The following is a 144,179-nucleotide window of genomic DNA, read 5'->3' on the forward strand; positions in this document are numbered from 1 at the left end:
AATCCAAATTTCCTCCATTCTTTACTTGCCCCCCAAAGCGATTATGGATCAGTGTGCATATATCAGAGACAATATTTGGCCTTTGGTTTGGGAGATTGGCTTATTTTGCTTAGTATGATATTCTCAAACTACATTAATTTACCTGCAAATGTCATAATTTCATTCTTTAAGGTTGAGTATTATTTCATTGTGTATGTACATCACAATGTCTTTATCCATTCATCTGTTGAAGGGTACCTAGGTTGGCTCCATAGTTTAGCTATTGTGAATTGAGTTGCTATAAAGATTGATGTGGATGTGTCACTAGAGTATGTTGATTTTTAAGTCCTTTGGGTATAAACCAAGGAGTGGAATAGCTGGGTCAAATGCTGGTTCCATTCCAAGTTTTCTAAGGAATCTCTGTACTACTTTCCAGATAGATTGCACCAATTTGCAGTCCCACCAGCAATGTAGGAGTGTGCCTTTTCCCCCACATCCTTGCCAACACTTATTGTTGTTTATGTTCTTGATAACTTCCATTCTGACTGGCTTGAGATGAAATCTTAGTTTTGACTTGCATTTCTCTTAATTGCTAGAGATGTTAAATATTTTTTTTTCATATATTTGTTGGTTGATTGTATATCTTCTTCTGAGACATGTCTGTTCAGTTCCTTAGCCCATTTATTGATTGGGTATTTGTTTTATTTGGTGTGAAGGTTTTTAAGTTCTTTATATATCCTGGAGATTGATGCTGTATCTGATGTGCCTGTGGTAAAGATTTTCTCCCATTCTGTAAGCTCTTTCTTCACATTGTTGATGGTTTCCTTTGCTGAAAAGAAGCTTTTTAGTTTGAATCCATCCCATTTATTGATTCTTGATTTTATTTCTTGTGTTTTAGGGGTCTTGTTAAGGAAGTCAGGTCCTAAGCTGACATGATGAAAATTGGGGCCTACTTTTCCTTTTTTCCTACTTTTCCAGGGTCTCTGGTCTAATTCCTAGGTCCTTGATCCACTTTGAGTTGAGTTTTATGCCGGGTGAAAAGTAGGGGTTTAATTTCATTTTGCTGTACCTGGATTTCCAGTTCCAGAAACTATCTGTTGAAGAGGCTATCATTTCTCCAATGTATGTTTTTGGCCCCTTTGTCTAATAAAAGATAAGTGTATTTATGTGGGTTTGCCTCTGAGTCTTCTATTCTGTACCATTGGTCTATATGTCTCTTTTGGTGCCAATACCATGCTGTTTTGTTACTATAGTTTTGAGGTATAGTTTAAGGTCTGGTATTGTGATGCCTCTTGCTTCACTCTTCTTGCCAAGGATTTCTTTGGCTGTTTTCAGTCTCCTATTTTTCCAAATGAATTTCATTGCTTTGTTTTATTTCTGTAAGGAATGATGTTGGAATTTTAATTGGAATCTCATTGTATCTGTACAGTGCTTTGTGTAGTGTGGGCATTTTGACAATAATAATTCTGCCTATCCAAGAACATGTGATATCTTTTCATCTTCTAAGGGCCTCTTTAATTTCTTTCTTTAGTGTTCTGTGGTTTTCATTAAGAGATCTTTCACCTCTTTTGTTAAATTGATTCTCATGATTTCTTCTCTTTTACCCAGCTAGAAAGCATATCTGCAGTCTCTGATTGTTTACCTTCCAAGAACTCCAGGAAGCCCTTGTGGTAATCAATTATATCCTCCACAGAAAAGAGTGATGCCAGTTGTGTGGAGAAGTTCTCTAGATTTAAAACTGGATATCCCACTGATTGTGAAAAATCCCTTCCAAGAAGCCTAAAGCAAAAAACATGAAACTATGATTAACTTACAGTTCTAAGAAAATAGTATGCACGATGTTTCAAAATATATATATTTTTTTAAAAATCCCATTTTTAAAAAAGCAAAATGAAACTTGAGTTACCATGAAATATTGTGTTCTCTCTCTCTCTCTCTCTCTCTCTCTCTCTCTCTCTCTCTCTCTGTACACACACACACACACACACACACACACACATGCTTCATTTTTATCCCTTTGCTTTAACAAGCCAAAGACAGAACAAGAGATTAATACAAAAAGTAAAGTAGGGTAGGCTTTAATTGGGAAGCAAAATCATAAGATAAATGAACTCCTCCTGTGTAAGTGGTACACAGAACTTAGAATCAGTATGACTGTGTTTATCCTCTTTGCCTTATTGGGAGCAGACTTGGCAGTTTATTTAATAATTATTGACGTGTTGCTTCTTTCCACAAATATCACAACTTCACAAGCTAACGATGCTTTGCAATTGAATAGCAGTGCCATTCCTCATCTTTTATTTTCACATATTTCTAACCTTGGGTTCCAATCACCAAGGGAAGTATGCAAGAACTACAGTCACCATCAGCCTCAGAAGCCTGTTGTAAGATGCTGTAAGACAAAAATAGATTTGGAAAGAATGTCATCGGTTGGTAAAAAGGTTAAAATAGACTCTGTTTTAACATTAATTTATGAGCATTTGTTTTTTTCCATTTCTTTCTGCATTATTTTTGCATGGTGAGTATGGGTGTATGCATGTATCTGTCTGTGTCTGTGTACCAGTCCTTACCAAAGATTTTTCTTTGGCGAAAGTGAAGTATGTCAAATTGTTTAAATATTTTCATACATATTTATTCTGAAGAATTCCCTTCACACCAACCTGATTAAATTGTTGAATTACTAACATTAATGATCAATCTAATGTCTTTAGCTTCCATCAAAATTTGATTGTGCTAAAATATTAAAGACAGAGTGCCAATGTTTTGGTTAAAATTTTACCTAGAAGTAGGTGAAATTCCTAGAAACCAATAAGAAGAAAGGATTATCTCCTTCTTCAATTCTGTAAGAGAGAACATGTGGATAAATGATTATGATATAAAGCTCTTTTAGTCTTAAAGTCACTTCCAAAACCATTTTCTACTCAAAACAAACAGCAGTCAGTGTAAATGTGTTCAACAATCTCATAGCTGTCATTTGCCTCTTTTAAATCTAGAGTCTTTAATACTCATACCCTTTGGCCAGAGAATTCCAGTAAGTGGACAACTGTAGAAATAACTTAATGTAGGGAAAAAATATCTTTCAGAGATGTTTATTAGAGTACTATTTATACTGGAAAGAAATTTGGGATAATCAAAAAGCCTTACAAAGTAGCAACTATGTATACTTTGCCACAAACTAGGATAATGTAAGCAAAATTATTTTTGACAACATTTTAAAATATGATACAAATATTAGCTCATAGAGTTAAATAAAAAGTTAAATCTAAATAGGTAATGCACTCACACACATGTGTACCAGAATACTGATATTATAATGTTCAAAATAGCCTCAAACTGGAAAGAACCCAACTGTTCATGCACAGTAGAATAGATAAATTGCAGAATAATCAGACAAAGAAATCTTATACAAAATATAAAAAGCCATATCTAAAATTTAAAAAAAGATTAAACTTACTAATGTTACATTGAGCAAAAGAAGTTCCAAAATTCATGTAGTAAGAATCAAGGATATAAATTTAAATGACAGTGTACCATAGAAAGGCATGAATAGGTGGTAAAATCCAAATCAATGAATGAAAGGAAGGATGTAATTATTGCAAGATCATGACATGGATTATCTCCAAAGAAAAACAATGGGACATGATCAAGAAGGTTCAGATCACACAACTTTCTTCTAAAAAGTGGATAATATCTTTTTTTTTTTTTGACCTGGCTGGCAGTTACAAGAATAATTTTTTTAAGTTAATTGGAAACTGAATTTAGAGTTAAAAATATAGAATCCACATAAATAAAGATGGGATGAAAGGAATTTCCAAATATACGAAACAGCATGACCAATGGGGGAACAATGTAGAGAAACAAAATATAGACAGTTTTGGCTGCATTGATGAGTAAGTGTTTTAAGGAGAATAAAGGGAAATTAAATTATAACATGACAGCTTAGCAAGACCCTGCACACTAAACCAATTGGTTATAACAGAAGGAGTTAGGTAATGACATTATAAGTAATTGATTCACGTGGCTGGATCCCTTTTTTCCACTTTTCCTCTATTACCCTGCAAATTCAGTATCTTTCCAATACCCTTACCACTGGGGTATAGAATAGGCAGGGTTGAAACTGTCAGCAATTTCCTCTTTCCTGAGGGGAATTTAAGTTCACTTCCAACACAATGAGTTTTAAATATGCGACTCCTGTGTGTGTGTGTGTGTGTGTGTAATTTTTTTTTTTTTTTTTGGTTAATTCCTACTTCAGGGAAAGTTCCAACATGGTTGAGCGTTTCAGATTACAACTACTACATAATTTATATTTGCTGACTGTTTTCCATCTGCCTAATGGGGATAACATGACCACACTTGAAATTTAAATATGGCTAGTCCTTTCATGGTCTATTGGCTTATCTCCCTGATAGGACACTCTTATCTACTAGGCCTGTTCTCTAGTTAATGTGTGCCTGGTGCTCTTCCCCAATATACCTGGCTCTAAGAAGTGTGGATAAATTCTCTGATCTACTTAGATCTCCATTCTAACTTTCAGAATAGAAATACTTATTCAATGAATAACAATGTGGGTGAAAATTAACTGCTCGATATTAAAGAAATTGACATTACCATATTACTTTGCCATTTTTATGTTAAAACATTAACATTATTATTCCATGAAATGAGAAAAGAACTAAGTAAGTATATATTGTGATTATTAAGTATAGAACAATTTTTTAAATTAAAAAATATAATATCTCAGGAGAAATGAAATCATACTTTTTTAGATACTTAACATGAATGGTCTTCAAAATATACTTTTGCAGTGAAACTACTTGATAAGAAATGAGGCAAATCCAAGGACTATTTCTAATGACCCTGTACTATACTTCCATTCATGAGTGGAGATGATTTGGAGACAGCATTTTCTTTTCCCTTAAGGATGAAGATCCCTTTGTTTCCAAGTCCTTTTTATTTTGGATAATATTTTCTCAGTAAAACAATCATGAAAGAGGGTGGTGCAAAGCAATTAAAATAGCTTTGGTTACAAATTCTCCCTTTAGAGACTATGATTTATAGTGATACATCTGTTTTCACAAATAGTGATTATAATAACATTGCATTACTAAATGATTTTCTATGTAAATATTTGTCTCAACCCAATTTATTCTGAGTTACTCTAGTGAAGCTGCTTTCAGAGTGTGCTATTGAGAAACCAGTTTCTTATGTCCCTGTTCTCCAGTTCCTTTACTATTAAGCCAGTCTGCAAGCCGAGAGATTGCTCAGATTGCATTTATGATGGCCCATGTGCTGCATATTATTAAGTAAAGTGCTTTCTCTCTGTCCATTTCCTGTGAAAAATTATGAATTAATTCCAAATTTTCAATGAGAACACAAAAAATATCTATCTGTTCTTACTTACATTTTACAATTAATCAATATCATTTGACTGCAAATGACTGACAGTTACTCTAACTGGCTCAAGTTAAAGGGGGAAATATAAGGGATTCTCTGAGAAAGAAGAGCCATCAGGAACTTTTGTGGAATTCTTTCAACTTCCTTACTTTCTGTACATCTCCAGGTGAAGACTGGCTTTGATGCTTAGTTCACCTGAGAGAATATAACCACCACATGCTTCTGAGTTCTTAAGTTGAAGTTCTAAATAGAATTCCATTTACTTCTTCTTAGTCTCTACTCTCAATTTTCATTAGATGGGAAAGAGATAGCTCCAATTCAACCTTAGTGTTCACATCTAGTCTTTACCTGAGGTCAGAACAACATGGTGGCTAAAAAGCAACCCCTTTAGAAAGGGGTAGAAAAGGGCTCTGTAGGAGGGTCAAATAACTTAACTGTGTCCATTACAAGGTATCTTCCCCATGACTGGTCTTCTTGTTTCTTGAAATTCATCTCTTCACTCTTATCACTACCTCCCTCTCCAATTTGATTTGAGGTCTAGTTTCTAAGAAGAGGTGTTCGAGTCTACATAGACATTTTATAATAATTAAACTCCTTTAAAGAAAACATAAAAATTTTTCAGATCTATTTTGTGATTCAATTTCCTCAAGTAACTTTGGCAGGTACAATAGGTAGCTATTCAAGGAGGCTGCTTCAATTCTCACCCACAGTCTCACTAAGCAGGTAAACAATTTGAAGCAAAAGCCAGGAATGCATGTTACAAGGAAGAAACTGTGTGAATATTAGGCAAAAAACAATGTGCAATTCATTCTTCTTATTAATGAGCCATTTCCCCTTCAGGCAAAATTATTTCACCAACATATGATAATGAAGGGTTTCAGTCAGAACTTCTTGACAAATTGGACATGTTGTTGGACAGATGCCACTATTTTAGAAACAAACACAGGACTTTTTCAGCAGAGGTTTCTCACAAAGCAACCTGGAGAGGGAACACACAATTCCATCAGTTCCAAATTATCTGATGTGAAATTTTAGAGGCTTTCCCTATGGTACCAAAAAGACAAGAAAGCAGTTAGGAAATAAAGGAAAACTAAGACTTACAAAGAAGAACACAGTCAAAAAAAAAATAATAATAGCAAGAGATGTTGGCAAGACATACTCTAAAGAAAATGGGAGTTAGAAATATTATCCTTTTAATCTCTTTTTTTTCAGATTTTATAAAATCCATAGCTAAGATGCAGAAGGTTCAGAAAGATGAAGTCATACAAAGTCATACTACTTTGGTATAGCAAAGTAGTCCTGCTGAAAAACTATCAACTTTGCGTGCAGTGTTTAAAAAGAACTGACACACATTTAACAAAGCAAAACGATTCTTATAGTATGAAAATTCTATCAAAAAATTCTATAAGTTTCTATAAATATAAGGGAATTGTCTTGTTATAATTGCAAAGTTATAATAAAACATTTTTCAGAAAGTTATTTTCTTATGACATCATTTGGGAAAATGGACAACTAATGACAGTAGCATACAACAGAAAGTCAAAAATATCTGCTTGAAACTATACCAATAAGAGAATAAAGGGTGCAGAACTTTAACCCTTTTAAAGAGAGTCAAAAAGAGAAAAGAGGAAAAAGAAGCAAACAGACAGCTGTGAGAATCTTACAGTATTGCTTTGAGAAGTCCCACAACCAATATCAATTTGGCTGATTCTCCCTTTACTCTGCCCCATTTTATAAGATTTTTATGGTTTGAATCACTTTAGGGAAGGAAGTGCAATAAAAGAGCCACATGATTTTCTAAATGCACAAGCTCTAGTAATTCCTAGGAGATCTTAGCCAGGATTTTGGAATAGAGAACACAACTACATACTTTGTGAAAAACATCTACTCGTGAGAGCCTCTGTGCTATTTAGGTTATTAAAACCAGCAGGCACATTGTGCCAAACAGCATCTAGGTGCTAAACCATAAATAAACAGTGGTTAGGATGTGTCCTGGCAGTCATGTAAACTCAAATAGAGTACCTAATTCATTAAATTTTACCTGTGTCTTTTATCCTAAAATTCTATCATTCTAACCACTGTTTCAGCTCTTAGGACTTAAAACTTCACTCCAAGGACGATGTTAAAATTTTTTAATAGGATAAGGAAGCTATTTTCCTCTTTCCTAACAGCCTCATTCTAGAACAACTTACAGAACTGACTTAGATCCACCCTGGCGCAGAGAACTAATTCTCGGTAAAATGAGAGGTTTGAACAAAAACAGTTTATCTTCCTTTTATGTGGTGTTATTACTGCTGGGAAGCTACATTGAATCCAATCTTCCCTAACTCTGAAAAACATTCTGCCACAAGAACTGCATTATCTTCCTACCTGACCTGAATTTTTAAAAACTACAATCCTTACTCAGGTAATATCACTATTCTGGTTGCAAATTAACTGTCCAATTTTTCTCATAGGTAAATTATTTTGCAGATGGCTAATGGCTTTTAGAAGACTTTTTATTTGTGTGGCAAATGGTTTCTGCACTGGATTACGATTTCTTTGTGAGTGGGGATTATGTCTCATATTTGTGTGCCTCCAGCTTCTAGCACAACACTTAGCACAGTAAGAGCTCAACAAATATTGAAGGAACAAATGGACTTCATATGAAGCATTATATGGAAAAAAGAGAACCTCTTGCTTTGCCCTTCAATAGTGATACCATTTTGAAAAGGTAAAATTCAATTTAGATTGAGTTTTTATTTTTTTCTATTTCAGCCCCAGACCAAGATCACAAGAGTATATTTAACAAAGGAACTTTATGCCAAAATTATGGGAGTAAAATCTGGGCTAAACAGGAATTATTGACAAAGCATTCAAAAACCAAACATGATTATTTTGAAAATATAGTAATAATGAAGGGAAAATAATCTTTCTAACAATTCAGAAATCTTTCAAGAAATTAGAGCATATCAATTAAATGAAATATTTTTGATCCACAAAATGTTAATTTTAATGTCTTTAAAGACAATGTATCAAATACTTCATGGAGCATTTCAGATCCTGTTGATCTATTGATCTTGCCATTTTCTTGTTCTAAATCTGCTAGAAAGACCAGTGTTGCTTGAGTTCTGACTGATTCACTTAAGCTCCAACTAACAGAGCTTGGTTGCAAATCCTCTATGGAACCTCCTCCTTCTGCCTGAGACTTCCTGGGTGACACTAATATTCAGCTTACCACAAAAACTTTTCACATTCACACAAGCAGAGAATTTAATACCCTATGGAGCAAAATATGGACCTATTGGACAGAATACCTGGTGGATACAGTCTTTCCTTTTTCTTTCCCGTGATTGACAGTCCTATGATACAGATCACAAACATTCCATATCTAATTGATAATAAAATTTTATATTGACTCTCTCTTTTTTCCTATTTCATTTCCCTTTTTCCCTCTCCCTGTAGTTGAACTCCTAATGCAATAATATCACATAAGAATTTACTTCAAGCTTGGCTGTCTGAGTAAATTAGGAAGACATTTGAAATGGTCCTAGAAAGACAATAATATTCAGGCCAGGGTTTAGGAGCTATATGTCCAATTGTCCAAGGGCAGCAAGCATTTTGACTTCATATGGTGGTGACAGCACTAAACTCTCAAGCTCTTTCTTCAGAAATAAATTACTTACCTATTGCCAATTCCTTCATAGACTTGAAGAGTCTTTGATCATCTTCACATTTGATTGAAAAATCAAACTGGTACCTTAACTTCATGGTATCCTACTTTTTTGACTTTTTGGTCAGGAGGTGGCAAAAATACTAGATGCTCTAACAAGGTCCCTGCATGTCCAAGGACTATATATAAGCTCCAAGGGTCCCAGAGCTTTTCTGGATCCAGTGGACATGGCCTTGGAGGCAGAGAATGTGATTATAGCTTGAACCTCACACAAGAAATAAAAAGAAAAACATTTGCATGTTTTGGATTTTGGAGACAGCATAGAATATATTTGTTCTGAAATCTATTTTTCTGGAGACTAAAAAGCCAGCTAATTCTGGTGGTGGGAGGGTACTAGAAATTGAACCCAGGAGTGCTCTACTACATCCCCAGCCCTTTTTATTTTTAGACAGGGCTTCCCTTAGATTCTGTAGCTGGCCTCAAACTTGTGATCCTCCTGCCTCAGCCTTTTGAGTTGCTGGAATTACAGGTGTGTACCCCTGCCCTAAGTTAAGCCTACTAATTTTAAATTGTTCTTAGAATAAAAGAGGAATTTATAGCTGGTTCAGATTGCCATGGTATATGTTGTACTGCCACTTAGACAATAGACTAATTAATCCAATAATGCTAGAGGAGTCCATGGAAATAAGGATGATGTTTGGAGTCTCTGGCAAGCTCCAATAGTGTAGACGCCCTAGATTTTGCAGACAGATTATTCCTTCTTGGACAAAGACTACTCTGTGTTTGATAACTGGTTCTCAGGGTACCTGGGACCTTACAGAGTCTAAGTGAGTAAGAATTGTTTATGAAGTGACTATGCAGCTGGATCTTCCCATCATGAATAAAATTACAGATCTGAGTCATAATGCAGGGCAGTAGAATAAGATTCTGTTTCATGATACAAATTATATTTGACAATTTGGGCCAGGCAGTTTCAGAAACTATGCGTAACAGGTGATTGAACTCCCATGTAAATTACTATTGCACTGATATCCCAATCCCAGTGCCCATATATATTACACGTATGCCCATATAAGGATTTATTGCACTTAACAGAGACAAATGAACCTGACCTTGCTTCACAGATGGGTTAACATAATGTGTTCATGTTGAAAAACAGATTGCTGCCATGTTGAAGCCCACTGATGGTGGCGGGGGTTGGTGGGAAGGTGAGAGAGCCTATGAAACCATGGTGAGCTGTGAGCCACATTGGACTGTCCATTGTGTATGAAGCAAGGAGTGGTCTGAGACCCAATCATACAGGGTTTTCTGGGCAGTGAGAGATGTTTCAGGTGGTTGATAAAAAGTCAGAAAGGAAAAAATGATTAGAAAATTAGGTACCAGAAAATACAGAGGAACTCTAGTAGGAGATCTGGCTAGTGTAAGGGGTTTACTATATCAGACATAGAGCATTTCAAATTCTCAATCACAACTGACTCTTGTCTTGCTTGACACTGTGGTACTAGGTGTGTGGGATCTGACCCACTATACATTGGGAAAACCCAACAGATTCATGCCTACATTGGGCCCCTCTCACTTTCTGCATAGAATTTCCCTGTAGATGCCAAATTTTGAGACACAATCAGACTCCACTAAGCCCCATTTTGTACCTATGCATGCACAGTGTGGAAGTACAGGAAAATTCATTCCTGTAGTGAATTGATTGTCCAGTAGGTAATGAAGTCAACATATAAATGTTCTTCCTTTAGTCCCACATATCAAATGTCCTAAAGCAAAGTTTATAAAGTTTCTCACAAGATGTACCCCAAGTAGTCTGTGCTCTTACTACCAGCCAGCTTGATATCAGGTATCTGCATAAGCCTTTCCCTTCCTTGTCTTTCTTTCTTTGCTCTCCTGGTCTGCTCCCTGTGTAACAATCCAAAGTAAATACTGGGATCTGCTTTCTGGGAGACCCGTGATAAGGCACATGGGAAAATTATCATGGAATCAAGTTCTATCAGGGTGTATAATTATCTGTCAGAATATTTCTAGTTTGGGCTGGGCACAGTGGCACATGTTTGTAATTCCAGAGGCTCAGGAGGCTGAGGCAGGAGGACCATGAGTTCAAAGCTAGCCCTAGCATAAGCAAGGTGCTAAGCAGTTCAGTAAGACCTTATCTATAAATAAAATACTAAATAGGGGTGGGGATGTGGCTCAATGGTTGAGTGAGTTCAATTCCCTGTACCCCAAAAAACGAATGTTTCTAGTTTGGGAAACTTGATGTCAAGAAAAAAATACTAAGAATAATGTAATATATTTAAACATTAAAGCACTAATGAGAACTATTTCTGAGGAACAGGATTAAAAATGGTTCTTTTTTTCACTTAAATATGTACTTTGAAAACTTGAAAAGAAAAATTCTATGGAAAAAAATGATGGGCAGCATTCTATAATAGAAAGGGGTCCTGGGGCATAGTCATGGTTCTGTATAAAGCAAACAACTGTTGTGGAAGTCAAGTGAACCAATAAAAACAAAGACAATCCAAGGTCAAAATATCAGAACAAACAAGGGGATAAGGCCAAGGGACAAAGGAAGTAATTAGTTTGGTTTTGAATAGTTTGTAGTGGGAGTCTTATTTGAGCAACAGGAGTCTTTTTTGATATATTATCCATTGTACAAAAATAACTAGCTGGGTGAACATCTAACAGAGTTATGTTGTGATAAACATAAATTCTAATTAAAAACTAGATAACACCTCTGAATGTAAGTGAGGGATGCATTTGTAGACAAAGCACTTGGAAAAGTCCAGAATTCCTGGTCTCTGGAGTTGATTTCAGTGAAGAAATTATGACATAGGTATAAATAGATACAAAATATTAGAGTAATATTTGTCACCAGATTATGTCTTGGGAAAGGAACTGTACTTCAAAAAATAAATTGATGGGCTGGGGATATAGCTCAGTTGGTAGGGTGCTTGCCTCACATGAACAAGGCCCTGGTTTCAATCCCCAGCACCAAATAATAATAATAATAATAATTATTATTATTATTATTATTATTATTATTATTATTATTTGATGAAGATTTGGGGATAAAAGACCTCTGAGGAAGAGGATGCAGATGAAGCTGTTCTTATTGGGCATATAAACTAGGGATTTGGAGGCTGCTGAGAGACAGGAGAGGAATATGAAAGATTCGGTAGCAGACAAAAGACGAGAAGGAGCAAGGAGACAGATGGACGAAGAAACAGAGTGCGAGGTCATTTCTTCCATTAAAATGACATGTCTTTTGTCAAGTTTATGGAATCTTGGAATGTTCCATAGGACTCACAGGACAATGAAGGGAGCCAAGTTCTGGAATCAGCTCAGCTTTTTTGCAAAACATTGATGGTACTCAGGAAGCAGAAGCATAGAAGCAGAGAGAATTGAGATCAGCAGAGATAAAAAGGGAACTATGGACTGCTGCAGAAAGTAGTGCTGGGACTGGGGACAAGAACACCCAGACTCCTGAGCTCACTGACATAGGGGGTCCCGGGGGACGGGGTTGCAAGATGCATGGTAAAAGATGTCATATAAGTCAATGTCAGTTTGGGGCACATGGAGGTCAGGGTGAAGACTCTTGGTAGGGAGCAACATGAGGAAGCTATGTCAGAGAGAAGATGCACTCCCTGGGTGACATCCTTCTTATGCTGCCTATCAGCCCTGCCAGATTGTATAACCAAAAAAATACAGTAACCATCCTGGAAGAATTTCCTGCAGCAACATATTAAAAAATAAAACAAAACTAGACACCTATAAATAAGATTAAGCACATCATTATAACTTGGAAGTTTGTTCAAAGAAAGTAGTGTCAAGTTCAAATAATAAGCACTTGGTGAAATGGGTGCTAAGGTTACCCACAAAGTCAGAAAACCGCAAAATCTTTGTATTTGTACTTTTCACCTTTAGTGAATAATCTTAATCTAGGAGATGTAAATAATCATGAAGGAAGAAAAGAGACAAGGTGGTGTTTGTCAGGCAAAGAGGAAATGGGGGTATAAAGAAGAAAAAGAAGGACAGGATAAAATGAAAGAGGGAAAGAGTCAGTCCTCCAGATGCATGTCTTGTGTGTTGGGGCCCCATGTATAGAAATATTCCAACGTTGGTTTATGCCCTGCTGTCATAGCAGGATCTTGAAGTTGTTTTTTTGTTTGTTTGTTTTTTAATATATTAATAAAGGGCCCATAATTTCAGTGGGCACTGTGAAAATCTAAGGAAGAAAAGATAAAATGGAAAGAAAAAAAGCATTAAAGTGGTTTTACTCAAGTTAAAATTCAAGAAACTGGTAAGTGAAAAGAGTAGATGTTCAGTGAATATGGTAAAATATGGATTCAGGTGGTATGGAGAGAAATTGGGCAATACTGGTATATGGTGCTATTTCATGTCATTAACTAGTGCTCCATGAAGCTAACCAGCAGCATCCTTTTAGGCACCGTGGGGCAGAGAAAAGCTGAACAAGTATGCAAGTCTGATGAGAGGGTGTTGTGGTTTAGATATGAGGCATCTCCAAAACGCTCATGTGTGAGACAATGCAAGAAGGTTCAGAGGTGACATGATTAGATTATGAGAGTTGGAATCTAAATGGTGGATTAATTCACTGATAGGGATTAACTGGGTGGTAACTGTAGGCAGGTAGTGTGTGGCTAGATAAAGTAGGTTACTGAGAGCGTGACTTTGGGGTTTATATTTTGTCTCGGCTCTCTGGTTGCCACATTTTCCTCCGCTATGCCCTTCTGCCATGATGTTCTGCCGCACTTTGGGCTCAGAGTTATGGAGTCCACCATTTATGGACTAAGACTTTTGTAACCATGAGCCAACATAAACTTTTACTCCTCTAAGTTTGTTGGGGGGTTTTGGCAACAGCAACAAAAGAGTCAACTAAAACTGGGGATGAACATCAACATTCAAGTTGGAAAAGTACACAACAATGTTGAGGCACTGGGAAGTTTCTCATGCCTGACCCAAAAGCTGGGAGCTGGTGCACCTATAGGACACTGGAATCAGCTCCTGGAGGAGTGCAGGGGTGAGCAGAGCTAGACAGTAAAGGGAAATACCTTTGTACTACATAATACTGATAAATTAAAATGCCAAAACCCCAACTTGAAATGAGTCTACCTCACACAAATTTTCCTTGCAAATGGAATTATCCAATAGCGTTTTCTTTGTCCAAGCATTGAACTAGACTCTGAGGATTTAGTGGTGACCCAGACAGACCATGGTGCTAGTCATAAGAGAATTTACTACCTAGCAAGCTTGCATACCAAGTAACCATTTATTAAAATTGTGCTTTAAAGAAAATGTAATGTGTTATGAAAATTTATGCATTGGAAGCCTAATCTGGTATGAGGGAGGGAGTTGATAGCATTCTTGGAAGTAGCATTTAAAATTTACATGAATAGGGATCAGCCATGCATGGGGTAAAGGAACTTAAGGAAACATTTCAGGCAGATAGCCTCTATAGAGTTATGGAAAATTTAAAGAGGCATAAGATCCCCAGAGAAGAGAATTTTACTTTTCTTCTGTTCTTTAATGTACTCTACAATGTAGGACAGCGCCTGACATATAGAAGATGCTCAATAAATATTTATTTGATCAATGGACATATTTGCATTCTACGATATGACAAAATCAGGGAAAGCCCTAAGCCAAAGGGAACATGATGGTAAGCACCCTTCATAGAATAAGCAAAATGTAGCAAATGACACTTAGTTGTAAAAATAAAATTAGGAAAATTGTAGAAAACACCACTAATCAAGGTCTGAAAAGACTGAATCGCTTCTTTTCAAAATCTCTAGCTTTGGAGTCCAGTAGTTTTTCACAGACTATATACATAAGGAAGTCCACAGTTTAAAAAGTTGTGCCACCTTTACGTAAGTTAGGCAACTATTGAGTAATGGATCATTCTTCATAGTAAACCAACTCAACCTTGATAATTCCATATACCTTTGAGTAAACTTTAACCAGTGTTGCTTATGAGTTTTTAGGCTTGGGTACAAATACTTCTCTTGTTTTCTTTCAGTCTAAGGATAGTCTGACCACTGACCAAGGCAGAGTTTTTATTGCATAATTCTTAAATTACATTGTTGGGTTGTTTGACTTGGCCAGAAATTTAAATCCTAACACAAACTCACTGTGGTGAGTGATTCAGTACTCACCCCCCTCCTTTTCTCTTCTATGATTCCATTGTCCCTACTAAAGACTTGCCACACCCACAGAGTCAATTTTCTGAGTGACTTCAGTCTTTGCAATAGAAAGAAAAAGAAAATTGGAACCTTACTGAAATGGTTGTTTGTTCTTTCAGACTTTGTAATCATCTAAATGAGAATTTCCTGTTTTAACCATCTAATCTTGCTGTTTTTAAGTGAACACCGTATAATTTAAAATACTTATTTTGTTAATTAGTATTCTTTTCCTTTCACGTTAAATAAATTGTATTTACCAGTATATAATACTAGTATTGTGATGTATATGCAAAAAATTACAATGTCTTTTAACAGTTTCCTCACATGTATGGTTTCTAGTATATTTAATAGCAAGTAGACCAATAACTCCTGAGCTCCATTTTTAAATTATTTTATTTTTAATGTGCCTGGCAGATATACATTTCCTACAAACTATTTTCTTAATAAGCAATATATATATATATTTTAATAAGCAATATATGTGTATATATATTTTTTATAAATATATATGTTGCTAGGTACAGAGTAAATGTTTAATTAATACTGGTTATTAATTAGTTCCTTAATCTTGCTACATTTAATAATAGTTTATGAGGGAAGTGTCATTATCTCACCCTATAAATGACAATAGCACTCAGCGGAGGTGTGTGAAGACAATTGCCCACAGTACCTAGCTAGTATGTGGCTGATTCAGTTGTGTCCTTTCAAGCAACCACTTTTCACTGCACACAGGATTTCATAATATTCTTGGAGCGGATTTACTGACTTGTCAAAATTATATTCAATGAAAATACAGCAACTTAAATCCAGTTCAATTGTGTGGCATAATGTAGAGTCCATGTAGAGACAAGAATGTTGATGCTCCATTGGGAAGTGAAGAAGTCCAGCATCAGGAGGGACACAATGCAGAGACTGCTGTAAAGCATAGAAGGTTCAGTCTTTCATGAAGGTAAAATATCCCACATGCTAGCTCTGCCCCAGGTTCTGTACTGACACTGGGGAATCAGCTGAAGGTAAATCAAAAGTGCTAACTATGCTCATGAAGCCAAGAGACTAATTGTAAATATATCTAAGACAAACAGGTAAAATATATGCAAACTGTGACAAATACTATTGACAAAGAAAGCAAACAGGCTTCTGAGATAGAAACTTAGTTACAATTTTAGTTGTTCCAGAAGCATTTCCTGTGGTTTTCCTATTCACCTTTAAAATACAACTAATATATAGATGTCTCTTGAGTTCAAGGATATTTTAAAATTATTTTTAAAAATTCATTAAGGGGTTAAGGGTGTAACTCAGTGGTAGAATGCACAAGGCCCTGGGTACAATCCCCGGGGGATATAGACATTAATATAATATATCATATTGACTGGTTAAAAAACAAAACTGCTTGGACCATCCCTTTCCTCTAGAGTTTCCTGTTCAGTAGTCTGGGGTGAGATATCAGGAAGTTGAATATCCAGCAGCTTCCCAGATGATGCTGATGCTGCTGGTTCAGGACTATTCTTGAGAACTACTGCCTCATACTCTTACTTATAAAATAATGGAATTACTTACTTTGTAAAGTTAGTATCAATATAAAAATTCCCAGCTGGGAGCAGTGGCACACACCTGTAATCCCAGGGGCTTGGGAGTCTGAGGCAGGAGGATTGCAAATTCAAGGCCAGCCTCAGCAATTTAGCAAGGCCCTAAGCAACCCATTGAGACCCTGAATATAAAGAACTGGAGATGTGGCTTAGTAGTTAAGCACCCCTGGGTTCAATCCCTGGTACCAATAAGTTCATAAATACTCCCCTCTTTTATCACTCCTAGACTCTATATAAATTATGGTAAATACATAAGAATGTTCAATATCATATAATCACAATAGCAAATAAAATAAAATTATGTGATATTTTATCAGTGAGGGATAGACAAATTGTTAAAAAATATATATATCATAAACCAGTAGCATGGCATGGTTTTGAGAAGAAAATGTCAATATGTGGATATGTTAAAAACTTATGAAAAAAATACAACACAATTTGACACATTTAATATATTAAAAACCTTAAAATTAGAGCTAAAGGATTACTACTGACTTCTGAATATAATTGGAAGATAGTAGTGGAAGCTCAGAGTACCCATCTGAAATCCCAATACAGTTCCTAATAAGTTTCAACTGGTTGGCCAGCTCACCAGACATGCATGTTATCAGAGTCCAGTGGCATAAATAAATTAATTAGGATTGGTGAAAGTGGGCATCCTTGTCTTACTCCTGTTTTTAGAGGAAATACTTCTGGTTTTCTCCTTTCAGAGTAATGTTGGCCTTGGGTTTGTCATATAGAACCTTTATAATGTTGAATTAAATTCTTTCTATCCCTAGTTATTCTAGTCTTTTAAACATGAATGGGTGCTGCTTTACTTTGTCAAATTCTTTTTCTGCATTTATTGAGATAACCCTGTGATTTTTGTCCTTAAGTCTATTTTTGTGGTGAATTACATTTGTTCATTTTCATATGTTGAACCAACCTTACACCTATATGATGCAACCCATTTGATCATGATGTAATATCTCTTTAATGTGTTTTTTATGCAGTTTGACAATACTTTATCAAGAACTTTTGCATATGTAGACCATGGATATTGATCTGAACTTTTCTTTCATTGATTTATCTTTGGTTTTGGTCTCAGTATGACTCACTCCTATTCAACATTGTCCTTGAAACTCTAGCCAGAAAAAATAGGCAAGAGAAGAAAAATAAAGGGATACTAATAGGAAAATTAGAGCCAAAATTATGTTTGCTGACAACATAATCCTATATTTAGAAGACCCAAAAAATTCCACCAAAAGACTTTTAGAGCTCATAAATAAATTCAGTAAAGTAGCAAGACACAAGATCAATATTTATCAATCTGTTGCTACAGTACAATGACAAATCTGCTGAAAAAAATAGGAAAACTATCCCATTCACAATAGCCTCAAAAGTATAAAATACTTGGGAATCAATCTAACAAAAGATATGAAGGACCTCTACACTGAAAATTATAGAGCACTAAAGAAATTGAAGAAGACCTTCAAAGACCTCCCATATTCTTGAAAAGACAAAAATAATATTGTCAAAATGGCCATACTACCAAAAGCACTATACAGGTTCAATACAATGCCCATCAAAATTCCAATGATGCTCTTCACAGAAATACAAAAAGCATTTAAAATGTTCATGTGGAAAAATAAAAAATCCAGAATAGTCAAAGTAATACTTAGTGAGAAAAGTGAAGCAGGAGGCATTACAATACTGAACCTCAAATTACACTACAGAGCTATAGTAACAAAAACAGCATGGTACTGGCACCAAAACAGGCAAGAAAACCAATGGACTAGAATAGAAAACACAAAGATAAATCCACATAAATGCAGTTATCTCTTACTAGACAAAGATGCCAAAAAATCCATTGGAGAGAAGATAGCCTTTTTAACAAATGGTGCTGGGAAAACTGGAAATCCATATGTAGTAGAATAAAATTTAAACCCTATCTTTCTCCTGCATGAAATTCAAAAGTGGATTAAAGACCTAGGAATTAGACCAGAAACCCTGCAACTTCTAGAAGAAAATGTAGGCACAACACTCTAACATGTTGGCTCAGGAACTGACTTCCTTAACAAGACTCTTAAAGCATAAGAAATAAAATAAAAAATCAATAAGTGGGATGGAATCAAAATTTAAAAGCTTCTTCACAGCAAAGGAGATAATTAAGAGCACAAAGAGAGAGCCAAGCGAATAGGAGAAAATCTTTGCCACCTGCTTTTCAGACAAAGCATTAATAATATTCAGATATACAAAGAACTCAAAAAGCTTAACACCAAAAAAAGTAATCATCATCATCATCATCATCATCATCATCATCATCATCTAATCAATAAATGGGCAAAGAAACTAAACAGACACTTCTCAAAAGAAGAAATACAAATGGTATGAAAAAAAATATTCCATGTTTCTAGCAATTAGAGAAACACAAACTAAAACTACGCTGAGATTTCATCTCCCTCCAGTCAGAATGGCAATTATCAAGAATACAAGTAACAACAAATGTTGGCAAGGATGTGGGGAAAATGGAACTCTCATGCATTGCTGGTGGGACTGCAAATTGGTGCAGTATGGAGATTCCTCAAAAAACTAGGAATAGAACCATCATATGACCCAGCCATTCCACTCTCAATATATATCTAAAGATCATACTACAGTGACACAGCCACATCAATGTTTTTAGCAGCACAATTCACAATAACCAAGCTATAAAGCCAACCTAGGTGCCCTTCCACAGATGAATGGATGAAGAAAATGTGGTATGTATATACACAATGGAGTATTACTCAGTCAAAAAGAAGAATGACTTTATGGCCTTTGCTGGTAAATGGATGGATCTGGAAATTTTCATGCTAAAGTGAAATAAGCCAATCCCCAAACACCAAAGGTTGACTGTTCTCTCTGAAATGCAGAAGCTAATCCAAAATAGCAGGGAGACATTAAAGAAGAATAAAAGATAAGTGGAGAAGACAAAAGGGAATGAATGGAAGAAAAGGGGAATGAGATAAGGAAAGACAGTGGAATAAATCTGACCTAACATTCCTCTGAACATATATACCACAGTGAATCTCGCCATCATGTACAATACAAGACACTAATTTAAAAAAACCTGTAAGTATGAATAAAAAGATCAGCAGAGTAGAGGGAAGGGGAAAGGGGGAGGAAAAAGAGGAGAGAAAGTGGAAGTACTAGGGACTAAATTAGAACAAATTGTATTTCAGTGTTTTTATAAGATGTCAAGATGAATCCTGTTGTCATGTAAAACTCTTATTTTATTTGTAAAATTAAAATTTTACAAATTAATAAAGAAAACCCATGTAACCCAGAGGGCATAAAAAATAAACTTATTTATTTATTTATTTTTCTTCTTTTTTTGTTGATGGTAATTCAATATACTTTTAAAAGATTTCAGCTCTTTTCTCTTAAAAGTTTTTTTTGGGGGAAAATTTGATGAAGTATAATCCTTCCATAACCACTGATGTTGGCAATTTGCCTTGATAAAAATTGTTACCATATTATGATAAACTTCTGGTAGTCATGTTAATCAAATGACAAGAAAATGTCATTCCCTTAAAGGAAATATTTGGTTTCAGCAGCCTGTAAATCTGTATTAGCTACTCTAAGTCACTGGTTCAAACTGAAACCCAGTACCTGGTTCATAATAATCAGCTGCAGATAAATCAGCTCTAGTCGCAGTCACTTGGCTGTCCTCTGTAAGAGACACAGTTAATATTAAAATACTCAATAGCACCTGCTTAGCATGTTTGCCTTCATGCACAATTTTCAGGTTCTTTGTAAGTTTGCCAAGTATCTTCAAATGAGTCCCCTGGGAAAATGACCTATCAGTAATTTTTTCTGCATTTTCTCAGGCTGATAGCAGAGCAGTTCTTTGATCATGCTGAGGGTTGCACTTCTTAGTTTTCTGAGTACAGAGAAACCTTATGTTTGTGCAGCTATGCAGAGATTTGTGCCAGCACTGGATATTTTTATGTCCCACATAAAGCAAAAATCTGAAGCTATGGTCTTCAGGTTGGAGGAATAGAAAGTGTCTCAATGCTTTAAAATTAAGCAGGGCTATTTTCAGTTTTATCTTTTAAAATGCCTGTAGTTTGCTCTTTTCTATTATTTTTCTCAACCAAGTCCTCTTACTTTCCTATCCAGTCCCTCCTCCTATGCTTTACCCCAAACTTATGCAAAATTATAGTGTTTTTCACAAAGGAAGATTTTGCTTCTATGATCTAAAGTTAAATTGAATATTATATAAATAAACATTTTCAATATACTGAGATAAAAGTCATTTTTCTTTTTCTTTGTGTTGTGAAGAGGTGAGAGAAAAAAAATGTTATTTAGAAATGTCATGCCTTAAGATGGTGGAAAACAATGAGAGGAATGGGTTTCACATCAGGAAATCTGGGGAGGAAAAATCCCTTCCTCTGGGGTAGTGTTAGGTTTCTTTTTCCAGAGAGGGCAAAAGTTCCACTAATTAAGATGAAAGCAAAACCCGGATGCCTGTGACAAGTATTTTTCCTCTAGGTTGAAGAACAAATCTGTCAAATTAACTAACATTTATTTGGTTACATTTAAGTTTCAGATTGATTTCTATTTTCATTATCTTTGCTTTTAAAAGTAATGTCAATTTAAAAATAAATGTTTCCTGATTTGAGGATTATTCATCACAACACCATTTAAAACTGTTTTCCCTACCTGTGAAATGTGGCTCTTTTTATTTTACAGAATAATTATAAAGATCAACATTTGAGAAAAAGAGCCTGCAGTGGTGGCGGTGGTAAGGAAAATCCAAACATTTGCAGGAGATGAGGAAGTGAATTGTGATTGTCCAGATGAGAGGAAGGTGAGGTCTGGGGGATTTGAGATGAGCAATCCACTCACAAAAACATTTCATTTCTGGAAAAAAAAATGTTAACTGTGTGCCAAGCAAACACATGACTTTGATAGTTTCCAAATAATGGTTTGCAGCCTCCATAGTAATGCAAGAATGGGCTCTGGTTGGAGACAGTCTAATAGCTAGAATTTATTTCAAAGTACAGGCTTTACCTGGTTCTTAAGTAATTTGGGAAGTTACTTAATTTTAAGTCTTGATTTCCCCATCTGATGACATTGTAACACAATGTTTCCACATTGAAACATAATGCTAATGATAGTTTATCCCTCCCACGGCACTTGGAAGACCCCAACCATATCATGAATACGAGCGTGCTTTCCGCAGACTGACATGTCCCCCCTCCTCCACAGACATTATCTGTTGTCACCACCTCTGAGAGCTCTTTGTGTACATTCATGTTCTGTGCAGATGTCAGGAGTTTCTATCTCTAGCTCTTTAATAGTTAAATATTAAATTGTTTTACTGCGTCTAACTATATAATATTTAAATATTAAATTACAAACATCACGTCAAATAAAAAGTCAGGCAAAATAATCACTTCCATAGTAAAGCAAGGAGAAATTATTTTAACTGACCATTGTTTTCCATTCACATAAATGCTTTCACGTCTGGGTTCTTGTGCACATATTGTTTTAAACTCTCAACAATAACGAAAAATGTATCCTATTCTGACACACAAAAAAATTCTCAAAATGATAATGGAAATATTCACATGGATTACTTTGCATCAAAATATAACTTGTAACTCATTTATTGGTTATTTTCACATGTTTATATTATATGTTTTTAAAATTTTAATGAAAATTGAACTAGATATAAATTATTGAATCTTTTTTTTATTTCAGAGAGGAAAGAAGAAATTATTGAACACAATCTATAGAAATTAGAATCACGTGCCCTTTTTTCTTATGAAATATGTCCTAAACACAGAAGTATATAAGATTACATAATTTGGAAAATAAAAATAAAGCAAACACCCCTACAGCTATCATCCATTTTAAAAAATATAGAGAGAATTAGCATCTTAGAAACCTCCTGAGTGCCTCTAGCAACGGAATTGACTTCCTGACCCAAAAATAACCATAATCCTACCTGCATGGCAATCTTGCTTTCCTTAAGAATTTCACCTCCTATGCTTGTATTTTTAAACCATACCCTGTCTTAGTATTAGCTGTTTGAAACTTCCATTATATTATCTATATTTTGTATCTTTCTTTCACCCAACCATATGCTGATAGAATTTTTTCATGTTGCCAGATAACTACAATTTGTTTGTGTGGCAGCACAGTATTATAATGTATGTTCATACATGATTTGTTTATCAAATCTATATTAGTCAAATGTGTAGACTTTTTTTCATTTAAGGCTTTTATAGCAAAGTGGCTCTGAAAAATTCTTGCTGAGGTTTTGTGGTAATTATGAATAAGAATTTCTATAAAGTAAGGTCACCAGGGGAGTTCTAATTTTATAAGGTATTCACATCTTCAATTAAGCTGGGAAGGACAAGCTATTGATAAATTGGTTCTATCTATTGTCTTTTCACCCTGTTGATGATAATTCCTCTTGATTCACATCCTCAACATTATTTAATATGGTGAAGGTGTTTGTCAAGATCTTCATTACTGTAACAAATACCTGTGATCATAAACTTATCAAGAGTAAAAAAGGTTTTTTGGTTTACTGTTCTGAAGTTTTCAGTCCCTGATAGATTAGCCTATTACATTTGGTGTGTTCTCTCACCTCATGGCCAGAGAACAAAAGAGAAAGAGAGGAAAAGAGTGGAGTCCCACAATTCCCTTTAGATGTTTGCCCCCAATTATCTGAACACCTCTCACTAAGCAATTTTATATGTGGTCACAATAATTTTCTTCCATTTTATAAACTGTATTCAGTTTTGCTTATGGTATCTTTTAGTGAAGAGAAATTCTTAATTTTAATATATTTAAAATTTATTAGTCTTCCCTTTATAACTATGTTTCCTGTATTTTTGTTCAAGAAATATTGAAGTTATAAAAATATCCTATATCATCTTCTAAAATATTTTAAATTTTATTTTCACATTCAGAAGTGAAAATCACCTAAAATCAATTTTTGTAAGGGCAGTAATCCAATCATATTTTTTCTCATGTTTAATTTACCTAGTTCCACTTAGTGAAAAGTCTAGGTTTTTTTCATTGATTTACAATACCGCCTTGGTAATATCCTAAATGACTTTTCTTGGCATATAATTTTGACTGGATTCAATTTTCTGTTCATTTGACTCTTAACGTTTCCCTGCACTAATATCACATTGTCCTTATTACCAGAATTTGTAAAATCCACTTATTTTAAGGACAGGTTTACCCAACTTGTGCTTCAAGAATATTTTGATGTTTTGGATCCTTTGCAGTTCCATTAATTTTCACTTGTTTTGTAAAATTTTATTAAAAGAGAAAGTAAGTGAAATTTTAAATGTATCAACTTTTGGGGGGAAATTAACAGTCACATGTTGAGTCTTCCAACCCATGATTATGAAATATATCTGTTTATTTATGTTTTTTAAAACATATTTCCTTAGAGTCTTGTAAGTCTTTCCTCACAGAGTTTGGAAAGCTTTTGTTGGATTTATTCCTAGTTACTCTATGTTCATCTGCTATTATAAATAGTCTTTATAAAAGAAAGTTCTCATTTTTAACTCTTCATTACAGTATATTGGAAATGCAATAAATTATTACATATTAATTTTTTATCTATGCCTTTATTGAATTATTTTTGGATATATTCTTTTGAATATATATTTTTGGATATACAGGTACAGTCTGAAATTTATTAATTTTATTTCTTCTTTTCCAATTTTAATTTTTTAATTTGTTTTCCTTTCCTTAAAGAATTGGCTTAAATCTCTAGTACAAACATAGGTGGAAATAGTGAAAAAAAAGCCTCTTCATTTTTTTTTAGATCTTAAAGAGAAAGGCTATGGTTACTTACTATTAAATATCCTGCTTATATATGAATGGAAGCTGAATTGTATATAAAAGATTTTTGAATAGACATATATCTATATGATATCTTATTTTCACATTCATCATGTTCATATTCATTTCCTAATTGTAAACAAATCCATATTCTTCGGAAAATATAGTTTGTTCATATTTTATTTAGCCTTCTAGCACTTATATCCATTGACAAGATTGACTTGAACTTTTCATTACTCATACTCCCCTGGATGTAATTTGGTATTAGTGTTTGGTGTGCTGGTTTCATCCAGTGAAATCCCTGACATTATATGGAGGAATATATTTTTCTTTTTCTATATTCTAAAACATTTAAATTATTTATTAACATGTAGTAGAGCACTGGAGCAGAAGCAATGCCTTGAGATCCACGAACCTCATTTCTTCTTTCTTGTAGTACACAGCTAGGCTACATTACCCTGCTTACTCACAGTTTTCTGGGTACATGTGACTAAGTAGTGGTGAATTCAATGTAGTCCACATATCTCAGAAAACTATTTTGAGGGTAATTGGGATATGATATGTGATCACACTTTGCATAATAACTATTCATAGCCAAGACTATTTTTGTGTGGGGAAGGAAGATGATTAATGTGAACAGTAGAGCAATTAGCTAGAAGAAATGACTGTGTGTAGTGGGGTGGGGATAAGGAGAGATATCTAGCCTGGGATTGAACCCAGGGCCTTACACATGCTAGGAAAGTGCTCTACCACTGAGCTACATTACCTAGCTCTAAGGAAGAATGCCTTTAAAAAAGGGGGGGGGGGGGTTGAACGCAGGTGCACTCAATCATTGAGCTATAGTCCCAGCCATTTTGATTTTTAATTTTGAGACAGGATCTTGCTAAGTTGATGAGGTTGGCTTTGAACTTGAGATCCTCCTGCCTTAGAATCTGGAACTGCTGGGATTACAGGTGTCTACCACCAAACCTGGCAAGAATGACTTTTAATGTTCTTTAGCACAGTAGGTAATTATGATTGACAACAATTTGTTGTATATTTCAAATTAGCTAGTAGAGAGAATTTTGAATGTTCCTAACACAAAGAAATAATAAATGTTTGAGGTGATGGTTATGCCAATTGTGCTGATCTGATGATTGCACATTATATAGAAAGATTGAAATATCACACTGTACCCTAGAAATATATGTAATTATGATGTATCTATCTGTCTATCTGTCTATCTATATCTATGTGTGTATGTGTATATATACATATATACATATATATATATATATATATTAAATTTATATAAACAATAACAACAAAAACTTGTAATTTTTATTGGTGGATAATAATAGGAACACTTTATGTGCATTAAAGTCTATATATAAATGACCTGGAAAAATCAAGCCATATTTGATAATTGTTCAATAAATATAAAGTATTACTGTCACTTAATATAATAAAGTTGTGATAATACTATTGCACTTTTCAAAAAAGTTAAACTCCGAATATGTATTTCATGCAAAAAATTAACACAAGGACCTAAGTCCAGTATCCGAGGGTAAAATTAAAGAAATGTGATTATGTCCTTGGGATTAAAAGCTAGTCTAGCCAGTTATCATACATATATTACAAATATTTTACCTGAAATTGAGTGATATGGACAAAAATATGGTTATGGAAGAGTCTTTAGAACTTCAGAGCACTTTGTTGCATTCTTCTTCAGGCACAAAAATGGCCAAAACCAATAAAAAATCTCAGTGTCAGCCTTTATACTATTTTGGACAGGGCTCATGTCTTCCCTGCTGGATGACAGAAATCTGGGAGACTTCTGGATCTAACAAAGACTGAAAAGTTTCCACCTTTAGGAAGTGCCACCTGCTCTGTTTCATTCAAGACTGTGTCTGAATAGGAACAATGATGCTCTCTCTATGAGGTATGTCTTCCTGATCAGTGAAATCAGCTTAATTTGAACCCCAAAGCCAGTCTTTGAAGAGAAAAATGGGTTACAAGAGAAGTAAATATGGCAATATCCTTACATGAATCCCAGATATTATTAGCACAATCTCTTCTAACCCCATAAGCCACAACCCAGCTGGCAGGATCTTTGGATAAATGGTAAATTGAATCTCTACTAGAATATACTATAGAAGAATGAGGTGAATAAGAAGAAAGGAGCTAGGTCTGATTAATCAGATTGGGTAGGGAAGGGTGATATGTAGTTATATGGACATGGCAGACTGGGAGACAGTATAGACATTAGTAAGGAACATTATGTTTGAAATAATGTGTAAATATTCTATTCCACTGCATTTTATGTGAGTTGATATGAAATAATATTTCTTCATTTCTAAAATAGGATTATTAGTAGGCTTGAGAATCTTAATGGATCACAGAAACATACAATGAGATAAAGGACCAATTTATAAAAGAGAAAGGGGCTGACAAATTAGGAAACAAAGAAGGATTGTCTGAGAGCTAAAACCACCAAGATAAAGAAACTTACACATGCTTACAAGTGGCAAGAAACTGCTTTGTGGGACAACTAGTTAAAGAAAAATTTATAATTATAAAAATGTAAATAAATACTATAATAGACACTTTTAGGGAGAAGAAGTAATAAAAATTGGTTATTTTGTGGCAGCTGTACAGTACCAATGTACTCTAATTTCTGGGGCCAAAATCAATATTCTTTTCAATGTGACCTATCCCAAATGGACTCTAATCTGATCACTCAGGGAAATGCTGATATTGATGTGCCTTGGTAATTTACTTAATGCTAAAAATAAAAATCCCAATTGTCCTCATCATTGATGAACATATTGCCTGTAGTATAAAACAAAGAGCTGAAGATCTTTACTGTTGTATTTACCTCTTGATTATAAAAAGGCCTCTTTCAGTATTTGGGGGATAAAGTTTGCAAAATTTCATTCATTTTAGAAACATATGTAGGTAATTGTGAAGAATATGTTTATGAGTAAGATAAAACCAGAAAAGAAGTAACTAACAAAAAAAAAAGATAGTATGGAAATATATAAAGTTCACTGTCAAAGGTAAATATACAGACAAATACAGAATTCTATACTACTGTAGTTTTGGTGCAAAAATCACTTTTAATTCTTGTATGCATGTTAACAAAAATTGCTTTGAATGCAAGCGGATTAAGCTCCACAATCAAAGGACACAGAAACTGGATAATTAAAAAATAGCATAAGATACCACTATATGCTGTCTACAAAGATTCAGTCAGACTCAAGGTCATTCATATGCTGAAAGTGAAAGAATGGTGGTGGGGGGGAGATATTCCATTCAAATTACAATCAAAAAGGAGCAGGAGTGGCCATACTTATATCAGACAAAATAGACTTTGAGTCAAAAACAGGCAGAAGAGACAATGAAGAATATTATGTAATGATAAAAAGAATCAATTCACCAGGAGGTGTCACAATTATAAATATATATGTACCCAACATCAAAGCACCTAAATATATGGAGTAATCATTGACAAAACTGAATAGAAAAGTAGAAAGTAACATGATATTATTAAATTTCAGTCCTCTACTTTTAATGAAGGACAGAACATCCAGACAGAAAGTTAAAAAGGAAACAAAGCACTTGAACAATACCATAGATCAATAGACTTAAAAAATACAGAACATTCCACTCAACAGCTGAAGAATATTAATTCTTTGTATGCATACAAGGAATGCAGATCACATGTTAAGTCACCAAAAAAGTCTTAACAAATTTAAGAATTAAATCACATCAGGTATATTTTTCAAACAAAATGGAATGAAACTACAAATTACTAGTGAAACGAAAACTGAAAACTTACAAACATGTGGACAATAAAAACCACACTCTTGGGCAACCAATGGGTCAAAGAAGAAACCAAATATAAGTAAAAATATATTTTCAGATAAATGAAAATGAAACAAAATAACCAAAACTTATAAGATGCAGCAAAAGCAGTACTAATAGGGAAATTCATAGCAGTAAACACATTAAAAAAGAAGGGCTGGGGATGCAGGTCAGTTGTAGAGTATTAATCTAGCATGCATGAGACCTTGGGTTCAATCCCCAACACTGAAAAAAAGAAGGAGAAGGACAAAAGAAAGAAGGAGAGGTGTGGGAGAAGAAGAATTCAAATAAACAATGCAATTCTATCCTCTAGGAACTAGAAAAAGTAAAATAAAATAAGTCCAAAGATGAGAGAAGAAAGAAAGAAAAATTAGAGCAGAAATAAATGAAATATACCATAGAAAAACAATAGAAAAAAATCAATAAAATTAATAGTTATTTTTAAAAAATTAACAAACTTGATGAAACTTTAGAAACACTAAGGAAAAAGATAGAATTCTGAAATGAAAGAGAGAAGACACCACAATTGACACTACAGAAATAAAAAATATAGTATGAAACTGCAATGAAAATTATCCACCAAATTAAAAAGTTGGAAGAAATTGATACATTCCCAGAAAAATACGAAATACAACAATGAATCATAGAGAAATAGAAAGTCTGAACAGACCAATAATCTAAACTAAGAAGACTGAATCAGTACTTAAAAATTTTCCAATAAAGAAAAACTTAGCCAGATGGTTTTACTGTTGAATTTTTAACAAGCATTTTAAAGAGGAATTGATGACAATCTTTCTCAAACCTTTCCAAGAAACTGAATATGTGGAACCACTTCCAAATTCATTTTAGGAGGACATTACCCTAATAGAAAAGTGAAAAAAGAAGAAAAAGAAAAAAAAAAGATTAGACACTCTTAGGAGGAAAAAGACAACTATAGGCCAACATCACCGATAAGGATTAATTCAAAATCCTCAATAAAATAAAGACAAATCAAATTCAATAACATATTAAAATGATTACACCCAATGACCAAGTAGGATTTATTCCTGGGATGCAAGTATCATCAAACATATGCAAATCAATCAATCAACCACGTTAACATAACAAAGAATAAAAAATGCATGATCATCTCAATGGATACAGAAAAGCATTTGACAAAATTCAACATTTTTTCATGATTAAAACTAAGAATAGAGGGGCACCTTAACAAAAAAGAACCCATATATGAAAAGCCAACAACTAACATCGTTCTCAACAATGCAAAATTATTACCTCTTGTCTAATATCAGGAACAAGGTAAGGATGTGCACTCTCACCATTTTTGTTCAACATAGCAATTAAAGTCCTAGCCAGAGCAATTATGCAAGGGAAAAAAAAGCATTTAAATCAGACAGGAAAAGACAAAACTATTTCTGTTTGCATATGACATGATGTAAAACAAAACTTAAAAGTTCCACACACAGAAAAATGAATTCAGAGAAGTTGTAGGATGCAGAATCAGCAATCAAATTCTATTGCATTTCTATTCCACTGACAAAAAAATAAAGCAATTCAAGAGGAAATTAAGAAAACAATCCCTTTTATAATTGCAACAACAACAAAAAATATAAAATAGGAACTTAACCAAGAAGATGGAACTCTGTATTCTGGACACTATAAATCATTGATAAAAGAAAGAGGACCCAAATAAATTGGAAGACACTCATGTTCATGAACTGGAAGACTTAATATTGTCTAAAAAATATACTACCCAAAGCAATCTACAGATTCAGGGCAATATCCCAATGTCAGTTTTCACAGAAATTTAAAAAAAATCTGAATTGCCAAAATAATCCCAAGAAAGAACACAGGTGGAAGTCTATTGATTTTCTTATTGCAAAATATTTTATAAAACTATAATAATCAAAATATTATGAAACTGGTGTAAAGATCGATATATATACTGATGGAAGAAAATATGATATGGAGCCCAGAAATAAACTTACACTCAAAGATCAACTGATCTTCCACAAGGACAAGGATGCACAATGGGTAGGAAGATAGTCTCTTCAACACACAGTGTTCAGGAAACTGCATATCCAAATGCAAAAGTCAGAATAATCCCAATATGCTCCATATATATATAAACAGGCAAGTACGAAGTGTGTATTAGGATCCACCTGTAAAAGAATGTAATTGGATCTTTATCTTACAGCCACAAAAATCTACTCAAAATGGATTTGGTCTTAAACATAAGACCAAAAACTTAAAAAAAAAAAAAAAAAAGAAATTCTAGAAGAAAATTGAGAAACATTTATCTAAACTACATTAAATTGAAATGTTTCACACAAGAAAGGAAAAAAACTAAAAAGTTAACCTACAGGAAGGGAGAATATTTGTAAACTAATAAGGGGTAAATATCCAAAATATATAAGGAACTCCTACAATTCAATGATTAAAAAAGCAAAAAAAAAAGTTTTATTTTTCTTTTAATGGGCAAAGGAACATATTTATTCAAAGGAGACATACAAATGGCCAAAAAATATAGGAAAAGATGTTTAACATCCTCGAGGATATGGAAAACAAAAGCACAAAGAGACCACACCACATCTGTTAAGATGGCTATTATGAGAGAGAAAGATAGAAAGAGAAGGGAAGAAAGGAAAGCAGGTCGACAGGCAGAGAAACGGGAACCCCTGTGTAATGTTGGTGGGAAAGTGTAACAGTGCAACTTTTCTGAAAAACAGAATGTAGTTTCTTTAAAAAATGTAACTACCATATGATCTAGAAATCTCAATTTGGGTGTTTATTGAAAAGAATTAGAAATGGGGTCTTGGAGAGTTATTTGATATTCATGTTCATTGCATTATTATTCACAATAGCCAAAAAGTTGAAAGAACTCAAGTGCTCACCTTGGGATAAATGGATAAATAAAATGGACCTTTCTCCTGTGGAATTTTGTTGAGCCTTTAAAAAGAAGGAAATTCTTCTGTATGATACAACATGGAAGAGCATTGATGGCATGATGTTAAGTTAAATGGAAAAGCCATAAAAGGAAAACTACTTACATGGGGGATCTAAAGTTGTCAAAAGCATTGAAGCAGAGAGTAGACTAGTGATTGCCAGGAACTGAGCTTAGTGAGAAATAGGAAGAACATTGGTTAAAAAAAAAAATCATCCATGTAAGATGAAGAAATTCTGGAGATCTACTCTTCACAATACTCCTGTAGTTCACTGTGCAGAACATTCAACACTTTTTAGAAGTAGATTTGATATTACTAGTTCTTTACCACAATAAGAAATGTATTTATATACTGAGGGTGTTCCTCCCATTCTTATTTCCTAAGGTAATATCTCCTTCCTTTGCATGTCCCATTACTATTTTTCCGTCATTTTATAAATACTGACTGCTCTGAGTTTATTGTATCTATATCTCAAATTACCTTCCACAGTGCTTTGAGCATAGAAAACACTCAATAAGTACTTGTTAAATAAATAATTTTTGCATAAGTAAAGGACAATTATTCTACTAACACTTCCCGAGTGATACAAGCTAGTTAATTTATAATATTCACTTCAAAGTTTTCTTTTTTATAACTTTGAAGCTGTTTCCCAGTAATTCAAAGAAGGTAGCAGTTTTACTGATAGAAATAGAAAATACTTAAAGGACAAGGTTAGTTTTCATTCATGCATGCACCAGATATACTGAGGAGATGCAGGGTGTCATAAGGATGAAGACAGGCTCAGAGTCTAATGAGTATCCCTATCATATATAATGAAACAACAGCAAAAAAGGAGCCAGATGTGGTGGTACACACCTAAATCTCATCAGCTCAGGAGGCTGAGGCAGGAGAATCAGGAGTTCAAAGCCAGCCTCAGCAATTTAGTAAATTGCTAAACAACTCAGTGAGACTCTGGGTCTAAACAAAATACCAAAAATATAGGGCTGGGGATGTGGCTCAGTAGTTGAATGCACATAAGTTCAATCTCCAATACCAAAACAAAGAAAAAGAGCAAAAAAGGAATCAGTACAAGTGTTCATAGTGATAACAAGATTAGGGCAACTAGGGACTATAAATAGCCTAGGAGGTAGCCCAAGACTTTATATCTAAATTCAATTTTAAAGAACAATATGAGGTAAGAGAAGGGCATTCTAGGCAGAGCAAATACTGTGTAAAAAGGCCAAAAAAAATAATAAAGCCTGATTAATTAGGGAATTTACTAAAAGTTCAGAAAATATGATGTATAGGACATAAGTAGAGAAAAACAGAGAATATGGGGTGGTCAAATGACAAAGGACCTTAAGATCCAGCTACAGGAATTTAGTGGGAAAAAGATTCACTAGGATTTCTGTCAGAACTATTCCCATGTTATCTCCAATCCCTCCTAACATAAGGCCAAGGACAACAACAAAAGATCCTTAGTAGGTATGCTGTCTGGATCAATATGTGTGACAATAATACCCTGTGTTAAGTTCCAAGAAATGTACTTGATCTTCCCAAGCAGAAGTAATCTCTCCCCTTTTTGTGTGTGTATTTCCTAATACTTTTTACTGTCTTACAATGTTTGTCCCTTTTTACTGTGTACTCTGGACATAGATGAATTGTACTGTTTAACCTACTACTTGCTTTATCTACAATAAAGTTTGGATTCATTGAATGGTGTGGAATGGACCTGAACTAAAGCATTATTTCTCATAAATTCTACAATCTTTTGTACTTATTGTATAAATGTAGTGATAGACAAGAAACTTTTCACAAAATGGTTAACTTACATTTAAAAGAAAAGAATAAGAAATAACTAATAAGAATTAGGTTACTGATACCTAATTCTTTGTTTTCTTAACTTGTGTCAGCAGAAATATGAAGCCTGGTAAGCTGCCTATTTTCAGTCTTTGTGACCCTTGTTTATTCACCAAACTATAGTGAACGTTGGCCCATTTGTATTCTTTTGCAATCCATGTGTTTTTGTACCATTTACTTACAAAAGATATTCCCTACTATTTAAAAAAAAAACAAAAAAAACCTGTTTACAGATATTTTAAAGACATGAAAAAAAGAAGATACGTCTCTTCTAATAATTTTTATGGTTGAACAAGCTCTTGGATACAGATAATAGAGACAAGAAATGGAAATGAAATTGTGATTTGACACTCTTAGTGAGTGTGAAGAATCAATGACTCTCAGTTTTTAAGGTTGAAAGCTAATGGAAACCCATGCCACCAGATCAAGACGCAGGTTATAGCAATGTACTAAGTTTGTAGGTGAAGGTAATGAGCACAACATTGGTGGTAACATGCATGAAAGAAGAAAATCAGCAAGAAAGGAAGGGAGGGAGGAAAAGAGGAAGGAAGGAATGAAGACATGTCTATGTTAACTCACTGAACTCTACCACAAACTCATCTTCTCCAAACCCTAGATGGAATACCCATTTCAAAGGCAAGCTTTGCAATGCTAATCTGAAAACTGAAACTCAATTTAGGGGGAAGCACATCATACTATATAATTTATACCATCCTCTGGGTTGAAATGTAAAGTATAATATAACCTACCCCATAGCCAGAGGATAAACTGGCTTGGGTTACCAGTGCATTATTTGACTGCCCTCATCAGAAATATAAACCATCTCCACAAGTTTAAGATAAAACAGGAGAGGCCTGATCATTTGACTCAAACAAAAGCAACTTAAGTGCAAGGGCTATCTTTTCTCCTGATGTGATCATAACTCCTGTCAAGTCCAGCTGGAGGCTGCACCTAGAAGGATTATTCTTGAGCTTGCTGAAGCTGCCCTTTTCTCTTACTTATGCTCACTTATCTGATCATCTTGTTTTTATTGAAGCAATGTGATAAAAGTTTCAGAGAACCCTCAAATGGTAAGTAGGCATGGAAAAATTCTGCCAAGAGCAGTACCACCCTCTGACAAGTCCTGAAAGGTAATAGTTTTGTGGGATTTGGCTGATTCTTGATAATATTAAAATTTCCACAAGCAAAAAGAAACAGATAAATCCAAGGGATTTTTGTAGCTTTTCCTTTTCTATATATAAAAACACAAATAAAAAAGTATGCATTAAAATCCTCCAGCAAAACTGTGGGGATCATTTTTTTTCTGAGATAGCCACACATCTGAAAAAGTCAAAAAAATGAATTTTGAAGCTTTTATTCTTTATCATAATATTGTCACCACTTGTTTTCTTCCCTATTAATATTTTATACTCCACCCATTCTGTGATCCAATCAAGATGAAATCTAGTCCAGCAAACCATATGTGCTTATCTAACAATGCAAGCAAGCATAAAGGTTAAGTCAAGACTCTAACAATGCAAGCAATTATTAAAGATTAAGACAAGACTTCCACTAAAAAATGAGAATGTTAAAAAAAAATAATGAAGCTAGTGAAAGGTGTTTTTTTTTTTTTTTCACAAAATTTAAGTTTGCTTTAAATATTTTTCTCCTGGGTTCACTATAAGCACTTGAGATTTCAAGATAAGAAATATTTCCCTTTGGTAGGCATTTAATAAGACAAACATATTTACTATTTCAGAAACATATGTAGATAAGATATGCACTAACAAAGTAAAGTGTAAGATTTAATGAAAGTAGATGATTTAGAGTTTGTTACAGCAATAATTATTTCTCACATTTCTTTTTTAATTAATTAATTTTAAAACTTTGTTATATTCCAGGGTTGTGTTGGAAAGACTTATTTTAAACACAAATATATACTCATATACCCATGATATAATATATAGAGGTATCTACAAATGTAAACATAAATCATTATCAACGCAAAAAAATCTTAAATGGAAGAAAAGGGTTAAAAATAACCCTAAAAATAACATCCTGCTTCATCTACAACTTTTGATATTTAAGATTCTCAGGCCAAGTACAAACTTTAGAGGAAGGTTTGAGCAAAGCTGAGAAAGGCAGTTGAAGAATTCTTCTGAAAATGACTCAGATTGTACATCCTCTGTGGACTTCCCTAAGTTTTGCTTTAAAAATAAGAAAAGAAAAAAATAAGGCAAATACTAGTTATTTGGCCTTTTTCTATGTATACTGGGTTCCCACCGCTTTGACACAAAAATAACAACTCAATTTCTATCAGCTCTATTAACTGGACTCCTCACTGGAGGGGCACATTGCTTGTGAGGAGTTGAGTCATTCCATTTTTCCCAGTCTCCACTCTGGTCCTATAATTTGGAGTTGTGCAAAGTCTCTTGTGGTATTGCCAGCTGCAGTCAGAGGGGCTTGTGGAATCCAATATGGAAATGAGAGCAGGGTTGGAATGGGAACTTGTGCAGTTTATACAATGTTGGCCCGCCCTTTCCCTGTGGAATAGAAATTGTTGGCAAAGCAGACATCCTCTCATAGTCAGAATAATCTCAGCTTTCTCCCTGGAAAATATACAAAAGAGAAAAGGGACATTCTAACAGGCAACCATAAGGAATGTGTATTAGAATCCCATTCAGAGGGACAGAGTCTGTATCTTAAATCAGGGCTACTAACTGCCTCCTACATCTGTTAGAACTAGTATTTAGAAAATATTTCTCTTCATTTTTGTTTAATATTTGAAAGCCTATGACATTCACTACACTATATTAAGTAGCCAGTGAAAGCAAAGTTGAGTGGAATGTTTCAAAGTTATCCAGCATATTCATCCTCAGAAAATAAACAAGTTGAACAATTCAAGTAAAAATATTCCATTACTACTCTTTTTTCCCTTCATTAACAAATTTATTTTGGCAGTATTATTTGAACAGTTATTGTTTCAGGTTCAGAATATATCAAAATATCACTGTACCTAGTGTTACTTTTACTATGAAGAAATCTGTGTTCTTGTGTTGGCAAACCCAATTTGGAGTTATTTTAATGAATGACATACTTTTACATCCTTTCTATTTGCAGACCAAACAAGTTCCATCACCTCAAAAATCGTGCCAAATAAGGTGAGAAATAGTACTGAGGATTCACAAACCCATAAAAGATTCACTGATGGCTCTTTCATGAGTACTTGCCTATTACAGTTACATTTGTCCTTTTCAAATGCTCCTATTCAAGCAAGTCTGAAAGGAATTTTGAGAAAATTTTCCTTGGATGATCATTTGATATTTGTATTCTATCAACTGAAGGGTATGACAAGATTTTGGCATTAAGATCTAAGTATAACTGCTGAGTTCTGTGCTCTGTGATGATAATAAATTCCATTGCATAAAAACGAAGCTAAATTGTGCATTTTGTGCTAGTTACAAAGAAAGCTCATGCCATTCAATAATATAGGACTGGTTGAATGTAGCTTTCCTCAGGAATGGGGACACTGCAATGAACAAAGGATCTGACACCCTAAGCCCATCACTGAAACCATCTGGTTCACTCTATAGTGCACCACTCAAGCGTCAGGAGTGAAGAGAGTTTCACTGCCCTGTGTCTACCTTGAGCTCTCTTCTCTGACAGTTTCTTTTTCGCCTTCTTATTTAATGTAACAAACCCTGGCAGATGACTCCAGGACATAGTCTGTACAAGGAAATGTTATGAAATATTTAAAATTAAGAAATATTACACAGTATATTTTATGTTACTAATTTTCTCATCTTTTACTTTCTTATACACATCCTTCACCCAAAGTATAGTCCTTCTAAATTCAATACAATACCCCACTACTAAAAACTTCCATGGAAAACACATTGCCTCTGAGACAAGTACAAACCCATTGCAGGGCACACAAGCCCAGTTATTACCTGGCAACTACTCATCTTCTCATCTTCTACTTTCCAATCCTTCAGCGCAGACCAGGATGAATCATACACACTGCTGTCCATAGAGCTTCCTCTGCTTGCACTCTTACAAATCTTGACCTTGTTGACTCATACTTAAAGACTTAACTTATGGACTTATCTCCTCCAGAAAGCTTCCCATGAACCTTGACCTCTTCACACTGAACCATTGGTCCTTTGTGCTGATCCCATAGCACCCCCTGCTGTCTTGCATTGTAGAATGTGTTATAGCAAGGTGAGTTGTCTTCCCTCTTAGGGGACTGAGGCTGTGAACTCCTTAAGATCAAAGACAAATGTGTTGACCAATATTTTATTCCCCTCTCTACTGCACTTGAACTTCCTATTCAGCCTCCACCTTCCAGGTAGGAAAGGGGTTAAAAAGAAATAGGCTGAGAAAAACAAAGATAATAGAAATTCCTACGGCAAGAAGTCACCCTCCAGTAACTCTAGAGCAGAACAACTTGCTCAAAATAAAACAAGCCCCATTACATGACATTATCTGAGTGTGTCTCTGTTGCTTGCAACCTGAAAGAACAGAGTGAGCACAACACTCAAAACTGTTGGTGGATTGCTTCCTGGTGAGTGGTAAATACCCTATCTGCTTTATAACATGCCATGTTTCCTCCATCAATCATTTTTCTCTGCTGGAGTGCCTGTTTCAGTTCTCTATATGCATTCACACAACTCCTTAAGCTGATTAGGATCCCATTGCCTCTATGAAACCTTCTTCAATGACTACAGGAAACAGTATTTTTTCATGTCTGAAACCCTAGAATACTGACTCAATCTCACCATTCATAAATGTTTTAGGACTTTCTTTCCTTCATGTATATTTAATCTCAAACACTACTGTCTGATTAAACATATTGATAATTGAGTTTGTGCTTAACCCTCCAATATTTGTATTTGGTATTGACAATGAATGTAATTTAAATAATTGAAATTCTTCTTATGTTTTCTAATTTCCCTTTCAGTCAAAATATTCATAGATCTATGGAGAATAATTAGAAAATTTCAAATGTTTAAGTTTGATTAGACTTGAATGTATTTAAGATTTCTTTTATTTTGGTCATTTCAACATCTTGGTCTTAAAAATTATGAATAGAATTGTATTTTATTCAATTCTATTTTCTTTCCTTTCTTAGAATACCAATTATGTTTCCTAAAAAGAAATTTTAAGTGATTGCCCTGGAGTTGACAATGTACATTTACAACTAATGCAAGTCTGCTTTTGAATAGCATTCTAAAGCTTCAGGAAACACAAGTACTTTATAAAAACAAAATATTCCTAATAGTAGATGCTTGGTGCATACTTGCTGAATAAGCATATGCTTGAATGATTTGCTTGTTCTAGAGGTTTGGATCTGACTTCAATTCAGAACAGAAGATAATGTGTCATATTTTACTGAAAGTCTATTTAAATTCATTGTAAATTCTTGGCATGATGTATATATACTACCTCAAAAGACAAGCACAATTTGAGGCAGTGCTGCAAAACTGGTACTAAGACCAGGAATTCAAAATTCATATTTTAAATATGAGATTTAATAGAGGAGATTAATTCCAGAAAAGATTTATTCTTGGACTCATCTTTTCACATTTAAAATGTTCGAGAATATGTGCACACGTAAGTGGTTTTCATCCCAGATCACACTACTAATAAAGAAATTTAAATTTTATATATAAGATTTGTTTTATTGTTCATCAGAAATTCCTTCAGGAAAAATAGGTTGTTATTTCTCGAATGTGTAGCAACTTCAACAGGTTGCTTGTCATGAATCTGAATTCCTTTAGAAGTAGGAAGAATGGATATTCTTTGCTTGAAAGTTTCCAGTAGAACTTTTTCTCTGATTCTAGCTCATTTATAACTTTTTAGTGTGGTATTGGGTGACATTGCCAGGATTTAAGCTTCCTCACATAAAATTGAAATATACTTCATTCCAGCTGAAATCTGGGAGAAGGGACTTTCTCTAAGTCACTGCTCTTCACTTCTGTAATGCATGTTTGCCACTTTCCAAGGGATGGTAGTTCAGTGGGTGGTGTTTCTCCTTAGCTAGTTGCCTGCCTAGGTATGTTAGAGAGGTCTCATGAAAATACAATTCAGTTAGTTTGTTATAAAAAGAACACCTTCCTAAAAAGGTACTCGTTTACTATTTTCTCTCTGATCTTGAGTTTGTCAAATTTGTCCCTATTACTTTGAGCAAGTTCAAAAATGTGTCCTTAACAGACACTGTACTTCTATTATTTTAATTGAACCATAATACTGCGTGACTTTGTTATGATGCAGCTCAAAGATCCAGTAATGGAAATATGTGGTTCCTTTAGGTTCAAGATATAAGGCTCAGAGAAAAAGATATTTGCAATTATTTCCATCTTACATGAAATATAACTTTAGATTTTGTGTCAACCTCCAGAATTATTCTCTCTTTCAATAGCACTGTGCTCACTAGGTAGCTTCAGAGAGCACAGTGGAAGATTTCACTGATCAACTCAAGTGAAAATGGGTGAGGAGAAAGTGCCTGGGGTTCCATCCTCTCTTGGGGTCCCATGCACTGACTTGATTAAGATGGACTCTTTATATACTTAAAACCAGTAAACTTCTTTTTATTGAGAAATAACATTTGTACATCTTTATGTGACACATTATGGTAATTCAAACACATGTATAAAATGTATAAAGATTAAATCATGGTAATCTACATTTCCATGTCTTCAACCATTTATCATTTTTCTGTGTTAGGGATTTCTTCTTCTTCTTTAGTTGTTTTTGAAACATAGTTATTTTAACGTGTAGTGATGCACTAAAGAAAAACAAGAAGTACTTCTTCTATCTCTATTAGTATCCCTTTTTTAACTTCTTCCCATCCATCCCTGCCAACCCCTCCCAGACTCTAGTGACCACTATTCTATTCCATTCTTCTACAAGGATGACTTAACTAATTTCCACAATTTACTCTATGTGGTGTTTGTCTTTCTGTGTCTGGTTTATTTCACCTAGCATAATGATATCCAGTTCCATCCATGCTGCTGTAAATGACAGGATTCATTTTTTTAGTGGCTGAATAGTATTCTTTATGGTTAAGATCTAGAATGTTCCCAACATCTGGTGTGTTAGAAGCATAGTTCCTAATGCAGCAAGGTTCAGAGGTAGGGTTTTCAGGCAATAACTGGATGATGAGGACACTGACCTCATCAGGGAATTAAGTCATTTGATCAGTGGACCAATTCATTTGATAGATTAATCTATTGGTAGCTGAATGGACTACTGGGAGGTGGGAACAAGTTGGAAGAATTAGGTCATGAGTGGCATGCCCTGGAAGTGTTATCTTATCCATTCATGCACTGAAGAAAAGCTAAGTTGATTCTATATTTTGGCTATTGTATTTCTGCAGTAAACATGGGATTACAACTTTTTTTTTTCTTTTTTTGCTATACTGGTTTATTTCCTTTGTATATATACTCAGTAATGGAATTGCTGGATTTTATGGGGGTTCTATTTTTAGCTTTGTAAGGAACCTCCATACTGTCCTCCATAATGTCTGCACTAATTTACCTTAATACAAACATTATACAAGGGTTCCCTTCTCTTCGTATCTTTGCCAGCATTGTTATTTTTTTGTCTTGTTGGTGATATCCATTTTAACATGGAAGAAATGATATCGCATTGTGATTTTGATTTTCATTTCTCTGATGGTTAATGAAATTGAGCATTTTTCCTGTACTTGTTGGCCATTTGTATCTCCTCCTTTGAGAAGAAGCTGTTGATTTCTTGATCCAATTTTTAGTTGGATTGTTCATATTTGAGTTTTCAGCTTTTGGGGTTTCTTATATCGTCTGAATATCAATCACTTTTGGATGAATAGTTTGCAGTATTTCCCCCCATTCTGTAACTTGCCTTTTAATTCTGTTGATTGTGTCCTGTGCTACTCATGAACTTCTTAGTTTTACATAATTCCATTTGTCTATTTTTACTTTTGTTGCCTGTTTGAGGTTCTATCTAACAAATCACTAAAAACACATTTTTTCTCTAGTTTTCTTGTAATAATTTTATATTTTCAGGTATAACGTTTAGGTCTTTGACCCATTTTGAGTTAATTTTTTTATATACAATGAAAGAAAGGGATCTGGTTTCATATTTCTGCATCTCTAACTTCACCAGTGCCATTTACTGAAGACAATAGATTTGTAAGCACCAAGAAGTATTTGGCCTTTTAGTCAAGAGATGCCTGAGAGTGAAGTAGGAAAGGAGATAGAGTCTGGAAGAGAGATAGTATCTTTACTCCCATTTTTATAGTAGGACATCTTGTGGCTTGTGGTTTGAAAGAAACCCCTGGTCTGGCAGAGATTTGTCATTTCTGATTTTGCATCAGCAGTTCTGCCAGCACAGAAATCGTTCAGATGGATTCCACTTTCTTACTCCTGAACATCATTCTTTAATTTCTTATAGAAATCCACCATGGTCTGTCTGTTATTGTGTTTAGGATGCACTCTCAAGTTGGTCAAGCTTGTCTTTTCTGTCCTCAATTTTCCAAGTGTTCTTTTATATTTTGGATATGCCCAGTTCCTCTCTAAGCTCTCAGACACTTCATTCATTTATTTGTCCAGGAAAAACTTCAGGTTATCTCTGGGTGTAGATGAATGAGGTATGAAGAAACCAGAAAAGTTTTTCATCTAAGGTGATAGAATTAATGCTGGTCAGATTCCAAACGTCTGCCAGTAAATGAGTGAGACTTTTCCCACAGTAATGACTCATCTTTCACATGTGCAAATATTTAAAGTACAGGTGGTACTTTCAGGATTCACGGCCAAAGACAGATCTCCCAAGTTTCCAACAGGCAGACCTCACTGTACTTAATGGTTTAAGAATGCTCACTTGTTTGACCAGTTTGCTAGTTTGATGCAGAATTAATATTCTGCATGCCAAAAATTAAAGGGTAAATATATCTTAGAGATAATCAGTACAAAATGATGTCAAGCAGACTTGGGTAAGTTTCAGCTCTGTAACTAATGAGATTTTTTACAATAAGCAAATTTAATTTAGCACTTTAAATTTAACTTAAGTCTTATTTTTTCTCTTCTGTAAAATGGGAAATACTATCAGCATCTTAGGTGTGAAAGAAACCTAGCTCATACCTATCAAAACTTTAATAATCAGGATTGGTTTTGCTGGTCAGGTTAAGAAGGCAGGCATCCCTTCCACTGCTATGGTTCCATGTGGACTCTAAAAATTGGTTGATGAAAACAACTTTCCAACTTAAAAGGCTATTATTTGAGTATTATAATACTATTTAATAAGGTTGCCATAAGGCACAAATGTGTAAAGTACGTAAAGCATAATGCATGGAACCTGCACACAAGGGGCTCTTAATTAATTTTAACCTCTCATCTTTATAAGATTAATAATTGCAATAATAGTAAGATGTGATGCAAAAAAAAACATCTGGTACTCAGTCAAAACATGAGAAGGCTAACAGTTATATTGGTCTATTGGGGGCAGGACACAGATCAGACCATTATAGTCTGGAATTTGGCTCCAGTATGTTCACTCAGTAGACACAGTGCTGGTCATTACTAAGGATGATTCACAACCAACAAATCCATGAACAACAGAAGTAACAGTTCATAATGAGAAAAATAGTCCTCACATACAAAGATCTGATAATTGCAGTTAACTTCTGCAAAGTGAAGCAATTAGGTTAAACTAAGTTTTATAAGACGGTGAAATCAGGAACAGGTATGAAGTTGGCTTATCTTAGAGTCAAAGATTACCATACTTTGTAAAGCTGATGAATCTGTATCTACTGCTAGAATTGAGCTGAAACATTGAACATGAGGACAAGATATTACATAAGGGAGTCAGAACTTTCTATCCTCCAAACATTCCTGGTGACACATTGCTGATGCATCTATCTACAATTTTTTCTCTGCCTTTTTTCTCCAGATTAACCAATTCGTTGTCATGTTGATTTTCTCTACCTCTCATCTATCTCATTAGATAAAATACATTTAAAGCATTATAAATAGTTTATCACTTCTATATGTTAATAAAGTCATTCTTTAATCCTATTCAGTGACCTTTCTTGGCCACTCATTTCAATGTATTGACACTGTAAGCTGAATTTCTGGTTGACTGATCTCACTTAATGCATAATGATTTTGGCTGAAGCTACAATTAACTTCATATTCTGAAGGTACCATGCTTCACTTGCACCATGTGTATTAGGAATATGCTTATTGAACCCATATGCACATTTAGTGGACCATTCCAACAGAAATGAGTTATTGACATGTAATAATTTTCTATGGGGAATGGATTCTAAGTTGAATCTAAGAGCGTAGATACCTTTTTCCCTATCTCTGCAAATACTCTATCCATCCCATTCAAATTTTCCAGTTCCAGCCCAATTGTCATGGTGGCTCTAAAGTCTGGCAACAAAGATTCCACACTAAAAAAAAAAAAAAAAAAGGACAAGTGTGTGATTTTCCAGCTGACATTTTCTTGCTTACTGTGTTAGTTAGCTTTATGTCACTATAACAAATCCCTGACATAAGCAACTTACGAAGAGGAAAAGTTTATTTTGGCTCATAGTGTCAGATGTATATTATGTCACTATACTATAATATACAATGGCAGCACAGGTAGAGGAGGCCTGCTTACCTCATGGCAGCCAGGAAGCAATGAGAGAGAGGATGGAACTGAGGTCCCAATATCCTCTTCACTTGCATGCCCCCAGTGACATCACTTCCTCCCACGAAGCTTCACCTACCAAAGTTCTACCACTTCTCAATAGAACCACAGGCAAAGGAACAAGTAACACAGGTCTTGGAGGTCAGAAACAGATTCTTATTCCCCAGTGCTGAAGACTAAACACCCTAGAAATGCCAAGGCAAGTATAGAAAGCAAGTTTTATTTAAGAAACTGATAGACAGACTTGTCCTAAGAGAAGGAGGGTTTAGAGCTGAAAATCCCATGAGAAGGGGTGCATCTTGCTCTTTTATAGACTCCAGAACTGCTCTTTTTAATTATCAACTTCTTTCTTCTCCATATATGTGACCAAGGGCAGGGATGCTGAGATTGCTAGCAACCCAGAGTGCCCAGGAGCAACACTGTGGAATTTAACAATCATTGTTCTCTCTTTGATAACTAGTCATCATTCTCACTCAATTCATGTCCTTCATCACCTACACTGACTGCCTGACCTTCACTCCTGCCTCAGTTTGCTCAGGAATGTGACATATCCCCTCCACTTTGGCCAGGCAGGACAGCAAGCAAATTGCTCGTTGGCAAAGAAAGCAGATGAGGGTCAACACCGTGGACACATAGAATTATTCTCTTAACCTTGTGTTCCCACCATTATCATCTATCTGTCCCCTTACAGAAACTTTCAACTCATGAGCTTTCCGGGGTCATTCTAGAACCAAACTATAGCATCTACTACACTTAGTTTGGAACTTTCTGTATAGGAGGCCTTAATTATTTCTGAAGCATTGTTATTTAAGTAACAATAGTATATTTCTGCATAGGGTTGCTGTGAGGAAAGATTTGGAATAATACATGAAATGAACATAATCTAACAGAGCATCTGGAAAATATTAAGTGCTTTCCTCTACCTCACCCCATAATGAACAATAAGCACTGTAAAAGTGACATCTCAGCCTTCCCAGCATTTACTATAGCACCTGGTGATTGAATTAATGAATGAATGAATGTTGAGAGAAAGAGGAATCAAAACACTTGACCACATGGAGTCTTTCTTTTTGGAACTTAGAGACAGGGTACCTTTATTCTTTCCCACCTAAGAGTCCAAAAAAGAAAAAATAGTAAAATTTTCCTGGAAGGATAGAGACCTAGTCCAACATTTCTGGCTCTAGCATACAAAAAATTATTTATTTATTAGCTTTAACCAAAATACCCAACAAGAACAAATTAGAGGAATTAAGGTTTATTTTGGCTCAGAGTTTCAGTCCATGGTTTCCTGGTTTCATTGCTCTGGACCCGGGATGAGGCAGAACATCACAGAAGAACATGGTCAAGGAAAGATGCTCAGCTCAAAGCAGCCAGAAAGCAAAGAAAAAGAGAAAATCCAGGGACAAAATATAGTTCTCATTGTATTTCAAGATGGCAGAATAGATGAGGTTGCTTACCTGGCTGCTCTGTGGTGTGAAACCAAGAAAACAGATAGGCAGCTTCTCAGCATAGCGGGTGAATGGGAAAAAAAAAAAGTTTGGGGGACTTATACTGGAAATTAATACTGGACACTCAAAGCAGATCAGGAACCCAGGAGACTGGATATCATAAGAAAGAATCCCCCAAGGGAGAAATGGAGGAACTTTGATTAGGTAAAGGAGAGGGAAGAGAAGGGAGGGGGTATGGGAGCAGGGGCAGGAAAGATGCTGGAATGAGATGGACATCACTACCCAAGTTACTTGTATGACTGCACATATGGTGTGACACTAAATTATGTTCAACCTGAAAAATGAAAAGCCATGCTGCAATTGTATACAATGAATCAAAAAAGAATCCTCAGTGCCATATCTACTGTCGGGCCCAGAGGCACCACCCAGAGCAGTCTTTCCATGAGTGAAATGGAAGAATAAGGGAATTAAAGGAACCCACATTTTTAGAATAAATAAGGCATGTCTGAATATGGAGAGTTTAGAGATCAAAGACACTGCCCAACTAAACTGAAATGTTTTCCTGTACAATATCCTTATATAAGAAAGAAACTGCATCTCTCCTGGCTGTGTGTGGATGACAGAGGAAGAAACAATTTTGCAACCTCAGGCATGGGAATTGGCAGCTGAGGAAGCTGATTCTTGTCAAAACTGAGTCTGGCCCAAAATACAGGCGAGGCAAATCCATACTGCATAACATGGTGTGTGCCTAAGTGACTAAGAGAAAATCAAACATGGAGAGAGGTTTACACAGCGGACAACTCGTCATGAAAACTCACTTAGGTCTCCCCATCTGCCTTCAATCTGGCTGCTTGCATAGCCTATTGGGAGAGATATGCCTGCTTGTGAATTCAAAAGGGCAGGAAGAGATTGAGACTGGAGACTGACCCTGATACCAAGAAACATGTGGTCCACAGGTGAGGTAGTGGACTAAGAATTGGCTCCTCTACTAAATGAGAGAACCAAGGGAGATCCTTGAGGTGCAGTCTCCCAGCATGGACTGGCAATTACTGGGCTCTGGAGGTGCAGTGATTTAAAATCTCCAGATCAATTGGCATTCACCAAAGAGCCTGGATCCTAACTAAGCCTAACCCCCACCTCCAGTAGTTAGACCTACGGGACTAACTCTCTCACTCTAGCAACCCTACTCTAAGAGGGGAGCAAGCAGCATACTCCAGATAGTCTCACCTAATCCTGTTGAGAAGGGAAGCTGAGAATCTTCTGAATTCCAATAGAAACAATTATTTAACTTTTCATTAAGACATTTTTTCTTTTCTCTACTTAATTGTGTCCTTAATGGTTCATGGACATTTATGCGTATTCATATTTTTTCTCATTTCTAGCATTTTTAAAACCAGTTATTTTTCTTGGACTGTTTTTTGAGGACTAGGATGTTTGATTAGTGTATTTTACTTTTGTTTTATATTATCTTATTTTTAACTTTTAAATCTCTTATTTGATATATTTCTCCCATTTATCTGTTCCCTTGATTCTCTTTCTCTCTTTTCTTCTAGTAAGGGTCAATCTCTATTGTTCTCTTCCATTCTTTCTTTAATTTTTTACTTCTATCTTCTCTACTCCTCCCTCATAATCATCACCTACTATATTATTTCTGTCCTCTTTCTATCCACTGTTTGAAACTGTAAACCCTTTTGCAAATGTACCATTTTTATTATACGCAATAGCTGATCATATCATTTCTGTTTATCATGACAACATTATAGATGTCATAGCAGGAACTATATGTTTTAATGCTGTATATTATTTGTGTTGGTAGTTGTTATTATTTGTCTCCCCCTAAATAATGAGGTACTGGAAAACTTCAGGGACACTATAGGTCTACAGAGTAAAAGCTCTTTGCCTCAGACCCATACTGCTAGATGGGTAAACACACACACACACACACACACACAAAAAACAAAAACATGAAAAGCAAGGGAATAAATCACCCCAAATAAACCAAGATACTCCAATAACAGAGCCCATTGAAACTACAGTGAAAAAAATATCAGAGAAGGAGTTTAGAATGTGCATAATCTGTGAGTTAAAAGATGATGTAAGGAGTGACATCAGAGAGAAAATACAGGAAGTGAAATTTAACTTCAACAAAGAGATAGAGATACTAAAAATAAAATCATGCAGAAATCCTCATAATAAAGAAATCAATAAACCAAATTAAAAATTCAATTGAAAGCATCACCAACAGACTAGACCACTTGGAAGACAGGGTTTCAGCTAATAAAGACCAAATATATAATCTTGAACACAAAGTTGACCATGGAGAAAAGATGTTAAGAGACCATGAACAGAACTTCCAAGAAATATGGAATAACTGAAAAGACCAAATTTAAGATTTATTGGGATAGATCAAGGTGAGGAGATACAAACCAAAGAAATGCACAATCTTTTCAATGAAAATTTACCAAACCTAAAGAATGAAATGGAAAATGAAATATAAGAAACTTAACAGACCCCAAATATACAAAATTAAAACAGACAAGTTACATTATTATGAAAATGCCTGTGTTACAGAATTAGGATAAAACTTAAAGGTTGCCAGAGAAAAATGATCAATCACATAGAGGGAAACCCTTCTGGATCTCAGGAGATCTCTCAATCCAGACCCTCAAAGCTAGGAGATCTTGGGATAATATATATCAAGCTCTGGAAGAAAATGGATGCCAGCCAAGAATAATCTGCCCGCAAAATTAAGCTTCAGAATTGATGAGGAAAATTAAAAAATCTTACATGATAAACTAAAGCTAAAAGAATTCACAACTAGAAAGCCCTCACTATAAAACATACTCAATAAAATCATTTTGAAGAATCAATGAAAAACAAAAGTAAAAATCAGCAAAGAGAGAAATTATACTAGTCAATCAAAGGAGAAACTAGTTCAAATTAACAACCAGAAATAAATTGATAGGAAATAAAAATTATTTCTCAATAATTTTGAATGTAAATGGTCTAAACTCATCAATCAAAGGACATATAAAAAAGAATTATAAAAAGACCCAATTATATGCTGTCTCCAAGAGACTCATCTCATAGGCAAAGACATCCATAGACTGAAGATAGAGGATAGGAAAAAAACATATCAGTTACATAGATCTTATAAACAAGCAGGGGTTTCTATCTCCATCAGTATCAAATAAAGTGGACATCAAGCCAAAGTTACTCATAAGGGAGAGAAAAAGACATTTCATACTACCTAAAGGAATTATTCATCAACAAGATGTAACAATTGTAAATATTTATACCCCAACCAATGGAGCACCTATATATGTCAAAGAAACCCTTTTCAATTCGAGAATCAAATAGACCACAACACAGTAATACTCACCAGTGGAAAACACAGCTCTCTCACCACAGAATAGGTCCTCCAAATGAAAAATAAATAAAGAAGCTATAGAAATAAAAAATATGATTACTAATTTAGACTTAACAGACATATAGAGAATATTTTATCCATCAATGAGTGAACACATTTTCTTGTCAGCAGCACATGGATCCTTCTGCAAAATAGACCATATCTTAGACCACAAAGCAATGTTTAGTAAATACAAAATATAGAGACAATACCTTGCATTCTATTAGATCACAATGGAATAAAATAAGAAATCAATGATAATATGAAAATAGGGGTTACTGTAACACCTTGAGTTATAATAATATGGTATTGAGTGACCAATGGATAACAGAAAAATCAGGGATGAAAAAATACTTAGAGGTACATGAGAATTGTGACACAACTCATAAAAATCTCTGGGACACTATGAAGGCAGTTCTAAGAACAAAGTTCATTTCATTGAGCTCATTCACTAAAAGCATAAAAAGTCACTAAATAAAAAAATAACATTATATCTCAAAGCCTTAGAAAAAGAACAAACTAATACCAAACACAGTAGAAAACAAAAAATAATTGAAATCAGATCTAAAATCAATAAAATTGAAATAAACAAAAAAAATTCAGACATCTTTTGTCTTTAATTTCTTGTACAAGATCATGTTCAAGAGTATCCAATCAAATGCCACATGTTTATGGATTTTTTAACTTCCCTTCCACTTTTAACTTCTAATTTTATTCTATGATGTTTATAAAATAATTTTAATATTTTGATATCTATTAACTTTTGTTTCATTTCCTACAAGTTAGTCTTATCCAGTATGTTATTCCCTTTGCTATTCAGATCATTTGAGTATATAAGTCTAATTGGTTGAAAATGTTTTTCAAAGTTTTCTGTTTTCAGATTACCATTTAGAATGACTTTACTTATTTATTTGCAGTAAGGGGAGACTGGTGTCTCTTAGTATAAAGTGTTGCTTTCCATTTCATTATTCAATTCTCTCCATCTTACCTTTTTATATTTTGGAAGTATGATATGAGTGCAAGTGTATCTCTTGTTGCAGTATCCTAGGGAAAGTTACCTTTTATCTTCATGTAATATTCTACTTTTCCTCTTTTCAGAGATTTTTTTTAGTTTAAAATATATTTTATCTCATATAACTTTTTGTTTTAAAATGTTTTGCATACTATAATTTTGCCACCCTAGCTTTCTTTGGCTGACTTTTGTATGTAACATTTTTATATCCTTTTGCCTTCAGTCTACTTGTGTCCTTAGATTTAGAGTCACCTATAGATTACATACAGTTGTATATTTTTAGGTCTAACTCTGTTACTCAAGCTTTTGGTTTTGATTGATATTTTCAATAATGCATTTATAATCAATACATTTCTAAAGGAAAAAATATACATAGTTAAAATATACATAGTTCCCAAGAACATACCCCTAATAATGCACTTTCTCCAGCCATGCCCCATCTGCCTATAATTACCACCCAGTAAAATATTCAAATTTTTAATCAAATAGGTTAAGCTATTGATTAGGTCACAGTTCTTACAATCTAATAATTTGACCTCTGAACATTTTTACATTGCTACATAATCTTCTGGGAGATGGCTCATAGACAAACCATAACAGTTTTCTTTTTCAATCCTAAGTTTTTAAAGAAACTTTAATATCAAAACTGTGTTTTAAAAATATTGTATGTTTATTCTTATTAATAGCCCCATTTATCCTTTTATTTAAGAAAGTGCTAGATTTTCTTAAACTGGGACACATCTGTCCGTGTTAGAAATTGGTCTCTGCACCACTTGTATCAGAGTCACCTGAATTAATTCTTCTTTAAGAATCACATTCAGAAAAAACTATTTCCTTGCTTTACTGAATGAGAACTTCCATGACTAAAACTCAAAATCCCTACATTATCTTTACACACCAATATTTGTACACTGCTACTTGAAAAGAAGACAAATTTGTTTTTTTTTAGTTTAGTGTAAACAAAATTTCATCTACTATTAAAGGAAAACAAGTCAGACTTTCTTGAGCATTGGCTCACAGGGGCTAGAACTACAAAGCACTAGACACTAAGTCATGTGTGGCTATTTAAATCTAAGTAATTAAAATAAAGTGTAAACACCCAGTTTCTCAGTCATACTACCCGCTTTTCAGGTGCTCAGTGGTCACAATGGTAGTATGTTCATCATCATAGGAAGAACTGGAGGCGAACCCTCTTCTGCAGAAAAAACTTTGTCAGGTCTGGAGCAGGATTATTGAGGATAGTGCAGAAAGCTAAGATGACTTTAAAGACATATATGGTCTGAGGATAGGAGATAATTTGGCAGCAAACTAATATATGCCAAGAACTGTTTCTAGTTAGGTAGCTGCTACCAGAAATGACTATACCCCAAGGAAAGGAAGGGAAAAGACTTTAAAGGACAGCTAGGCTTCTCTGCCACAAACATACATATATCCTTAGAATAAGATTTTACAAATAAATTGAATTTGAAAGTCAAAGGAAGGACTACGTATTTCATTGGGTTGGGCATGTATATGGAAAATAGCTATTAGCTGGAAATTTAACTCAAAAGGCAAAGGCAGCCATAGAATTAACTCTGCCTCCCATGGGGTTGGGTACAGAGGTCAATTTCACCTTGAAGGGTACACAGACTTAAAACCCATCAGAATTGAGATTGTGCATGGAAAGTGGAACTCGGCAACAAAAAATGAAAAATGCACATTTTGTTTAATCCTCTGAATCATCCTATAGCTACAATTTAGAAATTTGCTCAAAGTCACACAGCAGATAAAGGAGAGATGTGCATTATGTTCCTATATACAGAATACATGGAAACCTAAATTTTTAAAAGTGCAGCTTTATATTATATCTATCCTCACTCCTACTGGATATGAACACAGATACCTGAAGGTCAATGCTATCAATGGAGAAACAAACATAGATTGTGAAATCAAATTACCAGTATCTTGACTCTAGTCCAGTCAGCAAAACTGCAGATCATTTTTAAGAACAACTTTTCACACATTTGGAATCCAGGTCTTTTGAAGTCTGGAGCATCAGCCTCCTTAGTCATCAGTATAAAAAATCCTGATATCAAGTCATCAGTATAATCAATATTCCTGTTATTCAACCTACAAGTGAATCTTTGGTTATATCTAAGACCGGAAAAGGACTAAAGCCAAAGCTAAATTATAGGCACTCCTATCAACGGTCATAGTCCCTTATTTGAAGCTGAAACAAAATATCAGAGACTCATCAGAGGATTATCCCATCTTCCAAAACTAACAGGCAGTAAACTGAAAAGTACAGACACTGTGCTCTGTCATCTGTCAACAAGAACCACTTTCTTTTCTGCTCTTTCATGTCTCCAATTTTCAAGGATTAGTTTAAGATTACAGGAGGCAGTTCTAATTAAAACTAGGCTGAGTAGTTTTGTGACTAGAAAATAGAGCAGAGCATGTTTGTTTAAAAAAGTCCACTATCCCTGATATTTTCTTAACAATTCTATGTATTGAAACTGTTCTATGGCTAAAATCTATTTTTATTATCTTGCATTATAAATTTAATATATGCATTTATAAATCTATTTCAAGGATCCATCTTTATAATTACAGCCAGTCTTTATAATGATTTTAAGACGTCTTTACTTATAATGTTTCATATATAATGTATATACGCTTATAAATACATATATACGTATATGTATATATATATACATACGTATATGTATATATATACATACGTATATGTATATATATATATATATATATACACACACATATCTTGGTAGTGTTACCAAAACTCAGTTCTTGTTCCTGATACCAATCCAATAATGAGGACATGGTTTTGAGAAAAAGGAAAAAGAAGTTCTATTGCTTTGCTAGCAAAGGAGAAACACAGGGTACTCCTGTTCCAAAGGCTGTGATTCTGCTCATCAGCAGGAACAAGAGGCTTTTAAAGAGGAGATTCAAAGGCTATATTCTACAGGTTCTCTTCTGGAGTTGTAATTCACTTGTTAATTTGGGAGATAGTCACTTCTGAGATCTTCTGGTGCCATCCCCTAAATTGGAATTACTTTGTTTCTATGGTGGGTGTGTACTTAAGGACAGATAAATCTGCCTAAAATGGGGAAGAAAGTCAATCCTATTTCCTCTGATAGTAGGGAGAGGGAGAGTTTAGGGAGGAGCAGTGAGAGAGGAAGAGAAAGAAACATGTCTGTTTTAAAAATAAATCCCAGTGGCAGAGAAGCAAGGTCTATATTCAAAACACAAAATGGACCACTGTTACAATAGTACATTCATATCTAAGGAAAGTTGAATTTGTCTTTCAGGTTGTAAGGCAACGACAAATTCAGATTATTTTAGAGGAACACTAGGAGAGGAGGCTGCTTCTGAAAGAACTATAGCTTATAAAAGAAAGAAAAGATCACATTCATTGATTCTCCCAAAGAGAGAATGAGAAAAGTTGCCAGGTGTGGTGGCACATCTCTGTAATCCTAGTGGCATGGGTGGCTGAGGCAGGAGGATCGTGAGTTCAAAGCCAGCCTCAGCAACTTAGCAAAGCCCTAAGTAACTTGGGGAGACTCTGTCTCTAAATAAAATACAAAAAGACCTGGGATTGAGTGCTTCTGGGTTCAATCTCTGGTACTAAAAAATAAATTAAAAAAAAAAACAGATGAGGAAAATGGCTGCAATACAAGACAGAACATGTAAGGATATATTATAAATATGGTACTTTATATATATTATAAATATACATATTATAAATATATATATTATGAATATGAAGCCCTAGAAGATTAAAATAGTCAAATACTTGAAAACAGACAAGTAAGTTAGACTTACTTATATAATTTCCCCCTGTATGAATTGATCAAACCTGCCAATTATTGGTGAAGTGCTTATCCTAGGTAAGGAATTCTGCTAAGAACTGTAATACTCTTGCTGTCAAAGAGCTCATAAGGTTGTTGGAAAGTGAGGGTAAATAATAACATTAAAAACTGAATGACAAAATGAGCTTTAAGAAACCACAGTGACAGGAACAAGCTCACGAGGTAACTCCTATTTCACTGCTTAAGGAATCATTCAAACGTGAACATTCTTCAGAGAACATGATCCACTCTGGATGACTACACAACTTATTTTTGCTTTAACTTTAGCTTATTTTATATCTATTTATATGGAAGTACATTCTATATTTATACAGTAAGATGAACAGATGTGAAATATGGAGTTCTGTGAGTTGTGCAATTGAATACAAGTATAAAACCACCAGCAAAATATTTCTACCTCCCAGGAAGGGTCTCATAGGCCCTTTCTAGCTCATCCCTTCTCCTTCCTACTGCCTCTGATTTTTAGCACCATAAATTAGTGGTTTTTTTTTTCTTTAATATGGCCTCTCTTTTAATTCTGGCATTTTAATTTGATCAACAAAATATATCTGAGAATCCTCCAAATTGTTTCATATATGAGCACTTGGTTTCTTTCTAATGCTGAGTAATATTACTCCAATTATTAGTTATCTGTCCAGAAAGTCCATATATTTAAAACTATTGCTGTATAACAAACACCACAAACTCAGCATCTTGAAACGCCACCTGTTGCTTACCTCATGGTTCTCTAGGTTAAACTTAGGAAGATTTGAGTGACTTCTCTGCTCAGGGTGACCTAAATTAAGGAGTCAACCTGCAGAGCTTTTGTTTGGAGGCTCAGGGAAGAATCCATCGCTCAGGTTGCCAGAAGAACTCAGCTCCTGTAGCTGTGGGTGTGAGCTTCCCATTTCCTACCTGAGGTAAGTGCGGGGGGGTGGGGGGTGGCGGGGGACATTACCTTCCAGAAACCATCTGTTTTCCTCATCATCTCACCTCCTTCAGCTTGAAGCCAGCAAAGCTGTACCAAGTCATTCTTTAGAATCTGATTTTCCTTTTTCGGTCAATCCTCCTATATCACTAGCTAGAGAAGCTTTCTGATTTTAAGGTCTCCTGTGATTGGATTAGGCCCACCTGGATGATCTTGCCTTCCTAAGGTTAATGGTACATATAACATGACAGAATTATAAGAATTATAGCTCATCATATTTGCAGGTTCTGGGGATTAGGGAGTGTAAAGTTTTGGGGGTCTTTTCTAGAAATACTGTTTACCATATTATTTGATGATATCTTGTCAATTCATTTATTGAAACATTTTTTAAAAATCTCTGGAAGAATGAGCAAGAGGCAGCAGGTTTGGCTGATTGGGCCAGAGAGTAGCCACCTTGGTTTGGACAGGATGGAGAACTCTAAACAGAAAAGGAGCCCATGGAACACCTAATGTGTCTTCCCATATATTTTAAAAAATCAGAAGAATTTAAAATCACATTGGAGACTTTGGAACTTTTAGTTATAAAGTAATGGGTACATAGAAAACTAAGCAAACCAAAGAGGTATGAACAAACATAAATTAGAGCAAAATCTGTAATCAGTGTACAGTATGACTGAACAATGGACCACATATACTTAATCATTATTAGGCAGAACTTGAGTACTAATTTTACCAAAATTATCATCTATTTTTATTGAAAAAATGGAGGAAATGAATTGTGTGATATAAATATACTACGATCTAATTTTCCATAATACAAAATAAATAGGTTGGCCAACAAAAATACAAAAATGTATGATTTAGAAATATAATCATAAATAACAGAATGAATTTAAACTATGTGAGCAGTTGATAAGATTAGGCAGAGGCGTCTCCTTTTCCTTTGCTTAATTTTTTCTATTTCAAACTTGAAGCAGTACAGGTACATTACTGTTTTAGTCAGGTTTTTTTTTTTTCCACCTCTGTGACTAAAAAACCCAACTAGAACAATTGTAGAACAGGAAAAGTTTATTAGGGGCTCACAGTTTCAGAGGTCTCAGTTCATAGTCAGCCAGCTCCATTCCTTGGGGCTCCAGGTGAGACAGAACAACATGGCAGAAGAGTATGTCAGAAGGAAACAGCTCACATGAAATCAGAAAGCAGAGAGACTCCACTTGCCAGATACAAAATATATACTCCAATGCCACCCCTAATGGCCACCTATCTGCCTTCAGTTACCACTCAGTTCATCCCCATCATGGGATTAATTCACTGATTGGGTTAATTCATAAGCTAATCATTTCCCCCTCTAAAACTTCTTGCCTTATCTCACGCATGAGCTTTTGAGGGAATCACATCTAAACCATAACAATTACCTTGATAAAAACACATAATGTTAAAAGGAAGAAATAAAATTTACTCAACCATTCTGTTTAACAGATAACCAAATAATATTTAACTTGAAGTCTAAGTAAGAAGGAAACTGTTTGTACTCCACATTTTAAAGAATAATTAGGCAATTAATTTTGTTAATTATATCTTATTAGTTTTTTTCTGCTGTTATTAATAATTAAAATTATTTTTAATTAACTTCAGCAGCAGAATGACCTTTTTTATTCCAATTTTCTGCAGTCATCTCAGTTTCCAGAGGGGTGGAGAAAGGAGGAGGTATGCCTAATAATTGCATTGAAATTGTGGAAAAAATAGGCCAGAGGTGGCAGATCCTGTAATGTGAAATGATTATCAAGCCTTCAGAACAAAGAAAAAATTTAATATTTAAAGTAAGATGCTTTGGGAATCGCAGACATTCTGAGCACTAACTGCTTGGCTTTAATCATCTCCTCTACTTAGAAGTTCTACATAAAGGGATAAATACAGGGATCTTTAATTTGGGACTTCCTGAAGGCAATAACATGTTTTCCAAAGTGTGTATACTTGCATTCATTAAAGAGAACTGCATATATCTGATGTGATTAATAATTAAAATAATTTTAAAATAGCTTCCTTATACCTATGTATATGGGATGAACCAGAGCCAATTTACAGTATGGGAAACATCAGTCCCCGATTTCTCCCCACCATTTAACTGATGACAGCTTCAACACTTCTTCTCTGAGGGAATAGTTCTGCTCATATTTGGATTCCCTTTGTTATATGCTAGGCTGTTCTGCATGATCTCGTCTTTGGTATGTTCAGGACTTGTTTCAGAGCCCCTATATGATGATCAAAGGATCAAAGACAGTTTCTAACCAGGGTTCTCTAACCTTGGGAATGACTGTCTGGTACTGTGGATCCCTGTTTCTCTAATCTTAGCATTTTATGTGGTCTTTTGAAAGCCTCGCTCATTCTTTAAAATCATTTTGTGTAAGAATGTGTCATTTCTTGTACATCACCATTAAATATTCCGTAGGGCCTGGTCATTTAATCTCCTTTGCATATTATTTTATGAACTGTAGTAGCATAAGTGTTCTTGACATATATAAATACAGGAATGTATAGATAGAATTATACATAACTAATTTAATAAATACATATTTAGCTAACTTGACAAATATTCATTGAGGACCTATTTTATGTTAGGTTCTATATTGACGAATAAGGTATACTCTGACTTGAAGAAGCACAAGACTGAAAGGAGGAAGACACTGGAGGTAGCAACTTTGTGGCAGCTTCCTATACACTTGATACTGAGGTCAAATTGTGCCCCCATGGAAGTGCTGAGAAACTATGAGGGCAACACTCTAGGCCAGGATGAAAACTGCAAAGACAAATCTCAAAAGATGAGAAAGAGAAAGGAAGAAATGCAAAAGCCAGTCACAGATTCTCCCTAAGCAGATTCTTCTTGATCCTAAGGCTAAGGGTGAAATTAGCAGCCTACCTGGGATATATTATATAGTAGTAAAGGAACAGTCCCCAGTCAGGAAAAGAAGCACCTGTAAGAGATGCTAGGCAACTGTGAACATACATGTGCACTGTATGGTTTCACTTACTAGGAATTTCTAGAACAGGCAAAGCCAATGTAAGGTGGATGGGATCTCCTGGAACTGCTCTACTCTGTAATTCAAGTGAGAAGTTAGGATCCAACAAGCAGGTTAACTGTAATGTAATACCCTTCTTTACCCTGTGGCAAGGAAGAAATACAAAGCCATAGCAGAAACAGCCTTTCTTTTGCTAAACTATTATTTCCATTTTAAAGACATGTATTGGCTCTTCAGCCTGGTCTGTCATCTCTGTGACATCTCAACTTTCTTTAACATTGAGGAGCTTTGACCACATCTTCCAGAAAATTCATTTGAGGTGCAGGTGACTGTATTTGAGAATTAGGACTCATTTGCTCTGTCTTATACATGGATTTGAAGGATTCTCTGAATCACTGGCTGACCAAAGGACCTTGTCCAGCTCTAAACATGGATGCTGTTCCAAGTGGTACAAACTTCTAGGTTTGTGTTAGTTTCACAGCTTGCTCACACCACGACAGGAAGAGTGATCAAAATTCCTAACCAGTTGACACATCTTCAACACCCCCAGTTTACCCACTGAAGACCTTTATAATGTTTGCTGTGCTATGTCCAATTTTAGAAAAAGTTGTTCAGTGATAAATGTCTCTGAAGCACTTACATTGACTGCCTATGAAATACGGTCTCTTTATTAAGTTGTAGTTTTAGAGGAAAAAAGGAAATAATTTTAAAGTGCAGATTAAAACATTCAGATAATTAAAACAGTTTGATCTAAACTGATTTTTTAAAGAGGAAATTACAAAGTACCAATTACTCTTTCAGACATTACAAAAGAGAAAAAAATAATCTAAGGACCAAAGCTCAGATGAAATTTGAAGAGAGCAGATAACAGAATCAAGAGCAGTTGTTTGGTCCTTTCACCTGTTAATCACCTTTAAATCTACTTTAGAGATGCCATCAATGATTCTCACCCATCTGAACTGACAGAAAAGCATGCTGAAGAGATTCTTTAATGACACTCCATTTAGATCCCCAAAGTTCTACAATATTAAGTTTGGCTAAATCAAAAATAGCTGGTACAACTAAATGAAAATATTTACTTTATGAATTAATTAATTCAGAGAATAAAAAGTTAATACATAAAATTAAAGAAAATATACATGAATCATAAAATTATAAAAATTATAAACTTATAGACATTTGATCTCCATCTAGCAAGTGAGTTTGAGATATTTGCAAACTATTCACACTGAATCTCTGCTGCCTTCACAGGGAGAAAATCATGAATCTTCAAGTTGTGCTTATTTTTTGCAGATCTCTTTGACCCCTGAATTAGTTGAAATAATCTTGTTTCCAGAATTGTTGGGGTATCTCTTAAAATTAATTTATTTTTCGTATGTACTCAGATAATTTGGTGGTCTCTAATTTTCATTCTTTGATATTTGTTGAAACTGTGTTTTGTGACCTACTTTATGGCCAATATTTTAAAAATATCCTGTGAGTACTACAGAAGGAATGTACATTCTCTATTTGTTTGAGTTACAAGGTATTTTTAAAAAGTTGTAAAGTGTACTAGTCAAAGCTTTTCATCTTTTCTAACTTATTTTTCTACTTTCTACTTTTTAAAGGAAGGTAGTAAAACTTCCCAGTATGTTGTAAAGTTTTCTACTTGTATGAATGTTAAGATGTATATATTCCTATTTAATTGTTTCTGTCTCATTACATCATAAATAATTTATAATTTTTTTTGCCTTAAATTCTGCCTTATCTGAAAATAATATTGACACTATACTACCTTTCTTTTGGTTAGTGTTTCCCTGGTATATGTTTCACATTCTTTCTTTTCAAATTTTCTGAGCCCTTATGTATTAAATGCACATATAACAAGTATCATTTATCTGGCATTTGTTTTACTTTGTTTCTTATTCATAAAGTCCATTTACATTTATTGCAATTATTGATACATTTGTCATGCCCTCTATGTGTTAATAGCAGTAAATGAGCCTGAATTATCCTATCTCACACATGAAAGACATGAAACCTTCTTTGTAATAATCCAGATAAATCTGTTTAGCATCACATTTACACTGTAGACCCACGGATAAAGATGTTGTGCATAAAATGAAACATAACTGAAATGTCAATATTCAACATTGATAAACATGTCTACCAGCAAATTTTCTCTAGAAAGGGAGAAAATGATTTGGTCTCTCTCTGATGCAAGAAAATAGCACATTTCCTCACCATGGAAAAAGAAATAGAAATAGCTCTTAGTCCACCTTACTATACTGTTGCCAGAGTATCCAAAATAGCATCATTCTAAATGGCCTTCCCATGTTTACTCTTCTTCCTCTCCAATTGATATTTCTACCCTGTAGCTAGAAAATATTTTAAAAATTCATATCTGATCATCTTATCCACACATGTGTGTGTGCAAATATGCACATTGTTTAAAACATCATCAGTAGCTTTCCACTGGCTGAGGACAACAAATAACATCCTTGACACAGCCTTCAAAGTCTTGCAAAATCTAGTTCCAATTGCTTTTTAAGCTGTTTACATCTCAGTAATCAGAGTTTGTTAATATTTCTACAGCTGTGCCATGCTTTTTAAAAAATATTTTTTAGTTATAGGTGGACACAATGTCTTTATCTTACTTTATGTGGTGCTGAGGATTGAACCCAGTACGTCATGCATCCTAGGTGAGTGCTGTACCTGTGAACCACAATCCCAGCCCCTGTGCCATGCTTTCTCCTTGCACAGAATTTTTAATATGTTCTTGCATGATCCCTAATTAATTTTTGGTTTTCTTTCCACTGATCAAGTTTTTTTGTCATTTTTAATTTAAATTTAGCTTTTAAAGGAACATCATAATATTACCAGAAATGTAAAACCAACATCATTCACCATAAATGATTAAAACTAACACTTAACCAGTACAGTAAATTAGTCCATCTGAGAGCATTCTGAAACCATATCTTTCAGCCACTGTAGTTACAATGAATTGAAGGCTCAGCTCCTGAGGAGTCCTGTGTTCTTGGGTGAGTCCTTGAGACTCAGGTTTCACTGTTCTGTATAGTGATCTGCTCTCTAGAGACTCTGCTAACTTCTGGTTGGGTGAAACCAGAAGTTTATCCTCCAATAGACTCCAGTCTCCTGAGAACAAGAAAGTGTCTGTTTTGCTAATTAAGTATATTTCAGAGCACTTAGCACATTATTATTTGTCAAATAAATTTTGCCTAGGTGGCCATCCAAATCATCTGTGGGAGAATCTGCTCCCAGAAGGAAGGGAGAGAAATCCTGAGCACTGGACTCCAGTGGTACCTGTAGAGTTCCAAGAAGCTCATTCCTCAATTTAAAGGACTCTGAATTCTTAGGTGGGGGCTTTCTCCCACCACTATGCTTTGAAAAATACCTCTCCCGCTGCTTCTCCCTATTAGGCAGTTTTAAAGAAACACTCCCTCTAAACCCCTCATAACTATATCGTCTATCTCTATTGGAAAATCTCAAAATAGCATGTATATCTCCTTCGCTATACCTATTATAGTTGAAATTCTGTAATTTTTTATTAATATCTTCCTCCTCCAATAGACTCCAGTCTCTTGAGAACAGGAAAGTGTCTGTTTTGCTAATTAAGTATATTTCAGAGCACTTAGCACATTTATTATTTGTCAAATAAATGTGAATCAATAAAAATTATATACTATATATATGTGAATAATAGCAAATGAAAAAATGAGTTTGTAAGTGAATTAATGAATGAAGGTTTTCAAATCATATGGTCTCAAGATGTAAAATCTCCATATTCTGCCTAAGGGAGGGGAGGGGACTAGGCAGTCCTCAGAGAGAGGGAAAGTTTGTATTCCAGCACATAAGTGATGGCAGAGAACCCAAAGGAGAGGTGGAGGTACTGAGGGCACCACACTGACAACGGTGACCTGAAGGAATGTCAAGACACAGGCAACAGACCCACAGTGGTGCCTCTACCAGGAAGAAAAAGGGCCTGACAATGGAATCGTATTTTTAGAAGTTCATGCTGTTCAAGGATAGGAAGAGGTTCCCTTAGTTGATTAATCTCCAGGGTTCTGGAATTCCAGGAACTACAATAGCAGACACTTGACTAATGATACAGACTTTGCTTCATCACTACATTGAGTGCACAGTTATTTTTATCAGTTTCTTGTACTGGTTTGCCTTCAGAGTAGGAATTTTCAAATGCAGGTCAAGAAAGAGTGTAAGAGTGAATAGTGCAAATAGAAGAGGAAAGTGGACTTTGATTCACAGTAGTTACATTCTGATCAGTTTTGTATTTTGAGCATTTGTATTTTGATGTATATTACATTTCCAACAGAATGTAAGCTCCACAAGAGCAGAAGTTTCTCTTGGCTTTATTGAGTGCTGCTTTTCCAGCAAATAAAACACTATCTGGTGCCATAGGATATTCAGTATATTTTTATTGAACAAACACTGAAGGTTTTATTTAAGAAAATATTCCACTATTTCCCAAAGTAAAATTTTGTAAATAAAATTTTTTTCCAGAGAATATAGGTTACAATTTTTAAGCATTGGTCTTCACAAAGAATTACATTTATCCTTCTCACCCACCAGTTTTTAAGGACCCATATATAGTCACTGTTATTCAGTCCAGTAGCATACATAAACACAATTTATCTATCTTCATAGTGTTTAGAATACCAATGTCATTGCTTTTAGTTTCATCTTCCTTTAGGATAACTAAGGAAGGTCATCCTCTCCTGCAAGATCTAAGTTATTGACTTCAAGCTAGAATCAATTTTTAAATGTGAACTTTGGCATTTCTAACTAATTTGTAGAGTTAAGAGACATTGGTAGTTTGTTTCCTGATATGTATTTGAGTGACTATATAAAATAATTACATTTTTATGTAACATGCTATATACAGGAGCGTGAGTAGGTAGTAGATGAAGAAGGCTTATATTTAAATATGTATATTTATAAAACACCTATTTCATTTCACCATCAGTAATATTATATTACCTACACAGAATGTTACTAGACGCTTTGGTATCTGAGGAAGGAAAGGTGACTGAAATGCTGCTTGATATTAATGATATTGCTAGAAATAATTGTAAAATTTCATGGGTACAAAATGCATCCACCTTTTCATTAATAACAGAGCTAGAATTAGAGTGAATAGTGACTAGTTTCTAATTTGTATACACTTATCTTCCCTTTAAAGAATATTTCTATTTTCTCTTAATATAAAATTTCCAAGCATACAAAACTATTAAGGACATTGCATTTGTGTCACTTGCTGAAGCTTAGTTCAATGAAAAAGCCCCATTGCTAGATCATACTTCTTGAAACCAAGTTGTATAATAGCTTAGGTCAAAAATCAAGTCAATAAACAGGCGCACAAAATTCGCAGTTCACAACCAGCCAAAAACTTTTACGTAAGTAAAGCAAAAAGAAAAGACTTGAGAAAGATGGTGGCTGCAGTGGTTGTTTCTTTCTTTAGTCCCTTCTGCATAAAAATAGAGAATCACCACAAAATCCAAAATACAAACAGAAGGAAAAAAATCACCATTAAACACAAGACATAATATCAATAACTATGTATACTGAAGCAGAGGGAGAACAAGGAAACTACAACAAGTCAGAGAGCTGTCAAAATGCCATCAGGTACTCCTGGAATCCCTTGGGCTACTCTGAGAAGAACAGAGATAACTGGAAGAGGACTTTGAGGTACTAATTTGCAGATTAATATAAGGAGTCTTGGCAAGTTCTGATGGGCATTCTGAGCCTGGGTCTGGTAATTTCCTGAAATTAATAAACTGTTATAACTTCCCAAGATAACACTCCTAACTAGGAGAACTGAGAAGAGTAAAATTCAAACTAAGCATTATATGCATGACAAAAACAAAAGGGAAAAATAAAATCCAAATGAAAGAGGCAAGGTAGTTGAGAAAAAATATTTCAGTAAATATAGGCATCATATATTAGATCACTGCGGCTAGAAATTCTTGAACTCCTCAACTAATCACTTAATTTACATTTTAGCTATCCCAAATTGTATGAGATGTGTTTATAAAATGTGTATTTGTTGTTGAAGACTTAGTATAAAAATTAATCTAAGATATTTAATAATTATGAATTAATACATATCAAATAATTGTTATCATTATGTTTTTCATATTGACAATATGTTGATATTTTAATAATTTATATTGTGTTCATTTTAATATTTAATCATTAATTTTATATGACATTTAAGTGATAATATTGTGGACATATAAGGTTAGAATATATTACATAATTAATTACACCTATGTCTTTTGAAATATGGCTATTCAAAATTTTTAAATTATGTATGTGCTTTATTCTGAGGCAATGAAGTCAGACAAGCTAGTCAGGGCCACCAATAGTTGTTTTGCTAAAAAAGCAGCAAAACTGAGACAGAGAAAGAGAGAGACAAAAAAAATGCCTTTTACTGCAAGTAATAAAGTATAAAAGGAATGTCTGGTGCAGTGGCACACGCCTGTAATACCAGAGACTATGGAAGTTGAGGCAGGAAGATCCTAAGTTCAAAGCCAGCTTCAGCAACTTAGTGAGGTCCTAAGCAACTTAGTGATACCCTATTTCAAAATAAAATACAAAAAGAGCTGGGAATGTAGTACAGGGGTTAAGCACTCCTGGTTAAATCTCTGGTACAAAAAAAAAAGTTTAAGAGGAAGAAATAATGCTCACAGACTAGTTAAGAACTAGTGAGTTGATATTTCAAAGGAAGCTTATTAAAAAAAAATCTTAACAAAAAAACTGTGAAAGAACAGCAAGAATATTTGGAATTTGAAATACTCAGAAATGAAGTAATTTGGAGGGGAAAAAGATTTAAAAACAAGTAAAAGAACTGAGGAAAGGTTTTGAAGTACAAGAAATTAAATAATTATGGACAAGATGGAAGGATAGAAATGCAAACAAACAAATGGAAATAAAAAAGAAAAATAGAATGAGAGAATACAAGCAATGAAAGAAGTACCAAGTCAGTTACAATATGCATACAATGTTAGATCTCAATACAAATATCATTTTTATTTAAATTAAGTTTACTAACTGTACATAAAATGTAACAATTATGCATATTGATGGGGTGCCATGTAATGTTTCAGTACATATATACATTGTGTAGGGTTCAAAACATATCTATCTCCTCCCATTAATTGTTTCTTTATGGTGAAAACATTCAAAATTCTTTTTCTAGTTTTTGAAATGTACAATACATTATTATTATCTGTTTTCACTATGCTGTGCTATAACACAATGGAAATTCTTTCTCCAATCTAACAATAACTTAGTAGGCATGGATCAAACTTTCTCTAATGGGAAAACCTAAACACTGACTAGATATTTGTCATTAAGATGGCTGATAACCAGTGTAGTAATGACTTAAAAAGGAGTCCTTGTATTTTAGAGATAGATATGGAAGTGTTTATTCTGAATGAAATGATGTGATTTTAAGAGATGAGTTGAGAGAAGTGTGCAGGAATTTAAAAGAAAAAAAAAAAAAAAAGATTGGCCATGAGTTGATCTTGTGGAAGTGAGAGACGGGCAAACAGATCTCCAAGTCCTTCTATTTTAATGCCTGAAGTTTTTCAGAATAAGAGCTAAAAAAGAAAAAACCCAAAGAAAAAGAAATAAATCCACCCTTTATCACAGACTGCAGAGCGCTGAAGAGTTTAAACTCTAAAGGTGACTCTATTAGGTATAAGACAAAGTAAGAAGAAATCAAAATGAAGTTTCCTCTTCTGTAGCACTAGTACTAAGATGAGAATTTCAGGAGACTTCATTGTAGCTGGTCAAGTTTTCCATCAACGGAATGTTCCAAATCTTTACAAACCATCTGGAAAGCAAGGATTTGGCTAGATTTCCATTCCACTGTAATAACGAGATATTTATTGAGAAAGAATGTCAAAAGAACAGCTTTTCTGTGACTAAATGCATACACTAGAAACTGAAGCACTTAAACCCAGTTACAAAAACCAAACACAAAATATAATATAATATCCAATTATTTTCATGATATATTACAGTGTAAAATCAAGATATTATTCAGACCTCATCTATATTACAAGGGTATGCTATAATTTGCAACTGTTTGGTTTTTAGCAATCAGATAACCTAAGAAAGAATATCAGTAGTGATAATTTGCTTTTAATATTTCATGATAACATAGGAGAAAACAGAAATAAATCACATTAAAAGCTTTATTTTGAAAAGGAAATATTTTATGAAAGATAAAAATACATAGAATGAATTTCAAAGTTCTTGCTTTTTTTCATTTGTACACAGTCTTCCTGAGTTTTCATATTTCCTATGAATCTAAACAGATCATTTCATAAAATTTCTGACATCAGTACTCTGGTTTTTATAAACTTTGGATCAAATAACAGTTTGTTCTTGTCTTTGTTTTCACTATGCCCCCTCCCCCAGCTCTAAAGACAGTCTTCTGGTCACCAAGTAACCAGGAGCAGGAAGCAAATTGAGGAAAGAAGGAATATAAGACTAATATTTCAGTGCACATTTGGTTAGATAATATGCCATGTTCCTTCCTCTAGCATGTTATACACATTAGTCTCATTTTAATGATTTTGTGATATATATATATATATATATATATATATATATATATATATATGTGTGTGTGTGTGTGTATATATACACACACACACACACACACACACACATATATATATATATATATATATATATATATATATATATATTTATCTAAATTTTGCTGGCAAAAATTATAGAATTATATATCTTCATTGCTTCAATTTAAAACTTATACCTCTATTTTATATTTACTCTTGGTGGGGCAATGCAGATAGGCTTGAAGATTCAGAGAAGGGTAGAATACCTGGCCTCAGTTTGCTCAGTTTATTGGGGAGGACAAACAAGAGATTGATTATAAAATGTTGTATAAGTCTGGAATGAATAAAGTGTGTGAAGGCACAGATGATTCCTATCACTTGTAAGAGTCAGGAAGATATCTGAAGATGGCAAAATGTCCAGTTGAACATCAGAGAGTGAGCCCCAGGGTATCCCAATTGAAGGGGCAAGAGACTGGTCTAATAAAATTTAAAAAAAAAGTTTTCCCCAGTAAGGAAAAAAAACAATAAACAAAAATAGGTAAAAAGAGACTTCAACTGTTTGGGGCAATAGTCCAAGTAGAAAAGTAGAAAGGAAAAAGGAGATATAGAACAAGAGAATGTAGATAAGAAATAAAGATAGAGAAGGCTAAAAAAAAAAAAAGCCTCCTTCTCATCTAACAGGCATTTAGTATATTTAGTATGGACTGGCATTTGAATCTACTAGAAAATATAAAAATCTTTTGCACCAACCCTTGGGTTCCTTAAGTGTGTTTGATCATCAAGTAATAAGCTATTTTCATGATAAGCAAGCTCTCCATCTTTTCAAACATACAGGAATTGCTAGGGTATTATGTTTTCAGAAAAGGGATCAAAGCACTGTTTCTTGATGTTGAATTCCACAGCAGTGAACAATGCTCTCATGTGCATTGGAACCTGGACCCCTCTCTGTTATCACTGCAACTGAACAGCATCTACTAAAAGCATTTCTATATAATAGGCTTTGCATAAAGCAAGTGAAACTGACAGTGTCTCTCATCCACTGACAGTTACTTTTACCAACCTATTAGACTTAAGTGCATTCCATAAAATGCTGAAGGAATAATGCTGTAGTGGAAAGAATGATTTTAATATTAGAACAAGTGCAGCTTTTGCTGCCAACTCAACTCCCTTAATAAAAATGAAAAGCAAAGCAGTTGGCTGAGAAGCCAGGTGAGAACACTCAAGAAAAGTCTGAGCCCCTTTGGAGTCTCATGTGAGTCTGGCACAAGGAACAGTTCTGCCAGCACCCACATGTGCAGCTCTGGCTTTCAGAAAGCCACACATGCTCTTAGGAAGAGCCAACGGAAAAAGAGCAAAGCAAGTTTGACAGCATTTGCATTCCTAGTCTCCCTTAAAAACACATTGAGTTTCATAGGCTCGGTTCCATCATTTGGAGTGTTTGAGTCTGAGATGTTGTAACTTTTAAACATAGTCACTGAAGACCATTCTCAGAAATCAAGTGAAATACTCATTTCTGCATAATGAGATTTTGGTTTTGTTTCTTCAGTACTCGGCATTGAATCCAGAGTACTCTACCATTAAGCTACATCCCCAGCCTTTTTTATTTTTAATTTTAATACAGGGTCTTGCTAAGTTGCCTGGACTAGTCTAGAATTTGCCATCCTTCTGCCTCAACCTGCTGAACAGTCGTGATTACAGGAATGAGCCCTTGCACACAGCTTCTGAGTTATGAGATTTTAACAAAGGAGAGTCTGAAAAGTTTCCAGTGCGATGATAGTTTGTCAGTTTATTTTCAATTGGGTTATCAAGTATTAATCAGTAATATTTTGATATTATGTAAGCAGGAGAGATTTAATGAGAGCCATCAAAGCTGTTTGATTTCCCTTATCTTCTCAGAAAAGGTAGTAGTCAAAGCTGTAGCCCTAACCAAGCACAGTATCCCCAAGACCTGGTCCTGGCAGTGGGGCTGGGAGTGCAATGTGCAAGTGTCCGCATAGGACACCAAGGTGAGCTCCCTGACTTGTCAGCCTCCTCTGGGTGTGCTGACCAGAGCTGGGAAGACAGACTAACATTCTAGTCGGGCCCAGTGGAGGCAGTGGTTGGGGGTTGTGGAGATAAAAAGCCAAACAAAACAGAAATCTAGGACCACTGCTGAAGATGAAGGTTTGAAGCTGACAGTGGAGAACAGGATCTGGGGACTCATCTAAGATGAAGAGAAAATGTCTTCATGGTGCAGTTTCCAGGGCTAGTCTATGTTTGCACTGAGAGTTTACGCCTACAAAGAGCAAAAACTTGTGCTAACCATGATTTAAACAAACATTCTCACATGACAAGAATTTTAGAAGTAGGCAGAATTCTGGCCTTGGTTTAGCTGCTCAACCATAACAGAGCTGGAGTTCCATGTCTCCTAAAGCCCTCTTTGCAGGGGCAAGTCACATCATCACATGACTGTACTCAAAACCAAAAAATGAGATGATTCAGGGCAGAAGATTTACCCTTAAGACAATCCCTCAAGTCAGAAAGGAATAAAATTTTTCCCAGAAATGTACAACTCATCTGCCAGATCAGGGCCTAGGGTGACTGATGTGGCTGTGTTTGCCTGGAACTTAGCTTTCTTTGCTTTTCCCTCCTTAGTCATCGCTACCCCAACTTGCTGATTGGATTTCTCTGTTAGCATCACTACTGCTCCTAGCTGGAGGTGGGTAAAATTTGACCCTGACATGAGAATGCAGGGTACCGGAGGTGAGATATATAATTTGTGATGCTGAAAAAACTTATGCTTTCTGTGGTAGGACTATTGCTTCACATCTCTCTCTATTCCTAATTTGGGCAGTAGGACTGTGTCAGTACTTACAGACTAAGCTAAAGGGAATTATACGAGTCTGGGTCTCACATGGACAGTTGGATTATTTCTTGAATAATATGTCTATCATGGCCCATGGAGTAATTTGGTGTGTAAAATATATAATGGATTAAAATAAGTGGTTAACAAAATAATATAACCAAACTTTACTAATAACTATGTACCAGGCATTCTGCTAAATATCTTAAATACACTTTTTTACTTAATTCTCACAGGGAGCATTGTGAGACTCAGTGGTCTCACATAAGAGATAGGAAAACTAGGGCTTAGGGAAGTAGAGAGAGCTGCCCAATATCACATGAACAGTAAGGGTAGAGCTGGGATTCAAACACAGGCAATCAACTTTCTAATTGGTCATTTGAACTAATATGAAATCCACCTTCTCAGGACATTAGAAACACTAGAATGTTAGTGGAACTAGATCATAGTGTGACCACCGAGTCAGTCTGAAAAAAAGCCAATTATCATCAGGCATTCAGCACCTAATATTTGTCAAAGTAAATGAGTAACAACTGAATTCTTTAATATATGCCTTCAAGGAATGATGAAAGTAAACACAATCTGTGATATCTAACTAAAATCACTTACTCATAAGAAGTTCCTATTATTTTCTAAGTGTCTTAGACCCTGTCAGTGTAACCTAAGTGGAGAAGACCTGACATTCCATCTACATAGGGGGATTTCTGCTCTGCTACCAAGCTGTGACACTTGAAAAAACATGGACCCATCAATGGGAGGATTGATGGGGCTAATCTTGATCTAGGGAATGAAATGAAGCTGGGAAGGATGACTCTGTTAGATGTGCTAAAATAAAATTCTCTTAGGTTCTATAGATAAGCCCTTAAAGGGAGCTCAAAGATTACACATAGACTACTTTTTGTTTTCCAAGAAAAATGAAATTCACAGTTTGGAACAGAAAATCTATCATTTCTTTTTTAAGTTTTGTGTTGGCTGGGTGAGAGATGTACATTTGGTTTGCATGTCCTAGTCATAACATAGGTTACCCTTATAATGAGAAGGCGCAGAGGTGATTGCTGTAAATGTGGCTTTTCAGTTAAGGATGATGTATACATACTTTTGGCCAAACATACTCTGATTTCTTATTCTGACTTAATTACCTGGTTTATGAAGATTGGGTAAGTCATTTCACTGGTTTATATCTCAGTTTTCTCACTGTAAAATAAATGCATCAGATAAGATTTAAAATTCTCTCACATTCTGTAACCTGCATATGATATATCTTTCCACTGAATAAAAATCCTGATAGTATACAAAGTCATAAGTTCTGACTGTCTAAACATTGGAAAAGAATAAATAATAGTTGTACACTATTTAGAAATCCAAGCAAAATCAGACACAATTACCAAGTCAACACAACTCTCTCTCTCTCTTCTCACACAAACACACACACGCACACACTCACATATACACATACACATTTCTGAAGGATGTTTTAAAAATCTCTGAATTATAGATCAGGAGATCTACAAGATCTATATGCAATTCTCCGGTGTGATCAGAGACTTTTCTTGACTTTGACCTTGACCTGTGACTTACAATGACCTTGGAATATAAATGCAAGTGATAGTCTCCCTTTTTCCATTATGTAATTCTTCTCTCCCTTTGAGTTTATTCCTTTCTCAAAAATACCAGCATGCCTCAGACAGAAGAGACTTCTTCAGTCTTAATTCCAGAAGCAAAAGATGCTTACAAGAGGCTTGAATCCAACCAACAACTTGGAGCTAACCCAGATGAGCACAACATACCCAGGGCAGACCAACTGAATGAGCTTGAAAAAAGTTTATGCATACATTTGTGGGCAAGGAATAATCTAGAAAACTTCTGAAATTTTCAGGTAGTTTTAGCTGTATCATAAACTTACCCATACATCTCCTAACTGTGTAACTTTAGAAAAGTTACTCAAATTCTCAACATCTTCATTTTCTCATCTGTAAAATGAAGATTATAATGGTAGCAAATAACCTATAGATTATCAGGTTTAAAAGACACAATGCAAGTAATATGTTTAGCGTAGAATCTTGCATGCAGCAAATGACCAATAAGTGACCAATAGTGATAATATCTGCTTATCTCATAAGGACCAGGGTTTTGTTCAGGATTCTCTGTAAAATTTCTATCACAGGTAAATAATTTTGAATGAGAAAATGAATTTATCAGTGAAGTACACTTTACTCTGTTCTGAAGAAACATCTTGTTCTCAAATGTATGGGCACACATTTAGTTATGGGTTAATTTAGATAAAATCATCAAAAAAATTGTGAGGTAGGATCAATAGCAAACACTAGAATGCTCTGAGAACAGCATTAGTAAAATTCTGCATAGGCTACATGACATATTGGAAAGAGTAGAAACTGTGGAGTGTGATACTTCATGTTGAGCCACAGCTTGCCACTTACCACACATAATAAATAAATGGGTGGAATTTGTAATTACCATCTTTGAAATTAAGTATACCTTACAAAGTTATTAAAAGAACCAAAAGGCAATAGTATATACAAGTTTCCAATGAACTAGTAGGGGTATAACTAATCTTAGATTTCTCCTTTTCTTGAAATATTCTTGAGAATAAGAACATTTTGAAAACAGTGATGGATTTTATGTTATTTTACTATAAAAATTAATTCTCAAGAACTTAAGTAAAAAAATATATTTTAACATCTTCAAAGTCTACTTATATGCTGTCATGGTTTAGATATGAGTTATCTCTTGAAAGTTCGTATGTGAGGCAATGCAAGAAAGTTTAGAGGTGATATGGTTGGGTTATGAGCACCTTAACTTAATCAGCATGTTAATCCCCTAAGAGGGATTAATGGGTGGTAACTGCAAGAAGATAGGGTATAACTGAAGGATGTGGGTCCATGGGGACATGACTTTGGGCTATATATTTTGTCCCTGGTAAATGGAATGCTCTCTCTGTTTCCTGATCTCATCATGCCCTGGGCTGCTTTCCTCCACCACATTCTTCCACCATGTTGTTTTACCCCATCTTGGGCACTGAGCAATGGAGTTTTGTTGTCTATGGACTGAGATCTCTAAAACTGTGAGTCACAAATAAACTTTTCCTCCTCTAAAACTGTTCTTGTAATGTCTTTTGGTCACAGCAATGCAAACCAGACAAAAACATATGCATGCAATAGATATTGTATTTAAAATTCACTTTAATGTTGCCTTTTAGATTTTATTTAACAGTTTTGATACATAATGTACTTAAACTAAAAATGCACTTTTAATTACAGTGCAGCTTTAAAGAAAATAGTAATTGTAGAGAAAATATTTAATTTAGGCCCTAAATCTTCCAAACTCTCCAGAGAAGAAAATATGGCTAAATATATTTATATTATATTTTTATAACTAACTTATATGAACTCTTCCGTGAAAAAAAATTCATTGCTTTTTCTGAATTTATCTCATTTGGGATGCCATTGGCCTACATTAAATATCCCTATAAGACACAGACCCATGAGGCCCCTAGTTGTACTTACTTGTTGGAAGGAAGTTACTGAGGACATTACAGAGTGTCCTCCTTACAGCCAACCCTTGGGAAAAATTCCTTTCTGGTCTTGGCAGGAACATGCGTGCTTCTCTTGAGTAGTCAGTTTGCTTTTAGCTTCAAAAACTGGAAATTAGAAAACTAAACATGTTTTTCCTTATTACGTTGATAGTTATATACCTAAAGCCTGATTTATGATCTATCCAAACAAAACAATGCTATCACTAATACTCAATGGTAAATGAAAGGGACTTTGTGGCATTTATTTTTATATTAGTCATGGACTTTGGCAGGTATACACTCTTCTCCTTGCTTGATGTTATGTTTTTCTTTTTTCATCTTCTTTTAAACATACACAGAGAACATTTTTTTTAGTTTTTTTTTTTTAACAGAAGCTAGATTATACTATCTAAACTCATTACTCTACATTTTTCCCACTCAAATATATTTTAGGTGCATATTTCCAGATCAATACCAAAAGATCTGACATTTCTACGTATATATTCTATTCTCAATATAATGTATCATTTATTTATTCATTTCCCCATTAATTGCTATTGATTAGTATACTAGTGTTTGGCCATTGTAAACTATGTTAAAATAAATATTCTATCTGTAGATACTAAAACCCTCATAAAACTTTACAGGCCATGCCCACTGTGAATTTATGACTTTTGGTTGTTTTATATCTGTAACAGTTACTTTGGGTTTTTAACAACAAGATAAAACATGAGGTCAACTTATTAGTTATATTAAAGTTTGCTATTTATGCCACTAAACCCTTTAATCTTATCCCTTCTGCATTCTCTTAAGAATATTATATTTTTATAACCAGCTTATATGAACTCTTCTGTGGAAAAAAATATCATTCTTTTTCTGAATTATGAAGCTATCAAAAGCCTCCACAAATTTGATATTCACATCTATTTCCTCATTTGAACATAAGTGGCTTTTGAATGTATATCTTTTGACATCATGTTATTTATTTTGGCATAGAAATTAAATTTACATTGTGTTAATCAGTTTTCTCCCAAGTATTTAATAAACCATACCTTGCTGTCTATTATCACTGCCAATACTCTAGTTAAATGAAAAGCCAGGCCTGGAACCCTATAAATAGCTGTCTTAACCAAATCCATTCATTTAATCCATATTCTGTCTCTCATATATATGTATACATATATATGAACCAAAAAGTACCTCTGGATTTTAAAGTTATAAGAACAGAAAAATTACCTTTATTGTATAAGTTGCTTTGGGTTGGCTTTCTGTAATTTGCAACTGAAAATATCTTTGGGCCCAAAGGAGAGTAAAGCCAGTACAAAGTGAGAAAATGAACCACATTTAATAAGGTTTGAAAAAGACTCTGCAAGTAAGTATAAAAAGAGGAAATAGCCACATATTTTAGAAGTGCAGTATGACTCAACAATAATAAGAATACAAGAAAGTAAAGAGAAACTACAGATCAATGAATTATTGCAAAGCAATCATGGAATCAAAAACATTTCAAGAAAACCTGCTTCCTTTTCCAGTTCCTATTCAATTCTGAAGTTTTTGTCTTGAAGTAGCCAGGACTAAAAGGAAAATTTATGTTTGTACTCATTTTTACACTTTCTCCTTTCACCAAAAATACTTGGAACCTACAATGTTATACTATTGTATGAAATATAACAAATATAGAAAATAAAATAAAGAATTGTAGCTTAAGGGAGAGTACAAGTAGAAAAATACGTAGGAGGTTTGGTGACCATTTACAAAGTATCAGAAAGGCAACACATTTGGCTTTACTTTTCCTAAGATCCAAGAGATAGAAAAAAATTAAAAAAAAAACAGAATTCATTTCAAAATCATTCCTCTAAGAACCATAGCTAATAGGCAATGCCTACTCTGTGCCAGGGACTTTTGTAGCTCCTTTGCATGCTTGACATCACTTAATCCTTTTATAATCCTATGAGGTAAGAAATACTTTCCAATCACTCCCTGAAGGAAACAAAGTGCTTGGTGTGTAAGCAGTAGCCACAAGATTTGGACATAGGCAGACTTGTTTCAGAATGTTTATATTTGACCCCTAGACTACACTGTCACACACAAAAAATGTTGCTACCTAGAAGAAACACAAATTATTGACAGATGGGATATTGCTTCCATCTGTTCATAATAAAGAGAGACAGTACCACAGTGTCAACCTTCAAAGATAGGGATAAAGTATTTAAGAAGGCAACTTTCATAAGATTACTTTATATTATTAAATGAGGCCAGAGATAAAGCATAATTTAAAATAAAAAAAAAATAGATTTCTCTCTTTGGGTGGTCCAAGGATAAAAGTTCAAACTCGATGACTGCATACTTTTTAAACATCCTTCCCAAATAACATTTCTCACTATTAAATGACTGATAATTCAAGATTCATCTTCTTATCAAGAAACTGGAGTGAGGAAACTCTATAGCAACACCTAAGTGCAGAGGCCCAAGTTAACACTCATTTCTGAGAAAGGTAGGGTTGATATACACCCCTTAACATTAAAGAACTTAATTAGGACACAAACCAGAAGGGTCAACTTCATCATGGAAGTAGAATGAAACAGAACTAAAGCCCAAGTATTCTCTATTAATGATTCATATTAGACTCTGGGAGAAACAACAAATTTGAAGATATAAGGCATACAGTTCCTTATGCTAAAGATTGACTTAGATGTCTGCAGCAATTCAAATAACCATAAATGTAAAAAAGAGCACTAAAACCCAAGACTGTGATAAATGCAGTTGTTATTAGAAGGAAAAAAACAACACAAATATTCTGGGCTGGTATAAATTTTATAAGAAAGACGAGATTTTGAGTTTACGTAGAAAGACACTTTAGAATTCAACTTAAAAGTCTGTAAAACATGATGCTTTTCTTAAAATGGAGTCCCAATTACATTAGATGCAAGCACCTCAATATTCCTAAAAAGAAGGATTGCTAAAATCAATGCCTTGCTATGACACCATTTTAATAAACATCATGCAAATATTTGAACATTTATAAAATACAAAATAACACACTGAGGCACTGCTGAGGATGTCAAATTGGTACTGGATGGCTTCAGAGAATAATTTAGCATTTCTGAAAATTATCAATAACAGAGGGAATTCTACAGAAAAACTTCATATAGTAAATTTAATTTCAACTTGATTTTGAAAAATGCTTGATATCTTTGCTATTGAAATACAGCAAGGGAAAGTGATTTGGAAAGAGTAAAAAACATGTCATATGATGTTGCAATTATCTACTTCCTTGTTTGAAAGTTTCACTAAATTTTTTTTTCACAAAATTTATGAATACTTGCTTGTTACTGCAGCTAACAACCACAACAATACTTGGCACTTAATAAGTGAATATTGGTTGAACACACAAAAGTTTATGTAAGGAGGAGATGGGAAGAAGTTCGAGAAGAATGATTGTTCAGAGTAACTGGAGGGTAGTGCACACACTCAGGAGCGGCAAGAAGTCTGGCTTGGGAAGATGCAGATTTTATCTTCTACATGCTGTTAAATGTTAAGAGTTGCTTGTAATGGACTCATTATGGGTGTATCAACTTGGTTGATTACACATGAACAAAGGTAGATGTTAATAGAACAGCTTTGGTTGGATAGTTCAAAAAACAACTCTAAGACATCAAATTTATATAATTGAATTTATCTTTTTCTTTTCAATCATCTGCTCTAACTGAAAACTTAGGGTAGTGCTTCAGAACACTTGGGCTATGACTAATCATGTCAAGAAAAAAGAAGATAAATAAAAGAGAACATCAAAGTTAAACAATATGAGGAGAGTACTATAATTCTGTCAACTCAGAACTTCTAGAAAATTAGTGATTTAGGTTTATTTATAAGCACAATTGCCAACTATTCATAAATCTTACTCATTTTTGAGTTTACAAACTCTTTTTGGCTGCACATGGGACTGTAATGAATCACTATCAGAATTCCCTCAGGAAATTATAACTTAGATGAGTTTTGTAGGAAAAATAATTCAAAATTTTTCTCAATTATGACCTACCCAAGGTTTATTGAATGAATCATCACTTAAATTCTTAATAAAAAATGGAAATAAAATAATTAGAAACTTGCTTGCATTATTAATTCAACATTATGTAGTTTATTCTGTGATTACAAAGTAAACTCAGGGTAGTTATTATCTCTTATTGGTCAAATATGTGATTCAAAAACTGGGTAAGTCAGGCAGAACAACAGATGTGATCTGATGGCCCAATATATTTGACAAACAAGAATTTATTTAAGTCCCAGAATTTCAGAGGAATCCTGGAAACCATTTTTATAATTATCACCATTTTTAGGTAAATCTTGTCTAAAAACATCATAGGATCTTTGTAGTTTGTTATTTGAATAAAACTATTCAGTTTATATGTTAACCATACAGATCTGTGTTTGCTAACATGAGAAATAAAAGATAAATGTTCATTTTTATAGGCTATGTGGCCAATGTCTGCATTCCTCAACCAAATCTAATTATTATGGTATCACATTTTACTGCTGTAATGATATTATTATCTCTTTTCACTTTTCTATCTGATATTATGTTTACACTCCATTAATTTCATTCTATTTTTATTGTGCTACCAATATAGTAACTATTTGTAGTAAAATGAGCTCTTTTTTAAACAAAGAGTCCACTATATCAAGTTTAGTGTTTTATTCATGGGCATCACTTGGCAATGTGGCCTGTTTTACAGTAGTCTAGACTCTTGCTATAAGGTAGGTGCCAATACCTAGGACAAACCATCAAGAAGCCTCACACCTGCTCCATCACATTCTAAAATCTTTTGTTAGGAGTGCTTCCTCATTTGATTCATAACACCATAGGACATTTTTTTTTTATCTCAGTTGACCTTGAGCCATATTCAGTACTGTGGACTACACTGTCTTTCACAAGAAGGATTGTCATGAAAATTAAATGTTATAAATATCAGGCAACTAAACTACTGCCTGACACATACAGCCAGGTAGTGTTGTTGCTGCTTCTACTGCTATTATTCAACAGTAACACAGTGCTCTTGAAAAGTTGTAGTGTTTTGTATTTTTATCACTCGGATCCTGTCTTCTTTCCCTTTTTCTTTACTTTAAAATTTTTATTCCTTAGCCTTTAGATTTACTCAGTCTCCACAAACCTTTAAAAATGTACTTCCAAGATATTATGTAGAAAAGCAACAGCAAAGGTAAATTATGCTTTGAAGATATATATATATTTTTTTCTGAAAACTCTGTATTTTATATATATATATATATATATATATATATATATATATATATATATATATATAAAATGTTTCCTTCCTGAAAGGCTAAGCTCTATATGGACAGGGATAATATGTTATTAATCCCTTGAGTATCAGTGATAGCATTGTTTTATTTGGATAGACCACAAATCAGGTTTTAGGTATCTTTCAACATAAAAAGGAAAGCAGGTCAGTTTTCCAGTTTCCAGTTTTTGAAGCTTAAATGCAAACTCACTACTCAAGAGAAGCACACATGATCCTGCCAAGACTAGAATTTTTTTTTTAGAAATGTGAAAACTGAATACGTATGGGATAATCAACATAAATCTAGGATATTAATAAACTAATGAATGATGTACTTTGTTAAGAAATATATGATATGTGTGTATGTATATATACATGATCAGACCTTCTGTTGTCTTCTTCAGCCATTCTCAGCCCTCCACTGTGGTCTAAGCTAGACTTCTCTCCAGCTTCCCTCATAGCTCCAAGGTGGCTCTCAGTAACTACCAGTACCACTTTCTGTCTCCAGTGTACCACGAGCCTATGCAAGAGAGCAGCATTCCTGAATTTCTCTCACATAGGTACTCTTTAGATAGAGTAACTTCTAAACCAATCACTGCATCTAGGGAGATAGTTTTGCCCTGATTGAAACAAACAAACCGGTCCCATCTCAGAAGCTGAGCACAGTAGCAACTCCACTCATGTGGCATGGAGGCTTTGCAATGCAGGGTGACCAGAATGGTCTTGGGAGAGCAAATCAATTTAACAGACAGAGTCTTCATTAGTGAATACAACCAAGAGCAAATTACTTGGCTATTTGATTCAATCATTTCTTCCTATTGACAACAGAGTTCTTTTTTTTTCTGAAAACTCTGTGTAAATAACTATAGAGTCTAACACTTAATATCTAAGTCTTTGGAACAGAAAATCTAGTAACTGACTGTGGTAGCGTGGCTTTTTTTAGTGTGCTTCCTCCAGTACATTCTTAATTAGTTTACACAAAACTTGCTGAAATAAGCAAATATGATCATGTCCAATTCTACACCTCATGAGCTAAATATTCCTTATTAGTTCCTCATAGTACATAAAGTCCATTCTTCTTAGTGTAATGTACGCATCCTCTCACGAAGCCTGTCTCTCCCTGCTCACCTCTCATCATAACGCAATAAAGCTGTTTGAATCAGCCATCAGGCCATTCTGCATTCTTTTTTTTCCTCCTTTTTATTTTTTTTTTAATTTTATTTTTTTTGACATATCATATTTCATACGTTAGATTCAAGTGGGTTATGAACTCCCATTTTTACCCCAAATACGGATTGCAGAATCACATCGGTTATACATCCACATTTTTACATAATGCCATATTAGTAACTGTTGTATTCTGCTGCCTTTCCTATCCTCTACTATTCCCCCCTCCCCTCCCCTCCCATCTTCTTTCTCTATCCCATCTACTGTAATTCGTTTCTCTCCTTGTTTTTTTTTCCCCTTTCCCCTCACAACCGCTTATATGTAATTTTGTATAACAATGAGGGTCTCCTTCCATTTCCATGCAATTTCCCTTTTCTCTCCCTTTCCCTCCCACCTCATGTCTCTGTTTAATGTTAATCTTTTCCTCCTGCTCTTCCTCCCTGCTCTGTTCTTAGTTGCTCTCATTATATCAAAGAAGACATTTGGCGTTTGTTTTTTAGGGATTGGCTAGCTTCACTTAGCAAAATCTGCTCTAATGCCATCCATTTCCCTGCAAATTCCATGATTTTGTCATTTCTTAGTGCTGTGTAATACTCCCTTGTGTATAAATGCCACATTTTTTATCCATTCATCTATTGAAGGGCATCTGGGTTGGTTCCACAGTCTAGCTATTGTGAATTGTTCTGCTATGAACATCGATGTGGCAGTATCCCTGTAGTACGCACTTTTAAGGTCTTCAGGGAATAGTCCGAGAAGGGCAATAGCTGGGTCAAATGGTGGTTCCATTCCAAGCTTTCCAAGAAATCTCCATACTGCTTTCCAAATTGGCCGCACCAATTTGCAGTCCCACCAGCAATGTACAAGAGTACCCTTTTCCCCACATCCTCGCCAGCACTTGTTGTTGTTTGACTTCATAATGGCTGCCAATCTTACTGGAGTGAGATGGTCTCTTAGGGTGGTTTTGATTTGCATTTCTCTGACTGCTAGGGATGGTGAGCATTTTTTCATGTACTTGTTGATTGATTGTATGTCCTCCTCTGAGAAGTGTCTGTTCAGGTCCTTGGCCCATTTGTTGATTGGGTTATTTGTTATCTTATTGTCTAGTTTTTTTAGTTCTTTGTATACTCTGGATATTAGGGCTCTATCTGAAGTGTGAGGAGTAAAAATTTGTTCCCAGGATGTAGGCTCCCTATTTACCTCTCTTATTGTTTCTCTTGCTGAGAAAAAACTTTTTAGTTTAAGTAAGTCCTATTTGTTGATTCTAGTTATTAACTCTTGTGCTATGGGTGTCTTATTAAGGAATTTGGAGCCCGACCCCACAATATATAGATAGAAGCCAACTTTTTCTTCTATCAGACGCAGAGTCTCTGATTTGATATCAAGCTCCTTGATCCATTTTGAGTTAACTTTTGGGCATGGCGAGAGAAAGGGATTCAGTTTCATTTTGTTGCATATGGATTTCCAGTTTTCCCAGCACCATTTGTTGAAGATGCTATTCTTCCTCCATTGCATGCTTTTAGCCCCTTTATCAAATATAAGATAGTTGTAGCTTTGTGGATTAGTCTCTGTGTCCTCTATTCTGTACCATTGGTCCACCTGCCTGTTTTGGTACCAGTACCATGCTGTTTTTGTTACTATTGCTCTGTAGTATAGTTTGAAATCTGGTATCGCTATGCCGCCTGATTCACACTTCCTGCTTAGAATTGCTTTTGCTATTCTGGGTCTTTTATTTTTCCATATGAATTTCATGATTGCTTTATCTATTTATACAAGAAATGCCGTTGGGATTTTGATTGGCATTGCATTAAACCTATAGAGAACTTTTGGTAATATCGCCATTTTGATGATGTTAGTTCTGCCTATCCATGAACGGGGTATATTTTTCCATCTTCTAAGATCTTCTTCTATTTCTCTCTTTAGGGTTCTGTAGTTTTCATTGTATAAATCTTTCACCTCTTTTGTTAGGTTGATTCCCAAGTATTTTATTTTTTTTGAGGATATTGTGAATGGGGTGTTTTTCCTCATTTCCGTTTCAGAAGTTTTGTCACTGATATACAGAAATGCCTTTGATTTATGCGTGTTGATTTTATATCCTGCCACTTTGCTGAATTCATTTATTAGTTCTAGTAGTTTCTTTGTAGACCCTTTTGGGTCTTCTAGGTATAGAATCATGTGTTCCGCAAATAGTGATAATTTAATTTCTTCTTTTCCTATTTTTATGCCTTTAATTTCTTTTGTCTGTCTAATTGCTCTGGCCAGTGTTTCGAGAACTATATTGAATAGAAGTGGTAATAGAGGGCATCCCTGTCTTGTTCCAGATTTTAGAGGGAATGCCTTCAATTTTTCTCCATTCAGAATGATGCTAGCCTGACGCTTAGCATAGATAGCTTTTACAATGTTGAGGTAAGTTCCTGTTATGCCTAGTTTTTCTAATGTTTTGAACATAAAGGGATGCTGTACTTTGTCGAATGCTTTTTCTGCATCTATTGAGATGATCATATGGTTCTTATCTTTAAGTCTATTGATGTGGTGAATAACATTTATTGATTTCCATGTATTGAACCATCCTTGCATCCCAGGGATGAATCCTACTTGATCATGGTGCTGCATTCTTTATTTCTCTAAATGGAGCAACCCTTCCCCTCACATGCCCTTGCATATGAATTGTGTTCTTCATCACTTGTTCTTCTCAATCTTTTCTATTTCATTCATCTTAGTCTTTCAGAACGCACACAAATACCACACTTTTCCAAAATCTTTTCCTGACCTCCTAAATGGGAGTAAAATGCATGGCACTCACTGGGGTCTTCCAAAGGTACTTTCTACATTCTGTTTAGCCATCTGCTTACTTGTCCATTTCCACCCTGTATTTCAAGTTTCTTTTGAGCAGAAACTGTCTGAACTTCACATACAAATCACAAAATAAAGAGCCTTTAACATTTTAGGCACCCAACTATTCTAAAAGGAAAAAAGAAAAAAGAGTGGAAAAAGAGAGTGCCTGAAGTCCATGAGTTATTAAGCATCTGGAATTGCATTCCTGTATTACAACTGGGAAAGCCATGATTTCCTAGGGTACACAAGAGAAAGGGTCTAAAGAATGAATTGTGATATTAAGAGCAATTTTTCTTTATAAGTCTATATCTGCCTCAATTTGCATTTAATAGTAAGGGAAGAAAATGCACAACTGTTCCTCTATCCTCAGAAAAGAACCTCAGATTTATTCAGTCCTTAATGGCCCCTTTTTGTTCTCTATAGTGTAAAATATCTGGGCCCTACTGAATCCTGGAACAATCATTTCACAGAGGTTACACTACAAATAAAAAGTGACCTGAATGAGACTTTTCACCAGTGTGCCTCTTTGGGGGAAAAGATGATTATATCCCTGGTAGAGGTTTTTAACTATCATTTCCACCGAACTCCTTATTTTCCCTTTCCCCATGCCCTTATCATTATTTTTTTTCTCCCAGCCCCCAACCCTGCCATCCATTGGGAACCAAGATTCAGTTGACAAAGCCAGGAGAAGGGTCAGGAGCTAGCATTTCCAAGGGTGAACTTTAGGCTTCCCTGAGCCTCCTTAATTTTTTTTATTAATTCCTATATTCATAAATTAAGCAATATCTTTGTTGGCTGCCATTTTATCTTGTCCTTGGACTATTATTTTCTGTGAACTATGTTCTAGCTCTCCATAGATCAAGAACTTTGGTTGAAATGTTAACCATTGCCACTTATTGCAGTAATTGCCAACATTTGCCTTCACACCTGTGCTCTAGTGCATTAGGTCCTCTCATCTCCAGGCATGCCAAGAAGCTTAGTTCTAAAACAGTAGATCCTCTGCAGAACACACCCGGCTGCTGGATTTTCCAGCTTTATGTAGTATATTCATTCTAATTCACCAAATCCTCTAAGCCTCACGAGTTCCTCCTTCTTTGTATGCCAAAGAGTTTCTTGCATTTCTATTTATTTAGTGGATGTCTTCACTTTTTCTAGGAACTTGAAATCTTCCAAGTTTATCCTCATAGCACATTAGTTAACTATGTTAACTGTGTTTCCCCTGGATTCTTGTCATTGCATTAAATCCACACAACAGGAAAATGCTTCCTTATTGACAAACTTTCCCTAACTTAATTTTACAAAAATGCTGTACTGCAATGCTGTTGCAACAAAGACCTTATCTGTCCCCTCAAAGAGCCCTGGAATTGAGATGAGCATACTAAATTCTTCTGAATTGGAACAAGGAACCAAGTTTGAACTATTATTTCAACTACTCATTTGTATGAGTGGACCTCTCTGCAAGAGATAAAATATTGGACCCAGGAGGTTCCCTAAGTTCTTGATGGTTACTCACTGGTGAGCTGTTCAGTCAACACATCCTGCAGTTAAGTAAATGGAACCTCCTTAGATGGAAGGTAGGCAACAGACCTAAACAGTAAATCACTTCATTGTTATTCTGTGCTTCTTAACAGTAGACAAATTTCAAGTACCAGGGAAGTTGAGAAAGGAAGAAGGAAACTTTGTAATAAGGGAAAATAATATAGCATGAATGTATAAAAGCATAAATTTTTGTAAAAGTTAATTATAGATAATTTGGTTTATAATAGAAATGTAATAAAAGAGTATAAGTGAAATATGCCTACAATATAATGGGAATAAGCTGGAAGTAACCCCATTAGACTAAACTGAAAAATATGGCTATGAGAAGAAAAGGTTTAGATTCTATTTAGGAAGCAATAGAAATATTTTGGTTTTTTTATTAATTAAAGAAAATATAAAATACTTTTCTGATTTGTCAAGTTTAGTCTATTACTTGTTCAATTTCAGTAGGTGAATCATTTTTATATATTTTACAGATACTTCCACTACTTTTGCCTCCTCCATTTCCTCTTTCTGTGTACACTAAGTATACTGCACACTTCCTTTATAGAAGAAAAAAATAACTGAGTGCTTGGTTGGCTTCTCTAAAAGGAATTTGCATAGAAACAGTCTATTAGGAGCAATATATTTGACAGTTTTGAATAAGCAATAACATGTGATGATTTTCATATTGTTCTTCAATTATCTGTGAAGTATAAAAACCATTACTCGAGTCATTAAAGTTAGAATGAACATTGGGGAATTCACTCTAGGAAGAAAATGTATTCTTTGGCAGAATGCTGAAACAGTTGATCTCATAATTATGTAACTCCTCATTTCTATTTAGCTAAACTTTGTTTAAATTAATGTGACTTTGCCTGTTGCCTTGGAATATCCACCTCTAAAGACATTTGGTAGCTGTGTAGTTCAATCCAGCAGAGCACTTATTGAATTCCTATGTCTCCTAATTCAGTGTTTAGTACAGGATGTTCTGACATGATGTCTTTTAACTCCATCTCTGCTTTAATTGGGAACACTCGGATAATAAGGCATTTCTAAAAACTGCTTTCTAGATGGTTCAAGTAGTGTTATTTCAACACTAAGGGCTGGAAAAGTAATGATGCCAACAAGTTGACTTTCTCATGTTGTTTCTCACAACTTGGACCAGAGCAGGACTCCCATCAGTATAGTTTATAGATTCCCTGCTTTTGCCTCCTCTGTTTATTGAATAGTAATAGTCTCATACAAGCCAGAAAAAAGTGTCTTGAGTGCATTCCTTCTCATAATTGTCCCTGTTGACATACTGACTTATCAAAGTTTGACTCTCAGAAGCTGTCTGTACTTTCACACTAGCACAACAACAGTATATATTACAGCATTTCACCCTGAAAAATGAGGACACAGCTTACTAATGAAATGGAATTTGCTGACAGAATCTCAAAGAATGAAAGTCCAGAGGAGGGGTGGTGGGAGAGAGAAGTCTGTCAGCTACATGGCTAAGACTTTCTTGAAAGACAGTCAGAAATAAACAGTAGGAAATGTTTGTACAATCCTCTCCAAACACTAAATGTACTCCCAATCAACTATCAGGAAATCAGGTTTCTTTCCAGGGTTGTTTTTCATCATATGGGTGCAAACACAGGGGTACGCTTAAACTGTAAGGCACATACAGTCCACAGAGTATTTTCATATATTTATCTCATTTGGACATTATGACAACGCCATGAGATAGGAAGAGTCAAACATCACTCCACTATATACACATGAGAAAGTTGAAACAAAGCACGTCATCCAAGATGAAATAATTGTAAGTGGCAGCAGAATCAGTACATGGCCAAAATCACATCATCCAAACTGTACTAACTCCACTCTACCATACTCTCTGTGATCTTGAAAGTTTAGCTATTCAGTTGAGCTATATTGTAAATCAGTAGGAAATATGTATCTCAGATTTTCTTCTGCTTATAGCCAGAGAAATAACTTTTTAAGGAATGATTTGTTGCTTTTGATTATATCTCTAGTTTCAAAATTGGAGACACATAGCTACATCAATCCTCAACTTAAAATTAAATCCTCCAAAGAGTACCACATCACTATGTATTGTTACCAAATTGTACATTTAGTCACAATTTGAATGTGGAACATTCTTCAAAACAGCTAGCCTGAACCTCTCAAAATTGCCAATGTTATTAAATACAGTGAAGCAGGTGACTGACTATTCTGCATTAGTAGAGGAAAGAGATATGGCAACTGGATCCTGGATCAGGGACAACATTACTTCATGATGTGGAATTTTTCCATTGTGACATAATGTTGGCACTCAAAAGGGTTTGGATTTTGGAGCACTTCCAATTTGAATTTTCAGATTGGGGAAGCTCAACCTCTGCTACTTGGAAATTTAATAAAAATGTTATACAGAGTTAGCATTCAGTAAAAATGATCAAAACTTTAAGCCTTGGGATAGTCTTACTTTATATTGTTATTTCTAGAATAAATGTAGTTGACCCTCCATATCTGAAGGTTCTTCATACTCAAGAGTCAAGCAATCACTGACTGAAAGTATTTTAAAAATTCTAGAACTTTCCCAAGAATCGAAACCTGATTTTGCTATGCATGTAGCACTACACTGAATCCACGGGAGTGAAGCAACATATGGGCATACCTTGCTGTATTCTCCTTCATGCATAGATCCTGTCTCTCCAGCACTAGTTGTCTAAGCATTACTTACCTGGCCTCTTATTCTCCTGCTATGTAGTCAGGTTTATCATGGCTGTAAACTGAAAATGTATAGACCCTTTTTTTGTTATTATTTCCTAAGCAATATGGTATAGCAATTATTTATACATATTTTACAGTGTATTATTATTGTAAATAATCTACAGATTATTAAAAGTATGTGGGTGGATATGTATAGGTTACATGCAAATATTGTGCTATTTTATAAAAAGGGACTTGATAGCCATGGGGTTTGATATTCATAGGGTCAGGAAAGCAATCCCCTGCAGATGCCAAGGGACTGCTGTATTAAGCTTTTGCTTTAGCAGTGTTAATATAAATAAAAAGGAAGAAAAAAATGAGGACAAAGACAGAAAAGTGCACTTCTGTGTTGTCATTTATTTGTTCTTTACTTAAATTCTTGTCATATTTTAAGAATCATTTCAACCACCATCTACTGTAGAAGTGTACACTTAAAAAACTACACCCTCCTGTCTTCCCTTCTTCCTTTCTGCCTTGAGATCTTTGTCACCTCCTAGTAATAATTCATATGATATTAGGTAAGAAGTGAATTGATTCAAAGCTAAGTCCCAAACCACTGTTGCTGGGGAAACTTGGATGATATTAACAGACATTTCTGGCTAGATGCTGATGGTGTTAGAAAACATTTCCTCTTCCGGCACTCTTTTTACCTCCATTCATGTGCTTGGACATTTTTGTTTTGGAACTGAGGAGTCAGAAAAAAAAAAAAAAGAATGGTCCAGACAAAGTGAGGTAGAACCGGCAGAAGCCTCAATTAGCTGCTCCCTCTTTAGTGCTCTGGTCAGAACATGACAACTACTATTAAGTCCTGAAATTCCTATGCTTTTGAAACATTTCAAAAAAAAGAATATTTAGGTCTCTAGGAACAAGAGGACACAGCTAAGGAGGTGAGTGGCACAGAGCAGGAGGAAAGGACTTACTTCTGCCTCCTAGTATAACCAGTCGCCTTCAGGCATCTTGAAGAGAGAAAGCCAGGAAGAAAGAAGAGGAGCGCTTCAACCTCCTGAATACTAGCATTTCAAGAGAAGGGAGGCTTTTCCAAGCAACTTCATAGGTATTGGACAGAGGTTAATGGAAATCAACGAAAAAGAGAGAGAAGAGGAAACACATGACAATGTGGCTGTAGCTGACAGAATGAGCCATAGGCTCATCTAGGGGCTTCTCTATGTTCTCCTCTGCAGAAGTTCTGTTTTCATTTTAAGGTAGACTAGCAGTAGCAAAGGCTTTGTGTCACAGTGATGTCACATCCAAAAACCGTGCTGTGTTTTATTTTTAGCTTAGTCTCCCAACAGGAATTTGTTTTTCTGACCAAAATAAGCTTCCTGTGCCCTTGGATCATCAGAGAATACAGGAAACAGACCCTGATGGGAAAATGCTTCCATCTAAGAGTTGAAACACATACAGAGAAACCTGATAAGTTTGGAAGACCATAGAGCTAAGCCCCCATAGGCATTAAGATGAACAAATTTAGCAAGCATGCATTATTCAGCAGAGCATATTAAAAGAAAAAAAAACCCTCCCACAGACACCACTGATAAATGTTTTTAAATAAGGACCATTCTCAGGGCAGTTGTACACTTAGAAGAAAGGGCTTCCCAGGGTTACAGCAAGAGGCTGATGCACAATGCACACTTCCCGCAAAACTCTGAGAAACAAGTGAGAACTAAAACAAAATCAGCAGCCACAAAATGAACTCTTCCTAAAATGACAATCCAACATATGACCTAGGAGAAGAGAAAAGCATTTCAAACCAGACCTCCTCATTTTGAATCCTAATTCTGCCAGCTTTCATTTATGTGGACTCAAGAAAAGTACTTAAGCTTACTACTGCAGTTTCCCCATTTTACAAACGGATATAATAGTACCTGACTCATAGTTTGTTGTGAGAGTTAAATGAGTTAATCTTTTTAAACTGCCTGGAACATAGGAAGTACAAAATGAATGATAGTTTTTATTAGATATTAAATATTGTCAGTTACAAGTAACCAGAAGTTAAATCATCTCAAACATCATTTTGTTCTGGGGGCAAGACAAGACTTAAATAATAGCATGTCTCCCTATGTCTTCCTTCCTTTTGTTCATTAAATCCAACAATATATACCAAGCTGTATAAATTTTTTATGTGATCATTGTCAAATAAAGTCAAGACTTATTGTCCTAAGAGAGACAATCCAACTGAGTAGCAACACTTAATAGAATTTACCTTGTTGGGCCCTATTCCTGTCTTGGTGTTTGCCTATCAATATAGCAGCTAGACATGCCTCCATCATAATACTCTCAACTCAAGAGAGACCTTATCAACACCAGGGCAGTGGCTTTAACCAAAAGCTGCATCTGTATTGCCCAAACCAACAGAGTGGCTGGCATTTCAACAAAGGATGCTGGTTGTACCTCCTGTCATATACCGGGTTTATTATAAACAACAAATGCAACATTAAATTTTCAGTTTGTTTCCAGATCTTTGTCACAAGCCAATATGAAATGACCTAGAAATTTGTTCAAATTTAAATATATTTACATAGAAAAAATGACAACTAAATGTGAAGTGAATTACTGAATTTGATTTTCCATTTGAAATTCAGTAGAAACTGATATAAACTTGAGAAGTTATTGTATTCTCCATTTAGCTATTTTGGCTGGAGAGAAAATTAAATCATTTTTCTAAATGTTTGCAATGTGGAAGCATATATAAACTGCCACAGATGAGAAAAACACCAGGGCAGAAATTCAGATGATCCCCTTCTTCAACCATACCTGGGTTTCCATTTAGGTATTTGCAAACTTGGGATGTGCCTGCGGCAAGCATAAGATGCATTTGGAAAAAAAAGTATCTATCTCTGCCTTTATTATTTTCTACGATACTTGAATCTGCTTTCAGTACACAAATTAAGCATATCTACTGTCCAATGTTCATATTTGGAATATTTGCTAAGAGGAATCAGAAATATGCTGATTTGAGTTTAATGAAAAAGTTCAGATACCACATGCTCAGTTGTCTCTAACTACATAACAAACCAACAAAAACATACTTGTGTGAAACAACAACCATTTATTACCCTTCCCTGTTACAGTTTTTAATGTCAATTGGGTTCAAAGATGGAAATTTCATCAGGGTCTTTCATGCAGTTGCTGTCATACCTTGTTGTGGCTAAAGTTGTCTTGAGCACTTTCTCGTTCAAATCTTTGGTTGTTGCTGCTGGCTGTGGACGCTGACCTCAGCTGGGACTTTCTGCCTGAACATTTGCATTTAGCTCCTCCATGTGGCCTAGGTTTCCCCACATCAAGGCCTGGATTCCGAGACACACAGGCAGCAGCCATATTGCCTTGTCCGCCTTAGCCTCAGAAGCCATCATTATCACCACATTGTACTAGTTAATAGTGAGACACAGCTTTTCAAGATGAAGAAACACAGGCTCCATCTCCTATATGAAGGGGGGGGGTGGGTCAAAGAATTTGCAAATGCATTTTAAAACCACAACAGAAACATATATGACATTTAAACTTTTCAATAGATAGAGTCTTGACTTACAATTTAACAAGGGAAACAAATCCCATGTCCCAGTCTTGGGGTCTTTAGAAAACTAAAAAACTTATATAATATATGTGTGTATATGCATGTATAAAAATATAAAACTAAGAAAGGCATAAATTCAAACTGATTATCATTATCGCACAAAAGTACACATTTTAAACTGATTTCTACTTCTTTATTCTGTTTTAAGTGAAGAAAAATAATTTTGAGGAATATATTATTTCTATAAATGGAAAAAAAATATGATGGTAGTGGCAGGACAAAGAAGAAGAAATGTTTGTAAGTTTCAATGTTTCAATGAAATTGAGACAATTTTTCAAACAATAGCAGTGAGAGAGGAAAAAATAAACAGAAATAGAACAATCACAAATTTTGATAGGAAGGTACATAATCCTGTTGACTTTATGTGAGTTTTATAAATCAGTTCTTTTCTGAGCCCTTCTCCATTATTTTCATTTGCTCATCTCTCTTTAGGCATTCAGACTCTAGCAACGAATTCCACTTGGAAATTGAGCTCTATGGACTACCTTGAGCCTGATTCACATTTTATAGCCCTAGTACCAAAGGAAACTTATGTCCCAGTTTTGTGTTCAATAGCATTAGAATCCAGTGACCCCTAAAATAATTCATTAGACTAAAAGGGAAGTATTATTTGTATGGTCTGAAGAACTTATTGAACAGCATACCTACAAGCAGGCCCTGGCATTTACTGAAAACATAATATTCAGGGACTCTGTTTATCACCTGAGAGCTAACTCGGCTGCTCCCTTTCTGGGAAATTGCAGTCACACCAACTACCAGGATATTGATGTAAATCACCGTAAACAAATTGCCTTCTTGAACTAATTAGTATAGAGTTCGTTATGTCCAAAAATCAGCATCAGCTTTAAAACATGCAGCAATGTAGGAGAAATTGAGCCAAATGATAAGAAGAAAACTCAGCCCTTATCTATGCTGATATTCCAGAAAGGTAAAAAAAAAAAAAAAATTAGCCTTAGGTACAAGCAAGAAAAAGACAAGCTTTTGCATGAAATAAGAGGAAAATAGGATAAATAAGAGAGCAATAAAACTAAATTACAATAACAAAATAAAATCAATGTTGAAAGCATTAAATAACCTGAGACTGAAACATCAAATGAATAGTGGAGGGGAGAAGATGAAAGGAAACATGCAGAAATATGATATGAACACAGATTTATTTGTATCACATAGATGAGAGTTGGTCTACCAATAACAGGCCTTCTCCCCAGAGAAGGGCCAGGATGAAAATCTAGTAAAAAAAAAAAACTTACAAATTAAAAAACAGCTGTCAAAATGGAAATTTAAAAGCCATATAATATTTGAAAAAAATGAACCGACATGAATTTCAAGACATAAACAAGTGAAAATTTACATTTTAAGGATGAAAAATATATTCTGCAACATTCATTCATAATGAAATAGACACTATGGTTAAAAAATTTTATTCTATCAGGATTTGGGAGGAAAAAGACCCTGCCATATTATATTTTTATGAATATTATATGCCTAGTCAATCTGATATATTCAAAAGTGAAAGAAAGAAAAGTCAGATGGGATATCAAAGTATTTGTTTATTTAAAATGGATTATACATTATTTATCAAAGTAAGAACACAATTTCAGCAATCACTGAAGACTGGGAAGATGTGGTGGCAAGTAACTGATATTAAGAATAGGATACAGAATGATAAATTATATTAAATTAAAGTTAATATTATAGAGTAAAGCTAAATCTCACAAACATTATTATGCCTATTATAACAAAAATGTAAAATGTTCTATTAAAATAATTATGTAAAAATTGATGTGATTCATATTCCAAGATGAAATGGTGATCTGAAATCAAAATACTACAAGCACTATGTTCCTAATATTTCATTAAAGGATATAAACAATGGATATTCTAATTATTAGATTACTACAGATATATAATAAATGAGACCAAATGTCTTCCAAATCACTGAAATAAATGAAAGCATGTAAAGCATTTTCTAGAAACATAAGTATTAAGTAATTTTTAAATGGCAGTAATAAAATGGATCATAATATAGGTCGATAAAAATCAGACACTGGATTAAACAGACTGACTTAGAAAACAGCATTTTATGTTTTATAGCATACAGAAGGACAAAACAATCAGAAGGACTTAATTAACCAATGAACAAATATATTCAAGCAAGAATGGATGTGTCATTTTTAAGACAGAATTAAGACAGAAAAACTTAAACAAGGATAAAAGTTTTGTTTTTGATTGAAAAAAGAATTGAAAGTGTAGATAGCACAGTACTAAACCTTCAAGCTAAGGAAAATTAATAGAAATACAAATGAAACTAGATTTTTAAAATTTCTACCAGCCCATAATAAACAATAGTATTGAAATATATAGAATAGCAGAATATTTAAATACTGGGATATCAAATTGTACCTTTGTCCAGACAATCATTTCTTTTGAAATATTCAGGAATCATCTACAAATACTGATTAGATGTGATATATATTAATGGAAGACATATGGTTAAAATAATTTATTATAACATTTTTTATATCACAAAATAAAAGATGGAGGCTGGCAATGTATGTGAAAACTAGCTAAATAAATAAATGAGAAAGAATTATTTTTCCATCACTGAACATTATTTGAAGCACTATCAAGGGGATAATGCCAAAAGATTACACAGAAAATAATCAAAAGGATTGATTGTTACATAGTGTTTTAGTCAGCATTTTTGCTGCTGTGACTAAAGACAATCTTTTTTGACCAGAACAATTTTAGTGGGGGGAGTTTATTTGACGGCTCACAGTTTCAGGGGTCTTAGTCCATAGAAGGCTGGCTCCATTCCTTGGGACTGGAGGTGAGAGAGAACATCATGGTGGAGAGTGTACCAGGAGGAAGTGGCTTACCTGATGATCAGAAAGCAGAGAGTCCACTCCCCAGATACAAAATATAGACCCCAAAGCCATGCCCCCAATCCCCACCTCCTCCAGCCACACTCTACCTGCCTTCAGTTATCACTTAGTTAAATCCCTATCAGGGAATTAATTCATGGATTGGGTTAAAACTCTCATAAGCCAAACATTTCTCCTTTGAAGCTTCTTGCATTGTCTCACACATGAGCTTTTGGGGGAACACCTTATATCCAAAAAATAACACAGCAAATCTGTCTAAATACAGCCAGAAACAAATATACGTGCTAAAATATTTTCATTATAAAAGTGAAAAAACTTAGACCAAAAATCAAGATTTAGAAAAAGAACAAAAAGGTCAATCTGAGGAATATGAAAAAGGAAATAACAAAAGATAAAGAGAATAGATGAATTGACAAACAGTGGAAGTAGAATTAATAAGTTAACCCAACAACTAGAGAGAATATTAGCATAATAAATTAACTTCTAGAAAGGCTGAGATAAAAAAAAAATGAATAAAGGTAATTAACATGAAAAAGAATAAAGGGAATGAAAAATCTGAATATGAAAGAAAGTGCAGATATAAACATTTTAACTATAAGCAAAAACTAATGCATAAATCTATCCAAAAAGCAATGAAAAAAACTTATGCATAAAGATGGAAATTTTTTAAATTGATATTCCACAATATACAGGACATAATTAATTTAATATTAGGGAATCTATATGAAGACAGGAAAATAATTTATAGGTATAATAAAATAAATTAATTACTTTGATATAAATTTGAAAATCCATTCTCCAGATTCAAGACCCATTCCAAATGATAATAAAAATTTGGAATAGAAGAGTATTTTATCATCATCAAAAAAATTTTTTTCAGAACAAATAATTAATATTATGTGCATATATTATTTAACATGTTATTTCTAATAAAATAGGTAGAATTGATATATTTTCTATACCTTTTATGGGTAATATTGCTTTGATGATCAAATTAGCAAGATGTGAATAAACAAATAAACAAATTCTTAAAAAGAAAAGTAAAATTATCCGGCAGAGGTTGCGGCTTAGAGTAGAGCACTTGCCTAGCATACGTGAAAAACTGGGTATGATCACTGGCACCACATATAAAAAATAAAGGAATAAAATAAAGGTATTGTGTCCATCTATAATAAAAAAATATTTTAAAAAAGAAAAGTAAAATTAGATGTAAATATCTGCCCATGGTTGATTACATTCCTAGAAAACCTGAAAGAATAAACTAGAATCTATCAGAATTAAACAATTTAGCTCAGCAACAGAGTAAGCCTTTCTGAATTATTTTTCCATCACTGAACATTATTTGAAGCACTATCAAGGGGATAATGCCAAAAGATTACACAGAAAATAATCAAAAGGACTGATTGTTACATAGTGTTTTAGTAAGCTTTTTTGCTGCTGTGACTAAAAACAGTGTTTTTTGGCCAGAATAATTTTATTGGGGGGATGTTTATTTGAGGGCTCACAGTTTCAGGGTATATATATATATATATGTGTGTGTGTGTGTGTGTGTGTGTGTGTGTGTGTAATTCAGAAAGTCTTACTCTGTTGCTGAGCTAAATTGTTTAATTCTGATTTTCATTATACAAGTATATATATCTCCAGCAGGGCTCTGTGTCACACGCCTATAATCCCAGTAACTCAGGAGGCTGAGACAGGAGAATCAAGAATTCAAAGCCACACTCAGCAAAAACAAGACACAGTGAGACCCGGTCTCTAAATAAAATACAAAATAAGGCTAAGGATATGGCTCAGTGCAAAAAAAAAAAAAAAAAGAAAAAGAAGAAAAGAGTCTCCAATACATGACTGTTTTAAATGTTCTCCTGTAAATACGGCCCACAGTTATGGGAAGGCAGTGACAAATTACCATTTATGAATCCATTTTTAAAAGTTAGGACATCCTTTTAGTTTCTTCTGGCTAACAAATTGCTCTAAACTTCGTGATTTAAAACAATAGTAATGGTTCTTTCACTGTTCTGAAGGCAGGAATTCTGAAACCAAGGTATGAGCAAAGGCATGCTCCCTGGGTCATTGGAGAAGAATCTTTCCTTGCCTCTGCATGCTTCTGGTGATGGCCAGCATCCCTAGGCATTCCTGGGCAACAAGCTGCATCTGTCCAATTTCTGCCTTCATCATCACTCAGCACTCTTCCATCTGTGTGTGTATGTATCTCAATGTCACCTTTAAAGAAGACACACGCTACTGGTTATAAGGTCCACTCCAATCCAGTATGACCTCAAAACTAAACTTGATTTTGTATGAGAAGAGCATATTTCTAAATGTTCTCATGTGCACAAGCTCCTTGTAAATAAGAATTTTGGTGGAATATTGTTCAAATCACTACAGAAACAACCTCAATTTGTTTCAATTACAACTGCTTAATAAACACTTGCCCCCAATTTCCTTCTAGTCTAATCTTAATCCTTAATATGGACATCAGTTTGTACTATTTACAGTGGCCTGTATTGTGAGCTCTATATTTGAATGAAAGACCCTATATTTATTTATTGGGCTAGAAAAATGCAACTTTAAGAGACAACTGTCCTGTTCTTTTACCAGTGGGTCTTAACCTTCACTGTACATCAGAATTAGCTGGTGAGATTTTAACAATACAGTTGCCTGAGCTCCCAGACCACACTCCAAGACTCTGATTTAATCAGACAGTGGGGGCCGAGCATTTGAATCTAATGTGCAGCCTGGTTGAAAGTCACTGCTTATAACTTTTGTTTTTTGTTTTATTTCACGTTGTTTTTTGCCATGCTGGGATAAAATCCAGGGGCTCTCACATGAAAGGCAAGAGCTCAACTAGTAAGCTATATCTCCAACTGTGTTTATACTTTTAATTGTGTCTCTATTACACAATGAACAGAAGGCTCATTTAGAAAATGTGGTCAATCGGGATTCATAGCAGTAACACAAAATATACATAATACATATAATTAGTATAGAAAATACTAATGATTATACATTGTTATGTATATGTGTACACATGTGTGTATGTATATATATATGTGTGTGTATATATGTATAACATATATATACACATACAAACACATATGTTAGCTCCATGATCTCGAATAGTTGATCACCTATTTTACATGTAAGTTTAATATATCTAAATAATCAGCCAAGATTAAGTGTGGTATTTAACAAAGTTGTGCCACACCCTAAGAATATGTTAGGGAAAGGAAGAAACCAGTAATGGCTTCAGGCTAAGGGAAGGTGTTATGAATTATAGAGTCATGTTAATATTATTGACTAACCAAAACTTTCATTTTCAGAATAAAAAAAACTTAAATACTTATTGCTAACTACATAGATATACAAAGGAAAACCCCCAGCCCTTTAGGAATTCAATACAGTAAAGAAATTGTGTAACACAAAACAAAATTGAAAATGTATTATATTATTATAGAAGTAATAAGTGAGAATACATTGCAATTTAGACTGTCCATACACTTTGGCCTAGAAATCCCATTCAAATGGAGTTTTATTTTAGTATATTTGCCCCAGAATGTTTCTGTACTATGAGGGGGGAAAAAGAAAAATAATAGAAAAAAAGGAAGAAAAGAGAGAAGGAGAAGGAGGGAAAAAAAGAGAAGCGGAGAGAAAAACCAGAATAATTATTCTTATTCCATAAGACAGATTATTTGTCTTTTTAGATATTTTGCTCCCCTGCCAAAGAGCCTAATTAATTCCACACCAATTAGGGGCAGGTTGAGTAAATTATGAAATACTTGTCTACAGAAAGAATGAGAACTATCCATAATATATTCTTTAAAAAAATAAATTAAAGCAACTTACAGCATAAAGTATATTGGATGGCCATGTTTTTCTAAAATGAAAATAAGAATACAGTCTTTTATACATTTTAATTTATTTATTTATTCATATCAACATAGAGACTAAAAAATTTCAAATGAGTTACAAATATTATACATCCTAGAGAAATTTGCTTAGAGGGAGTGAAAAAAATATTTATTTTAATCTTTAAGTACACCTATTTTAATTTTTTTTCTATTTGACAACAACACATATAACCTTTGTATTTAAAAGTCACAAAGTAAAATAAAACAAAAAAAATGCACTATGATAGGTATTCTCATTGAGGCATATGCTATAAATGCAACAATATGTTAAACAGTTATGTTTTTTAAATTTCAAATTAATTGCAATTTTTGTGTAGACACCAATGAAATAGAAAGCTATTTATGTCAGTAGAAACTAAGAGAGATAATATATAATAAAAACACAAAATATTAATTTTCAGGGGACTTTGCATAGGAAAGGGGATTGGAATTATATTTTAAAATACTGTATTCACTCTATTTTGTGAACTGTTTATTTTTATCCAAGATTGAAATCATATGTTCACTGTCCTTTATTCCAGAAGATAATTTTGAGTCTTTCTTTTTACCTTAATTAAACCACTAAATTTGCTGCTGTTGTAAACAAAATGTGTTGGTGAGTGAAATGCAAGAGTTATGTACATAGCTATCAGAGACTATTACACACATTATAATAGTCTACCTTTTTCTAGAAAAGCCAGCCAACTCTTCAGCTCTGAGCACCAACAGTGGGCCAATTAGGTTTCACTCACCAGCAATAGGTTAAAGAAGAAGCATAGAGAAAAACCAGAATAATTATTCTTATTCCATAAAACAGATTATTTGTCTTTTTAGAGATATTTGTCCCCAGCAAATATGCCTAATTAATTGCATATCAATTAGTATCTACCTGGCTTTCTTCAAGACATGGCTATTTTATTTTGCAATTACAGCAACATATATGGGAAAGTCCATTTTCCTCTATAGAATAGCTTTACAATTCATATAGTTTTATAAACTGTTTTAGTTACAGTGTTAAAGTGATAATAGAAAGTTTTTACAAATACAAAGAAATACAATATAATAAGTATACATTTTTTCATGTTTTATAATAATCATACCCTCTGTCATGAAAATACATACATACAGAGCACTCTCCAACTTTTGAACCTTCACAGGTTGATTTGTGTTTTGTTGTTGAAGTTGTTTCTGTGGGTTCTTTGTTGGTCCACTTTTAAAAATCTGAAGCTTGCTAGAAGTTCTAAATTAGAATTAGTTTATGTTAGCACATATTCTTAAAAGACAATACTCACATTTTTAGTGGTAGCAATTCCTGAGATTTAAACAGCAAAATTATATTGACTTTTGAGAAATTCTAGGCAGCTAGCAGAATAGAATATTTCTAGGGAAATAGGAAACTTGCATAAATATGAGCATGGACTCCAAGTTGAAGCTGAAGCCAATTTTATGAACCTAAAAAAAATTTTGTTCTACAAGGTGATGAACTTACAGTAAAACCAAGGGCTAATTTTAAAGCAACATTGAACCTGTATGTGGAATTGAGTAAAACTGGGCAAGTATGGGTAGTTCATGCTGAAGTAAGCTGTATTTTCAAGATGGGATAAAAGTACTGTCTATTTTGGAACCTGTTTAAATGGGTGTGCACTCACGAGGTCTAAGTTAAATAAAAAAGTCTGCCCAAACTCAATTTGGAGTGAAGCTGTCAGATTTCACAGTTTTCATCACCAGTGGCAAATATTTCTCAGTCAGATTGGACAGTAAAGTTAGCTGTTTTCAGAATTGAACCTTATTAAAATAAATTTAACTTTGGAACAAAATATCCAAATACCTATGTCCAAAACCAGCTCAAAGATTAAATGGTTTCATGTATAGAGTATTCATTACATACATACATATAAACACATAGATAGACAGGAATATATAGAGACATGTGATACACACACACACACACACACACACACGTTAATTATATTTGAGGCAATAGAAGCAAAAAGTTTATACTGTTGTGTTGTGTTGTGTTTCGTTTTCTAGTAATACTGAACACCAGGCCAGGTCTTTTCAAGTATACTATCATATGACTCATAGAATGACCTTATGAAATAGCTATAATTATATTTTACCTCTAAAACCAAAAACAAAACTCAAGAAGGAGAATTTTAGGAATTTTAATAAAAAAAGACACACAAAAAAATTGGGTTGTAAAATGAGGTACCACAACTCCGGATTCTGTTTCTTCAAGCTTTTCAATAAGTGTGTACTTCTACCCTTTAATTAAGAGAAATGCAATTATGAACTCAACAGCATAGGCCAAAAGTACATATGTTTTTGATCCACTTTAAATTAGGTAGACTTTGGATGGAACACAGAACCAAGTTATGAAAAGAAATAGAAGAGCATGTACATTAAAAATTCAATTAAGATATTGCATAAAAAGTTAGAAGCAAATACCTCAAGAGAGGGACCACATAGAAAAGAAAATTTTAGCTTTGGAAGAAATGGGCTACAACACTCTGTGGAAAGAGGATGATTTTCTAAAATATATGACTCTTCCAGGTTCAAAGAAAGAGAAATGAAACAAAATAACAGGCTAATATTACATTCAAATAAAGTCCCAGCTATCTTAAATTGAGATTTTATTTAAATCTAGCATGCCAATTTCCATCTATAAAGCAAAAACAAAAAAAAATGTTCAATATTCTATTTTCCCACATAATGAAATTGCATTCCATTATGTCACCAAATGGATATCATGAGCCATATACATTTTACTGAAAAGTAATCTGCACTTATAAAAGGAAAAGCAGATTTTAAAGGTCTTAATAACATTTGCAGGTATATTGATTCTTTTCTCAATTAAAGTAAACCCTTGAAATCCAAGACTTTCTTTAAGTATAAGAAAAATAAAAAAGATTCCTATTAACAAAATTCCCACATAGATATAACCTCAAATGTTTTAGTGGAGTAGAAAATCTCTTGAACTTAGACCTATCAACTCATAACTTTAAAAAAAGCTTGTGAATACTTGGAAGGCAATGAGTTTTCATATGAGAAAGGTCATGGTAACATTTTCCTCCAATTTGCTTTTAAATGAATCCAGAATGTTACACTACATTTTAATGGACATATTTTATTTAAAAATACATATAATATTACTTGTTTGAAATTTTTATAAAATGTATAAATAATTATTATGCATTTTTGGCTCTTTGGATCAATTACAGTTCTATAAATAAAAGATAAGCTGCTCATTAAAATAATAAAAACTAATTTAATTTATGAAATAAACTAATCAGTTGGAGAATAAGGACTAAAACTGTATTTACCCCCCATGATATTTAATATAATGTTAATGTCTGTAAGTTTCTTGGGAACATTCATGTGGAACCTTCTATTCAAGGTGAAAGGGATAATAGATATTTGTCCAGGGAACAAAAAGATTCAGATGATGTAAAAGAGGAGGAAGGAGTTGGCAGAAATGTATCTCATACAAGAGGAATTAGGCGTTTCCCATACAGCTCTAAGGCAGTGGTACCGAGTCTTAGTTTACATAATGATTAATTTTATGTGTCATTTTTGATTGGGTTAAGGGATGCCCAGACAGCTGGTAAACCATTATTTCTGGGTGTGTTCAGTGAGGACCAGATTTCTTAGCTACTTTCAATGATGCCTTTTTGACATGTTCTCACATGGTGGAAGGGGTGACAAAGTCTCTTGCAGACCTCTCTTATAATGGCACTACTCTTTTCCATGAGGGCTCCATGTCCATGATATAATCCCCTTCTAGGGACCCCTTCTCCTAATACTATCACCTTGAGGGTAAGGATTATAATATATGCATTTTTGTGGGGAAATAAAATTCAGATAATACCCTATGAAGTTTGCTTAAAATTTCTACTTCTAGACTCCATGCCCAGACAATCTCATTTCAACAGCACTAAGGATTCCCAAGAATTGACATTTTCAAAGTAGCAAACATGATTGTGATTAATATAGTTAACAAATTATAGAAATCCATAGGCAGAAGGTATGTAATTATATTCATATATAATTAGCAAAATGTTCACCAATAGTCTCCAGGTCATTTGCTTCCCATCAGAAATCAGTCTACAAAATATTTTTTTTTCAGGATTAAAAAACTTATTCAATTGGGTTTCCTTCTCCTCAATCAGAATCTCCTCTTCACAGAATGTTGAGACCTACTAAAACTTATGTCCTACCATTCATTTCAACCAAAATCTATGGCTTTTAAACTATTTTTGAAACAGCCTTCACTGGCTTGTAAGTTAGTATCTTTCACACTTGAATTCTTCCATGTTTTTACTTCATAATTCTTAATGTAATATTTTATGATTTAAAAAAAAATGCATCTTAGTACTAAGATGAACTTCCTATTTTACTTAGGTGTTGAGAAAGTAGATAAATCATAGGTTTCTTCCCTCAGTCATATGACCCCAGAGACCTGGTCATATGATGAGGGACTAATTTCTCTATTCTACATCAACTGCTCTTGGCCTCCATATCTCTAATTGTGCAATGGTCCAGTTTCAGGTTCATCCTCCTTATCAACAGCAGCCTTTGACACAGTGGGTCATTCCTTCCTCCTTTGAACAATTTCTTCCCCTAGTTTCTAGGACACCCAATGCTCTGGTTTTACTTCAACATGAAAAGTTTCTACTCCTTCTATCTCTTCTGGAGCTTCCTTCTCATCTTCCTGCCTCTTCACATTCCAGTGACCCAGTTCTCAGTCCTTAAAATTTAGCTGTTCTTCATATGAACTCACTCTCTGATCACTTGTACTTGCCCATCAGTGAAAACTGAATGCTCCATTTTCAAAACATATCCAACATTCCAACATATCCCACTATGTTCACTTCCATCCCTCTTATAACTCATTTGGATTATTGTTATAATCTCCTTACTGGTGTTCTTGATTTTACCAGTGCTCTACTATAGAGTCTATTTTCAATAAATCAGGAGAAAACATTTTAAAATATATGTCATATTAAAACTATACTCAATAAAATCCAAATATTTAAGAAGTCCTAGAAGGCCTAATACTATTTAGCTTTTCATGACCACCCTGACGTCACCTTCTCAATGAGGCCTTTCCAACGTGGTTGTATCTACGATCTGCCTCTCTCTATTATGTATCACAATCTACTCAACGGGCTCATATTTCTTATTATTTTCTTGTGTATCTTTCCTCACTGGAATGCAAGTTTCATGAGGGCAGGAATTTATTGTCATGCTTTCCTCATTATATGCTGTTCACTCTTGCCTGTTGTTCAATCCTGAGGGAATCCTCAGCAACTAGGAGCCCAATAAATGTTTGTTGAATAAAAGAATGAAATTAAAAACAAGCTAAATATTTAACAGGTGCATATCATCAATAGTCCTACCCACACCTTCAAACCTTCTCAAAACCACAGTTGGGGCAATTGTGGTTGGTGATGGATTATTGTAGATTATTTAGTTTGTCTTTTGTTGTAAAGGAGATTTAAGAATAAAGAAAGGATAATACTATATTACCTTTATGATATTATTCTTGAAGTTCTTTCCCTGATTAAGATATATTCCATATATAAGAACACATCCCCCTAAAACAAACGTCTTGACTGAGACTACTAGTTATCCCTCACACTGCTCATATACACCATGTTGTTTTCCCCCTTCCTCTATTGTAGTAAATGTTTTCACTGAACAAACAACGTCCTCCGGAACATCACAGTCCTTAGTATCCAGCCTCCTTTTCTATTTTGATGTGAACCATATGACTAGTGCCTGGAAAACAGGATATGAATGTTTGTGTATGGGCATGTGGGTTTGTGTGAGTTATATACAAGTAGTTCTTAAAAGAAATGAGCACACCCATCATTTTTTATTCCCATTTTTCACTGGTTGAAATGAAGGTGTGTGATAAGCTATCTTATTTCAACCACTGGCTAAACACCTGAGGAGAGCCGAGCCACAAGATGGGATATCCCTGCCAATTCTATCCAGCCACTAAATTTTCAACTCTACACTGCTACAGAAAAGAAAAATAACATGAAACTCTCTCTTGTTTAAGGCCATGTTTTTATTAAAGCAATCAATCTTGTGTTCTAAATAACATGTGGCATTTTCATAGATAAAAGAATCCCTTAAACTCTAAAAAAATAAAATAAAAATCCCAATAATAAAGGCAATAAAATTACAGCATTGATGTATTTAGAGTAAAAATCAACATCACCTAGAATTAAAAACTTAAAATCTATAAATACACTTTTACTATTAACAGTCACTGTGCTAAGATTATATGCCCATTATTCTGTTTCACTCTCAATAACTTCCAAACATAGGTATTTGTATATACATTTTGCAGGTGAAACTGATAAAGCTCAAAGTGATTAGATTTTTTTAAAGATAGCATTGCAGGTAAGTGCTGGATCTCAGGCCTCAACTCAATGAGCATTTCTCAAAGTGTACTTTCCCACACTCTGCTGTTTAGATTAAGATACATACCCTGCCTACAGAAGTCTTTGAGAATTTAAAATGGAAGTTGTTGATTAACCACTTGACAAACACATCTCTACTCTTTTTGCTCCAGAGTGAAGTTCTGCAGAAGTAATGTGACTCAAAACCCTGAGGAGGGAATGGAATAACTATCAAATTGAAGTCTAATCCCCAATTTGGACTTGGATTTCCAGAGTAAGATATTCAATTTGTCTGGACCTTAACCTATTGGTCTAGTTCCTGCTGTAAGACAACTCCAATAACTAAGTCTGCTTACATGAGCTACAAAAGAACTGGCATTAAGTGGAAATTGGTAACCCCAGACAGAATCCCCATTCATTTGAGCAGTCTGGAATCAAAAGCAAAATCCAAATCCAAAAAACACATACACAGTCCGGATTCAGTAATTCCACAGATGTGGTTACAAAGTGGATTCAAAATTTAATGTTTTTTTCCTGGCTAGGAATAAGGGAATTCATTCAAGAAATTGAACAGAAACAACAAAGAAAACCAAACTTACAATCTTGATGCCTTTACATATATGTATGCACTTCTCGGCATAGGTATAAACATATACACATATAATCTGGGAAATTCCTTGCACCATGTAAACTGCCATTGCCCAGGCTGAAATAATTGGTGCAGGATGTATTCAACTGACTTTAGATCAGAGATAAGCTCAGTACTTGAGACATTTATCTCTTGAATCTGCCTTCCACATTGGCCAGGGCTCATTTTCAGTGTGCTGAGAACTAATAAAGCACATGAGACTTTATTAGTTATTTTTTAGATACCTGTACCTGCCCACATCTTGGTTTGACCTTAACTTAGAGTGCCTTAACATCTAGCTACAGAAAGAGAAAAACTACTTTGCCTTTTAAACTCTCCAGCCTACCATGATGTCCCCTACGTCTAGGCAAAGCCTCCCAGGTTATTGCTTTCTTAAAAATTGTTGCACCTGGTTTCTGCTCCCAAGTATCCACTTTTTCTTCTCCCACTTTTTCTCCATTCTCAAAGGTTCTTGGCGGCCTCTTGGTTGTACTAAACCAAGGAAATATTCTGGGGACATGCTGAGTAGACAGCTGTAAAGAATAGCAGACACCTGTGATGTTTTTCCCATTCTGTGAATGACTGGATAATTTGCATCACCTTCCAAAACCACTTTTAGTCTTTACCCAAAGGGTTTGGAAAATCTTACAATTTCATAATTATCTAGTGCTATATCACATCATTCCATCTGGGGCATTTTTGAGGTGTTTGTATATTACATACCTGTCTGGGAAAAAATATGTAACTATTTGCTGACTAATTTATGATATGAGCTATTGTTGTGTGTTACAACTAAAATCTATTATTAGGAGAAATCACAACAACTCTCTGAAGATTAATAATGTGAGTTAAAAAAAGGCTTTTAAGAGATTTTTGCTCTTTGGGGATGTTGTTTTATCTTGCTTTTTTGTATGCACAAGTGTAGAAAATGAGAAATAATTCCATGTGTACTACTGGAACTTTGTAAAAGCTTTTAAAAAGGGGGGAAATCTGTAGGAATGTAGAAAATGAAATACTTAATGAACTTTTTTTTTCTTTTTTAGAAAAAGAAGGTATTTTGAAAAATGTGTCTCTACTGTTTAGTCTCTGTATATAATTACTATATACTTAATCAAAATTCTGTGAAGTGTTTCATTTGTTGAGTCCTTGGGTTGTAGTTGTCACCTATAATATAGCTACTGGTTATGTGTCCACTAAACTTAAAAAGTGTAGGTTAGAAATGATATTTTTAAACTTGAGCAGGAAGTTCAAAGTATGGCATGAATTTCTTGCTCATGGAAATTGTATGTTATCTTTTACATTGTGTTGATCTTCTCTTTATAGTCTGTGCCCATAACCCCCAGCCCATGAAAGGACATAAGAGCAAAGAGAAATGGACTTCTTGCACTATATTATCTAAAGAAGTCTGAATCAAGGTACCCTAAAATTCTTCAAGATGTCTGAACTAAGTTAATTTTTTTCTTTGGCTTAAAATTCCTGAGATAAGGCTACTACATATGGCTGTGCACACAGAGGCCTTGCAATGAAGTCTTTGAGAATGTCTGCTGTGTCAGTGTTGACTATGTCAATGTCAAGGATAAAAGAATAAAAAGCTGTATTTTGAATCTAATGTCCTCTTGGCAGGAGTAAGTCTCAAGAGTGTTGCCTGTTTATAGATGTCTTCAGATTTCTACAGGCAAAGTAATTGACCCTCTGAGCCAGCTGAGGATACCTGCCCTCAGCAGTGAAAATCCCACAAGGCAATCTCCTAAATCTCCTTTTCCAAAGCTTGGCAAAGGTATCAGGGGATTTCCAGTAACATCCATAACACTCATTGTATGACCTTGAAGCAAAAGATATATCTCTTTATTCATTAAATGTTGAATGAATGTATTATGAGACCAAATCTGCAAGTAAGCCATGTTGTGAATGAAATAACTGGGCAGGCATTTTGCTGGATTCCAAAAGAATGAAACTTCTGCCCAGAGTTCACCGAAGCACATCAAGATATGATTTAAAAGAAATCAGTAAAGGTCTGCAAATTAGATAAGAACTATTTATTTTGATCAAATTATTCACAAGATGATGATTCATGCTCCCAGTTCTCACACGTCAGCAACTTCTTTGTGGAAGAAGAGATTTATTTCCGAAAGCAGACAGCATGATTTTACTCTATGTACTGATGTAGAAAGCCTTAAACCACATTGGTCAGTGAAGCTTTGTTTCTTCACAAAGTCATGAACAAGAAAGGCTGCCAAACTCTTAAGGTGCTACATCATGCACAAAGTACAAAGAGTTTCATCCAGATAAAATTTTACTTGGCAAGGAAACTACCCAACTTGGAGACTTTGGGTATTCCCAAAGAGATCCGCAAAAAAAATAGAAAATTTTTCTTAATGGCATTAGTGAACACAGAGCAGTTGAAAACCAGGAGCTGGCTTCACTCAGAGACAAGAGCAATTTCTTTCAGTTATTGCCAGTACTTCTGTGGCCTTCTCCTAAATTATAAAAGAAATGTCAATACTCTGAAGTTGATGACACTGGTCGAACAAGGCACTGCTTTAAATTTATTCTCATTCCTAGTTACAAATCATGCCATGATTTTACCATGTTCTTTCAGGTTATTACTTTCTCTATTAAAGGATGGTCTCAGCAACACTTAAGAAAGAGTTTGTATACGCGTGGATATGAAATCCCGCTATTATCTATAATTACAATGCACCAAATAAAAAACTAAAGGCACAGTCATGCTAAATTGCATTCTCAAAAAAAAAAAAAGAGAGAGAGAGAGTTTTAATGTTTCATCAAATTTTAGATTATTTTTGAATGCCTTACCTTTCAAGTTGAAAGTCATTTTCATGAAAAAGGGTAGATACCATAATTCAACATATTTCACAATGGGCAAACATGAAATATAGATGCCAGTTCATTGGTTCCCTTTTTCCAAAATCGAGAATGTCATAATATTGGAGCAATACCTGACAGCAATGTTTTTCAATGACAGAGTATGCAAATTTCTTTCTAATTTCTCTTTTGAGTGCTTTCTAATTGAGTTATATTAACGCCAATAGAGACCTACAAGCATAATTTCAGTGCATAGTTTAAATTTGGGGATGGGGGCATGGTACTGAGGATTGAACACAGGGCACTTAACCACTGAACCACATCTCCAGACCTTTTTATTTTGAAACAGGATCTTGATAAATTGCAAAGTCTGGCCTCAAACTTGCAATCTTCCTGCCTCACCCCCTGCCCCTGAGTCACCGGGATTACAGGTATAAAACCACCACACCTGGCTACATGTTTTGGCTACATGTAGTAATTCTTTTTTTTTTTTTAAGAGAGAGAGAGAATTTTTAATGTTTGTTTTTCATTTTTCGGCGGACACAACTTCTTTGTATGTGGTGCTGAGGATGGAACCTGGGCCGCACGCATGCCAGGCGAGCGCGCTACCGCTTGAGCCACATCCCCAGCTCCACATGTAGTAATTCTTATAAACAGAAATCTACTGTAGAATTTATAACATCTTAACATGATGATCATAGCTATTCAAATTGTAGAGTAGCTTCTCTGGGAACACTGCAATTCTTCAGAATAAAGCATACCCCCATAATATGATTTCATATAAAAGCACTGATTTTGAAAAATAATTTTCACTGAAACAGGAAAAGTATATAAAATTGCATGTCATTCATGGACTTCTAATTAAGAATCTGTGGTCTAAGATGAGCTTTCTTCTATTATCTGATATTTTCAAGTATTTTAAAACAAAAAGGGGCTTAAATTCTCATTTTAACTAAATTCCTCCTTTGTATTCAAGGGCATAGAATACACCCTCAATAAACCATGGGAACAGAATAATTCTTTTATTTCAATCTGATTTACATCCATATAAAGGAAATTCTTGTGTCTTTTATTAATTAAAGCACACCTGTTAACTGGATCTTCCCAGAATACTTGTGTAAACTAATAATTGATAATCATGATAATGACTGTGTGGCTCACACAATTTATAAAAGGTCAATGAATCATCAAAACAAGTTGAATTCTGTACAATGTATTTTTAGCTTAGAAACCCTTGTGATTTCAAATACTTCTAGCACTCTCTACCTTCAAGTGTGTTAATCAGCAGTGCTCCTTAACCTTTCCTTCTCTGATGCTTTATTCTGGAGAGATCACCTCGTAACCAGTAACTTATTTATAATCTGATGATGAGTGTTTTACAAAATTTTTTACCATGACAACTAATAAAAAATAACTTTCATTGATCTATCTAAAACACTTTGTGCATCAGTATATAATTAAACTACATTTTCCATCAAGCATTCTCATGGAGTGAAATATGCTCTAATATTGTTTATAAAATGTTAATCTATTACATTATATCAATGCCAGTTTATTTCATCAACCTGTAATGGGTTATAACCTACAGTTTGAGATTAGATACTGTTCTAATCCCAAAAGAATGTGAGCTTTTCTTCCCTGAAACATTAACGAATTCACTTATTCAAATGTATTTCCAGAGTTTATCCTTTGAAAATGAAGACTCATTATATTTTCTTGAAAATCTGAGATTCTCAACAGGGATATCCTACTACCTAGGACACATTATATTAAAAATATAAATATAATTAAACTGATACAAAAATTATTATCCTTGCTAGGTGATTTGTAAATTTATTTCTAATCTTCACAATAATCCTGGAATGTAGGTTTCATATTTCCAATTCTGAATTTGACAAAATCAATGTTCAATCAGGTGAAGTACCTCCTAGATTCCCATCACCAGTAACTAACAGAACCAGAATGGGGCTTCAGCTTCTTCTGACCCCAACACCTCATGTACTCATTGCCCCTGGCTTCCCTCTGTTTCCCATATTTCTACCTAATTAGGCAACTACCATTTTTTGTGGGCATTCACAAAATAGATAAACCACAAGTTAAATAATTAGGCTGAGTTATGTATTTTTTTTATCAGTAATCTTTTTTTTTTAATTTTTTATTGTGGGTTGTTCAAAACATTACAAATTTCTTGACATATCATATTCCACACTTTGATTCAAGTGGGTTATGAACTCCCACCTTCACCCCATACACAGATTGCAGAATCACATCAGTTACACATCCATTGATTTACATATTGCCATACTAGTGTCTGTTGTGCTCCGCTTGAGTTATGTATTTATTCATTTGTTTTGAGACATTTTTGCTGCAAATTCTGTTCGGTACACTGACGAAGCAAAGATAAAGAATATGGAGACTCTTCCACCAGACTCTAAAATCTGCAAATTAAGTCCCATAATGAAAATTCCAGAAAAATAATCTGAAAGCATGGAGAACAATTGACTTGTAGATCAATTTGAATCCTGCAGGCATTTTTTTGGCCATTACACGCAGTGGAAGTGGTGATAATTACACTTAGCCATAAAAAAAATACAAAAGATTGCAAAGGATAAAATAAAAAGAACCAAGTTTTTTTTTTCAGGTGTATTGAAGGATCTTGAGATAAAGTATAAGAAGCAGGTAGTATACTGAGTGCTGGGGTCTTCAACAGTTAGCTCAGTGTGACAAGGGTAAAAGGCAAAAGAAGGATGAATTGAAATGAATTTGGAAATTCAAGAATCAACAACTCATTCTTGAAGGAATTGAATGTCATAAAAAACACGCACTGTATTCTCTGTTGTTTTTGTTCATTTTTTTTTCTTATTTTAAAAACTTCACTGGAAAAAGTAGATTTTGACTCTATTTTTGCATAGTTCAGTTAATCAGAAGAAAGCTTAAATAAACACAGCTATATGCAAATGTTTAAATTTAACTTATTATAGCAAGTGGCTATAAAATATGGAAACACTGGTCAATACATGTAATGGTATACATAAACAGGTTTATTGATAATACATTATAGCACATAATGTGTTAAATGACATTCTATCAAGATGCTTTCCATTTTGTATATCCGGTATTTTATGGCTCTATTGCTAACTAGTTTCTATAGCTTGATAGCAATATACAGATATCATCAGCCTAAAACAACAGACTTATTCACAGTGGGAAAAATCTTCTAGTCAGAAATTTTAGGTAGAAGCCAAGCAGCCTTTTAGTTCAATATAAAGTCATAAAGCTAATTCTCAAATGAAACTATGTCATACCTCAGAGTATCAAGCTTGCTGATAAGAATTGGGAACCACATTGAATGTAGCAAGTCTTTTATTCTCTTTCTCTTTCTCTCTCTCTCTCTCTCTCTCTCTCTCTCTCTCTTTCTCTCTCTCTCCCTTTTTTACTAGAACCAGTCTATTTTCAAATGATACTGACATAGATCAGAACCAAAGTTAAAAATTTTATAAAATTTCATTCTTAAACATTTTGTATTTTTATCATTACAAAAGGATCCCATGCTTTCAAATGAGTATACTCAGAGTTAAACCCAAGTTCCAGGTTGACAGTTCTAACTTCCTGCTATTTTCACATCAGAATGTGAAAAATAGCAACATTTATATAACTGCTGTCATTTATATAACAATGCAACCACTTCAATTTATAAATAATTCACTAATAAGGTATGAACCTCACAAAATAAAGCATTGTATTTTCAGTGAAATTAGACATCCTATCCCTACAACCTAATATAAGGCACACTTAATTGGATAAAAGGAAAAGACCAAGAAAAACAGAGTGATAAAATGTACTACCATCTTTCTTTATTTCAGCAAACCAATTAATAATGAAATGCTAGCATTGTAATGCAAAAATAATAATAATAATAATAGAGCTCATGTATAATGGCATAATTTGGCATGAACATACTCTATATACAGAGTTATGAAAAATTGGGCTGTGAATGGATAATTATGAATGTAATGCAGTCCATTATTGTCATGTATGAAAGAAATAAATTTTAAAAATCTATGACCATTATAAAAATAATTGTAAAAAAATAATAATGTAATGCTAGGGCATGCTCCACTATAGAAACGCTTACTATTGTGAAAAATGATGCAATTTGCCAAGAGTCTCTGTTCTTTACACCTGAGTTTGTTCTGTCTTTTTTCTCTTTGCTGCCCTCCTCTGGAATTCTTGTATCACCTGGTTCTCTTTTCCAACGGATATGTGCTTTACACATAACTATAACTACAACTTGAATAGAAAGGAAAAAAATCAAACTTTCTAATTTCTGTTTTCAGTGCATTTAAATCCAATTTCACAGGAGAGTTGGGGGGTTAACAATGTAAATTATTGCAAATTATCCCTGTGTTTTATCCCATAACACATTTGTGCTATTTTGTATAACTTTTAATGATATCTACTGAAAACCTAGCAAATTGTTGTTTCAGAAAGCTTTTTATAAGAATTCTAGTCAATTTTTATTCTGCTTATTATGAAAAGAGTTGCTCTTTTACCATCTTTTATTTAATAATTATCTTCCCTTTAATAGGCAAAACAACTTTATTAGATTACATCATATGTATTACTAAATGCATTAATTATTACCAATAGGTTCAAAAGAGATTAAGAAATTTGCAAATCTAAATTTTTTCTGTATGCTTTATGATCAGTCCAAACATGTTTCTCCATTGAACCCTAATAAACAAGCTGTATATCAGGGGTAGACAAATAGAATATGTGTTTCATGCTCTAAAGAAAGAAAATTTGATGTAGCAAAAGTATCATCCAATTTAATTCCCTGATTATATTATATTCCATTATTATATACCCCTTTTAACATAACTGGTACAATATTTTATGTCCATTACATCAGTTTTTCTCAATTCTTCTTGGGCATAACTACTTGAAGATCCTTCTGTAAGTGGATTCTTATCTAAGAAGCATTGACATTTGCATCTATAACAAGCTCCCAGGTATTGCTGATGCTGTTGGTCCAAAGAGAATACTTTAAATATTGATCCTAGATCAGTGCTATTTAATAGAAATATAATGGTAATTGTTAGGTCGGTGGCAGCGACTTGGTGGTGACTTAGAAACAAAGCAGCTGTAAGACCCATAAAAGTCCAGTCCGGTCGAACTTCCACTCGGTTTCTCCTCAGACTCTTCCCCTGTCCCCTCTGTGGGTCTGATCGAGTTCTGCCCGGGAGTGATATCTCAATAAAGCCTGTTCAGCGGCCCTTTTAAATCTGCCAACTTTGGTTGCTGCTTGCCCAGCCTGATCTGACAGTAGTTACGTATGTAATTAAAATTTTCTAGTAGCCACATTCTAAAAGAATAAAAATAAATGAAATTGATTTCAATCTTACATTTTATAATTATATTAATCTGATATGTATCATGTTATCAAAAAGTATAATAATATCATGTTATCATCTATCATAATACATGAAATATATTAAACCAACATCCCTCAAATATAATTTCAATATGTAATCAATATTAAAAGTTGTTGAGATATTTTCCTTCTTCTTTACATACAAACTGTTCAAATCCAATGAATATTGAACACTTACAGCACATCTCAGTTTGGACAAGGTACAGTTCAAAATATTCTATAGCCATGTCTAATTGATGGCCACCATGTTGAACAGAGGAGCCCTGAACAGAAACATCAGGTCTAAATTATGAAAGTAAAATAGCCTATCAACTCCAAGTGTATGCTATCTGTGGTAATACCTGAAAAAGTATGCTTAGTCAGTCCTATTTAAGACCAGAAGATGAATTCATATACTTATGTGCTTTTGTTTTCAAAGGTAGCTAGCTATAAATAAAAACCGTATCCCAGAAACTTCTTTCTGCTAAGCAGAACTATGTGATTCTGTGTTTGTACCAATCCCTGGTTATCCAAAGGAAACCTTAACAGCATCTTCACATCCAGTGTTGACAAGGGCACCAACTTGTCTTTACCAGACATTTACTTCTCCAGGTCTCCTAAAATTTTATAAGGGAACATTCTGAGTGACGATGGCAATCTATAATCAAGTGCTGAATCAAATGTGGTGCTCTACCCACAAAAGGTTCTTGGTATTCAAAGAGCTACTTATGGCTGAATAAAAGCAAGAGACCAGAAGAAAAGAATGATTACAAATAAAGTCATTTTTTGTTCTTCCCACAAAAAACACTTTAAAAATAATAGTGCTTAAAATATCCCAAACCAAAATTTTTATTTTGGTAACATTTTCAAAGTATGCATCATTAAATTGTAACAGCATACCCACTTCCAAGAACTTAAGCCTACACACACACACACACAAACACACATACACACACACACACACACACAGAGGCATGAAAGGATTGAGAGGTTGTGGGCAAAAGTCATTTGATTTATTATTTCTAGATGGTTGAAGCTGAGGGTATTTTTAATTTCATACACATACTTCTCTCCATCACATTAATTTCCTGTTAATATATGCTACACATTTTTATAAATGAGGAAGAGTTTCCATAAAGCCAACACATTTCCATATGTTTAATTATATGCTATTCATCCTTTCCAAATTTAGTGCTTTTCAATCCAAGAACACTTCTCCACTGCTGTGGTCCAACTAAACCTATTAGATTTAAAATCTTTTGCATGCTACATTTCTCCTATCTTCTAACACAACTTGTTGAGGATACTACACATACATGATTTTCTACTCCTAAGCATCATTCATGGGTGACTAATCTCTTCCCAGAGCATTTGCACTTAGAATCCTGAAGCAAATAACATTAGTACCATTATTACCATGGTTCACATGCTCCATAACTTTTATTATTCCTATTTTATGTTAATTACTCATTACTTCTCATCACAGCTTGACTTCAGTATACTCATTAAACTATCCTATACTGTCTATGTAGTTATGATTATTTTTATCTGTCTAGCATAGTTTGCATCTGTTTTCTATCATCACAGGATTCCTTCAGTCTAAGGTCGGGACTCATTCTCATGATCAGATATGTTATATAGATCTTTGTTCCAGAACTCACTTTGGCTGATCTGGTGCAAAGGCCATGAGCATATTTTGCACAAGGAGACACTTCTGAAATATATCAGTACTGATTTTACTCGTAAGATTTAAAGCATTCTCATTTTCAAAGATAATTTGGATTCATGTACAGTAAAATTCTGCATAAAGAAAAATATTTAGGCCCAGCGGCCCGCCGGCGTGGTAGACACATCGCCCCAATTGGAGGAGTGGCGGAGCAGAGCCGCCACCCACGCCTGCAAGGTAGGTAGGTAGACCTGCGACCGACCAGCAGAGCAGGCCCAGCGGCCTGCCAGCATGGTAGACACATCGCCCCAATTGGAGGAAGGTCCCAGCTGCGCCCACAAGGTAGGCAGACCACGCATCCCAGAGAAGGGGCCCGGTGGCAAGCTGGCCTAGTTGAAAGATCACCCCAATTGGAGGAGGGGCACAGCCGCCGCCTGCGCCTGCAAGGTAGGCAGACCTGCAACCTGGAGAACAGGCCCAGCGGCCTGTCAGCGTGGTAGACAGATATTGGAGGAGGGGCCCAGCCGTTGCCCTCAAGGTAGGCAGACCACGCGACCTGGAGAAGGGGCCCAGAGGCCCGCCTGCGAGATAGACAGATCACCCCAATTGGAGGAGGAGCACAGCCGCGCCCACCCCTGCAAGGGAGACTTTGAAACTATACAAGAGCAATATAAATATATAGGGGGAAAATTCAATAACACAACAGTTTCACCAAGCAGAAAGAAACGCGAGCAGTATGAAGACAAGGAAAGAAAGGACCACAAGCAATGCAGGTCAACTCAACTTTAGAAGAGGTAATAGCTGCAGCAGATGGAATGTCAGATAAAGAATTCAGGATTTACATGCTTCAGATGATCTGGAGTCTCAAGGAAGATATTAGACAGCAAAATCAGACAATGAAAGATCACTTCGACAATGAGTTACATAAACAAATCCAAGAAGCAAAAGATCAACTATATAGGGAGATAGAGGTTATAAAAAACAAACAAACAGAAATCCTAGAAATGCAGGAAGCAATAAACCAACTTAAAAACTCAAATGAGAATACTACCAGCAGAGTAGAACACTTAGAAGATAGAACATCAGACAATGAAGACAAAGTATTTCAACTTGAAAAGTTGACAGCTCAGTGAGACTGTTAAGAAACCATGAGCAGAACATCCAAGAAATTTGGGATAACATAAAGAGACCAAACTTAAGAGTCATTGGGATACAGGAAGGTATAGAGGTCCAAACCAAAGGAATGAGCAATCTGTTCAATGAAATAATACGAGAAAACTTCCCAGACTTGAAGAATGAGACAGAATCCCAAATCCTAGAAGCCTACAGGACGCCGAATGTGAAAAATCATAAGAGACCCACACCTAGACACATTATAATGAAGATTCCCAACATACACAATAAGGAGAGAATTCTAAACGCTTCAAGAAAAAGGAAGCAGATTATATTTAGGGGTAAACCAATCAGGATAACAGCTGATCTTTCAACACAGACTCTGAAAGCTAGAAGATCCTGGAACAACATATTTCATACGCTGAAAGAAAATGGGTTCCAACTAAGAATTGTGTATCCAGCGAAATTAAGCTTCAGGATGGAAGAGGAAATTAAAACCTTTCACGAAAAACAAAAGTTAAAAGAATTTGCATCTAGAAAACCATCTCTTCAAAACATCCTCGGCAAAACATTACAGGAAGACGAGATGGAAAATAACAATGAAAACCAACAGTGGAAGGTAGTACAGTAAAGGGAAAATAATCAAAGAGGAAAAACAAACTATGTTAAGTAACATAAATAAACAAATATGGCTGGAAGAACAATCCATATCTCAATAATAACCCTAAGTGTTAAAGGCTTAAACTCACTAATTTAGAGACACAGGCTAGTAGAATGGATCAAAAAAAAAAAAAGATCCAACAACATGCTGCCTACAGGAGACGCATTTGATAGGAAAAGACATACATAGACTGAAGGTGAAAGGTTAGGAAAAATCATATCACTCATATGGACTTCGGAAACAAGCAGTAGTGTCCATACTTATATCAAATAAAATAGATTTCAAGCCAAAGTTAATCAAAAGGGATAAAGAGGGACACTACATACTGCTCAAGGGATCCATACACCAACAAGACATAACAATCATAAATATATATGCTCCAAACAATGGTGCAGCTATGTTCATCAAACAAACTCTTCTCAAGTTCAAGAGTCTAATAGACCACCATACAATAACTATGGGAGACCTTAACACACCTCTCTCACCACTGGACAGATCTTCCAAACAAAAGTTGAATAAAGAAACTATACAATTAATAACCTAGACTTAATTGACATATATAGAATATACCACCCAACATCAAGCAGTTACACTTTTTTCTCAGCAGCACATGGATCCTTCTCAAAAATAGATCATATATTATGTCACAGGGCAACTCTTAGACATTATAAAGGAGTAGAGATAATACCATGCATCTTATCTGATCATAATGGAATGAAACTGGAAATCAACGATAAAAGAAGGAAGGAAAAATCATGCATCACTTGGAGAATGAACAATAGGTTACTGAATGATCAATGGGTTATAGAAGACATCAAGGAGGAAATTAAAAAATTCTTAGAGATAAATGAAAACACAGACACAACATATCGGAATCTATGGGACACAATGAAAGCAGTTCTAAGAGGAAAATTCATTGCCTGGAGTTCATTCCTTAAAAAAAGAAAAAACCAACAAATAAATGATCTCACACTTCATCTCAAAATTCTAGAAAAAGAAGAGCAAATCAACAGCAAAAGAAGTAGAAGGGAAGAAATAATTAAAATCAGAGCTGAAATTAATGAAATCGAAACAAAAGAAACAATTGAAAAAATTGACAAAACTAAAAGTTGGTTTTTTGAAAAACTAAATAAGATCGACAGACCCTTAGCCATGCTAATGAAGAGAAGAAGAGAAAGAACTCAAATTACTAGCATAAGGGATGAAAAAGGCAATATCACAACAGACACTTCAGAAATACAGAAGATAATTAGAAATTATTTTGAATCTTTATACTCCAATAAAATAGAAGATAGTGAAGGCATCGATAAATTTCTTAAGTCAGATGGTCTACCCAGATTGAGTCAGGAGGATACAGACAACCTAAACAGACCAATATCAATCGAGGAAATAGAGGAAGCCATCAAAAGACTACCAACTAAGAAAAGCCCAGGACTGGATGGGTATACAGCAGAGTTTTACAAAACCTTTAAAGAAGAACTAATACCAATACTTTTCAAGCTATTCCAGGAAATAGAGAAAGAGGGAGAACTTCCAAATTCATTCTATGAGGCCAACATCACCCTGGTCCCGAAACCAGACAAAGACACTTCAAAGAAAGAAAACTACAGACCAATATCTCCAATGAATCTGTATGCAAAAATCCTCAATAAAATTCTGGTGAATAGGATACAAAAACATATCAAAATTTGTGCACCATAATCAAGTAGGATTCATCCCTGGGATGCAAGGCTGGTACAATATACGGAAATCAATAAATGTTATTCACCACATCAATAGACTTAAAGATAAGAACCATATGATCACATCAATAGATGCAGAAAAAGCATTCGACAAAGTACAGCACCCCTTCATGTTCAAAACTCTAGAAAAACTAGGGATAACAGGAACATACCTCAAAATTGTAAAAGCTATCTATGCTAAGCGTCAGGCTAGCATCATTCTGAATGGAGAAAAATTGAAGGCATTCCCTGTAAAATCTGGAACAAGACAAGGATGCCCTCTCTCACCACTTCTGTTCAACATAGTTATCGAAACACTGTCCAGAGCAATTAGACAGACGAAAGAAATTAAAGGCATAAAAATAGGAAAAGAAGAACTTAAATTATCACTATTTGCAGGTGACATGATTCTATACCTAGCAGACCCAAAAGGGTCTACAAAGAAACTATTAGAGCTAATAAATGAATTCAGCAAAGTGGAAGGATATAAAATCAACACGCATAAATCAAAGGCATTCCTGTATATCAGCGACAAATCCTCTGAAATGGAAATGAGGACAACCACTCCATTCACAATATCCTCAAAAAAAATAAAATACTTGGGAATCAACCTAACAAAAGAGGTGAAAGATTTATACAGAACCCTAAAGAGAGAAATAGAAGAAGATCTTAGAAGATGGAAAAATATACCCTGTTCATGGATAGGCAGAACCAACATCATCAAAATGGCGATATTACCAAAAGTTCTCTATAGGTTTAATGCAATGCCAATCAAAATCCCAACGGCATTTCTTGTAGAAATAGAGAAAGCAATCATGAAATTCATATGGAAAAATAAAAGACCCAGAATAGCAAAAACAATGCTAAGCAGGAAGTGTGAATCAGGCGGTATAGCGATACCAGACTTCAAACTATACTACAGAGCAATAGTAACAAAAACAGCATGGTACTGGTACCAAAACAGGCGGGTGGACCAATGGTACAGAATAGAGGACACAGAGACTAATCCACAAAGTTACAACTATCTTATATTTGATAAAGGGGCTAAAAGCATGCAATGGAGGAAGGATAGCATCTTCAACAAATGGTGCTGGGAAAACTGGAAATCCATATGCAACAAAATGAAACTGAATCCCCTTCTCTCGCCATGCACCAAAGTTAACTCAAAATGGATCAAGGAGCTTGATATCAAATCAGAGACACGGCGTCTGATAGAAGAATGTCTTCCCAAAAGCACATAAAAGATTCTCATCATACTCACTACTTTGCATATTTGTATTTAGTATTTGTGTGTGTGTGTATCCCTTTGTATGTTGCAATTGGCTGCAGTCCACAAAGATAACTTTCTACATCCAACTCTGCATTATTCAGATAATTTAAATGATCTGTTAGGGATCAGAGAGGAGATCAGCCATCTGTCCTTTAAAAAGAATTTAAAAAAAAAGAATGGCAAAAGGATATTTCTGGACTTAATGTTTTCCAATTCAGAAATCAAGATATGATTATTATTTGCAGGAAATGACTGAGAAACTATTCTACATTATCTATTCTATTCTTTCATGTGTTTAAACAAGTGAGTAGACTTCTTATGTATCTAAAGGTAGTCGGTGGTTACACATCTAAAATAATTGGTTAGACTGTGTCAACCTTTAAATTTTGCCCCCATTTAACTCAGTATGCTAGAACATTAAATCTGATGCTTAATCATAGTAGCCTTTTAAATTTATTAATATTTATACATTGCATATTATGTTGAGATACATCTCAAAGTAAATAAAACATAAAACAAATGGGAAATCTATGTTGAGTTAGCTCATAATTCATTAAGTACTATTCTAGGAACTTTTTAGTTTAAGTAAGTCCCATTTGTTGATTCTAGTTATTACCTCTTGTGCTATGGGAGTCCTATTGAGGAATTTGGAGCCCGACCCCACAGTATGTAGATCGTAGCTAACTTTTTTTTAATCATTAGGAAAATTGTCATTTTTAAAACCCCTATGAACTATTACTACACTACCACTAGAAATATCAACATAAAAACTCTGATCATACCAAATTTTGGAAAGGATATGAAAAAAAGCAGGACTTTTATTTTTTTTATGGAAGAATGCAAATAACATAGCCACATTGATAAAATGTTTTGGTGTTTTGTTTTGTTTTTGACAGTCCTGGGGATTAAACCCAGGGGCTTGCGCATGCTGGGCCAGTGTTTCACCAGTGAACTACAGCCCTCCTTTGGTGGTTTTTTTGCTAAAGGTATACATACATTTACTATATGTCCCAGCAATTCCACTCCTAGATTTTTATCCAAGAAAATTTAAAACACGTTCACAGGTTGACACAGAAGTGGTTTTAGCAATTTTAGCCACAAATGCCCCCAAACTGTGAACTACCCAAATTTCCTTCAACTGGTGAGTAGATTAAACAAATTGTGACTGATCCATAAATGGAATACTCTTCAACAATGGTATGCAACAAAATAGATTTATTCTCAAAAGCACTGAACTGAGAAAAAAAAACAAACACAAAAGATATACACTGTATGACTCCATTATGTGAGGTTCTAGAAATATCAAAAGAGAAAACAAAGTGGTTTCTAGTGAATGGGGCAAGAGAGTGGATTGACTGGAAAGACACATAAATGAATCTTTTGAAGTAAAGAAAACTCCATAGCCTGATTGTGGTAGTCAGTGCACAACTGTATGTGTTGTATAAAATCTGGTAAGTGGACAATTTTGCATGTAATATATGTCTAATAAAAGGAGGGAAAAATGTAACGTGTTCACTATTGTACTATGTTCAACCAGGGTTAAGAACCATGGCTATCTTCAGCAACAGATGTGGCAACTGTACCCAAGTGGAAGTGGTTAACTGCCCATCTGCACCTGAAAAGTTTTGTTCACAATCCCACCATCGCTGGAGATGGACCAGGTGCATCCTGACTCTAAAAGCTCTCCTCTACTTGACTCAGGGAAGCAGGTGGGATTTATCTTACATTACTTTTCCCCAAAAGGATTAGTAAAGAAAATTATCACTACAGGATGTAAAATTGCTGAGAAAAACTATAGAAATAGAGTAAATGTTAGTTTAAAAAAAAACTGGAAGTTGGTCAGTTCTCAGAAAACAATAATAAACCAAGTCTGGAAATAAACTTCCTTTGCTTTGTTCTTTTATATTATCCCAAGTCAAAACAAATTCTACCCAGACCAGTTGGATATGTGTATGCACACATGGGTGTGTAAGCATGTTTCCTTGAAGGTTCCAACAAAACTGTTTTTTATTATAAGTCTATGCTTTCAATTCCTGTAAAATCCCTGAAAATGAAATGACTAGCTGACCCTAAAGAACGGCTTATTGGTTTTGTTTTCAATTATGAAGAAAAGTATCAAGTGGGTACATAAGATCACCCTTACCCTTATACTGGATGCTGTATACAGAAGGGCTCAGGATGGCAAATGCAGAGAAAGGAGCTCTGAGCATTCCTGTCTTGGTTTTCCAGTGAGGAAGATACTTCAACCTCTTAACTATAAGCATACTTAACATTAGGTGGCTGAGTTCTTATTAGAGTTGGCTCAAGCAGAACTGTTATCCAGGGGTGTGTTATGGTGGAATGGAACTACCAACCAATGCTTAGGTGGCAGAATTTATTATGTATGTTCCTTATTGGTAGCTCCTTTATGGTGGTACTGGATGAATTATAAAAACCCCTCTCGCTGTGAAATGCACATTAGTGTTTGCAGATACTTTTCCATATCCCAGAGTTAATTTCCATTTCTTCCATTTTTTTCCTCTTTGCTCTATTATTTTTCTTCTTAAATATCATCTTTTTCTCATTGACTTTAATATGAAGTAAAATCCTAAGGTCCTTAAAGAGGCCCCTTCCAGCTCTAATATTCATAGGAATATGAAATAAACCCTATTGAAATGAATGAGCCAGTATCTGAATCAAAGCATTAAGAAAAAATTTTTCCAAACTAAGTAAAATTAACTTTCATAATGTTTTAAAACTATGAATAAATAAGAAATATTTCTTTAATAATATGGTGAAAAAAATATTTCTCACCAGGGGGGTTTATATAGGTCTGATATTTAATTCAAGTCATACAAGTTACTTTTGGTGATTATCAAAATATTATGATGTGTTTTAGTCATCTTTTTCACTGCTGTGACTAAAAGACCCAACAAGAAGAATTTTAAAGAGGAAGTTTATTTAGGCGTTCACGATTTCAGAGGTTTCAGTCCATGGACACCTGGCTCCATTTGCTGGGCCCAAGGGGAGGCAGAACATCATGGTGGCAGAGTGTGGCAGGGGGAAGTAACTCACATGATTATCAGGAAGCAGAGAGGGAGACAGAGAGAGATTCCACTCGCCACATACAAAATATATACCCCAAAGGCAGGCCTGCAATGACCCACCTCCTCCAGCCACACTCTACCACCCTTTGGTTCCCACTCAGTTAATTCCATCAAGGGGATTGATTCATTGATTGGTTTAAGGCTCTCATATCCCAATCATTTCTGCTCTAAACCCTGCATTGTCTCACACATGAACTTTTGAGGGACACCTCACATCCAAACCATAGCACAATGTCTGTTCAAGATGTCTATTTGTTCTTTTTTTTTTCTTTTTGGTGGACCTAAAGTTAGCACAGAATAGTTAAAAAAAATAATGTAATATTATGTAAAATCTGGTAAATAGACATTTTTGCATGTAATATGTGTCTAATAATAGGAGAGGGAAAATGTAAAACCTTCAGTATTCACCTCGGTAAAACCATGTCCCTATATGTAAAAAAAAAAAAGCCCAAAACTTGATTGAACATATCCCTTGAGGACAGTCTAATTAATCACACCATATTCCTACTGGGTATCACATGCTACAGCTCAAGACAGAGGCTGAATAATGATTAAAATTGTGAGCAGGGTATATTAGTTTTTTGTCACTGTGACCAAAATATCAGACAAGAACAACTTAAAACAGGAAAAATATATTTTAGCCATGAGTTCAAAGGATTCAGCCTATAGTGAACTGGATTCCAGATAGAATATCATGGTGGCAGTTGAAATCTTCTCAGTTCATGGCAGCAAGGAAGGAGAGATAAAAAGAAGACACAGGGCTACGGAGAAGATAAAACCTTCCAGGGCATATCTCCGATTGACCTACTTCCTCCAATTAGATCTCACCTAGCAGTAATCCATTCAGCTACCAGTAGTTTATTGATGAGGTCAGAACCCCCATCCAATCATTGCCCAGAAGCCCCACCTCTGAACCTTGCTACACTGGGGGCCGTGCTGCCCCAAGAGAGATTTGGGGGTATTATTTTCCAGATTCAAAAACCATAACACATGGTAAGTCTGGTACTTGTGGAATCCTGGCAGCAAAACTGATTTAAAATAACTGGCCTACTTAAAAGACTATATACCATCACAAATTTGTAAATGTGTGCATTCATTCCTCCTTAATTATCTTAGCTACTATGCAGTTTTTTGTCTGTGGGGGAGGGGGGGAAGTACACAGTCAGGATATACTGAAATTCAAAATAAATTTTGGCATTGCATTGTGACCATTTAATTGATGGCCTATAACACCTCAGAAACTACATTTCTACAGTATCACTCACTTATTGGGTTTTGATAAATATTCTGTGGCTGTCCTGGGAAAATAGAGTCAATAGATGAGACGCCAAACACCTGAGCCACCATTTCTCCTATCAATCTAAAATTTTCTATAGAGGGCTGGGGATGTGGCTCAAGCAGTAGCGCGCTCTCCTGGCATGCACAAGGCGCTGGGTTCGATCCTTAGCACCACATAAAAATAAAATAAAGATGTTGTGTCCACCAAAAACTAAAAAATAAATAAATAAATATTAAAAAATTCTCTCTCTTTAAAAAAAGATAAAATAAAAAAATAAAATTTTCTGTAGATATGCGAGTAGATTCTATAACCAGTACAAACACAGAAGAAAGAATTATGGAAATTCTTTGCGAACATGTAGCAGTTCCAGAACTTCTTTATGTTGCCATTGCTATAATTAGAGTCTAACTATGATCTGGTCACTAATTTTAACTAATCTACACGTAGGGGAAAAAAGTCTCAAAGTCATAATTATTAATCTTCTTACACTCTACCCCCCAACCAAAAAAATTTTCTGAGGTCCCACAAAATACTTTTTGCTTCTCCGCCTGGCTGCCTCTGTGTCTTGATTTTCACCTTCTTTAATATTCAGAAGTGCCACAAAAATCTTTAGGCCAATGCCTTGGTGATTTGAGCATTCTCTCTTTTCCACATAAAAGCATTTAAAGTCCTTAAATTTTATGTTAGACTCTCCCCTGATTCCTTGATAAAACAGAATACTTAACCTTTGAAAATCTTGCAGGACAAATGAAGAACAGATCAGTTTCTAGAAGAGAATCTGCTTTTTTTTTTTTTTTTTTTTTTTTTTTTTTTTTTTTTTTTAAAGAGAGAGGAGAGGGAGAGAGAGAGAGAGAATTTATTTATTTTATTTTTTTTTTAGTTTTTCGGCGGACACAACATCTTTGTTTGTATGTGGTGCTGAGGATCGAACCCGGGCCGCACGCATGCCAGGCGAGCGCGCTACCGCTTGAGCCACATCCCCAGCCCGAGAATCTGCTTTTTAAAGAATGTTTGAAATTTTCTCAATGACAAATACTATTTGATCATTGGGATAGAAGGAATAGTCATTAAAATGTGAAAGTAGGTTAACCCACATTGCTATAGCTCTCAGTATACTGAATTGCTCACGTTCAGTCTGGGTAATGATTACAATTATATGATAACCCCAATTTTCCACCTCAGAGCTGTGTGTTTATCCTAAGGCTGTTTCTGAACAACAGAATTGCCTCAGGTGACTAGGCCCCTGTGCATGAAATTATTTTCAACAGCCTGAAGCATAACAGAATGTTTTATGTGACAAGTTGAAGAAACGTTTCTTATCAGACTGCACAAGAATTTTTTTTTTTTTACCTCTGTTGCCAATGTGATCTGGCCAATTTGAATTTTTAAAAAATACTTTCATCCTACTCGCTCTGCTTCTTCCAGATACAGTGCCAAATGAATACATCATTGCAGTTGCTCTCCACAGCAGGAACACTTTAACCTTAATGTCATCTATAAAGTTGTGCCTTAGAAATGTACCAGCTCCCCATAGACTAGTATAACATTGAAAGAAATATAGAGTTAAAACTTGTCAAAGAACATGAGCTAAATATTTACAATGTCTTGTAACTGATTAAAAATGCCTTCCTTTTAACTCCAGAATCAAACTTGTTTGATGTTTGACAATTTCAGAAATGTAGAAGCTCCCTTTAGAAGAAGAATTTTTTTTTTTTTTTTTTTTTTTTTTTTTTAATTTTTTATTGTTGGCTGTTCAAAACATTACATAGTTCTTGATATATCAAATTTCACAATTTGATTCAAGTGGGTTATGAGCTCCCATTTTTACCCCATATACAGATTGCAGAATCACATCAGTTACACATCCATTGATTTACATATTGCCATACTAGTGTCTGTTGTGTTCTGCTGCCTTTCCTATCCTCTACTATCCCCCTCCCCTCCCCTCCCCTCCCCTCCCCTCCCTCCCCTCTTCTCTCTCTGCTCCCTCTACTGACATTCGTTTGTCCCCCTTATATTATTTTTCCCCTTCCCCTCACTTCCTCTTGTATGTACTTTTGTATAACTCTGAGGGTCTCCTTCCATTTCCATGCATTTTCCCTTCTCTCTCCCTTTCCCTCCCACCTCTCATCCCTGTTTAATGTTAATCTTCTTCTCCTGCTCTTCGACCCTACTCTGTTCTTAGTTGCTCTCCTTATATCAAAGAAGACATTTGGCATTTGTTTTTTAGGGATTGGCTAGCTTCACTTAGCATAATCTGCTCTAATGCCATCCATTTCCCTGTAAATTCTATGATTTTGTCATTTTTTAATGCAGAGTAATACTCCATTGTGTATAAATGCCACATTTTTTTTATCCATTCATCCATTGAAGGGCATCTAGGTTGGTTCCACAGTCTAGCTATTGTGAATTGTGCTGCTATGAACATCGATGTAGCAGTGTCCCTGTAGCATGCTCTTTTTAGGTCTTTAGGGAATAGACCGAGAAGGGGAATAGCTGGGTCAAATGGTGGCTCCATTCCCAGCTTTCCAAGAAATCTCCATACTGCTTTCCAAATTGGCTGCACCAATTTGCAGTCCCACCAGCAATGTACAAGTGTACCCTTTTCCCCACATCCTCGCCAGCACTTGTTGTTGTTTGACTTCATAATGGCTGCCAATCTAACTGGAGTGAGATGGTATCTTAGGGTGGTTTTGATTTGCATTTCTCTGACTGCTAGAGATGGTGAGCATTTTTTCATGTACTTGTTGATTGACTGTATGTCCTCCTCTGAGAAGTGTCTGTTCAGGTCCTTGGCCCATTTGTTGATTGGGTTGTTTGTTCTCTTATTGTCTAATTTTTTGAGTTCTTTGTATACTCTGGATATTAGGGCTCTATCTGAAGTGTGAGGAGTAAAGATTTGTTCCCAGGATGTAGGCTCTCTATTTACCTCTCTTATTGTATCTTTTGCTGAGAAAAAACTTTTTAGTTTGAGTAAGTCCCATTTGTTGATTCTAGTTATTAACTTTTGTGCTATGGGTGTCCTATTGAGGAATTTGGGGCCCGACCCCACCGACTGTAGATCGTAGCCAACTTTTTCTTCTATCAGACGGCGTGTCTCTGATTTGATATCAAGCTCCTTGATCCATTTTGAATTAACTTTTGTGCATGGCGAGAGAAAGGGATTCAGTTTCATTTTGTTGCATATGGATTTCCAGTTTTCCCAGCACCATTTGTTGAAGATGCTATCCTTCCTCCATTGCATGCTTTTAGCCCCTTTATCAAATATAAGGTAGTTGTAGTTTTGTGGATTGGTTTCTGTGTCCTCTATTCTGTACCATTGGTCCACCCGCCTGTTTTGGTACCAGTACCATGCTGTTTTTGTTACTATTGCTCTGTAGTATAGTTTGAAGTCTGGTATCGCTATACCGCCTGATTCACCCTTCCTGCTTAGCATTGTTTTTGCTATTCTGGGTTTTTTGTTTTTCCATATGAATTTCATGATTGCTTTCTCTATTTCTACAAGAAATGCCGTTGGGATTTTGATTGGCATTGCATTAAACCTATAGAGAACTTTTGGTAATATCGCCATTTTGATGATGTTAGTTCTGCCTATCCATGAACAGGGTATATTTTTCCATCTTCTAAGATCTTCTTCTATTTCTCTCTTTAGGGTTCTGTAGTTTTCATTGTATAAGTCTTTCACCTCTTTTGTTAGGTTGATTCCCAAGTATTTTATTTTTTTGGAAGATATTGTGAATGGAGTGGTTGTCCTCATTTCCATTTCAGAGGATTTGTCACTGATATACAGGAATGCCTTTGATTTATGCGTGTTGATTTTATATCCTGCCACTTTGCTGAATTCATTTATTAGCTCTAATAGTTTCTTTGTAGACCCTTTTGGGTCTGCTAGGTATAGAATCATGTCATCTGCAAATAGTGATAATTTAAGTTCTTCTTTTCCTATTTTGATGCCTTTAATTTCTTTTGTCTGTCTAATTGCTCTGGCCAGTGTTTCGAGAACTATGTTGAACAGAAGTGGAGAGAGAGGGCATCCCTGTCTTGTTCCAGATTTTAGAGGGAATGCCTTCAATTTTTCTCCATTCAGAATGATGCTAGCCTGAGGCTTAGCATAGATTGCTTTTACAATATTGAGGTATGTTCCTGTTATCCCTAGTTTTTCTAGAGTTTTGAACATAAAGGGATGCTGTACTTTGTCAAATGCTTTTTCCGCATCTATCGAGATGATCATATGATTCTTATTTTTAAGTCTATTGATGTGGTGAATAACATTTATTGATTTCCGTATATTGAACCAGCCTTGCATCCCTGGGATGAATCCTACTTGATCATGGTGCACAATTTTTTTGATAAGTTTTTGTATCCGAGTGGCCAGAATTTTATTGAGGATTTTTGCATCTAGGTTCATTAGAGATATTGGTCTGTAGTTTTCTTTCTTTGAAGTGTCTTTGTCTGGTTTAGGTATCAGGGTGATGTTGGCCTCGTAGAATGAATTTGGAAGTTCTCCCTCTTTTTCTATTTCCCGAAGTAGCTTGAAAAGTATTGGTATTAGTTCTTCTTTAAAGGTTTTGTAAAACTCTGCTGTATACCCATCTGGTCCTGGGCTTTTCTTAGTTGGTAGTCTTTTGATGGTTTCTTCTATTTCCTCAATTGATATTGGTCTGTTTAGGTTGTCTATATCCTCCTGACTCAATCTGGGCAGATCATATGACTTAAGAAATTTATCTATGCCTTCACTATCTTCTAATTTATTGGAGTATAAGGATTCAAAATAGTTTTTGATTATCTTCTGTATTTCTGAAGTGTCTGTTGTGATATTGCCTCTTTCATCCCGTATGTTAGTAATTTGAGTTCTCTCTCTTCTTCTCTTCACTAGCATGGCTAAGGGTCTGTCGATTTTGTTTATTTTTTCAAAGAACCAACTTTTAGTTTTGTCAATTTTTTCAATTGTTTCTTTTGTTTCGATTTCATTAATTTCAGCTCTGATTTTAATTATTTCTTGCCTTCTACTTCTTTTGCTGTTGCTTTGCTCTTCTTTTTCTAGGATTTTGAGATGAAGTATGAGATCATTTATTTCTTGGTTTTTTCTTTTTTTAAGGAATGAACTCCAAGCAATGAATTTTCCTCTTAGAACTGCTTTCAATGTGTCCCATAGATTCCGATATGTTGTGTCAGTGTTTTCATTAATCTCTAAGAATTTTTTAATTTCCTCCTTGATGTCTTCTATAACCCATTGATCATTCAGTAACCTATTGTTCATTCTCCAAGTGATGTATTCTTTTCCCTTCCTTCTTTTATCGTTGATTTTCAGTTCCATTCCATTATGATCAGATAGGATGCATGGTATTATCTCTACTCCTTTGTATTGTCTAAGAGTTTCCCTGTGACATAATATATGATCTATTTTTGAGAAGGATCCATGTGCTGCTGAGAAAAAAGTGTAACTGCTTGATGTTGGGTGGTATACTCTATATATGTCAATTAAGTCTAGGTTATTAATTGTGTTATTGAGTTCTATAGTTTCCTTATTCAACTTTTGTTTGGAAGATCTGTCCAGTGGTGATAGAGGTGTGTTGAAGTCTCCCATGATTATTGTATGGTGGTCTATTAGACTCTTGAACTTGAGTAGAGTTTGTTTGATGAACATAGCTGCACCATTGTTTGGGGCATATATATTTATGATTGTTATGTCTTGTTGGTGTATGGTTCCCTTGAGCAGTATGTAGTATCCCTCTTTATCCCTTTTGATTAACTTTGGCTTGAAATCTATTTTATTTGATATGAGTATGGATACTCCTGCTTGTTTCCGAAGTCCATATGAGTGATATGATTTTTCCCAACCTTTCACCTTCAGCCTATGTATGTCTTTTCCTATCAAATGCGTCTCCTGTAGGCAGCATATTGTTGGGTCTTGTTTTGTGACCCATTCTACTAGCCTGTGTCTCTTGATTGGTGAGTTTAAGCCATTAACATTTAGGGTTATTATTGAGATATGGGTTGTTGTTCCAGCCATATTTGTTTATTTATGTTACTAAACATGGTTTGTTTTCCTCTTTGATTATTTTCCCCCCTTTAGTGTCCTTCCTCCCACTGTTGGTTTTCATTGTTATTTTCCATTTCCTCTTCCTGTAATGTTTTGCCAAGGATGTTTTGAAGAGATTGTTTTCTAGCTGCAAATTCTTTTAACTTTTGTTTATCATGGAAGGTTTTAATTTCATCTTCCATCCTGAAGCTTAATTTCGCTGGAAACACAATTCTTGGTTGGAACCCATTTTCTTTCAGTGTTTGAAATATGTTATTCCAGGATCTTCTAGCTTTCAGAGTCTGTGTTGAAAGATCAGCTGTTATCCTGATTGGCTTACCCCTAAATGTGATCTGCTTCCTTTCTCTTGTAGCTTTTAAAATTCTCTCCTTATTCTGTATGTTGGGCATCTTCATTATAATGTGTCTAGGTGTGGGTCTCTTATGATTTTGCACATTCGGCGTCCTGTAGGCTTCTAGGATTTGGGGTTCTGTCTCATTCTTCAAGTCTGGGAAGTTTTCTCGTATTATTTCATTGAATAGATTGCTCAATCCTTTGGTTTGAAACTCTGTCCCTTCCTGTATCCCAATGACTCTTAAATTTGGTCTCTTGATGTTATCCCATATTTCTTGGATGTTCTGCTCATGGTTTCTTAACAGTCTTGCTGAGCTGTCTATGTTCTTTTCAAGTTGAAATACTTTATCTTCATTGTCTGATGTTCTGTCTTCTAAGTGTTCTACTCTGCTGGTAGTATTCTCAATTGAGTTTTTAAGTTGGCTTATTGCTTCCTGCATTTCTAGGATTTCTGTTTGTTTGTTTTTTATAACCTCTATTTCCCTGTGTAGTTGATCTTTTGCTTCTTGGATTTGTTTATGTAATTCATTGTTGAAGTGATCTTTCATTGTCTGATTTTGCTGTCTGATGTCTTCCTTGAGACTCCAGATCATCTGAAGCATGTATATCCTGAATTCTTTATCTGACATTCCATCTGCTGCAGCTATTACCTCTTCTAACGTTGAGTTGACCTGCATTGCTTGTGGTCCTTTCTTTCCTTGTCTCTTCATACTGTTCGCGTTCCTTTCTACTTAGTGAAACTGTTGTGCTATTGAATTTTCCCCCTATATATTTATATTGGTCTTGTATAGTTGCAAAGTCTCCCTCGCAGGCGCGGGCGGCGGTTCTGTCCCTCTGCGGGCCGCTAGGCTTGTTCTGTGGGTGGTCACAGTTCTGTCTACTTTGCAGGTGCAGGCAGCGGCACTGCCTCTCTGCAGGCCTCTGGGGCTGTACTGCCAGTGGGTCGCAGGTCCACCTAACTTGCAGGTGCGGGGGGGGGGCGGCTCTACCCTTCCTCAGGCCACTGGGCCTGTTCTGTCTCTCGGTTGCAGGTCTGGCCTGTTCTGATGGTGGTCACAGTTCCACCTACCTGGCAGGCGCGGGGGGTGGGGGGCGGCTCTGCCCCCCAGCAGGCCCCTGGGCCTGCTCTGTGCGTGGTCACAGTTCCCTCTACCTTGCCGGTGCAGGGGGAGGGGGTGGCTCTGCCTCTCAGCCAGACGCTGCTCCTCTTCTGCAGGTGGGTCGCAGGCCCACCTACCTTGCAGGAGTGATTGGAAGCTCTGTCCCGCCGCGGGCCGCTGGGCCTTTTCTGTCCGTGATCACAGTTCCCCTACCTGGCAGGCGCGGGGGCTGGGGGGCGGCTCTGCCCCTCAGCAGGCCGCTGGGCCTGCTCTGTGCGTGGTCACAGTTCCCTCTACTTTGCCGGCGCAGGGGGAGGGGGCGACTCTGCCTCTCAGCAGGTCGCTGCTCCTCCTCTGCCGGTGGGTCGCAGGCCCGCCTACCTTGCAGGAGTGATTGGAAGCTCTGTCCCGCCGAGGGCCGCTGGGCCTTTTCTGTCCGTGGTCACAGTTCCCCTACCTGGCAGGCGCGGGGGCTGGGGGGCGGCTCTGCCCCTCAGCAGGCCGCTGGGCCTGCTCTGTGCGTGGTCACAGTTCCCTCTACTTTGCCGGCGCAGGGGGAGGGGGCGGCTCTGCCTCTCAGCAGGTTGCTGCTCCTCTTTAGCAGGTGGATTGCAGGCCCGCCCACCTTGCAGGAGTGATAGGAAGCTCTGTCCCACCGCGGGCCACTGGGCCTTTTCTGTCGGTGGTCACCTGGCAGGGGCGGGGGGTGGGGGGTGGCTCTGCCCCTCAGCAGGCCGCTGGGCCTGCTCTGTGCGTGGTCACAGTTCCCTCTACTTTGCCGGCGCAGGGGGAGGGGGCGGCTCTGCCTCTCAGCAGGTCGCTGCTCCTCTTCTGCAGGTGGGTCGCAGGCCCGCTCACCTTGCAGGAGTGATTGGAAGCTCTGTCCCACCGCGGGCCACTGGGCCTTTTCTGTCGGTGGTCACCTGGCAGGCGCGGGGGGTGGGGGGCGGCTCTGCCACTCAGCAGGCCGCTGGGCCTTTTCTGTCCGTGGTCACAGTTCCCTCTACCTTGCCGGTGCAGGGGGAGGGGGCGGCTCTGCCTCTCAGCAGGTCGCTGCTCCTCTTCTGCAGGTGGGTCGCAGGCCCGCCCACCTTGCAGGAGTGATTGGAAGCTCTGTCCCACAGCGGGCCACTGGGCCTTTTCTGTCGGTGGTCACCTGGCAGGGGCGGGGGGTGGGGGGTGGATCTGCCCCTCCGCAGGCCGCTGGGCCTGCTCTGTGCGTGGTCACAGTTCCCTCTACCTTGCCGGTGCAGGGGGAGGGGGCGCCTCTGCCTCTCAGCAGGTCGCTGCTCCTCTTCTGCAGGTGGGTCGCAGGCCCGCCTACCTTGCAGGAGTGATTGGAAGCTCTGTCCCGCCGAGGGCCGCTGGGCCTTTTCTGTCCGTGGTCACAGTTCCCCTACCTGGCAGGCGCGGGGGCTGGGGGGCGGCTCTGCCCCTCAGCAGGCCGCTGGGCCTGCTCTGTGCGTGGTCACAGTTCCCTCTACTTTGCCGGCGCAGGGGGAGGAGGCAGCTCTGCCTCTCAGCAGGTCGCTGCTCCTCTTCTGCAGGTGGGTCAAAGGCCCGCCCACCTTGCAGGAGTGATTGGAAGCTCTGTCCCACCGCGGGCCACTGGGCCTTTTCTGTCGGTGGTCACCTGGCAGGGGCGGGGGATGGGGGGTGGCTCTGCCCCTCAGCAGGCCGCTGGGCCTGCTCTGTGCGTGGTCACAGTTCCCTCTACTTTGCCGGCGCAGGGGGAGGGGGCGACTCTGCCTCTCAGCAGGTCGCTTCTCCTCCTCTGCCGGTGGGTCGCAGGCCCGCCTACCTTGCAGGAGTGATTGGAAGCTCTGTCCCGCCGAGGGCCGCTGGGCCTTTTCTGTCCGTGGTCACAGTTCCCCTACCTGGCAGGCGCGGGGGGTGGGGGGCGGCTCTGCCACTCAGCAGGCCGCTGGGCCTGCTCTGTGCGTGGTCACAGTTCCCTCTACTTTGCCGGCGCAGGGGGAGGGGGCGGCTCTGCCTCTCAGCAGGTTGCTGCTCCTCTTTAGCAGGTGGATCGCAGGCCCGCCCACCTTGAAGGAGTGATAGGAAGCTCTGTCCCACCGCGGGCCACTGGGCCTTTTCTGTCGGTGGTCACCTGGCAGGGGCGGGGGGTGGGGGGTGGCTCTGCCCCTCAGCAGGCCGCTGGGCCTGCTCTGTGCGTGGTCACAGTTCCCTCTACCTTGCCGGCGCAGGGGGAGGGGGCGACTCTGCCTCTCAGCAGGTCGCTGCTCCTCCTCTGCTGGTGGGTCGCAGGCCCGCCTACCTTGCAGGAGTGATTGGAAGCTCTGCCCCGCCGAGGGCCGCTGGGCCTTTTCTGTCCGTGGTCACAGTTCACCTACCTGGCAGGCGCGGGGGGTGGGGGGCGGCTCTGCCACTCAGCAGGCCGCTGGGCCTGCTCTGTGCATGGTCACAGTTCCCTCTACTTTGCCGGCGCAGGGGGAGGGGGCGGCTCTGCCTCTCAGCAGGTCGCTGCTCCTCTTCTGCAGGTGGGTCGCAGGCCCGCCCACCTTGCAGGAGTGATTGGAAGCTCTGTCCCACAGCGGGCCACTGGGCCTTTTCTGTCGGTGGTCACCTGGCAGGGGCGGGGGGTGGGGGGTGGCTCTGCCCCTCCGCAGGCCGCTGGGCCTGCTCTGTGCGTGGTCACAGTTCCCTCTACCTTGCCGGTGCAGGGGGAGGGGGCGCCTCTGCCTCTCAGCAGGTCGCTGCTCCTCTTCTGCCAGTGGGTCGCAGGCCCGCCTACCTTGCAGGAGTGATTGGAAGCTCTGTCCCGCCGAGGGCCGCTGGGCCTTTTCTGTCCGTGGTCACAGTTCCCCTACCTGGCAGGCGCGGGGGGTGGGGGGCGGCTCTGCCACTCAGCAGGCCGCTGGGCCTGCTCTGTGCGTGGTCACAGTTCTCTCTACTTTGCCGGCGCAGGGGGAGGGGGCGGCTCTGCCTCTCAGCAGGTTGCTGCTCCTCTTTAGCAGGTGGATCGCAGGCCCGCCCACCTTGAAGGAGTGATAGGAAGCTCTGTCCCACCGCGGGCCACTGGGCCTTTTCTGTCGGTGGTCACCTGGCAGGGGCGGGGGGTGGGGGGTGGCTCTGCCCCTCAGCAGGCCGCTGGGCCTGCTCTGTGCGTGGTCACAGTTCCCTCTACCTTGCCGGCGCAGGGGGAGGGGGCGACTCTGCCTCTCAGCAGGTCGCTGCTCCTCCTCTGCCGGTGGGTCGCAGGCCCGCCTACCTTGCAGGAGTGATTGGAAGCTCTGCCCCGCCGAGGGCCGCTGGGCCTTTTCTGTCCGTGGTCACAGTTCACCTACCTGGCAGGCGCGGGGGGTGGGGGGCGGCTCTGCCACTCAGCAGGCCGCTGGGCCTGCTCTGTGCATGGTCACAGTTCCCTCTACTTTGCCGGCGCAGGGGGAGGGGGCGGCTCTGCCTCTCAGCAGGTCGCTGCTCCTCTTCTGCAGGTGGGTCGCAGGCCCGCCCACCTTGCAGGAGTCTAGAAGAAGAATTTTAACTGTGGGATACATAACACATTTCTTCAGAAAGCTCAAAGAATATGTGAATGTAAACCTCTCTAAACTAGAATAACAATGGGGCCAACAGCTGAGATTAACAGAGGCTGTGGATATATGTGCTGTTCTTTTTGTTATACTTTGTAAGCAAGTGCTTTACCTCAGTGACTTTGCATGAGATGCCAGGCAAGTATAATTTCAAAGAATGCAGCTGAGTCTCTTAAGATTTCAGTTATAGTTGGTATCAACTGAACTATTTTAATCTTATCAACTTACCATACATTTATTTAAATGTATACTAAGGAAATATCTATGAAGGGAGAAACCTGAACACCTGGTAGTTTTGTTGGACAGAATTTCCCATTAGTGATTTGCCATGCCAGCTCATGATAGTTCAAATCATAGTTCTAACAGTCAACTAGAGGGAGGAAAGGCAGGAGAGAAGAAATAACAAAAGGGAGAGAAAACAAAAATTATAAAAATAAAATGGAGATAAACTTAAATGGAAATTGCTGGCACTATTTATTGCCACCTTATAAATTTATAATCACAAATATGAAAATTTGTAATTTACCTGGCTTCCTGGATGACCTTAAGATTTCAACTCGGATTTGATTTGCTCATTTTTTTTTCCTGTTTCTTCCTCTCTCTTTAGTCTCTTACATTACCAACTATACTATAAAAATTTGGTATAGGTTTTAGAAGTTGTATATGACCAAATGTCATAACAGACTTCTGGTGGAAATACCTGAGACAAGGAAGTCTCCCTGAGCTTATAGAAGCATGTGGGCAAAGGAATAAAAATGAGGATGTAACAGCAGACGTTCCATCTGGTGAGCACGGAGCCAAGAGACCTCCCTGTTGCCAATGGTTCAAGTGGAAAGACAGTGAGATATTTGAATAGAAGATGTGAGACAAGTTTCAACATATCTGACACCTGTGCAGGGAGCTAAACCTCAGGCGCTGGATTAGTTTTCCATTGCTGTTGCAATAAATGACTACAAATTTAACAGCCTAAACCAATACATAATTATTGTGAAGTGGTGGCAGCATAGTAATTTACCACATCATTGCTTCACATCCTTATTTACTTTATACTCCTTTTTCTGTTTTTCCTCCACCTTGGGCTTTTACCTCCTAAATATCAGTCCTATAACCCTTTTTATGATAGTGCTTGTAATTCTGGGCTGTACATCTCAGAAGATGTTGATTAAGACTATCTGATTTTTAACTTTCATAAAGAGGAATTCTTACAGGTTTTTAAGACAACATTTAGCTTATGGGCCAAAATTATTTGGAAAGATCTTAGAGAATAACTCTCTCCCAGAAATGCAAAATTGGGCTGGTCAATGCTATTTCAATCTCTGCTTGTAGCCAAAATTGAGATGATATAGAACACAATGTTCACTGAACAGCAGAGGAAATTACCTCCTAAGAGACACAAATCAGATTTACAGAGAAGCACAGATCCAAGACCATGAGATCTCAGAGACCAGTGCGCCACAAACAGAATTAATGCTTTCCTTTGTTTCTGGTGCATTTTCAGTTTTTGTTTTCAGTTCCTTATGATGAGATGCACTTGTATCTTCACAAGTTTCCTCTACTTGGATTGAGCTAGTTCGAAATGTGGTTCTGCTACTTAATGAAAGGGACTGTTCTGGTTACTGCTGCTATAGCACAAACCACCCAAAACCCAGTGGCACAAAACAACTATCTATGACTTTGATATTATGGGGGTCAGGAATCTGGGCAGGGCAGTAGGGATCGCTTTTTCTGCTTCCTCAGCTGGGATGACTTGAAAGCTAGAAGTGACCACTGGTGGAGGACATGAGGTATCATTGTTCATTTGTCTGGTGAAAGATGCTGGCTACTGGCCTGGGCTGAGCAGGATTGATAGCTGGAATATTTAAACATGCTTTCTTTGTGATACCTCCACATGGGCTCCTTGGACTTCCTCACATCATGGCCTGAATATCCCTAAAGGTCAGGGAAGAACATGGTATTTTTATGCTAACTTCAAACGTCACAAAAGACATCACATAAAATCAGGTTCTAAGGATCAATTTAGTCATAAATTTTCACTAAGTTTCCAGGGGAAGGGACATAGACTCCACTGCTCCCTGGAAGGAGTGTCAAGGTCATATTGTAAAAATAATATGTAGAATGTGAGGTCTTATTGAAGCCAGTATATGAAAATCCAATCTGATGCAGGACTTGTCCCTAAAAGAATAGGTGCACAAGAGTCAGATTCTTGAAATTTCTGCGTTGAGTGGCAGGTTAGAGTCCATCCTGGAGTCAGTGGGAAGCAGTGATTTTTGAAGAGAGAAGGGACATGGAAACAGACGACTGAAAGAAATATGATCAGAGAGAAGAGATGAGAGTTGTAGTCTCCTGAGATTATCCTATTTAATCTGGCCAGGATTTTATTGTCCAATGACCAATCTGTTGTGCTTTGAAGACAAATCAGACTGACATCATTATCTTTGTTAAATTCATTCCCAGTGACTTTGTCATACTCTACAAAAAATTTTTGTTTTATCATAGAGCTAAAGACTTATTAGACCTGTACTAGATATTGTGAGTAGGCAAAGCAAATCAGCATGTACCAAAGTTTATGGAACGGATTTAAAATGTGTGCTGTTTTGTTCTACTGGGAAAATGGTTTCCATTGCTTATCATAGCACTGAGTGCACACAAAGAAAGTGCTATTCGCTCACCCCATTTAAACTCCACAATAAAGGGTTTCTACACACAGGAAGTTTGGGCTTAAGTGGAAAACTTCTGAACAATACATGACATTCTCACACACCCACACAGTCTGAGAATGATTTCAGGTTTAGAATGAAGCTTGGAAGCCAGAAAAAGAAAGGCTGTGATATAGATTATTAGTAGAGTCATCACATGAAAGAGTTCACAATCCTTCACCAGCTGTGGTATCATTTTGTTTTCCTTTTTGCCAAGAAGCTACACATTTATTCTCCAACCTACAAAATACACATTTTTATTTATCATGGACTTATCTCAAACATCACATTCAAAATTTTTTTAAAAACCTGAGTGAGATGAATTAAAGATACTATGTATTTTTAGAATGCAAAAATTTTCCATTATATTTACTTCACTCAATGTCAAAGCTGTATACATAGCCCTCAATTTATTAGAAACCACTCTGCATACCTAAATCTCCCATTTGCTCTCAGACTTATTTAAGTTTCCCAGATTTTCTTCACATATTTTTCTATTTTTGCTTAATAAGAGACTATAGAGACAGTTTCACTCTTTTTTTTCTCCCCCAAGTATACCTCTTAAAATACTATAGGTAATGATTCTGGAATAAAATAAAGGCTAAATGTATCATGGACTTTTCTATTCAGTGCCTTATTGTTTTATGAAAAGACACTGGTTAAATAAGCTATATGGAAGTAATATTTCATGTCTTGAAACAACTCTTCTGTTTTCAAGAGGATTCCAGTTTTGTGCTCAAAATGTTCTTTTTACTGGGAAACCTGCCATTTCCATAGGACTGATACACACGGCCTTTACATCTGAAGCCAAGGCAGAGAACATTTTCCCTCAGAGTAGGCACACAGGAGAATATTGTTTCTTATTTGTTTCACATGTTTATATATTGTCTTTATCTTCTAAGTGCTCCAAATTTCCTGAGGTCTGACAGAGTGTCTGTTCTTTGTGAAGGTGTTAAGAATTTGTTAAACTGCTGGATTTTGTACAGAAGGAACTAGCTGCAATCTGGCTATCCATATTTGGGGATGTATTGACTACCTAATGATTAAAACTTCCAATATTTTGGACAAAAACTGCAAGTTTATATCAGTTTGATGTGTATACAATCTGTAATAAGCTCATTAGAAGACAAATGTGTACACGTTTGTCTCCTTTGTTGGGTCAGCAAGACTCAGAAAACTTGATTTATCTTGAGTGTACTGTCACTGATATATTCAACTTCACAAAACAGGAAACTAAACCATGAATAAGAATATTAGCATTTTCTTCTTTTATTATTATTATTATTGTTAAGAGGCAATCTAGCATGTACTTCAGGACCCCAAACTCTACATCATTGCATTAATTTTCCATTTATATTTCTGTATGACTGCTATATTTTTTGCAATTTTGTTTTCATTGTGAAATCAAGGCTTTTTTCATGGTACAAAGGTGGTATAACCCATGGAAAAAAACTGAGTTCACCCAACTATTCCCCTCCTTGCTGCAAAATCTAAGGATAAGCCTCACTTTTCTGAACTGAAATAGAAATGCAATATAACCCCTCCTGAAGAATGTGTGACTTAGGTGAGACCCCACATACAGAGTGCCAAGCAGTGCCTAGGTGTATAAGAGGTATTCAATAAATTGTATCTGTGACTATGATTTGTAAACAATGAAAAGATTTTTATTTATTAACAAAGAACTTACAGGTACCTTCTTTATAGGTGACAGAACTGTATTCTTGTAGAGTTTACATTTCATTTCAATGGGTAAGAAAGAAGATGAATAAATAATCCAACAGGATAGGTTTTGTTTGTCTTATTTTGTTTTGTTTTCTTAAAACTGAGGTCTGCAGCAGCAATAAAACAAGGTCTGTTTTCTGCCATGGCTGCCTCTCCAGGCGTGGCCACAGAACTGCAGCTCCCCTCAGCTCAGACCATGATATTATCCAACTTTTCAATTTGTGAGGAGTTTCATGGAGCAGAAGTGTCTCCTCTAAGGCACACCCTGAGGGCTTATGCATGAATCCCACTAAAGGATTAGTCACTGGGAAGCGCAACAAACTGGAAACAGAGAAGCCAAGCTACCCTGGATGCCAGAAATGTAAGACAGATGTTTATCTCAGAGGAGCTGATAGCAGTAAAGACTGGCAGATCCCTGTGTTCTCAGATGAGTCTCCATTCCTCCAGTGACTGTGTGCACCTTCACACAAACTGCTTTCTTTTCTGTTCAAAGGAGTTGAAAGTGAACGTGTTGTGGTCTAATCATTAATTACATAATGCTGAGGTCAAATGTCAAATCTGTGTATTTTTTCCATAATACTCACGGGTTGCAAATAGATAGTCACATTGGCCCTGATTATGGTATTCACAGGAGAAAAATTGGTTTCCCTCCATCATAACCTTAAGAGTTCAGCAGGCATCCCTTAATGGCGTCCCTGTATCTCTGGCCACATTTACATATTAAAATGTCTAGTCCCATCCAATTTCATTCAAGATGGAGTCTGTTTCTACATTCATGTTTCATCTGCTTTCATCAGAGCTAAGGACAGCGCATGAGGGACAGAAGGCAACTAGGTACATTATGCTGTGGTAATGCAGCACCTGGGTGGGCTCTTCAGAGTCCTTGGCAGGGAAAATGCTCTTATTGAAAACCTCTTCAGATCTTTCCTCAGCTTTAGTACATCTCCAGACACTTACCAGGTACCTGTAGGCAAGATCTTCTAGATGGGCCAAATATCAATAGCATCCTTGCCACACCAAATGTAGGCCTACAGTTCAATCTGCTGTAGCCCCCTCTTTCTCTATATGTCTATTTCAGCCAAAAAGAAAACATCCACTTTAAGGCACCATGCTCCTAACTTCATGGAGACACATTTTAGATTGTCCTTTGAGAATCTTCTCACCAAGATTAATTCCAGTGTCTGAACAGAGATTGGACTGTGTCCATCTAAAGCTCACTCCAGCCACTCTGCCAGGGCCTATTTTCTACCAACACTTCCAATTTCTACAGTGGATTCTTTTAGAATTTCTCTGACTTGGGCCTGCATAAGACTGTGGAAGAGAAAAATCAAGTTCTTGTTACATTTCCTGCAAGGAATCACCTCTTTGATGTCTAGAGATGGATAATAGTTACTGTACCAGTTCTTCTTTAATTAATAAGTTCTAGATGCATGTATCTTGTAGTGAACACATTCCAGAATATAGAAAAATTACCACCTTTGGTTTGAATGTTTTTATTCAAGAATTCATGTGTTGGAATTTATCCTCCAAAGCCATATGTTAATGGATTTGGAGGTGGAAGCTTTGGAAAGTCATTAAGACTAGATAAGGTCATCCAGATTGGCCCCTCCTGATGTCATTAATAGCTTTATATGAAAAGGAAGAAGAAGCTGAGACTGGAGCAGCATACCAGCTCTGTCCCAACATAGGTTGCCATCTGCCATCTTATGTTGCAGCAAAAAGATCCTTACTCTGAGCAGATGCCAGCATTCTCTTGAACTTCTCAGCCTCCAGACCAATATGCCAATGTAAACCTCTTTCCTTTATGAATTACACAGTCTTAGGTATTTTGTTATAGAAACAGGAAATAGACAAGGACACATCTATTATTCTGAATCTAAAGCTTAGCTAAACTCCAAGACAGCAGGAAAATTCCATTCTGTATCCTGTTATATATTATTATGTTTATTTGAACAATGATCTAAATTGAAACACCAATCATGGATTCTCAACCTGGAACTCAGCTACAGCAAAGTGCCAGACATACTTGTGTTTTATTTTCTTTTAAAAGGAATTTGTATGAATAAAAAAATCTGCTTGTACTCTACCTCTCTTCTTAGCACTGGGTTTCTATTTTTTTTATGGCATTTCTTTTTCTGCAATGACAGACTTTTATCTTCAAGAAAGAGACAAAGAAGTAGAGGCCCAAAGGGGTAAAATAGAAGGAAAATGAGAGAATGTTTATAAATGAGATGACCAGAATGTTTAAATGACAATTTTAGCCTACTTTTCTGAATTCTATGTTCAACTTTTCCCCCAAAGAAAATAAAATAGCAACTGATATATGATGCCTTCTACTTTTGTTGACATGACCTACATCTTTTAATAGATATGTGCTTATGAAAAATTTTGAGAAGAACATATATGAATTTTTCCTAAATTGCATCATAAATAATCTCTTCAGAAGCCATATCATTCTATTTTGAGTATGAAAGTTTGCTTCCAGCTGAACCTCAACTGTTTTTGAAATGCAGATACTGGCTGAATGCTAACAGGTTGAATTATGGGCCTCAAGCAACTACTTGCAAGAGTTAATAAGCCTGAGGACAGGGGAACATTTAAAGATTTGTGCTAAGTGCCTAGAGACTCTCAAAATACAAAAAAAAAAAAACTGAAGGATTAAAAGATCAGTGACTGTCACAGGTCCGTTTCTTAGATTTTCTTTGCCAGTTTGCAGTTTTCTTAATTCCACTAACCTTGAATCAGAAAACTCCATATTTGCTTTCTTCTTCTAACACACTTATTCTTCTACATAGTAGAGGCTATAAATATTGTTTCCTTATCTTGAACTATCTTGTTTTCCATAGATAACTGAGCATATTTTTAAAAAGAAGAATTTTTATGTACTTAATTATATGAGATATGACAATAGCATATAGACACATCTACTCAATTAACACCCTGTGCTGTGCACAATTCTTTTGCACTTTTATGAACTTGACTTTTAATAATGAAAATTGAAAGTGTTATCCATGCATAAGTGTCCCCATTTGTTTTGATCAACAAAGTGTCACATTGATTATAGGACTTAATTCCACATCAAAGAACAAAAATCTCTATGTTAGAGAAAGGTGTGAGTAACCTAAATGTTCTCACACTGCACCAAACATGAAGTAAAACACCTTAAATTAATTAGTATTAAGAAGCACTACCTGTTGTGGCATGAAACCAAGAAAGCAGACAGGCAGCTTTTCAGCAAGTGAGGTACTGGAAATCATCAAAGACACTATAAGTCCACAAGGTTGAACATTTACAGCCTCAGATCCATACTATTAGATGGATAGACACACAAACAACATGAAAAAGAAAGGGAACAAATCACCCCACACAAACCAAGATACTCCAATAACAGAATCTATCAACACTACAGGGGAAGAAATGTAAGAGAAGGAGTTTAGAATGTACATAATTAAAATAGTCTGAAAAGTATAGGATTGTATAAGGAGTGACATCAGAAAGAAAATACAGGATGTGAAAGATAACCTCAACAAAGAGAGATTCTGGAAAAGGAAAAAACAAGCAGAAATCCTCGAAATAAAGGAGTCGATAAATGAAATTAAAATTCAATTGGAAGCATCACCAACAGACTAGACCACTTGGAAGACAGAGTTTCAGGCAATGAAGACCAAATATATAATCTTAAAAACAAATTTGACCATGGAGAAAATATGTTAAGAGACCATGAGAAGAAATATGGGATAACATGAAAAGACCAAATTGAAGATTTATTGGGATAGATGAAGACTCAGAGACACAAACCAAAGAAATGTACAATATTTTCAATGAAATAATATTAGAAAATTTCCCAAACCTGAAGAATTCAATGAAAAATCAGATACAGGAGGCTTACAGGACCCCAAACACAAAATTACAACATACCCACACTAAGGCACATTATTATAAAAATTCCCAACATACAGAATAACGATAGAATAACAAAAGCTGCCAGAGAAAAATTTCAGGTAATATTTAGAGAAAAACTAATCTAGATCTCAGCTGATCTCTCAATCCAGACCCACGAAGCTAGGAGGTCTTAGAGTAATATACATCAAGGTCTAGAAGAAAATGAATATCAACCAAGAATACCATAACCAGAAGAATTAAGCTTCAGAATTGATGATGAAATAAAAATCTTTTATGATAAACAAAAGTTAAAAGAATTCACAACTAGAAAGCCTGCTCTACAAAACATATTAATAAAATATTTCATGAAGAAGAAATGAAAAATAAAGATGAAAACCTGCAAAGAACAGTGAATGAAGAAACTACTTCAAATTAACAATCAGAAATAAATCCAAATGACAGGGAATAAAAATCATATCTTTGCAATCAATAACATTGAATGTAAAGGGCCTAAACTCATCAATCAAAAGGCATAGACTGGCAGATTGGACTAAAAAAACAAGACCAAACAATATGCTATCTACAAGAGACTCACTTCATAAGCAAAGACATCCACAGACTGAAGGTGAAAGGATGTGGTAAAAAGATATCATTTACATGGATGTCATAAATAAGCAGGGGTTTCTATCATCATATCAGATAAAGTGGACCTCAAGCCAAAATTAATCAGAAGGGACAAAGAAGGACATTTCACAGTGCTTAAGGGAATTATAAATCAACAAGATAAAAGAATCATAAATATTATGCCCCAGACAATGGAGCATCTATGTACATCCAGCAAGATCTTCTCAAGTTCAAGAAACAAATAGACCACAACATAATAACATGGATGACTTTAACACACCTCTCTCACCACTGGATAGATCTTTCAAACAAAAACTAAATACAAAAAAAAAAAAAAAATGCAGGACTGAAAAATATAATTAATACTTTGGACTTAACAGATGTATATAGAATATTTCATCCACCAATGATTGTATACACTTTCTTCTTAGCAGCAAATGGATCCTTCTCTAAAATAGATGATATCTTATGCCACAAAACAACTCTGAACAAATATTAAAAAGTATAGATAATGCCTTGCATCCTATCCGATCATAATGGAATGAACTTAGAAATTAACAATAAAATAAAAAATATAAACTGTTCTAACACCTGGAGACTAAATAATATGCTTTTGAATGACAGATGGATACCAGAAGACATCAGGGATGAAATAAAATAAAATACTCAGAAATAAATTATAATTGTGACACAACTTGTCAAAATCTCCAGGACACTATGAAGGAAGTTCTAAGAGGAAATGTGCAGTGAGCACATTCATTCAAAGAATAGAAAGTCACCAAATAAATAATCTAACATTACATCTCAAAGTCCTAGAATGCCTCAGGCTGGCTGGGCAAAATAACCGGGGGGTGAGTGACAAGGAACTTGTGAAGGTTGATACAGCTTTATTACGGGACAGAGAAGTATATATACCCAACTAATTACACACAGCTTAACTTAATTAACATAATCTAGATACAGCAGTCAACCAATAAGGAATCATCATCTTAATGATTACACACAGCTTAACTTAATTGACGTAATCTAGACACAGCAGTCAGTCATTAAGGAATCTCTATCATCTTAATGGCTTGATGACGTTACTTCACAAACCACTCCCTCTGGCAAAGTGCCAGGCACCATCTCGACTTGTTTAGGGACCCTAACACTAGAAAAAGGACAAATCAACACCAAAAGCAGAAGTCAATAAATTATTAAAATCAGAGCTAAAATCAATAAAACTAAACAAAAAAATCAAAAAAAGAGATAAAACAAAAAATTGGTTTCCTGAAAAAAAATAAATAAAATTGATAAATCCTTAGCCAAGCTAACAAAGAGAAAAAAACTCAAGTCACTAAAACTCATGATGAAAAGAAAATGTTGCTACAGACACTATTGAAATACAGACAATAACCTGAAACTACTTTGAAAATCTATACTCCAATGAAATAGAAAATCATGAAAATATCAACACATTTCTTTAGACATATGACCTTCTCAAATTGAAACAGGACATAGAAAATTTAAATAGATCAATTTCATGCAATAAATTGAAGCTGTTATCAAAAACCTACCAAAAAGAAAAGTTTAGGACCAGATGGATTCTCAACCAAGTTCTACAAGACCTTCAAAGAAGAAGACCAATACTCCTCAAATTATTCCATGAGATAGAAAAGGG

The sequence above is a fragment of the Marmota monax genome, unplaced genomic scaffold (genome assembly GCF_021218885.2).
Source record: "Marmota monax isolate L192 unplaced genomic scaffold, Marmota_monax_Labrador192_F-V1.1 WCK01_AAM20220418_F8-fsc00279, whole genome shotgun sequence".
NCBI classification, from domain to species: domain Eukaryota; kingdom Metazoa; phylum Chordata; class Mammalia; order Rodentia; family Sciuridae; genus Marmota; species Marmota monax.